The sequence below is a fragment of the Amphiprion ocellaris genome, chromosome 21, assembly GCF_022539595.1.
Source record: "Amphiprion ocellaris isolate individual 3 ecotype Okinawa chromosome 21, ASM2253959v1, whole genome shotgun sequence".
NCBI classification, from domain to species: Eukaryota; Metazoa; Chordata; class Actinopteri; family Pomacentridae; genus Amphiprion; species Amphiprion ocellaris.
In genome coordinates this window covers 7,455,034-7,599,212 of record NC_072786.1, presented here as the reverse complement: position 1 = coordinate 7,599,212, position 144,179 = coordinate 7,455,034, and the positions used below count along the sequence as shown (strand labels likewise).

Here is a 144,179-nt window from a genome sequence, read left to right as displayed (position 1 = left end):
CCGTGCAAATGCAGTTTGGAAATGTCCTTTCGCAAAAGTCAATCAAATTAGATGCAATTTAAAGTGTTTAGTCAGAGACTAAATAGGTTGGCTGTTGGTTTGATGGATGTGTGTTTCCGGCCAAGCAGCTCCCAGTCTAACATGAAACCATACATCATGCTTGATTATGTTTCGCTTTGTGCTCCCTGCAGCTCTGACACCTCCGTCGGTTAAATTGATTGCTACCAAGAACCAATCACAATCACAGGTCTGCAGCTTTTAAACTCACATCCAGTCTGCTAATCGCATCACTGGCTTTTAATGTTGTAACTGGTCTCCCTCCAAATCCAGTTTTCAAGGCAACTTAAAACACTTCTTTCTGTTTTCTGCATAGCTAATCTTGTCATTCTGAATCAAGAGACATGATTTCAGTCTGTAATTCACTTCTGCTCCAGTCTGCACTTGAACCAAGACCACCTTGGAGATGTTTGTGAGGAGATTCTTGCTGCAGCCGGCCAAGTGGAATAAAGACACTATTCATTGACTTACTGGCTCGATTACTGTTGACTTACGGAGAGGGGGAAGAAAACACGAAAACATATGCTGATTTAGACTCAACCTCCCAAACCTCCGGCCCTGCCTGAATGAATTTAAATGGGACTTCTGAGCGAGCTAACTCAAAATAACACAATTTGTTAATGCTATCCATTTTGTACGAATCGGATAAACCAGCACAACGGAGTTCCCTAATACTATAAAGATGCAAAGATGAATGGTTTCATTCTGTCGTCTTTGACCTTTCTACTGTCATGTGTGATCTTTAAGTGTGTGTAAACCTCTCCGGTCTGGCACAGTTAGTTCCTCACACCCTCTGATCCTTTGTTTGCTGCAGATCATCTCTTAATGCCCAAACGTGTCCTGCAGAAAGCCCATGCTTGTTATTCACACCCCATTGAGTCACAATGAAATCCAACGCTGGGCCAAGCACATGGTGCATATAGCAGCACAGCCACTCTCTTTAAGCCCGAAGGGGGTGAAGTTATGGAAAGGATGGAGGAAAAAGACAGTTTCCAGCCCATATATCTAGATTGGATGAAGGAGAGAATGTTTGCACAGAGGATGGGAATGAAAATGGGCTAAAGGTAAAAGGAACAACGATGTAAATGTATAGGCAAAAGAATTATCTGTCTTTCCATGTCAAATCTTTGTTCATAATTTGGCTACATCATGACATATTGTTATTTTTCAACATCCCCCCAACAAATTCTCATTTTTTGACATTGGTAAGTAGTCGCCAGAGGCTGGAGAAGTTTTGGATGTCTCCACATGTTGAAGGTTTGTCTTGAGTGATAATCCATAAATAGACAAAAAAGTACAGCTGGTGGTTTCTTCTTTTTTAAGCTTCTCTGAAACCCTAAAACAAAAGTATTAGGACTAAAATAAACAGCCTGTCTCTCTGTTAGGCTTTTGTCAACCCTCTGAACAACAACACTCTCTTGTTTGATTCGCTCCTTTCACATTTTTATTCATTGTGGGTTCATTTTTCATTGTAATAGAAAGGTCTGCACTTTTGTGGAAACAGCACAACGTCCTTTAAAAATGTATTTTGTAGAGTAGAACGAAGTTATACCATAAATCCTTATAGAAGAAAAAACTAAAGTTGAATTTCTTTGATTTATTTTACAAAAAAACAAAAAAAAAACCCCAAAGACCGTACCCCAGAATCAGCATGTACAACCTTTACAAAGTACCCACAGGTGTCCCCAAAACTGGAAAAATGGTCACTCTTTATATTATAGATAGTTTAGTACTTACATTTTTGTTTCCTGGTGTCATTTTTTTTCACTTTTTAAAAAAATACAGCATCCATTTCAAACCTGCCGGCAGATTTCAGGGTTAGCAGGGTTAAATCTGACATCTGTTGTGTTACGTTAAGCAGTTGAACAATGTTTGGATGAAAAAGTCTAATTTCTTTACTTATCACGCTTATAAAACTAAGACTAACGAGCTACAATATAATGCTGCTGCTCTGTTTTATGTAAATGAATCATAAATGTTGTGTGATCTGTTGTTTTGTAAGATAAATGGATGATCAACTAAACGTGTAAGGAGTCTAAACAGAACGTTAGCGGTGGAATCAGGGAGGCCGGCAGCAGTGTGGACTGTGAAGAAGAGGAGACTCACAACAGTTACAGCAGCTGGAGGGGGCCTGAATCATGCCGGCTTCATTAACCTCGTTTGCTTGAATAACCACGAGGGTGTGTATGTACGTACTGTACACCCGTGTGTGTGTTTTCTCTTTGTGCGTAGTGCATGTATGCCGTCTTTTGTGCGCATGTGTGTTTGTGTAACTGCCTGTTTTTTGCAGGAGCATTCATTGCAGCACCAGCAGCGTGGCCTCCTGCAGCTCAAAGCTTAATGTAAATATGAGAGGCAGGGTCTAACGCTCTTTTAGAAGTCAGCTGGCCTGCAGGGCACGAAGCTCACCGCACATCCATCACGTCGAGATCACATCGAGCGGAGTCACGGTTATTTATAAAGCACTTTTTAAATAAACAGGTTAATTACAAGGTGGTCGGCAGAGCAGCAGACGACATCGTTCTGTCGCCTGGAGGACTCTGTCAGCCGACGTCAACCACATCAGGGGAGCTTTTGTGAGGCCAGAGTTTGGCAGAGTGGTGAGAAAGTGGTAGCAGGGCGTACAGCGGGCTCATTAACACAAAGAGCTGTTGCGCCCCAGGATTAGCCGAGCTTTTGTTTTATAATCTGTGTATTCAGGATTGATTGTGCCACATGTTCGTTATGTGGATTTACTGTACTTCCACTGATTATTTGGAGAGCAAGAAGACACAAAAGGCTTAAGCTGTTATGATATAATTATTTCTATTACAAACACAAACATTCACAGTTTTCCCAGAAGCAGCATAGATCACCGCTGCAGCCTCTTTTAATAAAATTACATTCAGTTGCCTTTCACAATAAGATCCTGTGTTTCTTCTTTGGGTTATTGTTTTATCTTTATGGTAACCTGATTTCTCACGAGTAACCTGATGAATCTGGGTGAAGGATTAAGAGGAACGCATTTGACACAGATACATTTTTGATGGCATAACCTGATTTCCTGCCATGTTTACGCCTATCTGGGTTTCTGAGGAGGGTCTAAACAATGGCCATGCACTACTTCCTCTTTAGCAGAATTAGCATCAGTTGTCTTTTAACTTTTAACTGAGCAGTTAAAAGTTGATAATATATAGTAAAATCACAGAAAAGTAATAAGTTAGATGTTGGACAACAAAAATCTACACTTTTATAAATAGAGACTGTAAAATTACACTAACTGTATCTAAATCAGTTCAAAATATATGGTTTTTTTTTACATTTTTGAATGTTTCAGTGTTTCACCATTTTTAACATATTTGTCTTCAACTCCTGTTGCCAGTTTTTCAACATTTTTAAATTGATTTTTTTTAAAAGTTATTTATTTTCATGGTGTGTGGAAATAGTGATTATCTGAGGTAAAAGTGGTGCTAGCTTGATGCTAACATGTGGCAAAACCTTTTCCTTAACAATTATTCTTCATTGTAAAACCCTTTCATTATTTTTCTAAGGGTCAAACTGATTTTAGACACCATGGTCCTGCCAACACCAGACATGAAGAATATCCTGCTGAATGCTTTTTACTCTGCAACATGAGATGAATCCATGCAGTCACATGTTGGTCTTATTCAAATGACTCCATAATATCACCATGAAGGCTGTAAGGCCGATCAATCAGCTCAGTAATGTTAACTCCTGGTGATGGTAACAGAATTACATGTTCCCTCTCACACTGACTCACAAAACACACACAAAATCTCACACAGCACATTAACCCCATCCTTCCGGTTAGCTGCCCTGCAGAAATAACTTATTACTAGTAATTATAAATGGCACTCTGCTGACTAACGGCCTCATATATCCGCTCTGTTCCCACTAGCTGCTATTATAATACCCAGACAACTGCATCTTGGTTTGGCAGAATGTCAATATCACGCCACGGTGTTTGCATTCCCGGCTTCAGCGATTCTGGAGTCACGCTGGGTGTGTTGACATTTATTCCTTTTTCCAAACGAGCTGTTTGCCTGGACAGGAGGATGTTAATGTAGATAAATATTGCATAGATTCCAACATTTCGCAACACTTTGCATCCATAAAAATGTGTTTTTATAAGATCCATCCAGTGTAAGTTATGGTTTCATGTAATTTGCTTGAAATACATCTCAAAACAAATCGAGGCTTAATCCTAGTTACAGAGGAAAATGTTGTTTTTAAGACGTTTCGATGGGTTTCCAGTTGGTTAAACACTGACAGGCAAATCTAATAAGCATCTACTTCACGTTGCATACTTTTCCTCTGACCTTTTTTTAATTTGGATGACCTTAATGGCAGCTGAACGCAGGAACCCAAACAGTTTGGGTGCCATGCTCCACCTAGTGAGCTCATGGTTTAATCCTTGTTGTTCACATTCAGCTGTGCCCTTTTCTGGCTGACTCCACTGAGATTTTCACATTATGCAGAAAGACACTTCACAGTGATACAGACAGACAGACAGACAGACAGACAGACATCTGCTCCTGAACTCTGGGTGACTTTTCATTTGTCCTCCAGCTAAAGCCCATCACTCTCTGCTTGTAACTGTCAAACTTTGGGCTTTGCCATGTGCGCCTGTAGCAAAGATAGTTTAATTCAGCATACTTGAATCTCAGGTACAGTTTTACCCCACAAGCTTTAGGCGATTCTTTGCTGATTTCACCAGAGCTGTCATCATATTTTACAGATTTAATTGGCTTCACATCCAAAAAAAAAACAGAATACAGACGGCTGTTTTTGACTTTCACTCATTGGTTGATTATTCCAGATGAACACATTGTCCCTTTGAGAGGCATAAATAGATGCACCTCTCTTTATAATGAAATTATAAATTCAAAATGTATCAAGCATGACCTCTTTTCTCTGAATAGGCATTCTGCGTTAGGATAATGCACCCACTCCTCAGACCACAGCGGCCTTTATACAAATCATTTTTGACGGGTTCACCAACCTCATTCTTGCAGATTACTCATCTCATTACCATTTCCATGTTTGGTAATTCCCCAAATGTGTGGAATCCAGGCAAAAAATAACAGAATCCTGCTTACTGGAAACGACAAATGTTGCCTGAACTATGTCAAATTTAAGCTCTCAATCTGGTTTAGCAATGTCACAATCATCAAATCACATAAAAGAAGAGGTTTAATTAAAGAATTACGCTGGCATTACATCATCTTTGTGCATCCAATCAAGATCGCCAAGGTAATGACTCCCCAGGTTCCACGTCACCATGCAGACTGATCAATTATGTATGTAATCGTGTTGGCCGGCGTGCTTTCGACACTGCGGCAGCGTGACATGGGAAGAACAGGCCCACGGCAGGGATCAGAGATGTGAAAGCAATTATAGGTTTATGTAAACCACATTCACACAAGCGCTGCTCACACTCCTGCTGGCACAAAACCTCAACGTTCACACGGTTCGCTCATAAACATAAAACATAAGACTCATAAACACACAGATACAGGCTTGTGAAAAGAACCTGTACATGCTTAAAAATAGTAACATGAGCTTTTAAAGTTAGATATGTGACAGTTTTGCATATTTTATGTCCTCAAAAAATGAATCTCCTTTAGAATAGCAAATGATTGAACCTGTGCCATGTTCAGAGTAAGTTGCACATTGATCACAACACACCAGTTTAGCAACTTTATTCCGTCAGATCAGTGAAATAGAGTTCTACTTCATTCTCTATCAGTCTGTGTGGCTTCTGTGGTTAAACTCTGGTAGCATTTCACAGCTATGAAGCATGTGGGTTTTAAGGTGCTAACAAGACATGTTTCGGGTTATTTTACTACTTAAGTTTTTAATTTGTTTCCATCTTTGTCTCTTAGGATAGCCATGTTGTAAACACAGCCTGCAGTTCAGCCCAGTTCAGCCAAAAAGTCCCTAAACTTCTGTTATGCTACTGTTAGTCGCAGGTGATGACTAAAGACTTCTTGGTTGTGTTGAGGAGTACGGAGTCATTTGTTTTTCACAGACTCTGGTAAATGCAAATGATTTGTTTTGGGCAAATCTTTCAATGAAACATGTAGAATGTAGTGCTTTGCATGAAACATGAGGATATTAACCCTTTGATGCGCAGTGTGAGTCAGAAGATACCCAATTTCCATTGGATTTGGCTCACTGTTGACCCATGTTGCTTATCAAAGTGTCTAAATTTAATTCTAAGATTGAATTTAGAGCGTTTGTCCAATGAATATAAGTTTGTCAAGGGACCAATGGAATCCAATGTTTCTTTCTGTTTTTACAGTTTCTGGTTCTGATAAATGGTGTATTTTTGATGATCTTTAAAAAAAAAAAAAAAAACATGCTTTATAAACCTGCTGCCAGGTTTTTGGGCTCAGATGACCAACCTAACAACATGCACTGATAATTGTTGCTTGTGATGGAACCATGGAAATAATAATTTAAATGATTTATATAGTGTTTTATATAGAAAAATTAACTACATATCTTATTTAATAAGTACATGTTTGGTTTTTGCTCAATAACAATAGATGTAGCCTAGGTTTTCTTTAAGAATACATCTGTTTTTATACATTTTTTTTGTTGATTTTTTTTTTTGTTTTTGTACATTTTTCCTCTCCAGATCATAAAACCCAGCCTGAACTGTGCTTGCTTGGTGAACACGGTAAACAAACCACCATGTTCTTTTGGAGTGGTGACTCCTCCACCTATTGATCAGCTCTTACAGTACTGGTTGGTGTTATGTAAATGTTAGAAAGTAAATCTGTTACATAAAAAACAAATATTAAAACCATTTTAGCCTCTGAGACTCAGATACAGATCATAATAGGTTAGAAAGGCAACAAAGATGTGAAAAAAAGATTGCACAAGACACTGCCATATGACTATTTTTATGTGGCTGTGATAAAAACAGATGCCCAGACATCCCAGAAATAAACGGGTTTATTTGGTGTGGGAACTGTAACACTGACAGTGAAGGTGAAGTCGATATAACTTCCACAAAGGGGAGGTGGGGAGTGGGAGGTGTATGTGTGTGAGTGTTGGGGTGGGATTCCTGAACTTAATACCCATTTCCTTTTTACATGCAAAGAGAAGATTCCCTACGAGTCCCTGGAGGTTTGCTGTCAGACGCAGCTGAAACAATAGTGTGTCAGGAGTCTGCTCACAGGCCTGCAAAAAAAAGTCTCAGGATCCACCAAGGGAAAAAAAAACTGCCTTTACAAAGAGCCATTAAATAATGACACACTGTCATTTTTAATTACTGCAGTATGTGGACGAAGCCCATTAAAAAAAACCTTAAAGTCTATATGTTTTAATGAGAGAGGTGACGCAGTTCAATCTTTTCCAGCTATGAAGATGAATGCATGTAATGTACATAATGAGCCTGCTCTGTCGCCTATATAAACTTCAGCTTCATCTAATCGTCCACCTCATTATCACAGACTATGTGCAAAGAAAATACACCGACAGCGAGCAACTAACCTTCCAAACCCCCTTTTTCACCCTCATACTGTATAATTACTTGTAACGTCCAAAACCCCAGGACTGGATTGTTATTAAAAATGACTGTATCTGTGGGCACATGAGGAAGTTTTGCAGATTCTTGCATCAAAAACAGCCTGATTAAATGTCCACATCTTTGCCTATACATTAATACAGTCTAAACAACCACAAGCCACTCCCTCCTCATCCCATCATCCTCATCTTCCTTCATACAGACTGAGCCTCAGCCCTAGTTTGACCCCACTTGTATCCATCCCCCCACCCCTGTCTGTCTGTCTGTATGTCCAGATGATGTGGGACAGCTTGAGAAACAATAGAGAAGTTTTTCGAGGCCGGCCTCTTTGTTTACATCCACCCCAGTGTAGCACGTCATAGATTAGATCTCGGTGTCAAACCTAATTAAGGCCGGAGGCTGCTGTGAGAGTTCTGACATGTCGTGACTTATAAAACTGACCACAAAGTGATGTGGTAAACTTTCCGTTCAAGTAAATAAGGCCCAAATGCAGACAGTCCAAAGAAAGTACAAGCAGATTTAAGTCATTGTCGTGGTGACCATGAGTGAACCCTTTTACAAATTTAAGGTGATGGCATTGTACAAACGGTTTCTAGTTTAAAATAAGTTATGATCATCCCTAAAACGTGATTAAATATCCCTTCTAGAAGCATATTTCTATTCATGAACTTCTCTACAATCTACACTGCAACATTCACTCCAGGCTAACAGTTCCAAACACTTTAGTATCCATCCAGCCAGACGTTTATCTTCCATGCTCTTATCCTTTTTCTTCCACTTATCTGGGGTCAGGTTGGGATGGCAGCAGGTTAAGCAGGTCATTCTAGTCGTCCCTCTCCCTAGCAACACTTTCTAGCACTTCCTGAAGATCCCAAAGTGTTCCCAGGTCAGATGAGATATGTCTAGTCCCAGAAGGACTGGCCTGGAAAACCTCCAAATGAAGACACGCAGCTGAATTAGACACTCAAACCCTCTCAGCTTGTTTTTTTCAATGCAAAGGAGCAGTGACTCTACCCCACAAACTACCTTCAGATGTCTAAACTCCTCATTCAATCTCTAAGCAACCCAACAGACAAAGTTCAGTTTTGGCCATTTGTATCCGTGATCTCAATCTTTCAGTCACTACCCAGAGTTTATGACCATAGGTGAGGGCTGGAACCTAATTCTAGAGCTTCGTATTCCAGCTCAGCTCCCTCTTCACCACAACAGTCCAGTAGAATGCCTGCATTACTGCTGACAGTGCGCTAATCCATCTGTCCATCTCATGCTCCATTTTTCCACCACTCTTGAATAATATCCCAGGATACATAAACTTCTGTGCTTAACAGTGGATCAGATGACCACGCTGCATTCAGTAGCACTCTGAAACTTTTAGATCTCTGCCTAAACCAGACATCAGTAACTCAGCAACTTTCTAAAGTTTCTCATCCTCAATGTAATTTCTCCAAATACTAACACACACTATAAAATATGTAAATACAGCTTCTCTGCTGGTAATGAGTTTATCTGTACAAGTCTGAAACATGAGACAACATATATTTTGTGCCCTTTTTTTTGCTTCAGTCAAGTGAAATACACATCCGTTCACGAGAGTTTGTTGTTCGTACAAAAGCATCAAATCAAACCTGTTTCTTCCTACTTGGTCATGCAACAAACTCGTGGAGGTTGAAAATGATGTAACTTCAAGACTTCAAGGTCTGACTTCTCACTTTCAAGGTACATCAAATGCAGCACTGGCTTGTTTTCTTATCTTTTGGGTTTTTACCATCATTAACTGCATTTCTGTTGAAGAATGTAGCTGTTTTCAAACTCTTAAAACTGAAATCTGTGCCAAACTCAAGATTTTCCTTTAGAATTAATGAAGTTTTACCTTATTTCATCTTAAATGGCAAAAAGACAGGTAAAGTGATGAAGTGAGCAGAACATTTGGCAACTTTAGAGGCTAATATCTCCCTCTGTAATTGAACTCAGGTTTACTTTCATCCCTTTACCCTCACCCCAACCTGCTGAGGCAGACGACTGCCCTACCTGAGCCTGGTTCTGCTGTAGGTTTTCTTCTTTTGATTTAACTTTTTTTTCCCTACCCAATGTGGCCAAAGAGCTTACTCAAAGGGAATCTTTAGATTTGTGGAATTTCTCTCAATAATATAATTTTGTAAAGCTGCTATCAGAGGTGCTTTTAGACAATTTATGTTGTAAATTTCTGCTAAGAAAACTGAACCACAGTACCATGTTGCTGGACGTGTAAATAATCACGTCACAAAAAATACTGCTTTGTAAAAAGGCCAACATTTCAGTGAATGTTCCTCAAAAAATTCCCCACACGCCACATTTTCTTTACAGTGTAGTGACTTTAACTTTTAGGTCCCACAACAGCAGCAGCCTCGAGTTTGTGTGAATGTCGGACACATGGATGACTTCAGTGTCCCGTTGCTTAATGGAAGTGCTGACCAGCGGGCCAGCCTGAACATATGTCTTTAATGCCGGCATGCATCTCTGCAGAACTGTAGATTAACGAGGAGAGAGGCTGAGCTGGAGAGGTTTTGGTGACAGGACTCTCTATCTCCGTCTCTCTCCTCTCAACCCCCTGGAGTCTCACAAAACTCTGAAGGGCCCCAATTGGAAGCTGGATCTCTGCTTGAAGCCATACCGCACACATGACACAGGCATGCACTCGCTCTGCTTCCCCTTCTTGTCAAACGCACTCTCCTCTTGAGGGCGAGTATATAAAACCTTTAATTGCCAGCTCTTCCACGCAGGGGATAATACTTTCTGTACAGCGAGGACATATTTTGTGGACAGCTGGGGGATGAATCACCGAGTGGGAAGAAATAATGGGACAAGACAAAGAGAGACGCAGCGAGACAAGAGATCCCTTACATTTACGATTTGGAGGAAGCCAGTTTTGCGAGCCGCATGTGTTCTTCGTGTCAGTTGTTATTTGTTACCAGTGCAGAAAAAGACACACAGAACTCATTTCAGTTGGACTTGGGGCCACTTAGTTTTGGCCGATGTTCATGCTGTAGAAATCAGTTACATGTGTGGGACATTTGTAGTCTAATCCACCGATGATCCACTTTACAAATTTGGTATATGGTGGTTTAATTGATCCCAGGGCAGCTCATTTAGGTCTTTAGAATCAACTGTTGGCAAGGGATCATGGGAGCTTACTTTGGCAACGTTGTAAAATTGTGAAACTTTAACAGGAAATTCAATAGTTGACAGTGGCGTGTAACATGGACACATGGCATGTCGATTTGTAAAACCAGCACATGCACAGGAACAATTGAAGAGATGATGAGGAAGTAAAGACATGACAATTCATGTAGTGATACTAACATGTGGTGGCATAATATTAAATATATGTACATCCACGCATACATGCATTGTTATTTATTACTTGAAATTACAGCAGCATTCAATGGAGAATCATTGTGGTTGTAAATACAAGCAGGTACATGCATATATGAATGTTCCTATTGCATGTATATGTGTGTATACATGTGCTATAAGTGCACAGATACAGAGCGATTCTGTTCTCAGGCCTTGGTTCCTCCTCATTCCTCTACAAGCCCACATGTGTTTTATTAGCAGGCAGGCCCATCGGACTGTAAATTCCAGCGGCGGGCTGGCCTGAGGATACGCACAGCCCAAGGTTGAGAAAGATCACAGAAGGAGAAAAAAGTGACAGGCATGGGAGGAATCACCTCTCTCTCCATTTTCCATGTGCCTTTCTGCATGTCTCTCTGCAACTCTGGAGGGCTACATGTGACGTTTTTGCTTCATTCTCTAGTCTGGTTTTCTTCGTCCTTTATTGGTCGCTTATGCCGATTTCTCTTCCACCAGTTCATGCCAATTCTGTCTCTGTCTTGCGTTTCTCATCGCTCTACCTTTCCCTCCTTTGCTCACCTCTTCCCTCCGTCTAGCTCCCCCCTCTCCTCGCTTCGTTTCTTTTTCTGTTCTTGTTCTGCAACTCCAAAAACCGCAGCATTCCCACAACAGCAAACACTTAGCAGAGAAGAGCCGTGGCTTAAACAATGGTTTCCGTTTGCCCCGGGACAAAATAACTCACTCTCCTCCACCCCTTCACACACAAACCCTCTTTCTTCTTGCACACATTAACACACAAACACACAGAAAGAGCAGAAACACTCAGACACACTTCCACACAAACAGTCTTATACTCACATCCCAGCACCGACCATTAAAATTTATGTTGGCTTGCTAATTTTCCAGTCTCTTTCCTCTCCATCAACATGACAATCACAATTAGAGCGTGACATGGAGGGTCGTGACCTGCACCCCTCTGATGCACCCTGAACCCTGACGCCCTCCTCGGGGCGACTGGCTTCCACTCTAACGGAGCCTCAGGGTGCATCCAAGGGATTTCGCTTCGACTGTATCAGTGCAGTGAAGAGGAGAAAAGTGCAAGTGGTTAAGGTTGAACCCAAACGTTAGAAAAGCAAATATGTACTTGAACCTAAAGGGAAAGTTTGGTGGGATTTTTACTATTTTTTAAAGAAAATCTGGTAAATTGGATGCTGTTTTTCCACCCAGATGTAGATACATATTTATACCTATCCAAAGAAGGCTTGTGGACTCAGCTGCACCCTATAATTTACTTAGCTATGAAGAAACCGAACAAATAAGACTTCAAATTGATTCTGTCAACTCCTTATGTACACAGATCACTGACCACTGCAATTTGAGGTATTTACAATACAATAAAACTTAATCATCCATCTGAAATTAGTCTTCTTCCACACCTTAAAAGTACATGACTTTTTAAAAAAAATCAATATTAAAGCTGCAATCATTTTTTTCTTTTAGCCACATGTGACCAAGTTGTAAACACAACACTGACATATTATCAACTTTTCAACGCTGTTTAAGTAAATGTGTCAAGAAACCGTTGCCTTGCACAAAGAGAGCATTCATTTAAAGTCATATTTCTCTGTCCAAAGTTCATTCTCCTTTCGGTTTTGTTTTGATTTTCACTAACGCTCGAGGCAAATATCTGTTCGCTGCTAAACATGTCACTGTGTTCATCTATCAGCTGTAAGGAAGATGAATGCACGATAGGTTGCTCTAGTTTTTTAGATGGAAACAGTTGCCTGTTGCTACTGGAAACAAGGTTAATGAAAGCCTTCAAAGACAACCAAAACAGTCAAGTTGGTGGCTATAAACCAAAACAGTGAGTTAAAAGACATTAAAGAGCATCTCACTTCTGAAGACTGTAGAACTGAGATGGCCTGAAAAGTCAGCTGATAATTCTATGTGGGTTTGTCACTACAAGCAACTATTTTTGCAATACACAGTCACTTTGTTGTTTTTCAAAAATATAAAGCGCAGCTTCAACCTTGTGACCTCGAAAGATCACCAGTGACTTTGACAGACATGTTGTCTATTTTAAAAAAATCTTCTAAAGGACAACTGTAAAAGAGAAAGAGTTTTATTAGATGTTCAATTTTGTGTATATCCTTGAACTAATCATCTGTCTAATGCCATTCCACTGGGAAAATTAACCAAACCTAAGCTTGAAATCATTGTGTTTCTTTAAAAATGACTTTATTCTACATGTCTCATTTAAAAATTCACTAAAAATAAAATGTTTGGTCAAACCTTATTCTGTAAGTGCAAGTATAAAGCCGTTAGTGACTCAGCTGCAACCAGCAGTAAAAGGAGACAAATTCTGGGACTTTTGGCTAATCTGGATTGAACTCCAGGCAGTGTTTAGACAGAGGGGAGAGGAAACAATTATGGAAACAAAATGTAAATCGTAAAATAAATATAGTGTGTAGAGCCAGAATTAATAGCACCTGTGGGCATAAATCTATGTATGCATTTTGTTTTCAGTTTTTGTAAAAATAAACAAAGCAATGTGACTTTTGATTTTATTTCTTTGATGATTTATGGCATTACAACTCTTTTACTGCACATACGACAATTTTGAATTCTCCTTAGCTCTAGCTATGGTTGTGTTGTTTCCATATGTTGCAGTGAAAAAAATGAGGCCATAGTGGGTAAAAATGCGATAGAAGCAAAAAAAAAGCACACAGAAATTGCTTTCACCTGAGCATAGACGCCACTTGAAGTGAACTGGACTAAACTAGGCCAGTCGTAAACTCAACAATCTTCCAGAAACAAGCAGAGACATAAAAAATGGATTCACAAGATGTCAGACTGGTAAACAGGAAAATCTGTAACTTTCGCAGAAAATTGAATGATTTCTTCAACCCCTTTGAGTTGTCAGAATGAGTCTTTTTCAAAATGTTGCTTGTTTATTGTGAAAACTGAAATTTTTCAGTAAGCTTCACTGTTAGGATTTGGGGTTTAGACACTGAAAGATGTTGAGAAGAGAGAAACAACAGCAAAAGTTCATCACACAGTGTCTCAAAAACCAAAGAAATAAATCTTCATTAAGGGATTCAGGGAGTATTATGCGTGTTTTTCCACCCTGCTATTGATGATATTAATCCTGTCTCCAGATTGAGTTTAATTGCTTTTTAACAGAACTTGGATTCGTGGAAGACAATCGGAAAAGACTTAGGAGGTAAAAACCTCTCTTGAAGAGTTTACGAGTGGTGACGCCATTGTGCTGTGCAGTTTAATTACCGCTCTACCAGCAGGTCTGGTTCCCATTATGTCTGCTAACAGCCAGCTCTCCTCGGCGCTGCTCTCCTTCCCGCTGCCTTGTCCTCAGTTGGCATCTCTTTCACCACAAAAACTCTTCATCTCAACAAGTATTTCACTCAAACTTATAGTGCTGTTTTCACTGCAATAAGTGAGAATGTTTGCCGGAGTCTGCATTTCTGTTCAGTTGGACTCAGCTGTTTTAAAGAACTTTTGAATCCTACATGTGGTGTCATTTTGTAGCGCGTCAGTCATGGTGGGATACCTGCATGGCGCTGTGCTATAAACAGCATTAATCAGAGCCGTGATGCTGCCTCATGAGTGTTTTTCCATACGACAAGCTTGGCACGAGAAGAGGCGTTGCGTACCTCAATGATGCGTTTGAAGCTAAAAGTTCTGACAGTTTGCTGGCTTCAATCCAAGAGATGTTAAGACGGACACTATGCGCCTCCGACATGTAATACTTACTAGCAGAACAGCATATTGTTGTCTTTCTTCATCTTTTTCTTCTCCTCTTTACCCCCCAGCTTCAAAAGACAGGATGTGGACACAGTGTTGCACCACTAAGCTAAAGACAAACAGCAATGAGGAGTAAAAATCAAACCAAGAGGATTTAACACAAGCCTTCACCGACGAGAGAGGATGTGGTTACGACATCCCCCCTCGGAACTGAAATAATATTATTCCATATGATATATGAATGTCGTATGGGCTTGCAAGTCTGGAAAAGGGGGATTTTGTTTGGTTGTTTGGGACAATGCACATTTATTTCACTTTACAGTGCAGGCTGCCTCAGCAGGAATTAGAATAACTGTGATCAGGATGTGCAGAATTTAAGACTTACTGTTGGTTGGTCCACCAATGTATCTCAATTACCATTAGATAGACTGCTATGAAACTTGTACAGGAACACATGGTCCTGTGAGGATAAATCCTTTGGTGATTCCCAGACTTCTCATTTAGAACAACCACAGTAGGTTAAAACTGTATCCGGTTAAATATCTCAAGATTTACCACCACTCCACTTCTCCTGACATTGGTGAACCACTGACTATTCCTCTGGCATCACAATGATGTTGACATTTGTGGTTTTGAATGAACAATATCAACAACCATTGGATGAACTGTCTCTAAATTTGGTGCAGATGTTCATGACCCCCTCAGACTAATTATCAAATACTTCTTACTGCTTCCTCTAGCTTTTCATTGAGCAACATCATCAGTTTAAAAGTGGAATTGTCCATAACTGAAGTTAAACATCTGAACCCCAGAACCTGCCAACAGGTTTGAAAGTCATGTTATCTTTACAAAACTGCCAAAATGGCAGTATTTCTCAGAGCCAGAAACTGTAGAAAACAGGGGAAAGCATTGGAGTTTCCAACAAAACTAATGAGTCGTTTCATCATTATGCACTCCTCAGCAAAACTGTGAAGCCGTCAATGATTCAGCTGCAACCAATAGTCATATAAGAAAAACTCAGGCACTTTTTGGTTGGACTGGACTGAACTGTTTACATGAATGAGAGAGGAGACAAGAATGAAATTAAATTAAAACTTCAATTAGGAAAACATCTTTGACCTAGTATGTAGGGTAATCTGTTTTTCCAGTACTGGTAACACCTGTGGAGACTTGGAAAAATGCTGTACATGTCTATTGAACAAATAATCATAGAAATTCAACATGTTTTTTTATGATTTAGGACATTATACTTTTGTCATATTGCACAGAAGACATTTTTGAGTGTCCTGTGCGTCTAGTCGGGGCATTGAAAATCACCCAACAGTGAATAAAAATGTCACAGGAACAAAAAACATCTAGAAACTACTCGGAGTTCAGAGGGATGCTACCTGCAAAGGTAGTGAAATTACCATTAGCCTCTGATGTACCTAGTATTTACTGCTAAGTACATCAGAGGCTCTACACTGGCTCCCAGTCAGTCACAGAATAGATTTTAAAACCCTACTGATCGTTTACAATCCCAGAATACATCTGTGACATGTTCAGAGAATACAAACATAGCAGGGCTCTTAGATCCAAGGACTCAGGTCTGCTAGTCCAGGCCAGAATCCAGACTAAACATGGAGAAGCAGCATTTAGCTGTTATGCTGCAAACAAGTGGAACAAACTACCAGTGGAGATTAAACTTTCACCAAATGTAGACACTTTTAAATCCAGGTTAAAAACATTTCTTTTCTCAAGCGCCTATGCATGAAATCTGCATGATATCTTTTAACTACTGCACCTCACTGTAATGCTCTTAATGTTTCATGTAAAGCACTTTGAATTGTCTTGGACATGAAGGGTGCTAAAGAAATAAACTTGCCTTGCCTTCATGTAAGTGCAACCACGAAGGTTTAATCAGTATCACAGTATCAACCAGTACATGTCAGATCTTAGGGACACTGAGATTAAACTGAGATGACTTTAGGTTTCGAGACAAAATCAGGCAGTAAACTGCGGTCACTCGCTTTCACATGACGCCAGGTGCCTTCATACTTCTGTGCTTGCAAACATGCTGCAGTTGCTGGCTGCACAGTCATGCACTCAGATGCAAATTGCCATTGGTGGCAATCTTGTTCCCACAGATGTCTTACCCACACCATCTCCTGCTACCTCTTTAAGAAGTGCCCCCATCCCCCCTATAACCTCCCATCTCATTACCTGCAGGGCTTTAGGGTGAAGAGGATGTGGTCTGCTTAGCTGGGATTTACTCATGTTTTCCCCCAACACAGTGTGCAGACTCCAGCTGTGGGTACAGACACACAGGTTCTTGCACTTTTACGTACACATGCGATTAGTCAGAGACAACTGATTAGGCGCCGCATGCCAAACACTGACCTCAGAGTTACCTGTGGGGGGAGGTTTTACAGTAAAAAGCAGGATAGATGAAGATAAAAACCAAAGACAGAAAGGGAGGTGGAGAGAAACATACATGTGCCACTATATCCTGACCTATATAGTATTATACCATGTAATGTTACACATCACAGAACATTGTTATTCATTATGCATGTGGTAGCAGCTATTGGTTGCTGCACCTTTGCATTACAATAAGGCTACAGTAGGGTCAGTGAGCAGTGCGTGGGCTGAAACAGGGATGTAACTCATGAACCCACTCTATATATGAGCATAACAGTTGGATTTGCACTGTGAAACGTGGTGTCACACAGCATTTCCTCACTGAACTGAGAGTGAGAGAAAGATACAAAACACACCGAGGAGATAAAAAGGGCAAAAGTGGAGGAGATGGCAGAAGGAAAGAAGGACGAAGCAGCAGGGTAGGATGTGAAAAATGGGACAGAGAAATAAGGAGTGTGGTGTGGGAAAGAAAAGAGGGGAAAAAGACACTGATATGATTAGTGCTTAGCCTTGGCTCTCTTTGTAACTTGTCCAAGCTGTCTCCTTATCTGGGCCGGTGCCACATTCCAGACGAATGCAGCACTATATCTCCTATCTGTGTGTCTGAGAAGCTGCTAATGTAGCTATTATCTGTGTGATTTGGTGATAGCAGATGTCCAGCGACTCTCTCTACAGTTAATTACAGGCTGGCTAACCTCGGCCAGGTCAGTGTGACTCAGCTGTCTTGTCAAAACAGCATATCTGGGGAAAGTAACCATGGATGACCAAAAAAAAAAATCTCCCTCTTTGCTATTAATTATCACATATTTCAGGGAATATACAATATACAAAGCAAGTTAAAAGTAAAAGCACTGCAATTTCCACATGGCAGCACTGTAAACTCCCTAAAAATGAATCATTGGTGGCAATTTATGTGCACCAGTGGAGCCAAATTGTGAGAAAGTTCAGATGGACTTAATGAAAACTTCTGAAACAGCCAAGAAAAGGGAGCTAAGTGGGAAACATTGCCGCTGTGCAAGTACATTGAGGAGCTCATCACTCATTCCCAGGAGGTGAAATGTAGCCGTGGGCAGAAGGACCAGCTTGACCCCGCAGACGTCTGAATAATTGCTACGAGTGAGAGATGTCTGGTTTGTTATTTTGGACGGAGAAAGACAAAGAGTGAGTCAGACAGGGGGAGGCAAACAAATGGTCGCATAAAAATGTTGATTAATGTAAAAGAGAGAAAGAATGAGAGACAAAGGGAGATAATGGACTAATGGACTGGGATGGGCTCTAATAAGTCTGCAGGTAGGACTGATAGTGTCTCCCTGGCAGGCATTTTCCTCACCGCAGTGGACTGTAAATCATTCATCCTGACGCTGAAATGTCCGAGGCTGGCCTTTCACAAATACTAAATCTTTAATGCTATAGTGTGTGTGAACAGTACGGAAATATATACAGTTTGATGAATCAGAAGTTTAAGTTTCAAACTAACTGCAAGCTCTTCCCCCGAAAGGTTGCTGTAATCTTAGTCGTGCACAAAAAGTGTTTAAAAATGATATCCAAAGCAACTTAAGTTAAGATAACAATGACTTCTATGACAACCAGCAGCTGTTTTGCAGCTGGAGTGAGCTTGGCCTAACCGTATTCTACTTATCCACAGGCCAAATAAAGCCTGAGGTACTGTCCCAACTGGGTCCCAAACCATTTTATAATTCACAATGAAAACAAACTGATTCAGATTGGGAATTTTCTTATTGTTTGTTTTTTAAAGTATTTGTTCACAATGTCCCTTGGCTGTAACTCAGTTAATCTGAGAAAGAATAATTTCAAAGAAAAAGACCTTTTTAAAAAAGATAAACTTTTAATAGTCATCTAACAAAATTAATTCATTGTTTGCTTATTATTTTTTTTGCAAAAGTGGCCCTCAGGCTAAGCAGGATGATTATCTAGTATCTAGCATAATAACTGGAAAGGTTCAAAATTCAAAACTACACCTATCACTACCTCTATACCAAAATGAACATGCCGTCTCACGTTCATTTAATTTATACACATGCAAAAATGGGAAAGTGACAAGGAGTGTGTTAAAGCCAGTTTTGTGCTATTGCAATACAAAACTGCCAAGCAGAACAGTTGCAGTATTAATGCTAAGCTAAGCTAATTATCTGTTTGTGTTCATAATAGTGTGTTCAATTAAAGGTGCACTATGCAAGGTCCCAGGTTCAATACCCTGACGAGCCCCTAGTTTGTCATAACCCAGTGAATAGGCTGTGACAGAACTGGAAAAAAGATGCAAATTGGCGCCACAAATAGCATTAACATACCAGTCAACAACTATCTGCAAACTAACGATAATAGTGGAGTAAAGGTGTTTTTTTTTAATCAAAGAGCAAAGCTGCATTCCCTTTTCTTTCTTCTATGTTTTGAAAGCTGGTTCAGCCACATGTGCATGTCAGTAACATATTAGCTTACATTTGTGCATGTGAGTCCCTCCCTTTGAATTTATTGGTCCTCCCTGCGCATATCAACAGACCAGGAGTGACTTTCCACACTACTTTAAACAGCAAAAATTCAGCCCAGCATTCAAACCGTGCCCTAAAAATCCAGAGTTTAAAAACAGCATGTTTTGTATGTGTTATTTCTATAATTTATGTGTCTGTTTATTAGTTTTCATACACGGGTTTGCTCCTCTTCCACAAACTGTGGAAACAGACACATGCAAAGAAGAAGACACAGGCGAGGTGAAAATGATGTTACGCAAGTTGACAACAACGTCCTGCAGTTGTACAAAGTTTTGCAATGCTACATGGGCTAATAGTTGTGACTATCAACTATCATGATTGTAAATGAAAATGATGGGAGGCCCGTTTGAGATAATGGTCCTTTCGCAACATCCAGTTCATGTGAATGTTGAACACAGATCTTGCAACTGAAAAGATTAGGTTTGGGCACAATGTATTCAAATGTCAACTTCAACAATCTTTCAAATAAAAGTTGGAGATAAATGTTGGAAGTTAGGGTGACATCTGTTTTTTAGTAATGTCCCAGATATAAAATAACATCAAATGAGGACATGAAGAGTTCAGTTTGTACAGTTTGTTTTCTTTTGTTGATCATGCACACATTGGCTGAGTTCAAGTAGGAAGTGAATAGACTTTGACTGGATAATGGTGTTGCTTGCAGTGCGAACATCGAGTTCGGCCTTGTGTTCACCATGCGCCTCTTATTTTAGCTTGCAGTGTTGAACAGATGCTTGTGGGAAGTGTAAATTTTGTTGTTGCAAAGTGATTACTGTAGCGGTTGTTGTTGCATATCATTCATGACCTAATTTTGAATGTGCTTTCAGATAAAGCAACCAAATGTGCTTCATTTTCCTGGAGAAAAGGGGAAAAACTATAGCAGCACTATATGGAGATTCCTATAGTTGTTTGACAAGGGTTCATCCCACCACAGGATGCTGGCTCCAAATCAGCTCTCATTGTAACACACAAGTGAATAAGGACACAGTCGGTTGACCAACATGTATGTGTTTTTTCAAGACTCATGACTTGCAGGAAAGAGTGGTGAAAATGCTTTTCACATGGGCTCACATCTCCTGCTGGCTTTCTCAGTAAGTGTGGAAAGCCTCATTGCAGAACACTTTGGAGGGCCGTAATTCTTCCTTTCAGTCAGCTGTGAACACTAAATTTCTGCCCAGAAATATCTAACTTGTGTGCAGAATTCATAAGAAAGGAAAACAGGGGTGGAAGATACAGAGCAAGGTGGACAAAGACAAGATAATTTAGAGCAGACATGGGAAAAAGTGATGGGAAAGAAAGAAAAATTAGAGTGGAAAATGCAAAAAAAAACAAGACAGTGAGGCTTTTATTGCTGTGATTTAAGAGACTGTTATCCATCCAATGGGAGGAGGATGTAGTTTTTATAAGACAGAGCAGTAAAAGTGAGCTAGTTACCTGAGAGCACTTTAAATCAATAAAGAGATGTTTGTCCAGAGCACAGAAGATGAGCACGATACTAGTGCAACACAAACCTGCAGGGTGATGACGACAGCTTTGACTGATATATCAGAGGTAACAAACTCCTGCATTCTTTGCTAGCAGGCTAAGTAATTACTCAGAGAAAAAGTCGTCAACATGAAACGATTCGGTTGTTGCCCATCATTTCTTAGCTGACAGTTGGTCGTTAGTGGACTTTCCAGGCTCTGGTTGCTGACAGAACCCTGCTTTATTTCCCACTCCCAACGTTTCCAAGTAAAACTGGCTCACCTTCGTTTACCCCATCCATCCACTTCCTTCAACTTATCCAGGTTGGAGTTTTGATGGCAGCAGGGTAATCGGGGCACTGCAGACATCATCTTTCCCAGCAACATTTTCCAGTTCCTCTTGGGGATCCTAAGATGTTTCCAGACTAGATTGGATATGTGATCCCTAAAACAAATTCTCAGTCTACCCTGGGGTATCCTCACAGTTGATTGTTCTTTGAATACCTCCAAATGAAGTTGCCCAGAAGGTATTGTAATGACCATGAAAGAGCAGCAACTCTACTTTAAGCTATCTGAGTTCTTCAACCTATTTCGAAGGATAAGCCCAACCAACCTCCCGAGGAAGCTAATTTTGGCTACTTGTATCGCTTCAATCTCATTTCTTTTTGGTTACTACCCGGAGCTTAGGACCATTGGTGAGGGTTGAAACATAGACTGACTAGTAAATCAAGAGCTTTGCCTTCCAAATTGGCACCCTCTTCACCATGAAAGGCCGGCACAACGTACTTATTCCTGCTAATGGTGCACCAATCCGTCTGCTCATCTTACGCTTCATTTTCCCATCATTCATAAATATGATCCCAAGACATTTAAACTCCTTAAGCCTTGGTAGCAACTCACCTTCAGCCTTGGGGCAGCAAACCATCAGTTTCCAGCTGCGAACCATGACTTTAGACTTGGTGGATGGATCACACTCTCCTGCAAAGTGAAGATGATGGCCTGACTAAGCTAACTGAATCACATCATCAGCAGAAAAAAGAGATGCTACTTGAAGGTCCCCAAAATGGACACCCTCCTCACCCCAACATCTTTAGATTATATCTATGAAAATCACAAGCAATTGGAGACTAGGGGCAACTCTGGCGGAGTCCAACACCAACCAGAAATGTGTCTTACCTGGTACCGAGAATACAAACAGCCTACAATTAATTTCTTTTGGTTCATAAATCAAGGCTTTTTTGTAAGTCAGACACAAGTCATGCGTGCAGATGTACAATTCAAGTTTGTTGGAGGCTGCAATCATGAGCTGCTCTTCCATTACGAAGAAGTGAAAATGGCAGAAGTCAAGGCCATGAATTTCCTTGTGGTAGATATTTAGGCAAGTCATTGATAGCTTTATATGTTAATCAGTTGTATCCTTCGCTGGTACCGGTAGTCTTCTCGATTGAATGGTCTTAAAGTTGAAATCAGGTCAACTCAGTGCCCGCCCACTTCACGTCACCAACAGTTATTTCGCTTTAATTTTTACATGTTGCTGAATCTCTAACTATTTAATCGCAGCTGGTCTCTGCCTGTGTTCACACCCTTTAACGTTTTTCTTTGCAGCATGGATTGCTTGGTTTTACTTTCTAGCAACAACCCATCAAAATCATCAACAAAAGCCATGTTGCACAATAAACCTGATTCTAATGAGCCAGTAAAATGAACACGGAACCATAAACATCGCATGCGTACGGTGATAGTGGCACAACAAAAAAGCACTGTCCAAGTCATTTATCATGGCTGTAGGCACGTAGCTGGCCTGGGTAAGACATACAATGTCAGCTGTGCCTTCTGTGTGTTGTTTTATAGCTTCACCATACATCTCTCCATTCACACAACTATGCACTACCATTTGTCTCTGTTATGGTGGAGGATGTCATAAATCTGGCCACTGAGAAGTGTGTGTGCGCTCGCATGCGTGTGTGTGTGTTTGCATCTCTGCTTTAAGTTACAAAACAGACCTGATATGACTGAATGCGGTTTCTTGGAGATTCTGTTTTCTCCTGTTTCATTAGCCCTATCAACTGGTTGTCTGGCAGCACCTTAGAAAAACAGGATTATGCTCATTTGCAGATTTCAAACACAGCTTTGTTTTAATGACGCTGAGGCCCATAATTGTTTTAAGATGCTCTTGTGATTTCTAGCCATCTTGAGCGGCTTAATGATGAATATCCAGAGAGCTTTTAGGAGTAAAGAGGGATTTGGGAAAAGAGAATGGAGGAGTTTTGTTGGAAATTAGAGAGCAACTAAATGAAGTGCAACAAAACAGAGCAATCTGACGTGTAATATAAACAAATGTAGCACTTTTTTGGAGAGAAGAGCTTCTACTTTAGTCAACTGTTCCTCCCATTTCCTGCCTGTCCTTAGCTACAACTTCTTCTGAATTGTCTCTTTGCAGAATTTGCAGATCAACCATTTCACATTTGCACATTTTTACATTCATGCTGCACTAAACATGACATTATGGTAACTTTGGAGGCTTCAGGGATCAAACTTGTGACTTTGGAGTCAAAGGCTGATCCTTCTCTCCCTCTTTTCCCCATATTGCCCCTGTGTCTCTCTCTCTCTCTCTCTCTTGGTGTGAGTGTCTCCTGGTCTGCGTGATCGTCTGGTATGGCAGGAATGTCCCACATCACACATGCAGACGCAGCAGCCATCACGGCGGCCACACACTCTGGAGTTTATGGTCAGTTGACAAGTGGATTATCAGAACTTGAGGTACAAGGACACCAGGCACTCAAAACTGTCTGTTTGGAATATGATTTCTAAAACAAAAATGTGCCAACCAAGGGGGCCTTTTTAATTAATTTATTTTTTTTTGTAATTTTATTGACATTTCTCTTTCCTAGTATCACCTGCATATCAAAGCAAAGACTATTCCCTCCTCTGGACACTTTAAATGATAACTATCTCACTTTCAAAGTGTTTGTAGGCTCAGTGTTACACCCAGCAACCCTTGGAGCAAGTCATCAGACAGAGGTGAAAGATCATTCCTGATACCTAATGAAAGAGTCTGATGGAGTTGCAACACCAGTGTGACATGATCTGAATCAGTAGGACATCAAAGAAAACAAATGATGCAAATACAGATATGGTGAAAAAGGAATAGCACCTTGAATAAAAATGCAACAAAATAATCTTGCCTGTACTGGTATATGCTTAAATAACAACTTTCTGCTTACATATTTCTTTCTGACAGTGCAGTCATGGCATGCACACTATTGTTATCATATGTAGCATTTTTTATGTGCTGAGTGCATCTAGCACAAATTTTCTTTGCAACTTCTTTAAAAAAATTCTGAGAATGAGAGCGTGTGCTGTACTGTTTTTACCTCTTTTCTAGCATCTAGCTTGAGCCACACCACTTCCAACTACACTTGCATCGAGCTAAAAATGAAAATAAATGCATAGTTGGTGCTGTTAGTAATATAGTGGCATAGCTATGTTAATTTATTTAACATTATAAATCTGTGACCCTAACACTAGATGTCCTCACTTCTATTGTAAAATGTGCTGCACTAGGCGAGACTTAGCATAGATTAGCACATCCAAGGATGCTGTTGTTACTTAATGTTACTGACAGTTTAACAATAGTCAGTGCGATGGAAAGTTATATTTATTTTACAAAAAATAACTATTGTCCCTGAATAATTCACACAAGTAACGCAAAATGACATGAAAAAGCGACATAATCTAAAAACCTTGTAGTTTGCATCCCTGAAAATATTTCACTAACCCCTAAAACACATTTATTTCTTGGGATCAAAGGCAGACTTCAAGATTTCAGGCGTCATATCTGATGGACACATGAGAACTTTTAGTTTTTTCTGATGTATTTTCTTTCATATGGTCAAGAGGCCACCCAGCTGGAAGACTGATGTATCTGGAGCTAAAGTGCAGTCAGTACAGTAGACACCGTGGAGCTGAATACTGTCCACCCGTGTAGATATGTTGATCTTGGAATCAGTCGGAGGAAATGTCATAAAGCTTACTTAACAGTTCAACTCCCATCCGATGAGGTGCACGTAGCCTCATGTGCTGGATTAATGGGATTTCAAGAACCACTTTATTAATATGGGAGTGGGCAGAAAGGTCAAGTCAGCTTCACATGACTAAAGAAGGAAGAAAGTGAAGATAGAAGACGATAAAAAATACAGATGTATCAGTAGAGAGGTAAATTACAAGAAGGCGAAGGGACAAGATCACAAGGGAAGGACAGAAAACAAAGGACAAAGCAAGTGGAAAAAGGATTAAGTGACATGAAATGATTTCAGAGAGACGGTTTCTATGCACAGCAGGATGACAAACTGTGGCTCAAGCCACAATGTGACATTTAGATGAGACCATGAAAATGTTTTTCTCATTCATTGCTGCCTTTATAGCTTTGTCTATTGCATACTTCCTAATTGCCCATCTCTTTTTCCACTGCAGACAAATGACTTAATGTTTTTCACATCATAGGCCTTCCTTTAAGCAATGGGAGCATCATCTGTGATACAGTGTTTCCATTGTGGCACTGATTCAAAATAAAGGGACTGTACTTGGACAGAGACGCAGTTGTACCAAACTTAAAGATACTGATCACAACTACATACTAAGATTAAGAGAGATGCTCAAAAATGTGTTCATGTAGTGCAGTCATGTTGCTTAAATTTGTTTTTGTGTCTGTGTTTGCTGGCAAAATGCTAATATTGGTCAGCCAGGTGGTTCAGAGTGAAATATTTTAAATATCTTACCTGAATTTGGAACAGACATCCATTGTCCTCAGAGAATGAATCCTGTGTACTTTGGGGTCACATGTTTTGTTCTGAATAAAAACGCTGCTTATTAATAAAAGTCGTTATTATTGGTAGGCGGTTTGACTGTAAATATATAAATTTTTTATTAATACATGGATAAACCAAATCTTTTCGACTCAGAATCTTTATTAGCAGGGCATGATGTTGGTTTATTGCACTGACAGCAGATGTTTTTTTCACCTTTACTAACTACTGACAGGCTCCTTGAAGACACCTGATGTTGTATTTTCACAAATTTTTGCTGTAATTTAAAGTCCTGTATCGCTACAGAAACAGCACAATCATAATTAGAAGTAAGGTGAACTTAAAATGAACTAGTTACAATCCCACAAATCACAAAATAAGAACAGATTATGAAAGTTGCTATTCTCTGATCGTTTATTTTATGAAACACTGGCTGCAGTTAAATCCAATTCAGCCAAAAAGTCTCTTCTCCATTAAACTGAAGTCGAATTTGGCTGACTGTTGATCCTCATAATAATGAAATACAAGAACGAACGCTAAACCCTACAGACACACTGAAAAAGAGACACAGTTATTTCCTGATTTACCACAAGGAACATTTTAATGTCAGAAAGCTGAGAGGGAAAAACTGTTCAGTTTTGCATAACTATTAATAATATCAACAGCGATATCAGTCACCAATTAAGACTATCATTAAAACTTCTTCTAAGTTATTGTTTTGGCCACTGCAGTAATACGTAGCGTCTCAGGTCGTGACAGATTTACGACGGTGGAAAGAAATCGTTCCTTGGTTGAGCCAGACACAAAGGGGGAGTGGAAAACTGCATCGCCGTTTATCTGCAGATCACTCACAAGCATATATATACACGCTTGGGCCTCATTTAGGGAGATCCCTCCGATCCGTCTGTCATAATGGAAGGAGTTTAGATTGATGAGAAGGAAGAGAAAGTCACATTAGAGGGCATGTCATTATATCACTTTAGCAGTCACAGAAGAGAAAAAAAAAGAAGTGGGGGGAATAGTGGGAGGCCTGAAGAGGAGGGGGACTCAAATAGCCTCTAGGCGTTCCTCAGACATCTATCAAGACAGCAACATATGATTCACAGCATTGCCAAGAATCCTTCCCACTTAAAAACAAAAACCCCCAGCAGCTGTCCAGGAAAGACTGACAGGCAGACGAGCTGAAACCAGCCCCGCCTGTGTGAGTCGCATCACACAGACACAGATGGGTTAAAGAAGAAAGAATAATGAGTGGCAGCGGTTAACAACTGCACTGACAAGCTGACTGACAGGGAGAGAGGTCAGACAAATAGAGCAAGTCACATGGTGGTTTACATTTAAGACGATAACTGATGAGATGACAGATAACTGGAGAAGGTGCACAAGGTGGCGAACATCATCGTTTCTCAAGCTTGCAAAAATAATAAACATTTTTAAAGCTGCTGTCTATGGAATTGCTATTTGATTTAAGCATCTTTCACAGTTTTCAGATGGGAACATCTTGGAGAAAAAGTTTGGAGAAAATTCGTAAGCTACAATGTTTCGTTTGGTCCTTTGGTCACAACGGTGTCTTCTTTTCATACCACCATTAGTAGATTTAAACGTCCCATAATAGTGCTCCTTTACAGAAAATTATTAAAAACCTCACGTCTGCAGAATTTGTCGTTTTATCAGCTCAAAATACTGGAAAGATGGTTAATTTTACTGTGCCTGCATAACTCCTAGTTTTAGCCCTGGTTTAAATGGGCTGTTTCAGAGTCTATAGCTTTAAATGCAGTTGAGCTGCTGTCCATGCCCCCTTAAGGAAGAAAACTCTCTCTGCATCTGTGATTGAAAGCTCAAACCAAAACAGCTGACCACATAAGTGGAGACTAAGATGTAAATGAGTGTTTGTGACCTAGACTTTCTATCGCTTGAACTCTGTCTGATGAAAATGTACGATCAAAGCTAATGATATAGTAACACTAAGGATTTTCCTATTGTTGTACTGACATTGCCACCAATAATGAAAGTAACCCACTTGATCTTTACTTCCTCATATGCTGGGAGTGCATTTGTACTGTTTTGATCACTCTTGCAGCCAACAGCAGAACATGTGTTGGGCTTTTGTCACTGCTGAGGCATTATAAACAGAAGCATTTCTAAAAGGTAAATACACACAAAAAAACCTTGTAGACTTTGAGGCAGCTACTCTTTCAAAATGGCTCAACTTACAAGCATTGAGGGGGCAGGACAGCTACTGGTTCCCCAACTGTAAAGCTGTGAGGTTATCTTGCTGTCGGCGGCCTTGAGGAATAGCTGAAGTAAATGTCTTTGTATATTAACAGCTTTTACTGTACACCTCCAAGTTTTTAACGACCACGAAACACGATAAAGTGGATTTTCACCTTATGAGGCCTTTAAAGTAGCCCTGTGGAATTCCCCTGTAAACAAACAAAGGTGCATTTATAGTCACTTTTAATATTTTAAATGGTCCTGAGGTGCAGTATTAATATCGGTGTTCTCCCCCTCGAGTGTCTTAAATGGCTGAGTTATTGTAAACTTGTTACTGGCGATAAGTGGAATCCCATACTGAGCACCAGTAGTGGTTAAAAGTTGATGGAAGCAGTTTTTTTTTTTTTTTTGCCTTGCTCTGTTAATGTAAATTCAACCTCTTGAGAATTTTTGCAGTCCACGTTTAGCTAATGTAGCTAGCATGTCTGCACCTGTACATAGCTAATGACTGTGCAGATATTAGCTTGCTCACAACATATGCAACAGCTGGCATGTGGAATTTGTCCGTGGGTTTATGTGATAGCTGACTAATCTTACACATCACCAATTCTTTTTCTTCCCCCTCCAATTTCTTTGTTCTGTTGCTTCTCCACATTCAAGAGTTGGAGTCATAAATCACCTAGTTTGCTCAAGTTGGCATATTTTTAACACCACAGATGTGTCTTCACCAAACCAGCTTTCATTCCCAGGGTGTCAAATAGTGCTGTTTCGTCAAAGCTGCTGGCCTTTGCGAGATTCGCACAAGGTGTCCTTTGGCGCCACCAGCATCAATATTTGACACTGATGTACATGTAGGAGTTTTACCAGTTTAACAGAGAAGTGATGGAGGTCATTTAAGTTAGATAACTTTCACCAAGGAGACGATGATCTGTGTCCATCCTGCATCTTGAACCATAATTTTTAATCAGAATCCGTTTTATTGCCAATTGCACCGTATTTTCTGTAAGCTTGCACATTCTCAGGTCGATAACTTGCATATTCCTGCACACTGTAAATATTTGCATTGCTTTTATTACTTTAAAAAGTCATGGGATTTGCTACACTTGCTAATGATTTGTTCTGTAACACATACTGTTCACTGACTTGCAATCTAATTTAGTTATCTGCATGTTAGTGTTACTGTCATGCTCCAAAACACCATGTCAGATTCACAGTATGTGAAAACCTACTTGGCAGTAAAAGTGATTGTGATTCTGATTATTTTTTCACTTCAAGCCCAACTGTTTGGTTATTTTTAGGCACCAAAACTAAGTGGTTAAAATAAACCCTTTCACAACATTCTGCACATGCTACAAGGTAAACTTTCAATATCTAAAATGGAGCAATAGGGACAAAACCAGCAGGGAACATTTAGCTATGAACTCATGACGTCTACGTCTGACATTCACGGATTTTTAGAGGCCTGACTGAATACCATGTGTTTGAAAATGATGCCAAGGAATCTCTTTTTATATCCACTTGGGTTTTTAGATTGACTTTATATCTCGCCTTGCCACCATTTAAATTCTCTTTACATAAAACTTGAGAAATATAAAAGTTTTCAAATAGGATGTGACGGATCTGTCCTGACAATATGCAGCCAATTAGGAGTGAGTTTCAACTGAAATGGATCACTGTGCAGACAAACATTTAGATATGCTACAGTGTTACTGTCTGCTTGCAAAAAAAATAAATTTAAAAATCTTGTGAACTCTTGCCAGATTTTTCATTACGCACTTCATCTCATGCAACCCACTGCAACTTTGTATTCCTCTGTATAAACATTTACATCTCAGGCGTCTCTCTGATGCTCTTATCCGAAAGTGACTCACTGAGAGAGCAACAATGGCTTCATTTCTCACATCGCCAGCTTTGCAGCCAGCCAGAAAGCTGAACGAATAAATATTCCAGTTTCGGAGAACAAATCTGCGCTTTAAAACTCTATTCTGCAGCACTGAGGGACACCGAAAATGGCAGCAGAGTTAAACCGAGAGAGAGAAAGTGAAGCGGAACAAAAGGAACAAAAAGGGAAACTCAGGAAAAAGGGAAGATAGAGTAAAGCCAGGCAAAGCCACAGTCAACACAAGCATGCTGAAATGATCAGATAGAGCTCTCAGCAGACATCTTATCAATCAGGAGACCGCAGAGAGTGTGTGTGTGTGTGTGTGTGTGTGTGTGTGTGTGTGTGTGTGTCAAAGACAGAGCATGTGATGCCATCTGCCAAGAGATGTTTGTCTTAAGGCCGAGTACAAAGACATGCTAACATATGTGGTGGCATCGCTCCAAGCCGAGTGTACACAAATGCAAAAGACACACAGAGAAAGCCAGAAAGTGCGCTCTGTAGGTCTGCAAATTTGATAGAGATCTCGCAGATTCGGGGTACTTAGCCTTGGCAGCTGAACAGACAGAGTGATTGCATCTGTGTGTGTCGACGTGTGTGTGTGTGTGTGTGTGTGTGTGTGTGTGCTCTTCGGAACAGGAAGACACGATGAAAAAAGATAGATGCTCACAGTGACCTCACAGCTGGAAACATGCAAGAAGCCAAGGACAGGCCTGCTTTTCTTTTTTTTTACTGCAAGTTTCTGTAACTCCTAAATGTGTCATCCACCTCTGCGCTTCTTAAAAAAACCTACATTACTCGGAGGTGAGCGCACAGAAAGAGTTCGTCATCGTCACGTCCTGCCAAATGCTCTCTACCACTTTGGGAATCAATCATTCTGACGCAGCAAAAAGAGAGAGGTTTAATCCAGGGATCTGGGTTTTAACGCAGAATCCGTGGCGTCAATCTGTCAGAGTGTGGAGACGCACTTGGGCGGAGTTTCAACAAGGAGTCCATTCTTCATGGCCTTGAATATTTAAAGAGTGACTGTGTTAAAATGTAGTGCATGAAACTCATCCACCTGAATATCATCACTCAATAAAGATGTAGACTGAGGATTAAGTAGTTATTGTTCAGACACATTTAAATCCCCTGGAAAATATATCTGAGTTTTGTGCTGTCACACATTTTTATTATATTTAGACAGTATTTAAAGGTTCAGTATTGAATTTTTGAGCCATAATTTTGATCTAGTAATGATGCAACCTTTGCGTTACAGTGCATGAAATCATTCCTGCTCACATTTGAGAGGCTGGAACAAGTAAATGTTTGACATTTATGCCTTAAAAAAATCGTGGAAATTATTAACCTGTCAAATGATCAATTAATTTTTTAACAATTTCTGTGTGATGAGACCTTTCAATGTCTATAAGAAGAAGCATGATCAAGTTAAAGTGTATATTTATACAATTTTTTTTTACTCTTTGCATCTCTATTTAAATATCTTTTGTTTGTCTATACATGCAAACTACTTTACACATAATGTTTACTGGCTGTATGAGTGGAAATAATGCCTTAACATACACTCCAAGAAAAAGAGAACAGTTTTTATTCTGGCATTGCTGCCACATTTTCAGTTTTTTTTCACATTCAAAAATGGCAATAATGATTAAAATAACACAATCATATTTTCAGTGGATATAAATTGAGTAAAATGGTGTAATTTTACTGTTTCACATTGTAAAAGAATGAATTACCATTTTAAAATGCAGAGTTTTTTATTCTTAATTTTTTTTTGGACATTATTTACCATTTTGTCCTGTTTTCAAAATGTAATTTTTATTTTTTGCTCTGTCATTATTATCTGTAATTTAACAGAGGGCAAATCTGAAAAACAGGGTTTAAAAATCATTTTCAACTCTAAAAACTCATACTTTTTCCTTCAAGTAATGGCTACTATATATAAAATAATGATATATTTTGTTCATTCAAATGCAGTAGTAAAAAAGAAAGTATACCTTATACACTCAAATGTTGAAAAAGAATTAATTGCTGATTGTAGAAATACAAATTTTTGATGTTAGTTACAGTTTTGACTGAAAAACTGGCAAAATCTGTCAGATAACAGCTAATGATTCAAAAGCTGAGTTTAAAACTTTGCTGTGAGTGGATCTCCACTGACGGAAAATGGCCACAGGTTCTTCAGATCACCTAACGACTTCACTGACATCACCTTCTGCCTCCTCCCTCCTCCTGATTGCTGATTGGGTTCCAGCCTATTTAAGCCTCCACAGCTCTCTACTCTTGGGCCTTCCACTGTGATGTAGGGGGATCTTTTTAAACTTGAACAAATGTAGGGGAAAAGGAGAAAACATACAGCGGATGCGCTGGAAAGTCTCACAACTTGCAGCTTTTATCAACTTTAAACAAGCTGATCTTTTCTCTCTGGCTCTTTAAAATCTCCACACACCTAAAGCCACTTATGATAAACCTTCAGTCGAGACGACAAACTTTGAAACATGACGACCCAATTTGTATTTAACTCAAGATTAAAAGACAAGTTTTAGCATTTCGCTTGCGTCTGTAACTTGATGGGTAGTTTTAATTTGCATAATCTCAGATAAGCGTGCCGCCGTCGCCCCGTCATCAAATCTAATTTTCTATTAGCTTCAATCACCTTGAGACGATTTGTTCCAGCGTGTGACATGTCAACCTAATTAAATCTGTTTCTGTCTCTCTCAGCACATTTCAGCTGCAAGTCTGACCATGTCTCACCTGCTGCTGCTGCTGTTTCTGCTTGATTGATTGATTTTGGCTACCTAGCCTGTCATCCATACTAAGTAGATGGACTTAATGTATTCACAGATGGCCTCTGATGTGCTGCAGAGCCAAGCAGCTGTCAGGCAGCAGGACAAATAATGAAATAATACTGGATCCATCACTGGAATCCACCTTAAAGGATTTTTTTTTTTTTTTTTTTAATGGGGCAAATTACACTAAAAAAACAAGTGAATTCCAGCCAGGATGCCACAGTTTATTGAGGTCTGAGATGTTGATGCAATGCAGGATTGCGATTTGAGCATCTGCATAGAAGATTTTTTGGGGGGATTTTCCACACAGATAAATGCGCCCTCATGTTCCCGTCTGTCTTCCTCCCTTTTCAATGTCGCTCAGTCGCCCCTTATGTTCCAGAAATTGCAGCCATATGTGGTTCAAACGCACACCTTGAGGAGCAACACTATTATCTACAATTTGCTTTAAACTTCAAGTGTGTAGAAAAGACATAGATGGTGGCAGAGGAGAGATTAAAAGAACAAGAGACAGACGAGGTTAAGAGGGTTTTGTTTGCGTGTGGATGTAGGTGGACGTCTGTTTGCCCCCCCTGCAGCCGTCTAAATCCCGGGGAAGATTGATTGCCTTCCAAGGATAATCTGTCCCAGACACTTTTAAAGCGCCTCCCCTCACCCAGTCCTCATCCTCTCCCCTCTGTCTCCTCTTTCTCACCCCTGGTCTGCCTTCCCTGCCCTTTGCTCTCCCAGTTGCCGTAACCTCCCCATCCTGTCTGAGCACCCCGAAACCTTTTCCGTCCTCCCTTTAGCACTTTTCCTACCTTCCTCGTGATTTATTTTCTTCGTTTGAACACACACCTTTTCACAGAAGCAGAGGAGGAAGGACTGTAAAAACCCGGATCCTGCATTTCACCTAAATCTTCAGGCGAACCTGAATATGGCCGACAGAAATGTATCAACCTCTGTCTGTCTTCGGCTTTCCTTCAGTTTGTTCTGCTGTCTCAGAAAAGACAAACATCGCACTCTTTCCACGGGCAGCGCCTTTAATAACCCTCGAGTTTTGCTCCTGTCCATGCCCAACCTGAACCCACGTCTGAAGAATTTATGACACGCCGTGTAGCAAACCTCTTCCATCTGGCTTTGAGATAGAAAATGAATAAAACATCTGACAGACAAAGAGGCACCTTTTACTCCTCCTTTTCCTTGTCCTCTTCAGCCTTTTAACCTTTTCACCAATTAGGAAATGATGAAGAAAAAAAGAGCATCTCTGGGTCATGCATTAAGTCAAAGTAGCAACTAAATCTAAACAACACAAGAGTGAACCGTAGTTGACTGAGCCAATACCAATATTTTCAAGCTTACAGTGTCAAAATGGTGAGATTTAGCAGGCAATATTTACCATGGATTAGCATGTAGTTGAGGTTTATTAATTTTGACCAAACACAAAGTAATCTGTGGAAAGTCATTGGTTTTGCAGGTCTTTTTTTCAGGACCAAAATTATCTGATGAATTTCAAACTTGATAATAGTAACATGAGAGGAGATTCCCATAGTTGTTACAGACTGGAATGTCTGCACCGTTTTGATGGCAATCCATCAAAATATTCAGCAAGATATTTAGCAAAAAATCATAAATGACAACCTCATGGAAAGATCAGACAATCATCAAAGTTTGGAAGACTTGGCATGTAAGAATCATGATTATCAATACCAAATTCTGAGCTAAAACATAGAGTTTATGATGAGCTACACTGTAAAAAAAAAAAGATTAAAAATATATCGAATTCCACAGATTTTTTTCCTTTATTTTACAGGTTTTCTTCATTTATGAAATGCAGGTTGGCACCAATAAAATTATCAAAAAATTCTGTGAATTTACACATCTTATGTAAAATACCATTTAAAAATCGGTAACTGTGAACAATGAAATGATTTTATTATTTTTTTTAGAGAAAGTTGTCTTTTTGACAGATACATTTGCAATTTTGTCTTAATTTAACAAATATTCCTTTTTCATTCAATAAATGAAACTTAAGTCAGGCTTAATACTGTAAAACCTTCATAAAATTAAATATCTATCATGTTTTTATATTATTGTTGCATATGGGGAATGTAATAGTTTTTGTACTAAACTTTAAAAAGTAAATGAAAAGAAAATACACACAACTACATGTAAAACTAAGTCTGGGAGTTGTTTCAACATATTTTTTTTTTACAGTGCACTTTATTTGGTAATTGGAAACTTCACTCAATTCCTAGAGCAAGATGAACAGTCAAGAGTGACCACAAATATTGGAATTTATCCTCTGGGGACCAGGACTGTCACATAATACCATTCAGTCCGGTTAACCAGTTCAGATATTTGGTGAAAAACTTCTGTGTCGAATCATCCAGCAGATGCAGCAGCTTCTCTCCAAACAGCCACGCAACAGAATAAAAGCACAATGCTTTATATAATCAAAAATGACATAATTGCTGTCTGAAAACAATCTTCCTTTGATACTAGTAAACACATAGTGACATGCAAGCACGCCTACCACCTGAAGCACGATGAAACCACAAATCAGACAACAGGAACTGGTCATACCAGATCTGATTCAGCCATAATGGAGCTAATAAACTCTGAACCGAAAGCCTCAATCACGGCAAAGTTCCTGGGTATTTACAGCGAGGCTAATTGTGAAAATGATGCCCTGCTTTTCCCTTGAACTCCCCCTGAACCTGCTCGCAGCCTTCAAATGAAGCGCCCGTGTTTGGGTTTGACCCCTACGTAGAATACAACCGCCTCAGTTATCCTTGGAAAATTGCAGGGTTTGCGCGGAGCTAGCCGGGAGCGCACACGACTATTGGCTGGGAGAGAAAACACATTGTTGCCATTAGCGTGCGACTCTGTCTTCTAACGAACGGCTGATCTGTTGTGACATGCTCTTTCCTTTCTCTGGATCTGTGACAGCGTTGATGCACAGATAGGACGCTGTCGACTTGGATCAGCGAGCCACAAAGTGTTGTCATTGAGTTTTGGTAAAGACCTACATAAGCTACAGTGATACCTGTAAAGCTTTAAGTGTTCTATAGTATTGCAGCTTCTGATTTAGTGATATTCAATTTTTATGCAGAGTTTATGCTTCTGCTTTGAGAGTTTTACATGAAAGCAATTGCGCATTAGATCTACATATATTTTTAATCTGTGTATTATCAGTATCACTATATGTAGTCATTAAAATGTCATTAGTGTTACATTAATACATTTGGATTGCATCAGAAAATTATTTCAACTTTCTCTCTGGTGTTTTGGACTCCACCTCCCAGGTGTGCAGGATGAACCATATGGAATGCATTTATTGTTGATTTTGCTCCAAAAAAAAAAAAAAATCCATCACTTGAATGAAGGCAGCTGCTCTCGGAAAATGATTTATACTCGGAGCCCAAAATGAAAGCACGCTGAGGTTACTTAGGTTGACAAAGCAACAGGAGTTTTTATAGGCTGATGAAAAACCGTTTGACAAAGATTTCCTCAACAGGAATGTTAATGTACGCATGTGTTTTCCATCTCCGAGGAAACTGTGGGATATTATCTAAAAGTTTAGAAAATGCTAATGGATGTTTTCGCCCTTATCTCGTGTGTCGGCTGTCCTCAGATGCACTGCGCAGTAATTCTGTTACGGCAAGTGCTTTAATGCCGCAAAGTATTTTAAAGTGTAGGTGTCAGTCTTGTCAGATGGAGGATATGTTATGCTGGCAAGAGCATGAGTTTTGTCTGAAGCAGACGGGCTCAGAAGCTTTGAGCCAGGAGTCGGATCTCAAGATAAAGCCTGTTTTGGCCACAGTCTGAAAGGGCTGCAGTCAGGACACACTGTAAAAAGACTCTCCCCTTCTTGTTTGCACTAATAAATGGTTTCCATTTTTGACTTAATTCCTGATTTTTGCAAGCATTGTCACATTCGTATCTCTACTAATTTATATCTCTTTAAACCAATCACCGTCATGTTGGATGATGCTAAGCCTGGGATGCAGCAACAGTGCCCCTGCAAAACAGTGATGGGGAATTTTTGGTGGAACATTTGCATACAAGGAGGTGAATTCTGTCATTAAAATGGCCAATTCAGCAACAACTCTTCATCAGAACTTTTCATTTTCAGTCTGAATGTTGCTATTTGGAGGTTGCTGTTGCTGAGCAGATAATCAAAGGTGATGGAATGCATTTAAGAAATGGCAGATTTATACCAGAAGTCAGTGTCTGGCAAGTCAGACTAGGTTTAAATAGATTTCTTTGTTCACTTTGGGTAAACACAGCGGTAGACTTGCTTGGAGTTCATTTATGTCCGTCCGATTGCCAGCTCTGTCTGCCTGTTTGATACTGGAAAGGTAGTGTACATTGGGCGTATCCAAGCTGTTTAACTAGTAGCAGTTGCCAGCCAGAAATTAGTCCATAAAAGAAGTGAGAGTGAGCTAAAACAGTAAAGTTGTGGGCTGTTAAAAAACATGGCTGAGGGAAACCACAGTGATAAATCTCTGCGGGTTCCTCACTAGGAGCAACGTCCTGAACATCACATACAGTCATTGAATCCATTGTTAAAATCCAAATTATGAATAAGAGCAGCTTTAAACGCTTAAATCAATATAGGTTACGTAATATGGTCAAAGAAACTGAGACACAACTGCTGTGAAATCCATTTTAATTCCGCTAAAAACCATTGCCCATCCCAGTTCTCTAACACATAACAGAGCCTGGAAGTGAATTCTCATATTACTCAACAATAAAATCCATTAGTGACCAAACTATTAATCTGATGCCGTTTGTATTGGCAGGCTGCACCTTTCACATGACCAAGGAAGGGGAAAAAAATCACCAATGGGGGGAAAAAAATAAGTCTGAGGCATTAAGGCACTATCACACGCTAATTTGGACGCATTTCACTAAATCCTGCCGAATGGAGTTTAGTCTGGGACATTGCTCAGGCTCTTTTAAGGAGATTTAATCCAGGCTGAAGGTGATGGCCTGTGACACTAATAAGCAGCCACCCAGTGACACGGACCACCACTCTAGAAAAAAAAAAAAAACACCCATAAAGTTGTTCTGGTGCTGAATATGGTGCCCGGAATCCAACGAATGAGATCATTTCATTAGTTTTCAGAACAAATTGAGTTTTTAAAAACTGATTCTCCTCGGCAGACGTGAGGCCATTAGCAAGCAAAACGACCACCGACTGGCTGCTCTGAGATGGAGCCATGGGTGGAGGTGTGCAATCAGGACAGAGATCCCTTTGGGGTGACAGAGATCTGGTGGCCAGAAATATGAAAATTATAGTTTCCATCGCTTATATCCCTTAAGTCCTACTTCATGTTGGGAATGCTTTCTTGTAAGTTGGGCTTCCCAGACTGATTCCACGCCTCGGGTCTGCACAATTCAATCAGCGACATATCAGTAACATACAACATGTTCGGCTCCCTTCCTCTATTCCCAACAAAAAAACCAGGCCTTTGTGTTGTTTTAACTGCAGCATGACTATCTTTTTTTTTTTTTTTTCTTGGATCTTGTCTATTGTTGCAGGGAAATCTGTCCTCAATCAGCATCGTGCTCTGAGGGGTGGTTCAGCAGTACTTTTCATGATGAAATTGTATGCTCAATGGTAAAACCTCAAGCCAGAAACGATAAATATCACAAACACATGTTTGTTTACCAGCCTGCCAGCGCTTGAACATGTGGATGCGGTGTCGTGTATCGATGATACAGAGATGTAGAGACCCTGATGCTTGTGGGAAATGGATTAGTTACAGATTTCCTCCTTTGCCCTCCCTTATTCCCCCTCACACAGACACAGAGCGACCAATGGCCACTAAAACCTGCCATCAAAGGCATGTGTGAGGCCGTTCTTTCCGACTGTAAAATGCCCGTTGTCAGTCCATTCATGTGACAGCACCGAGCTCCGATGCTTGATTCTCACCCGACCTGTGCAATATGAGTCCCATGGGGGTGTTTGGAGGGTTTTCCTTACAAAGGGTCGCAGTGGGAGCATGAATGTCACAGACACTTAACAAAACTCAAGGTCTTCACTGCAGAATCATTAAACATGTAGTCCATCACTGAAACGTCCTGGGTAAAATCCAGTGCTCTGAGGGTTGTTTTCTTTATAAGAACAGGTCACCATTTTTGGGAAATAATGGGAAATATGCTCTTTAGTTTTCTTGCCAAGAGTTAAATGAATTCCCTTTGAATCCAGTGTTTATGCTAAGCTAACTGGCTGCTGGCAGTTGCTTCAGATGCGAGAATGGTATCAATCTTCTTGTCTAACTTTCAGCAAATAAAGCCATTTCCCACAAACTATTACATTTTACAACTCCTCTACATTCTCACGTCTTTAACTTTTAGTCTCTGTCTAGAAGACTTTTAGCTTTTTTTTTTATCCCAAAGGTCTGATAATGATCTTGAATCTGCCCGACAGCCTGAGCTTGTCATCTCTCTTATCTCAGCGTTTTCTCATTTCTTGCGTATTTTACATGCCACTTACTCTTACAGTTTGTACATGCACAGGGACATCACTGTGGATTATCTGGGTAGGTGTCTATGTCTATGTGGGCCAGTTCTGACAGAGGCAGCAAGGCACGTGTGAGGTCAGACCATGTCTTTCTTGCCCACCCATCCAACTCTCCCATGCCTGACTGAGAGTGTGGGAATGTGTCATCCAATATCATACCTCCAGCAGGACCTGTGAGGACAGGGAAGGTAATCCAACAGGAGAGGGGCGTGTCTTGATTTGATGCAGATTGGAGAAAAGCTAAAGAAGGGGACTTTTTTTTTTTTTTTAACTACTTTCTGGGTGCAGCTCGCAACCTTAAAGTGGAGTTGCGTCTTGCTTTCGCAAGCTGAACAAAGGATGCCAAGCAGATGCAGAACTTAGACTATGCATCAATTTAAATTCTTTAAGAAAGGCAAACAGCTGCTGCTCAGTGGAAAGTGTCCCAGTGTCACACACTTCACACCGAATCAAGGCCAAAGTACACCGAAGCTGTTTTGGCAGTTTGCAGTGGCCCAGCACTCCATTAAGTCATGGATGTAGGTGTTTCTTCAATATAGGGAATTCCTATAGTCCAAATCAGCATGTCATTATTATAGTTTTTCCAGTGTGTAAGTGTGCAGTTTCATTTAGATGCAGAGACATCCATGCTGGTCGGAGTGTGACCAAGTTAAGTTTTCCACTGCAGAAACTGATGCCCTAAACCCTTCAATGCACAACATGGGTCAAAAGTGACCCAAATCCAATGGAGAATGGGTTTCTCCTGACCCACACTGAGCATCAAAGGGTTAACAGCAAAAGCTAACTACACTTAAAACAGAAAATACGGTATGAGGGTACTTTCTTGGCATCACCAAAAAATGTCATGGGAGACAGATTGTTTGTGCATTATTTTTCAACATAGTCTCATGTCGGGTATATAAGATGCTGCAGCAACAGTTTAAAGCCACATTTGGCTGCTTCTGCCACCTGTGCTGTGTGGTCAGGCACTTTGTCCTCTAGCAATGGCATGCTAGCTCAAAACATTCCTCTCCTTTTTCCTTTGATTGCTTCAAGCACTTCAGTTTTTGTGGACAGTGACATAAGGCTTTATAAACCTCCAGTTATGCCCCCAGAATGGGAGTTACAGCCCTTGGTTCCAGGTGAAGCCTAAATTGTTTTGAAGCACAATTGGAAATGTCAAAGTAGTACAATAATACTTCTCATTTTTCTTTCTTTTTTTGTCTGATTGCTTAGAGGCAGTACAATAATTTCAAGCAGATATGGTAAACATGGTACCAAATTGCCACATAGCAGACATGAGGCAACTTTAGCATGTACTTGGCGTTGTATTTCTTGATACCTGGTGTCCAACTTTCACTCCAACTCCTGAGGTAATAATCTGGCTTTTTGGCTGTTAAATGCTCTGCCAGGAGAGCTGACTGTTGCATACTCCTACGTATCTGCCTCCTGTTGAGGCTGACGTGAGCTGTCAGAGTGAACCAAAGCAGCAAAGTTTTTGGGACATAAAACAAAAACACAGAGTTTAAAGATGATAAACTGCTCTCTGGAGCTCAGAAGTGCAGTGTAGGGTGGAAATTCTCTGTGGGTTTGTCACTAGGAGCGACCCCTTGCCACATTACATGAAGTCATCTGAACAATTATCAATAGCAAAATATTGACTGAAGCAGCTTCTTGGATGAACAGACATTGTAAATCCAAGCAGAGCAGATGGACACCCCATGAGGCGTGACTCAGCAATGGAAAAGTTCATATCCAAATTCAATTTCTGCAGGATTTTATTGCCCAATCAGCCAATGCACAATATCTGCAATAAAAGGAGTTCATCTGTTCAAATTTGGTCATTTGGCAGCTTTACTCCTTTGCGGATTGATAATAAAGTTCGAACATTTCCTCTTAGATGTTGAGAGGAGTAATAATATCCACTTGACAGTTGCATAGTGCAGATGTGTGACAACACCTCAAACCCAGCCAGCCTGACCATCACATGCTCCCAAAAACCACAGAGGTCTGGCTTTCTTAAAGAGCCATTAAGAGTCTATTAAGTCACTCTCCTAGCAGATGATGAGGAGTGAGAAGGGGGAGAGAAAGATAAAGAAAGGCGACAGAGATGAAAGAAAAACCTAAAGTAAGATGAATATAGTGAGACAAAGATGAGTAACACGGTGCAAGACAGAAACTAGAAAGACAGAAATGTGGACTGCAATGAACCTTAAACTTTCTTTTTAAACAGGAGCTCCTTGAGTTTATAAAGAAAAATAAGGCACAACCAGAGGGAGTATAGTAGGAATCATTAAGACTCACCTATTTCTGATTCTTTGCACACTGTGAGGCCATCAGAGTCACTAATCCCAATGAGCTGTTCACAGGAGACCACAGGAATTAAAGGGAATTAAAACCCCTAGTTGTTGTTCCTCATAAGCACACTGTTTTATTTTTCCATCTCTTATCAGCCACATCGTTTAGATAATGTTTCTTTAACCAGTTTAGTCTAAATATACCTAAGTCGGGTAATTTCCCTTTCTCCTCTAGCTCCTCCTGTGGAGCTACAAGAAAACATGCGAAAAAGATTGATGCAATAACCCAGATATGACACAAGTGGAGAAACCTTGCAGTATACGCTAGGAGATGTTCCGACATTCTCCGGCTGGAATGCGTCTGGAGGTTTTGCTCAAATGCTGAATGTCCCTCACGAGGTAATTCCCTCTGACACATTGTGCATTTATAAAAAAAAATTCCTACATGTACGAGATGACTCCTGTAGGAAATCATCTGCCCTGGATCTACAGCCTCTCAGCCCTTATCTTGATAAATCACACAGACTTCACAACAAACCTGAGAGTCAGAGTCAAGAGTTTCAGCCTACGATCATTCCTGAAGTCTGTTGGAAGCCCAACAAAACATGAGCAGCTTTTTCCAGCGCGATACACATCACTGTGAAAAGTGGCAGAATTGAACAGTGTTTTGTTTTGTTTTGTATTTTTTTAAATAAGCTGATGAATTTCACACCCTGGTCTGTTGCCAGTGTGATGTAAGCCTGCAGAAATGGTTAAATATTGCACTCACGCAGTTTTTTCTCATGAGATGGATAGCGATTTGCTGGATGGAAGCAATTATTTTTGGGGTCATAGTGATTCAGAAGTGCCAGCCTAATCACTCGGCTTGCCGATCAAATTCTCTACTTTACTTCCCCTTGAGTAGAGTGAGATGCTCCTGGGCAGAACCTGCAGATTTACGGGCTAATGATTCCACACGCCAGACACGAGGAGTTCATTACCAAAATACTGCTCTCCATCCAAAAAATGGAGTTCAGCTGCAGTGGTTTGGTTACAAGATTATTAATAGTCACAAAATAGATTAAGCTGATGTAGAAAATATAAAATAAGTGAACTAAACACCAACATGACACAGTCAAAGGACAAAATAAATGTTATTATAGCAGGTATACTGTTTACAAGTTTGACCATTACAGTCGAGTATGTCAGTATGCTAACATTAGCTAATTTGCATGAAATTAAAAATACAGTCATATCTTGTTTTTTAAAGATGAATGTAACTTCCTGCTTTGAAGAGTGAAAATAATGCAGATGTGCCTAAAATCTGCACCCTTTCTAATGACCAGCAGTCGGCAAAGGCTCTAGTTGCAGAAGGAAGTCCAATTGTGAAGAAGTGAATGTGAAATTTTGCTACTTCTTGCTTAATTTGTTACCTAGGTAACAACTGTCCAGGAGTTTATGGTCAGTCTCATGTGTGAAGAGTCCTTTAATACAGGTGATATTCATTTGGTAAACTGTAGTTGCATTTAGAGAAAAATAGATGATAGAGTATGCTTTAGAGCAAAGCTACCCTGTGATTGACAGGTCATTAACATATTCATGTAGAGGTCCACCTTCTCAAAAAGGGTTGATGGCAAAATGCAAATTTCAAGGATCGAAAACTGTAGTGCACAAACCAGCGGGTGATGTCATGGTCACTATGTCCATCTTTTAGATCCAGCTGAGGCTGATGGAAAGGCATTAATATTTTTTTTGTATCTGACTACAGCCAAGGTATTTTGATGATGGCAAAGGGAAGCTCAGGGAATCACCAAAGTTATTACAATACATTTTTGAGGCAACATGAATCCAAATTTCCAGGCAATCCCCTAAAAATTGTTGAGACATTTCACTGAAAAAACAAATGTTAATCTCATGGATGGATCACTACAATCTGTAGCGATCATTCAAAGGGAACAAGTGAATAACCCATCGGTTGATAATGAGATATTTTACTGGTTATGTGAGAATTCTGAACTATTAGTGGTGCTAGAGGAAATATCAGTGGATGCCTAAAGTCTGTAAGATTCATCCAATGCAAACCATGAATATGTATACTGAAGTTAATGGAAATCCATCCAGGTGCTGTTGAGATATTTTGGTCTGGAACCAAGCAGTAATACAACCATAGCCAGTTCGACATTCTTTCAGCTTCCTAAGAAGAAGTTTCATCTCTCATCCAAGATGCTTCTTTTGTTCTAAATTGAGGTAGCCTCTTGGATGAGAAATGAAACCTCTTCAAGAACTCCAGTTGCCTTCTACTAAAGCTCTTAGGATTATCGTGACCAGAATGACTGAGAATGTACACATTCCTTTAACTTATTTTAAACAAAAACTAATCATTTGGTCATCTTATCTGACTTTTCTTGTAGCACAAACTGCACACACGTCTCTTCAGTTTGGAAACACCGAACATTTTAGTGCTCTCTGAACAATCTTCAGCTGAGAGGCTTATCCAGGCTATGAGTCATCCTTATATTTAAATGCTTATTGTTTTAAAAGCAGTTTGAGACCTGCTATCATGAACATTTCTCAAGCTGGAGCAGTGAAAGTTTACTTCAATTTCAACGGCATTTCTTACTTTCATGTGTGACTACTCTAACTCAAACATTCAGTCAAAAGATGACCTTACGCCCTGTACTCATCCTCCAATGGGACGTATTTTGACATGTTGACTGTGTTGAGGTAGGGGATAAATTGACTGAGACGGATGTTCTCATGTATCTATCTGAATGTGTTGAACTTCCATCAGAGATCAGGGAGACATGCAGGCTTTGTGCTCCTCCAAAGAACCATGTCAGTGAATGAAAAGGAGAGCAAGGCGGTCCACTTATCCTGTGTATTTACTCAAACCATAGCAAAGGGCTGATAAGACAGTTCAACAATAGAGCGAAAATGGCTGGGTGTTTGGGATCAGTCATGGTATGGTTTTGAACGATTTAGCTACACAAGAGTTTTGTTATATCACTCCAAACATCTACAAAAACGTTAGATTCACGTTTATTTCTCCCTGTGTGGCCTAAACCGCCGCCCATGATCACATGTGTTGGGCTCAGTTGTTGCTACTCAGCAGAATGCCACCGGTTCAGCATTTTCATGTTCACTTATGGTGATGAATGATTTTTCTTCTTCTCTTTTCTCGTTCTAACTGGACCAAATCCATTTCCTCTGCAGAACAATGGCCTTTAAAGAAACGTTCACATAAACGCATGTCAGGTTTTTCCAGATGCTCCAGAACAAAGGCTCCATTCTTGGGAAAATTCCTCCGGTATGAAATTTAATTAGACATTGAACTGCGCTTGCTTCTCGACGCTTTTGTTTCTTGTTGTCTCGGCCCCATCCACCGGCAGTTGGTGTCATCTGGGTTTACAGGCCGGCCGAGTGACGCCCAGCTTTTCTGAATTGAGTTTAGCTGTAGCAGACTGTGTAATGCACTGACGAGGAAGAAAAGTATGAGGGTCTGAATTGAGTTGTACATGTTGTGGTTAGAGTCTGGTGCAGCATCTCTGTGATGTGTCACAATGTGTCTGGATGGAAGACCAGCATCCATCGAATTAACTTGACTCAGAAGTAAAGTTCTGACAATGGTAACACAGCAGTGCACCCAAAAAAAGCATGGAAAAAGACTGCTAGCAAAAAATACAGATGTAAATAATGCAGGTTTCAATTGTTTTGGTGGTATTAAAGTTTTATGATGAAGGAAATGGATTCAATCCCATTTACTGGACCTTTAAGATACACATGAGGAACATTTGGTTGGGATAACTTTACTTCAACTTTTAATTTTCCAAAATGCGCCTCACTTTCTATTGACAACACCTGGCTATATAATCCATCATTATGAATGGTTTTTAATGACCAAAATAGTCACACATAAATGCTTTGGCAAGGCTGGTTGCATGCAACTTTGTGTCTGAAAACAGTTCTTTTAGGTGCATTTTTGGGAAAAACCTCTGACGTCTGGGACTTAAAGGACCAGTCTGCAGAATTTAGAGAGATCTATGAGCAGAAATGGAATATAATTTTATCAAATACAGCTGTATTTAATCACCTAACTATGATCTGTTTTCTCGGCAGCTTAGAATACTGCAATATCACTACAGTTGTTCAGAAGTGGCAAAACCAAACTCTGATTCTGGAGAGAAACTGTTACGTTTTTACGTTGAAGTTTCAGTCACCACAGGTTCTCCTACATGTTTGAAAAGGGAAGAATAATCGAGGGATATGCAGTTGGTTTCAATTGGCAACCTCACACTGGCCCTTTAACTCTTGCTGCAGAAGAACAACTTATAATGAAATGAAAAACAGTCGTCATCTGTGTTCAGTTGCTCTTTTTCTTCTGGGTTTGATTTACAAATTTCCAGTAAGATTAAGAGGGAAACAGGTTCCCAACTGGCATAGAGAGAGAACACTAAGAACATTTTAATCACCTTGCTAAATGAAATCGTAGTCAAAAAATTAAGAAACTGCTGAAAGTCCAGAGCAAGAGACAAATATACCGTCGGTACATTAAACAGGAAGAAACAGGAAATACATCTGGAGGCCACAGCTGCTCTTTTTAGAAATGCATACAGATGACTTAATGCTTATTAGGATGGATTTATGATCTCAAGTGAAGTGTCGAAGTTGATTTTCACATTTCTCTAAAAGTTAGTTTTGCCTGGAAGGCATGGAAAATTTATTCATTTAGCACATTTCACAGCCAAAGGCAACCCAAAGTGCTCTACAGAGTGCACATAGAAAACCAAGGTTTGAAATCAGAACCAATGGTATACTTTGGCAGCCATATGAAGTGCTTTGTGACTAATGAGCTCAAAGAAGGTCACACTTTAAAATGCTTTGCTTTCTCAAATACAATGTAAAAAGAGAACATTCTAATGCAAATTTGCTTGTTTCCAATAATTTTGGTAATGGAAAGTGACAAACCCCTTTAGTCGCTTGCGCAGGTGATGGCAAAAGCAACTAACTCCACAATTTTGGGAATTGGGTCAATGAGAAGATTAATACTACTTTTAAGTCTCTGCATTAAGTATCAAGCTAATTGTCTTATTAGCATAGCCTAGCCATAAGACGGAAAGCAAAACAACTAGCCTGTTTCTGTCCAAAGTTGCAAAGCCTTCAGCACCTCCCAATGTCACTAATTAGCATTCTATATGTTGTTTACTCTGGGAAATCCATGATCCCAGGCCAAGCAATGCTAGCTTAGCAAACAAATCCCTGAAAAAACAGCTTGCAGTCAAAATGGCAACTGCAAATCATACATTATACTTAGATTTGTTTGTGTACAGATGAAACGGAGGATGTATGTTAATTGTTAAAGTGTTAATTGGTGAGCTAAATGCTGACCAGTGTTGTTACCTATCGACTGAGCTAGTTGCTTCACTCTGCATCTTTTTGCTAAGCTAAGTTAATCCTCACTTTGAGGGTTTTGTACTGACAGGCTAGCCATTTCACCCTGCGACTTTATGCAAAGCTAATTCTAGGCCCTTTCTGAGTTTCAGAGTGCCAACAAGAGTTTGGTATCAATTTTTTCGTCTAAGTCTCGACAAAAAAAGTGCATTTCCCAAACTACCGTTACACTGCAGAGTAGACTTAAGACTCAAAAGGAAAAAAAGTTGGGTGAGAAACAAAAAGGGAGAGACTGAGCAAGAGGAAAACTGTAGTCAAAAACGAGTGGGAGTAGACAAACATTGGAAAGATAAATGTGCCACGAGCCTGAAGCCTGTCTGTTTGTGTAGACACACCAAGAAAATAACAGCGCTAAGTATGTGCCATATCCAATTTTAGCAGCCTATAACGTGTCCGTTAGCCTACATCTATGATGAATAGTGCTTTTACTTTCCTCAACATATTATCTAATGGTCTAAGCACGACTGGATGTGAGATACTGTGGAGATAATTTGGTGCATGGAGATATGAGCTGGTCGTATGTAAACAGTATATGTCATTCCTCTGTAAAACAAGAAGGGAAGCGAAGGGGGGGCATAGAGAGGAGGTTGAAGTGGTGAGAAAGTGAAAAAAAGATGACGAGCAGAATATTTAAGAGCATCAGGAAATAACGATGGTCCCTCAGAGCGGCTCACGAAGCTCTATCAGGACAGGAAGCTGCTCCATCAATCGCCACGAGGATGGCTCTCTCTGATTTTCCTCCTCAGGCGTTGAAGCCAGCAGACGCACCGGTGCAGCTGCTCCAAAGTGGCCCGACTCCTATTTTCATTCCTATCTTTCCACGAACACACACATTTTTGTTGCAAATGCAGACACACACACACACACACACACACACACACAGCTGGGATTTAGTCAACAAGGTAATTACAGGACTACCGTCAGACTCCAAACCAGCGTCACCCCAGAGACACTGACTGATGTAGAAGAGAGAAGTCGATGGCAATGAAAGGACACAAGACGCCAAACTTCACAGATCTGAATCTGAATGTGACCTTCTGACACTGAAGAAACATCAGAAAAAAGAAAACACGTCCTTTTTTTCATAGGTGCAGCTGCTTAAAGATTATCTCAAGTAAACAGTAGCTGTTTGGAAATCTTGATACTTTAAGACTACCTTATGGAGGTTTAGAAGACTGGAAACAGGAAAGCTGTCAGCTGGGTTCTATTAGGAAGCAAAGGTGTTTTCATACAAAATGCAAATATGGAGCAAATCTGTAAAATGTCAGAGATGAGAGCATGTGTGATTAATTACCTGTTCAGCTGTGTTGGTGCAAAATGATGCAAACAAGCATCCACTTGAGTTGAAAAATGTGTGCTTATCCAAGGGCTTAGGGGCAAATTCATATGGAGTGCTCGAATGGTTTAATGGGCAAATAAGGGAATGTGAAGATTTGCTTTCTGTTTGACTACATCTCAAATATGTCTTGGCTTAGTTGTAGCAGTATTGTGGCGTCTCGATGACTTTGCTAGACAACCACACTGTAAAAAATGGAATTTTAAAAAAAAAATTGCAATTATATGATGATTTTTTTTCTTTTTACTTTGCAGATTTTCTTCACTGTTTATCAAAAACACAAATATAAACAAGAATAAACTGTAAAAGTATATGTAATAGTTAAGATTAAAGAGTCAAAGTCTGTAACAGAAAATAACTCTACTTTTAAAAAAAAGAATTTACTTTTTTAAAAACAAATGCTTTTGCAACATTTGCAAATGTGTCGAAATTTCACTAATTTTTTTTAGTTAGTAGATGAGACAGTGGAATCCAGTTTAATACTAATAATTCCTAAAATTGACACAGTTAGTGACAACTAAAAGAATTATAAAATATTAATTATTGTAACATTGCTGGTTATGTAACTTTAAATAGATTTGTTTGTTAAATGAGTGATATCTCGTATGAATAAAACATTTTCATTGCAAAAATTCTGAATGGATCCATTTTCATTAGTCTAATATAAATGTCAAACTAGTCTATAAGCACTGGTACAGTTTCAGTATATAGTTATTAATCATATGTATTAAACCCACATATTTGACTTCAACATTTTTGCACATATAAATATGCTTCATTACACGTTAAAAAGACAAAAAATACATCTGATCTCATGTAAAATTAAGACTAGGATATATTTGTAATTAAAGAAAATGAAAATGCATCATTGAAAAATTTTCTGAATATATTTTGGAAAATTTCTGTATATTATAAGATATGTAATTTTTTCCCCTCTTAATATTTTCCCTATTTTTTCCAATATCTTTTTTTTACAGTGCATCCAAAAAACTATTTCTGTGCTTAGTTGGCACAGAAATATTTGAAATGTGTAGACAACTGTAAAACCACAACTTGTTGACATATTTTTTGAAAAAAAAAGAAAAAGACATAGCTTAGCGTTATGGTTTCTCCCCATTTTCATAAAACTGTATGCTAAGCTAAGCTAACCATCAGGTTTATTGTTTAGACACCACAGTGGTTTCCTAAGACTCTTATGATCTAATATGTTGAACAGAGAACCAGACCGTGGTTTTTGTTTCAGAACATGGGTGTGCACGCTGTTCACTTTTAATATCTTCGAGTCCGTCTATCATTTCTCGCCAACAAGCCGTCAGTGTTGCAGTCTGCAGCAGGCTAATCTGGTGTTCTGGTCTCTCTCTCTTTCTGCCTCCACCAGTAGAGACTGCGGCCCATTAAAAATAATGAGCTTTCCTTCACTTCTCTGTGCTTCGCAACCAGTCAACAGAATCTGCTGCTCTGGCACAGACTCCTCAGTGTACCCAGGCAGAGGTTTAACAGTTTTTTTTCCCCCCTTAACTTTTACAGTGTGAGAAAAATTCCCAGTTGTAGCGGGTAACCCATTAATGGCTCATGTGCAGGCAGTTTACCGCGATCCTGCTGGTGTTGTGCCGGAGTGTGTGGTTTTTTGTTTTTTTTTAAAGTTGGGTTGTTCTTTGGGTCACAAACAGGGCAGGAAATTAACTTTTTCCACTGACTGGACACGATGACTGGATTTCTTATACTTTAGCAGCCAGATGTTTTATGACTTTTTATTTATTTTATTATAATAATAAAAAAAGACCTGTACAGGGTCTGTGCTTCATTTACAGCCAGAAACGGGATCTGGCTTATGGTTATAATAGATTAAATTTCCACTCTGGTTGCAGCCACAATGTACCACAGTGGTTGGTGTTGGGAATATAGTTGTAGGTGCACAATTAAAGAGAAATAAAATGGGATATCCTAAAACTTTAAGTGGCACTTGACATGAACTTGTCATGTTGTTCCTGACCTTTCCAGGAGAGCCTGACCAACCATTCATGAGTTTTTTTTTACCACACTGAAACATGGGAGCTGCACTTTTTCATGAACTTCTTATTTGATTTAGATTCATTCGTATCACGCTCATTGTGGATTAACATTTTTCATCGTTATTTAATTGTCCTGTTGATGTAACCGTTCTACATGAACCAGTGATGCTCCCGAAGCTCTGCAGCATTAATTTACTCGTTAATCGATCTCATTTCCCCGCTCCTTTCCACTCATCAATAGCTCGGCTGCAGTTATCAGGTCAGCGTATTTTCCACATGCAGCCGTCTCACATGTGGGACACTGGCTGGAGTACGTTAAATGGGTGACAGAGCCGCCTCTGGGCAGCACCGAGGTCCGCTGGCTTCACTGTCGACTGGCGCAGTCGCATAATCAAAAGGTCGCAAGTCAAGTCTTGCACATGGCTCATGTGTCCGGCCATGTGTGGGTTTTAAGATTCAGATGAAAACAGACGTCCCATCAGCTCATTAGCATAAAGTCCAGGAAATGCGTTTGTGAACGTTAAATGAATCTGAATGCGTACTGAGCTTCTTTTATCAGTAGGATGATAACTTTAGTGCTGTCCGGGATGTTTCACTGTCGGGTTCTGACCTTGAATGAGATAAAACACTGCTGGTATGTCCATAGGTTTATTATTGTTAACAGTATGGAGAAAGGGTTTCCTCATTGCAATGGGAAAGACCTTACTCAGCATGGAAGGGAGACACCTCCTCCCTCTTTCCCCCAACGAAGAAAGACGATTGTAACAGCATTTACAGTGAATACAAACTCTTTTTCTATTGGCTTGTTGTAAATAGGTTTAAACCTTATGGCTTTGTGTCCATGCTGTGTAAGAAATGCTGAGTCCGTGTTTCCAAAGACAAAAAACCTTTTAGGGGTAAACATATTTTCTCTAACTGACTTTAAACCTTAACCTGTTTGACCCCACAGGTAACTCTTCCGTAATTAAACTAGAAAAGAACTCAGAGAGCTCAGTACTCCACTAAGGCTGTTCATTGCTTGTCTGATTTGTAGAAGGATCTCGATCATGTGATCGTCAGCAGGCAGACGTAGTGTTTACTTGTCATAGTCACAGTGCCGCTGTATCGCTATCTCACAATGATACAGAAATCATAGATCCAAACTATAAGCTGCATCACTGCCAAAATCTAATCAATTGGTCCTTGTGTCATTTCTGACTTTCCCTGACAATTTCATGTAAATCTGTTAATCCATTTTTGAATAATGTTGCTAAGAGACAAACCAATACCGATCGTCACATAACTCTGCCATGTTCCTTGGCGGAGCAACTAGAGAAAAGTTACTCTAACAAAGAAATTTGTTCTCCAACAACAAAGTTAAACAGATAAGAAATAACAACCTAAGATCTTACGGTTGATTTTACTTCCACAATACGAACAGAATCAAAAAAATGTCCATGTCTTTGCATGACGTGAATCATTTTTCAACCTTCTGTGAAATGTGAATTTCATTTCTGGCACTTTAAGGTCTGGATTTAACGGCTGCACCTTTTGTTAGCTTCATCACTTGCAGGCAAAGCAGTAGGATTTAAAGAGCCTCTGTATCATTTGAATAAATCGTTGAAAGGCAGTGATTTTGTTGATACCTAGTTAGTTGGCATATTCAAATAGTTAGCCAGATTTACCATCCCCCTGCCTCCTTTTGCCTCCATCTCCCCTCTTTGTCCTGTTCAGTACACAAGCAAACACACACAGGACACACTGGAATAGTGTTTTGTGGTTTGGTCCAAGGCACTTTTTTTTGTTTCCCGTGTCCAAAGCCAAAACTGTGTTCCAGCAGACTGTGAGGGCATATTTACTAAATCTAATTTTAAAAAACTGTGTTGGATTAGTATTGCTGGCTCTTTTTTGTCTCACATTAAGTGCATCCTAAAGACTAAATGAGGGATATTCACATTGAAACCCAAAAAATGGCCTACCCTAATAAATTTACAGCAGTGAAGGGATTGTTTTCCTTCACCGAGACTCGTCAAACTGCATTTCGACACCAGTATTGCTTATCCAGTGCTCTCAGTAGCACCTTGTACAGACAGACTGTCACGTCTGGACAGCGGTGGCTCCTAGCATCATGGTTGACGGGAACTAGAAACAACAACACACACACATAGACACACACACACACACACACACACACACACACACACACACACACACACACACACACACACTTTATCTTTTCGCAGGCACAGACAAGCTCCAAACACACATACAGGTACATGTGCGTATCAGCGTCTGCTCCAGTAAAAACACACCGTACACGACCTGCCAATCAACCGAGGCGGCTCAGAAAAGTCGAAGGTGGCTGCAGGGTTTATGTGACTAGTCATGACTGTGTGTGTGTCTGTCTGCACGTACATATGTGTGGACTTTTCACACTGTTTTTTGTCAAAGCAGAAACTAGCATGCATTACTATAGTGGCCCCTAATTCCTCCGCTACTCACATATCAAGTATTTTATCAATTTGCTACTGATTTACACTTGATTTGGGCTTTTCTCTGCTTCATTTATTAATGTACATCATATTGAATTGTCCCTTTTCATTTGATCTTTCCTTCTCTGTCCCTCTTCTATCTACAATTCTATGAACAATTACACTCAAATTCCCAGAAAACTTCTCTTTATATCATTAACTAGTCTTCCCTAAGTAGGCAACAATCAATAAATCTGTTTAAATTTTTAAAATAACGTTCAGTTAATAGTTTAATACTCAAAAACTCAGCTAATCTGCTTGATCAAAACTCTCTGAACTTGGAGAAGACACTTGGCACACTGTCTTTCAAGCAGAAATATATCACAGTACATTGATAGTGAATTTCACTCGACTTCTTTTCATTCTTCTCATTCCTAAGCATTTGTTCGGCCTTTCAGCTAGCAAGACGTTAAAAAAAATTGTCATCTTTGGTGTTAAAGTGGGTCACTGAGAAATCGCTAACCTCTATATGTCTGTGTAGAATAATCCCAGCAGAGGATTATATAGTTGCTGCTCTCTCTGACTGCAGTGTTGAATCAGATTGATTATCTTCACCAGTGCTCTTAAACTGAAGGGGCCTTTGTCTGCAAACATGGAAATGATACCCGTCCTCTTGCTAACTAAATAAAACATCCATGAAGCACTTTCCTAAAAGGTCAAACTTCTTCTTTTAAAGGAGGAAGAGTGTATGAGTCCGTTTGTTCATTTCTATGCAGGGGGTGGTAACTTGGGCTGTTTTTTTGTTTTTTAAACTCTACTATCCTTTTATTTTGTTAAGTGAAACTGCTGGCAGGTACCAAGGCCATGCCTCACCAGCAGATTTCCTCAATCTGCAATATCTGTGCTCAGACGACCAATGCTACATTTATACTAATAATACTGTAACTGTTAATATAAACAAACACATCTATGAATTGGTGCTGTGTACACTACTGTTCAAAAGTTTGGGGTCACTTAGAAATATCCTTATTATTGAAAGAAAAGGATTTTTTTCAATGAAGATGACATTAAATTAATCAGAAATCCAGTCTAGACATTGTTAATGTGGTAAATGACTATTCTAGCTGGAAACAGCTGATTTTTAATGGAATATCTCCATAGAGGTACAGAGGAACATTTCCAGCAACCATCACTCCTGTGTTCTAATGCTACATTGTGTTAGCATGTTAGCACATGAATAAAAATGTGATTTTTCATGGAAAACATGAAGTTGTCTTGGTGACCCCAAACTTTTGAAGTGTAAATAATATTGAACTGAACTTAATTATGCTCATATAATTTGCTCTTAACATATTAAATGGATAGAATTCTATTCTATTCTGATTTCCCCATATTTTTAGTCCTTTTTATAAATAAGAAGCAAAAATTTGTTGCGAAAAGTTAAATAATGTAACTTTCTTAACATCTATGCATACTGTACTTCTTCCATTACATTTAGCATCAAGCTGAGTCCAGTGTCAGGAGCGAAATCCTCAGTCAATATTAGCTTAGACTGATTTATTTTAATTGCTTTTAATATTCACCTCACTACCTCCAGTTGTACAACAAAGCTGAAACACCTAAGCGCATATTTTTGTGCGTAATGACTGGCTAATCTTAATTAAATGTCCTGTCAGCTCTGATGAAACTCTCTATTCATCCAGAGAAGCTTTAATAATAATTTAATTCTGTAAAGTAATGCCATCAAAACCTCTTCCAAAGGTAATTTGTCCAAAAATCAAGAACATTTATCATTTATTTCAGTTGTGTTTTACTCACACTCCAACACAAGACCAAGTAAAGGAGCAAATCTTCACATTTAAGCAGCTACAACTGGAAATTTGTGAATGTTTGGCTGTAAAATTGACCAAAATGATTGATTCTGACTCTACAAAATGTAAAAAATGCCATCAAAACTTCTTCTAAAGGGTGATTTGTCCTCCATCGGTCAAAAAAATCCAACATATTTACCATTAATTTTAGCCATTTTACACTTAAAGTGTGACATATGACCAAGAAAAGCTGCAAATCGTCACTTTGAAGCACCTACCACCTGCAAATATTGAAAGATTTGCTGTAAAAGTGACAAAACCTTTGAAATTTGGAGATCATTGGTGACGATTTGCTGCTTCAGTTTGTGCGGAATCACTGACGTGTCACACAGAGCAGAAATGACTGTCAGATCCTGTGTTAATCGTGCAAAAATGTGCATGATAATCTTAATTTAAAGAACTCAGTCAGATGGAAGAATCCGGCATGAAGCAAGCTGTGGGCAGCAAAAATGGATTTCAGTAGATGTCTTAAAGATTATGCAAAGTCCTGGACCTCCTGAACAAACAGAAACAAAAAGGACATAACAGATCTACTGACAGACTTCATATAATAAGAGCATATTTAACATATTATGTATATTGAGGGGGACAGTTTGGTGTTTAGTGAGTACTGAGGGGGGATACGACCCCTTAAAATATGCATGGTTACACCCTACTGCAGCGTGAAGGACGACGGGAATTCACCCAACACATGACTCCCATTAGCTCCCATTTAGTGTCAATATATGAGCTCTATTCAAAACATTTAAAAAAAAAATCACCTCTTAAAAAACAAAGAATCCGCATGTCATCTGTCAAGCTCAGCTCCTGAGGCATTTAATAATATCTAGTTGAAGATTTATAAGTACAAGGATTTCAATTATCCCCTTTCTGATGGATAGTGTGTCATTTTGTAACAAACCTCCTCAACAAGTGGAGAAACTCATTACTGCTAATGTGTGTCTTTGGCAGACAGTTCAGCTCACAGGCAGACACTTTATCAAGCAGCGCTATGACAGCCTGCATGTCAGAACCCACCTCCAACTAAAACACCCATAAACTCACTCACTTTTCACATTTGCTAACAGTATTGGGCACTAAAAAATAGCTCCGAGGTACATCCAGCATGAGTTATTCATGAGAGAGAGGTTTTATACGCTGCTGTCCTCATGAATTAATCACAGGGGCTCAGTTTTAATACATATCGAAAGCTGCCCCTCAGCAGCGTAATTATACCGGAGATTTATGCTTCATTATGGTTTCATTGGGTCGTAAAATGGGTTTCTTGCTTTTCCACGAGTCTATATTTACACGAGGCTATATCATGTGGGCTGGTGTGGTGGATTCAGTCTCAGATTAGGATGCAATACGATCCGCTGCTTTATCATCAGGCTCTCAGCCGAGCTGTTTTCTCTCAGATAAGGAAGTTAGCATCATCCCAACTTGACCAACCGTAAATTAGTGCTCATTTAAGAAACTAAATGTTCAAACTTAACTTCCTAATTAGTTTAAGCCACATTTCCATGGGGCACTACAGCAGCTGGAGTACATTTGGTATCTGCCTGACAATTACTGTTGCTTGTCTCCATCTAGTGGTAACTGATGGTTATTACAATGACCAAAATAAGCAGAGTCCCAATTTAATTTAAGTGTTTTGACTTTGTTGCATGTTTCTAATGGAAATGTGGTTAAAATATGTTTTCAAGTGTTTTAGAAACTAAATCCAATACCTGTTTTGACTGATTTTCCATGTTACTTCAGCGTTTGTGTCATAAGGTTCGTTTTTGAGTTGCGACGCAAAAGACGTCCCAAAAACTGCTTGGAGAGCAGATGCATAAACACAACACCAATCTTTCTATAGATACATGATACTGAACACAATCAGTTATTTTACAAAGAAATGCATTTTGCTACCTTGGAAGGAAAACACTTCCTCAAACACTGAAGTTATGGCTTGACTATTTGTCACCATTTCCAAAGAGGAAAACGACTGAAGAGGCCAAACTAGCAACTTTTCAGCCTTTTTTCATATTTGGAGCATTTTAGTTTTGAGGATTTGTAGATTTATAGAGGTGATGCAAATTGTATGGCACATCAACTACAAGGATGTTGTCCTTTTATTAAAACCTTGAGTCTGGAAACAATGAAGAGAATGAGAAAATGTTGTGGGGTGACTACTGAAGAAACGATGGGCTTTCCTTCCATTTTTGTATCTCTTTGCATGGATGATAAAATACCGGGGAAAAAAAATAGACAAATATACCACATTTTTGTAAATGCACATTTAAAATGGTCAAGATTGCAGTTACTTTTCAAAAAGCAGAACATTGTTAAACATTATCACTTTAGAAGACGAACAATATGGAGTTTAAACCAATGAAGGTTTTAAATGGGGGAAATCTTACAATTTCTAAATCAATGTGACAAACATAAAAAAAGTACATTGATTTCTCTTATTCTAAAGGTTTTATTCATGGCACAAAACACTGTTTACATGCGTGTACACCTAAAGTTATTTACATTTGGCAGAGGTCCGTTTTCATTCGAAGTTTAATGATTTTTCTTTTTGTGTAACTACTGTAACTTCTGCTCAGCACTTCAACAAATCAAAAGGCTACTGATAACGTATCATAATCACGCTCAATGCAAGTACAAAACAGTGTTTGTTACAAAAAGTTGCATGTTTTCCTTTAAAAAGAAAAAAAAAGTGTACACAAACACAACAACAGTGCCCCCCTGAGCTTTAGGGGTCACACTTCATGATCTCTCTGAGGCAGATGGTAGCGTAGCAGGAGGAGTCCAGGTCGAAGTTTAAGGTGAGAACGTCAGAATCTAAATCCTGTTTGCCCTCCCTGCTGGCTGCTTTGTGTAGCTGGTAGCTGAGGTTGTGGGGAATGGCCAGCAGGGGGCGGTAACAGCCCGGCAGGTTCAGTTTGAGGCTGCCGACTCTGAAGCGACAGTCGTTGAGCCCGTCTCTGGCCAGTCTCTCCTGGTACCAAGTCCCCATGGTGTTCTCTGGATACTTCACTGTATTTCCTGGCATCGGTAGCAACACCTGACAGGACAACAAAGTGCACATTAGTGACTGTAGTGTCAAAATCCACAATTAACAGCATTTTTAACTCTTCTGTTGTCTTCATTTATGGGCACCAAAAAATATGGTTTCCTTGTCTGAAAAAAATCCAAAAATTCAGCCAAAAAATTCCCCAAATTTCTGAAAATTTGCAAAACCTTCAGGAAGAAAATTCCAATAATTCCTTAAAAGTTTCCCTTAAAAGTTTTATTTTTAAAAAATCACCCAAATTTGGCAAGAAAATTCTTGTATTTTCAAAAAATGAGCAAAAATCGTCCAAAAAACAATTCCTAAAAATATCTAAAGTGATTAATCAACCAAAATCCAGTGAATTTCGCTGGATTTTAGTTGATTTTTTTTTTGTGAATGTTCTTAAACATTTTTAACATTTCTTTTTTTCCAAAAAATGTGGACATCAGAAGTTCCACTGTGAAAATATTTTTTTTCTTCACATTTTCAAACTTTAAAACGGGTCAATTTTGACCCACAGGACGACACGAGGGTTAATACAACTAGTTCCATACTTGATCCAGTGTGTAGACTCCTCCTATTTCCTCTTCATCTGTCACCACATGGATCTGGAAAAGCAAAGAAGGAAATGTCAGCAGCACTGGCAGGATGTTTGCAAACCTTGAAAATATTCCACACATTTCGATTATGTGCTCAGATCAAGACAATATGTCCTTAAATATAGCATGTTTACTGACAAAAGGAGCTTGACATGTCCCTGGATTTACAATCGGAGGCAAAAACCAAACCATAACAAGCATGGTGGTGGTGGTATCATGATGTACTGATGCCTCTCAGTAGGCATTGGAGGACTTGTAAAGGCAGAGAGTAAAATAAATGCAGCAAAGTACAGAGAAATCCTGGACCTGATGTTGTCTGCAAGAGAACCGCGACCTGGAGGAAGTTTGGTTTTCCAGCAAAAACAATGAGTCGAAGCAAACCAGCTGAATGTTCCGATTCATTGTTTTGCTGCATAGAAATGGTTTAATGGCAACAAGGTGAACGTTCTGGAGTTGGCAAGTCAGAGCCCAGACCTCACTCCATCTGAGGACTTGTGGCTGGACTTGAAAAGGGTGAATGCTAGTGGGATCATTTATTTTACCTTCTATATTTTTAATTATTTGAGATTATTTGAGTAAACCTGTTTTCACATGGACACAAAAGGATTCAGTGTTGTCTTTCAAGGGGGATTTATTGGCAAAGAAAATAGTTTTCTCTTCTTCTCCGACCTTTTCAGTCATTCAGTGGCTGCTGCATTGCATAAACTATTAAATGGTGTTTTAATATTTGTATCAGCTTGTAGTCTCCCAATGGGCTTCATGGAGCATTTCCTTTCCTGATCAAACTGCCATCCTTAAAATATTGGGACATGAAATTTATGCCACAGCAATGTGTTTTAGTATTATCTGTCCATTTTTTTTTTTTTTTTACCTGAGGAGCGCTGCTTTCTCCAGAGTCCTCCACTTTGTTTTGTCCTTCCCGTATCCACACCAGGTCTCCTTGTCTGACACTATGACCCAGAGTAGCCAGTCTGTGTGCTACTGCCTCGTTCCACACCCTGACAACCACAAACACATCAGTGGAATTATTAAAGACTCTCCTTGTGACATTCAGAAAGCCCTTGTTATGAATGATACAACACTAGATAGTTCCGTCATCATGTTTTTCTCAGTTTTATCCATAAATGAATCAAACGCCCCGTCGATGTCGTCCAATATTTTCATCCAACGTTGGTCACGGTAAAAACTGTGCTGTTTTCAGCTTCACTAGATGCTGCGTTGTGTTCATGCAGAGTTTGTGTGGGAGCTGCTCGTTTGTTGGTGCCCATTTCTAGAGTAACGTTAAACAAGGATGCACACTGTTGGTGCTGTAGGGAACTGGTGTAAAATTAAATCCCAATCCTAAAAACAAAACTAGATGTATAAAATTATGTATATTTATCTCTGTTGAGGTTACTTTTCCTTGTCTAAATTTTAGATACAAAACACTGACACATATAATTTTTCAGCTATTTGGATCCACAACGCAATTTCAACTTTGAAAGTATTTTTATTTTTTCACTTTGTAGCAGAGAATATGTTTATGCAAATGGTTGGAACAGCCTTTCTGTTCTCTGAAAATATCTTCTGAACAGCGTGAAGGATTTCAGCTTTCTGACTAAAATGTTGTGATGATGCAAAAGAGTCATAAACTGGGGCTGAGTCAAACCATAAAACTAAAAGAGACCAAGAAAATAAACAATGTCTCCATTTTTAGCATTATCTGACAAATGAGTAATTCTCTTATCTCCCAGTCACTGTAAAAAAAAAAAATGCTCACAATCAAGATGTTTGTTTAAACTGGGCAGGAAGCCCATAAAAAAAAGACTCCCTGCAGCTGACCTGCTACAGTAGGCGTGAGGGTAGAAGACTCTCATGCTGTGCGGCAGACTGAGCCAGGCTTGAGCACAACCGTCCGAACCGGTACCGTAGCGGTTCAGGGCCCGAAGCATCAGGCGCTCCCTGGCCTTGGACAACGGCATCAAGGCCAACGACTCCTTGGCATTATCTGGTCGACACAAGCAAGAAAGACAAGGAGGAAACAAGAACAAAGGGTGAAAATGAACAAAGAAGCACGTTTAACTAAAAAGACGCAATAAAGGATTAAGATACATTTTTAACAGACCAAATATGCTACATTAGCTGTTCTCTAAACTGCCAAACATGAGCGGTTCTCGATTAAATATGATGAATTTCTTTGAAAACAGATAGAGGAACTGTGTAATTCATGCAAAATCTGCCCAAAGTGCACAAAAACACCAAAAGAAACTCAGTTTCTGCAAAATGACTGGAAAGGTTTGAGGCCTGCTACTTTCACAGATATTTTTGGTGACTTTTAGAAGAAATGAAACTGAATCGGTCGGTCTTATTATCCGAGCTCTCACCAGTTTGGAGGAAGTGTCTCTTTGCGTGACTCTGAGGATCATCGCCTTCTTCTGGAGTGAAGAAGAGACGCACAGCGCTCACCTGACACACAACAACACACATCAACACAGCATCAGACAGTCTGACAACAGGACTGTTTTGCTGGAAGTTGTCTGAATTTCACAATAAAAGACCATCGAGTCCTGCATGCTGTTAATGTTACTCTTACCATGTCCTCTTTCAGTAGAGCTAATCCTACTCGATCAGACTGGGCACTCTGTCCACTTCCAAACCTCTGTGGTCCGTAGTAGTTGACGAAACCTCTGGTCTGCAAAGAAAAACAACCAAACTGAACGTGGAAACGGTAAAAGATGAGATGTATGGACATGTAACAGGAAGGAGCGCATAAGTTAAACCTCATCCTACTTGTTTTCAGACAGTATTATAGGTTCTGGGTTTTGGTTTGTTTGTTTTTCATTTTGTGTATTTTATTTTCTCTTTTGCCTTCATGATACTGCTGCATATCTGAATTAAATCAAATAAATGTTTTAATTGATACAAGTGGCTACTCTGCTATTTAAGCATAAAGCTGTTGATATTCTGTATTTTTCTTAACACCAACAAATCTTATAAAAACACTAAAATAAACCATCTCAGTCTTGGCAATGCTAATCTATTTTCAGCTTTAGATTAATATATATTTGATGCTCTTGTGTGGCAGCAGGATGTGAGGTAGTGATCGTCAAAATAAAAGAACATGTCACCCAGTGTCTTGGTGATGTATTGCAATGTTGTTAATTGTGGAAATACTTGTTAAAAGGTTCACTTGATTGTGATTTTGGTCACCATGTGTTAAGAAAGTTCAGGGTATCACCTGACATAGAATTAATCTCCCTAAGACAACACAGTATAACATAATGACAAAGAGCAAACGGTGCCTTGTCCTTCAAGAAAGTGTTTGTTTTCAGAATCATAAAACCAAGCAAAATATGTTCTAGTACACAATTTCCCACTAACTAAATGCTACCTTGACATTCTCCACTGCTTCCTTCACCAGCGTTGCCAGGCGAGTGTGCACGTCTGCACCAGAGGAAAGTGCGTCACCGGACTCATGTGGTCTCAGGTCACGGACCACCAGGTCAAAGTGGTTCCCCTGCAGTCGACCGAGCCTCAGAGGCTCGCTGACAGAGCGGACCTGAGAAACACGCATCCCCCTCCTCTCAAAATCTGCTGCCTTCTCTTGTAACCTACATGAATAAGATGAATGAGTGGCTGTCAAAGGAAGAACCATAACACCTGAAACAGGAAATACTGACACCCAACCCATAAAAGAAACACAGCACTACCGTTGAGGTGAGACCTTCTTGACCACCATAGATTGGTAGGTGATGGCTCTCTTGTCCTTAATCCCAGCGTAGGTGAAATCTGACGGCAGGATCCCGAGGGCTGCTGCCATGTAGCTGATGGCCTCCAGAGTCTCCAGGTTCTCCTTACACAGAGTGAACGCTGGAACACACAGAGACACATTAAACAACTGTGTTTATTCTAAGTGTTGCTCATGGGAAATCTGAAAGGACATTTCAAAGTAAAAGCACTGTCTAATTACATTAGTTTAATATCAAATATCCTTACTTTCATTCCACATAACTGTATTTGTTAAACGATAACTATTGGTGTGTGATTTTGATTAAGCATGCTGCATCATCCTGGGACATTCAACTGACCAAGTGGCAAAAATAACAGAAAATGCATTGTCATATTTGCACTTCCTGGTATTTTTCCAAGACGTTTCCGCAGTGTTCCTGTCTATTTTCTCCAGACTTGGCAAATACTCAAACAGAAAAAAACAAACTGTGGTAAACTATGAAAAACTTGTGATATAATAATCATGTTACTACACAAGGAACAGTTACTACATTGTGATTTTGATGGCTGATCCATCACAAAAGTCTTGCTTTTGAACAAGAATGTCATTTTTTCAGTAGTTCCAGCAACTTAAATGTGATTTTCTGGTTTTCTTGGTGCTATATGAGAGTAATTTGAATAACATTTGGTATTGAACTGTAGATTGGAAAAAATAATCAACCCTAAAGATGTCATTTTGGTTCTTTCTCTTACTTTCTTCTTGTCTTACCAGTATAAACTTCTTCTTCCTTCCGCTCATCTGCGCTTCTCTTCTTTGGCCTCCCTCGCTCTCTCAGCCTAACCGAGATCGATGTCCTCCCCTGGTCACTGAAGCTTTTCGTCTCCACCAGTTTCCCAAACCTCCGGTTCAGGAAGTGGTGGACCGCCGTCCTGTGCTCCTTATTGTCATCAGGTCCAAACGTATAGGACGAGCCTCGCACTTTAGCATCTATGAACCTGAAGAAGTCCTCTGCTTCGTCCTCTTTAACCAGCTGGGTGAGCTCTCTGTAGTCTGGGTCTTCCCTCACCCGGATCTCGGGCTGGATGGTGACGGTCATGAGGAAGGGGAAGCGGTGTCTCACAGCCCGGTGGACGTTGGCTCTCTGGTGTTTGTCGGCAAAAGACCCCAGGGAAAGCTCCAGCTCGGTTGGCTTTTTGTCTCTGAGTGTCAACACAAAGTGCTCAAGCTCTTCGCTGACTGATGGGCCCAAAATCACGCCTAAATCAAAACTCCCCAGATTAGGCAGGGGGACATCGACCCCCCACTCCAACGAAACATCCGAATCCTGCGGGACTGAAGAGTTCTCCTTACAGTCTGCATCCGTTTTGCTGTTTTTGTCTGAGGAGGCACAACCTGGAGACTGTCGGGCTGCTGCTGTTTTAACATAATGTCCATCGATGTCTATCTCAGTCACCACAAAGTCTTCGATAAAGTTCTTGATGCTTCCCAGAAAACCTTCATGGTTTGAAATGAAGCATGCAGGGACGTTCACAACCTCACTGCCCTGCTTCATGGTTACTTTATCCAAATAGGGCAGTTTTTACTTATTCCTGGAGATGAAAAGGGCAGAAATATTAACAAAATGTGCAATGACTGAAATGTTAGGTAAGGTAAATTAAGTACATATGGCATATGTGGCACAATTTAGACAACTTCAAAGTCCCATGTAAAACTGTAGAAAATACAAAAACAACTTAGAATATCAAAGAAAACATTTTTTAATCGGGAATATTTTATCGCCCATGAGTTTAGATGATCATTTGATGATTCTGTATAACAAAACTAATGTGTTTTTAAACGACCTTGTATTGATTTTCCACAGCATCTTGGTTACTACTATGACCTGAACGTATGCTAACACACGACAGACACACACTAGCACCAGATTTGAAACCTATTACAGTCGGGACACACCTTTAAAGTAATGCTAGGATGCTTAATAAAGATGACTGCCGCTTTATTTTCCCGTTATTCACGCAAATTAGTCTGTCTTTGTAGAGTACAATCTACAAAACCTGAACAAAAACCTACCTTGACATTGGTGACACTGAGCTGCGGCTGCTATAACAAAGAAAACAAAGAGCATTGCTGGCTGTAAATGAGAATATAAACGTATTATGACTTTATAATAACAATTTGACTGTTTATTTACTGGACGAACCTGCATGCGGTATGTAAACGAGCCGCTTGTAAACACAACCACGCTGAAAGGATGCAGTCTGCTTCCTGGTCATGTGATTGTCATGTGACTTTTCTTAAAGGGACAGTGTCACTATAAGCTGCCTGGTAGAAAGATATGGATGAGCGCATTGAACGTTAAACATAAAAAGTAATCAAATATAGTGTTGTATTTTGGAAGTGAAGTTGTGGAGGGTTCAGTCAAGACAAAATTAAAGTTTTGAAATTAAATTAAAGAGTGAAAAGCTCCTTGTTAAACTGCAGCACTTGGATTAAACCCTTGTAAACATGTGAGAAAAAACACTCATCTTTGACCCAGATCTCATTTTTGATTTCCAGGGCATTAGAAACATATCTATGAATTTATTTGACCATTGCCAGTACACTGTTTCTCTCTCAAGCCAATATAGAGACACTGCTACACATCTTTATTACCTGTAGGATTGTAATCCTAATGTATCGCCCTAAGAGGAATACATCTAAACTACAACAGCTTCAAAACTCAGCTACGTATCACAAGGAGAGCACAAATTCCACCCATTTTAAAGCCTCTGCGTTAGCTGCTTGTCTGTTTTGGAACTGATTTTAAGTTACTTTCACTGGTTTCCACAACCCTTCATCTTCTAACCTATTTACTCGATTTACTTTGACCCCATGAACCTCTTTGAACCCTCTTTTGGCCCTTTAATTAAACCCAAAGTCTGAAGACAAACCTGAAGTGAAACATCCTTTTGTTTTCATGGTCCATCTGGTGTTTCTTCATTACATTTCTTTATGAAAGCCTGTCTACAATCTCTCAGTCCTTGTTTTCTCAGTTCTTTATTGACAAGATGATGTTCATTGAGGGACCAGGGTGGCCAAAGCTATTGTTTTGATGTTTTTTTTTTTCTGTTCATTCTGTATAGTGTGGCATTCTATTTGTATGAGAAGTGTTATACAAATAAAGTCTGCTTGACTGACTGAGAGTGTTGCTGATTATATTAACATTACTGTAACAGAACAATAATAATAATAATAGCATTTAATTCTACAACAGCAGGAAATATGATATACAATTTTGTCACGATAGCCTATAAAGAATCATCCACAGTCCACATTAACCGCTGTCCACTTGACATCAGAACATCAGTTCCTTGGTTGCACATCTGAGCATCAGATAAATAAAGACAAAATGTTCATTCTCTTTGGGCTCCATTTTTGGTCTCCACCAACAATGAAAGTCATGGCTAGTTATTAACTGTGTCTGTTGTTTTGTGCTGAGCAATTTGTGTTCAAGCAGGTTAATAGAAACAGAGAACAGCCTTGTGCTTTGACTGGAAATGACACTATCAGAACATGACAGTGAACCAAAAGTCAGACTTCAGGATCAGATTCAGGGTTTGTTGAACCAGCTTTCTGAAATAAGCCACTGGACTCAATATGCATTCTAAATAGAGGAAATATATGTAGAGTTTGTTGGTTTTAATTGATATTTTTCTTTATTTTGTTTAGTTTAAGATCGATTTTACTATTTTTTTTATTGCAAAGAATTCTTGATGATGACGATTTCTTAAAAAATAACAAAAATCAAGTCGGAAAATAGTCTGATCATAACAAACAATATGCTATATAAGGAAAATTTACACATCTGCAATTAAATCGTGATGTGATTATAAGCTGTTGAACAGCTACTTAATGGATTGTGTTGGGCCTTTTTAGAGTGATGCTTATTTCAATGCACTGTAATGTTTCAGCAATATGTTTTACAACTGATACGTCTTTGTCATGTGTAACTATTCAGTAATATTGATTATTATCTGTATTATTATCATACATGTTAGAACATATCAGCAACAAACAACATCTTATTCTTAAAACACAAGTGTTTTGTCTGGAATATGTGGTCAGTCACACAGAAGTAGCAGGTCTGGTGGCTGTGTGGTTCACTGGTATAAAGCCTGGGGATGCCTTGTGGTCAGACACCGCTCACAGTGAGAAGTTGTTTTTAATTCCCAACACTCCCACTTCCCAGAAACGTGCGCATGTACACACACTCAGAGGATGGAAATTCAAGCCAGTAAATCGCCCGTGCATTAACATTTGATACCCACTCTGACACTCCCGCTTTCTCTCTGCACTCCTCAGCCATTAATGTTTGCTCTCCAAAACTGATCCACATTTCCTGGCATCTTGTTTGGCGAAGCTGTTCTGCCTCGAGAGTGTTGTGAAAGGGAAGACGTGGGTCATTTTCAGGAGGATACGAGGAATGCGCTCTAGCTGATCACAACAAAGGGGATTAGACGATGTTGTTGCAGTTCTTTGGACCGACTGGAAGGCAGTAGGTCATCTAGGGCATTTATGGAAAAAAACTCCAGCCTAACTGGAGCGAAAAAGAATGAGAGCGCATTCACCAGAGTCCTCTTTTCCCGACAGCTAAACTCGAGGCCTCATTTCAACATTGTAGATCCAGATTAGTTACATAACTTCCTGCAAATCTTGGAACCGCTGGCTCCAGATTGCACAACGATTATATTTACAGTGAGATGCTTCCAATGCTTTTGCTGCTGCTTTGCAAGGAGAGAGGGGAGAAGACTTGCATTTGGAAGAGAATGCCCTCACAAAGTTGTGCTGTTTTTCTTTGCAAATCCTGAAAGCTTCAGTGACGCTGACACAATGTTTCGGAGTGAGTCACCGGAGCATCAGGAGCTCCGATGTTTTCCCCCACAGGAAGCAAAGAATTCAAACACAAAACCTCTGTGTCTTTCTCAGGAGGGACATTTGTAGGGAGACACTCAGCTATTGTGTGCATGAAGAAGTATTTACAGACAGCTTTAGAAGAGGAAAACAAGGCAAACTGGGAAAAATAGAAGTGTACATTCAGTACAAACAAGCAGAGGTATTCCATGATTGGAGAAGGAAAAGCAACAGAAAAGTTCTTGGGATTTCTTGTGTCTTTCCCCCTACTGACATCCTCCTCTGTGCCTTCATGTGAAACAGATGTGCGAGTGTGTGCCAGAGATCTAGAGGATGTCCACCAGTGAGCCTAACCAATGTAGATCAGGGGACACTAAGAAAGCTTAATACATGTGTCTGTATGGACGTTTGCAGTAGAGAGTGATGTGTGTGGTCATAGTGTTCTCCAGATGTTACTTCGTGAAGAAGTGTTCCACTCAGGATCTGCGTTAACAATTGAGAGGCTTTTTTTTTTGTTGTTGTTGTTGTTGGATGAACTCCAAGGACTAGTAACATTGCAGCTATGTGCATTAGGTGTGTAGGCGGGTGACTTCCAGCAGATAGCACAGACCTATGGTGTGTTCATGTGTGTCCGTGGGTTGTAAATGAGAGGTCGCGTGAGGGAGTTTCTATGTTCTTCTGAGACAACGGCAGACAAAAAATGCTTTATGGGAGACTGAGCCAAGCTGTCATGGAGGCATCAACACACAGAGAAACATGAGCACCTCTGGTCTCTTTCTGTTCTTGCACTGGCAACATTACCAGATTTGGTAAACCCTCTGCGATGCTTTTCACTGTTGGTAGTCCACAGGTGCACAAGCCTCTCCCTGATCCACAAAAAATCAGACAAATTGTTCTTCATATGTTCAAGATGGCAAACTTTAGACACGTTAATGATTTTTTACTTTCTGAACACTCCTTCAGGGACACACTGACTCCATGCGTGTCTGCTATAAGATCCTCAGCTACAAGCATTGTCGAATTTTTAGTTTCCCCCTTAAAACATAATTCCTTAACTCAAGATTTTAGACCATATTTTGGTCCTTTTGCAGACAAAATCATATTTACATTATAGTGTGGACTAGTGAGGAGCTGCATTTTGTCTCTTCTCTCCAGCTGGTGATGAATCTGTTACAATGTGGTCACATCCATTACTGACAGCCTTTAACTGTGGCATAAATGCAGTGTTAACTGCTATCTTTTGTTTTCAAAAATACAACAGTAATAATCTGCACATTGTCGTGGAAATTTGCGGCATCATTAAACTCAGAAAACACAAAATGCTTTGCTGGGTCATTATCTGTTTTGGTATTGTATACAATGTGGGAAATGGCAGAGTTTTCCAGATTCTCAAAGGAGAAATACAAATATTAGAGTTTTTATAGAGAACAGACAATCAGAATTTTTTTTTTTCGTTGGTCAGTATACACTTCCGTTCAAAAGTTTGGGGTCACCCACACAATTTCATGTCTTCCATGAAACCTCACACTTTTATTCATGTGCTAACATAATTGCACAAGGGTTTTCTAATCATCAATTAGCCTTTCAACACCATTAGCTAACACAATGTAGCATTAGAACACAGGAGTGATGGTTGCTGGAAATGTTCCTCTGTACCCCTATGGAGATATTCCATTAAAAATCAGCTGTTTCCAACTAGGATAGTCATTTAATTTAATGTCTAAACTGCATTTCTGATTAATGTTGTCTTCATTGAAAAAAAAATGCCTTTCTTTCAAAAATAAGGACATTTCTAAGTGACCCCAAACTTTTGAATGGCAGTGTACATAGATGTAAATATAACCCTCTTATCAGTTTCCAGATCATTTAAGAGCCACTGAGTTCTTCTCTCCTAAACCCAAAAACCCTTTAGGAGTGTAAACATGCCTTCTCTGTTAGGCCTCAAACCTTAACGTTTTGACCCTTAGCCAATCAGCTACCGGAAAGTTACTCTACTGAGAGAAATAATCCAACAGCAACAAAGGTACATGTGCATGATATGAACACACAGATAATAAATGATAACCTAAGAGTTTGTGATTCATTTTACTTTCACAACATACAACTTGTTCAGCGTAAAACTGGACACAGTCCAGTTTATTACACAGGGCAATAAAAACAAAAAGTAAAGTATATAATCAAATACAAGCAAACAAACAGGTTTAGATTTAGAAATGGAGTAATACTGCAAGAGTTTTTAGGATTTCTCTATGAACATTGTCTGTCACATTAGCAGAAAACAATGTTTGGATGTAGATGCCGACATTCGTACTCTCATAGAAAACAGAATTCCATGGCAAGACAGTGCTGAGCAAGTTGTAATTCACAGATTCCAAAGAAAATGTTTCATTTCCACCGACTACTTGAGGACACATTCCAGTTCTGCAACTCTTGATAAAATCCCTATGGAGAGCAGAGGAGGCAAGAACAACAGATGTTCTAACTCCTCTGCATACCGCACGCTCTCTTTCTTAGTATACTTTGTTTATTTACTGCGGAATGACGCAGTTCGAAGCCACTTATTGCACTGTGATAAATGACAAGAAAAGAATAAAAGTCATGCCAGGTGGGGGATATCTGTTGTTTCTCAGTGGCCTGTTCCATAAAAGGAGTTAACCAAATAACCTGTATTAAAATAACTTGATTTTATAAACTTGAACCAACCTTTATGGAACTGCTTTAACTCTGGCTGATTTCTTAGGTTCGCTCAAGTCAGGTGTTAGACTTTAATGCCAACATTTCTTGGCACGGTTTATATCCCCGGGGTTTGTTTGGACATGTGTGTCATCTTTATGTGGTTTAGAGGCGTTTTGTACTAATATTTCAAGGGATTTTCAATAATTCTTTTATGTGATGTGTTTATTGTTGACCTCTAGGCTACTGGCAGTGGTTCTCTTGTAATCAACCGACCTAATACACATTTTAATAGCATTGTTAACATGTCCTCCTTAAATTTGATCTATTAATCCTCCATTCTAGAACAGAAAAAGTCACATAAAAAGTTTGCAATAACTCTGTAAAATCTGTGCATCTGTGCAATTGCGTCACAAAATGACATAAATTATTAATTATTTCCCAAACTTCTCCAACTCCACCTCCTTCCAGATGGGGGAGGGCTTCTCTCCAGCAGAACACGGGGGTTTCCTCTCCCTCTCCCTCTCTCTCCACCCGTCCAGATGTAAAGTTTCTCTTTTCTAAATCGCGGTTATCCCTCTGTGTGCCACTCGGATTGGCTTTAAAGGAAAGTTTTAACCTGTGGTGGGAGATCAGGGGAGGCAAAATGGGGAAAGTGAACGCTTGTTTGAAACGGACTTACTTCGTTGTGATAAGTTTGATCGCGGTAAGTGTGTTTTTTCCTCCCTTTATCATACAAATCTGCGCTGTTTGCGCACGTGTTGATACAATTCTTTGTATTATCCATAAAAAAATCTAGAAAAAGAAGTGCATCAGCAAATAATCAAGTAATACCCTGAATGTCAACAGTGATAAAAAGAAAGCCTATAAGGAGATGCTCGGGAACATGAACACAGCGCGCTCTCATGCGCAAAGGGAGGACTGGTTTTACGCATCTGATAGTTTTTTACGTAAACTGGTCCAAAGGAGTTGCTGATAGTTATGACAGAAAACGGGAGCCGATGTCCTCGTCAGTCTTTGTGTTTTATTAATTCATCAGCGCATGTGCACATTTCATATTCATATATGGACTTTTGCTGGAGCCAAAGTGCCAAACCTTGTGTGTAGCCGTTGAAAGCAAAACTGGGTTGCTTTTGGAGTAAACTAAGTGCTGAACTCCATATCAAGGCAGGCAACCACAGCCAGTCATGTCTCTTAAAGGTCCCATGTGGTGAAAATCCATTTTCATTGGCTTTGTAAAGTTGGACTTGTAAAGTTAGCACTGTTCACTTATGAAGCTGTTCTGCCATTCCTCAAGCCCCCCTCCACAACTACATAGCCCCCCCCCCAGCTTTACAATCCAGCAAGAATTTTACTGAGCTGCTTTGTATCAGCTGAGAAACCAGCAGTCATCTCGCTCAAGCTTTGTTTAATCCTTCACTGCCTTTTCTTTCAAGATTTATTTATGTTCTGGAGCTGCTTCTGCTGACTGTATCATGTCTCATTTATGAATAAAGCAAACCAAATGTTCTTCTGTTGGCTGTAAGAGTGAACACGAGAATCTTCATGCACTCCCAGCATCTGAGGAACTAAAGATCTAATGGATTACTTTAATTATCAATGTCAATGTCACCACAGCCACAGGAAAATCCTTATAAGTGTGTTGTACATCTACTGTGGCTAACTTTACTATTAGCTTTGATCGTATGCCCACAGGTCAGAGCGCTGTGAAAACTGTAAAGCTGAGGGACTTTCACATGTGGTGGAAACTTTAAGAGCAATTTGAAACCAGTAAACAAAGACTGGGCGGGTTACTGTGTTTTCAAGTTGCCTGTTGTGCTTCAGTGCAACCTCGGCTCAGCTGGTGTTTACGTCTTTTTACTTCTCTCCTGCTCTCTGTCCTCACATATTCAACATTTTTGTACGGTCGAATTCCCAATGCAGTTGTTCTCATTTATGTATTTTTCTGTTGTTACACTGTTGTGACTCAGTCTGCCTGCTAAGGGCCAGTGATGCCAGTCTGAGTCTGATGTGAATAATGTTTATTCAATACAGAGGCTGTAAGAATAAACATGAGCAAAATCTCGAGATTTTAACTAACTACACAAAGCGTTACATCGTCTTAGATACCGTATCATAAACACTCCTCTTCAGTTCTGGAAGCCACGACCCATCGTCTTATGGCCCAATCAGAATACACATGAAGTAATCGTATCAAACATTAGACCATCTCCTCTTTTTTATTTCTGCTAGGTTGGCATCATTTTGGGCTCTACTGGCTTCAGTTGGGTTGCTGCTTTCCACAGGATTATTCAGTGCATTCATAACTTCAGTTGAGATGTTAGGTCTTCCGATCTTATCTTTGTTAGCGCCTAAATTTGATTTATACATCCTGTTCATCTAAATTTATCATGTTCAATCTTAAAATGCCACGACATTCCCCCCGGTGTGACTGGTGATACACTAACTCATGACTGTGGTGGATAAACTGTATTTCCATCAAAATTCCAAGATTTGTTCTCTCCTGCATGCAAAATGTGTCTGAATGGTTTGATATGATGCAGCTTTACTTGAACAAGACTCAAAAAAATCAAGCAAACGTGTAAGTTTTCAAATTCTTATACAGATAGAAGATAAATTCACTTACAACTTGCTCTGTTTGATGTACAACATTACAATTCAACTACTTATTTCTTGTACATGACCACAGACTGCATGTAAATACTGGATGCAGACACATGTCACTGACTGGTTTGTAGGCTATAGTTTTGAACGCTAGAGTTTGGAATTTAGACGTTTTTATCTTGATTTGTTGACACCAAGTGTGACAGGGAGAAGTGGATTTGACTGAGAATTCAAAGACACTATGAAATGCACTACAGTGGACTACACTGCACTACATGTCAGTCACCACAGGAAGCTACACCCTAAAACATACCCTGCTTCCTCATGAATTTTTCCACTAAATGGGACCATAGTTTACAAAATGAACATCATGCTGTATTGAAGGAGATGTCTAAATATCAGCTAAGACCATGAGTTTGTTAGAAAAAAATGAACTGAGGTAGCAAATCAAGTGAGAAGTAGGGTCATTTTCTCATTGACTTGTATAGAATCATACTCGTTTCAGTGGAGCCACCCTCTGCTGGCCATTAGAAAGAATGCAGGTTAAGGCACTTTCGAATTGGCTTCACTTTTTAAACTCTAAGGCACATCCATCAGTGTGTGTACACGACACATACCCTCAAATAAGACTAAACTAGACAAAATACCAGACAAGAAACAGACTGACCCGATATAAAATGGTCCACCGGTGCAGCAGACCACCAGGATTTGTTCTGGTTTGGCCAGTGGCCTCTACACCACTGTTGACACCCAAGCTTTCAGCCTCTGACAATGATCCAGCTGTTGTGGGGGCAAAAATACAGCATTTGATTCTTTGACCAACAGGCAGGCCCTTTATCTTGACTGATGTTATTGTTAACGTTGTAGCTGGCTGCTGAAGCAGTGACGATAGCTGTTCTATTGTCTGTTGGAACAATGGAGATCCCTCTGAGGCTCAACACAAGAAGGTGACAGGCAGGCCAGTTAACCCAGTTGATTGTACAACCAGCACAACAGACAGAAGCTTCCTTCCTCTGTCCTTGGATAGTGCAGTAACCGCACACGTTGTTGCCGATGCTAACGTTACATCAACAGGCTTTATGTGTGATGCTAACACTTGCCTGCTGGTATCGCTTTGCATGTGGTACTGGCTGTATTGGATAAAGCTTTGTTGTCATCATCTCACTGATATTTCCATGCTGTTTTGTTGCCAGGCCGATGTTATTGTGAGGTTATGTTGTGTTAATTAGACTAGCTGCTGACAGAGAGAAGCAAGCAGGTGAGTACAGGAACAGATGAGCACGATGTGGTGCCCTGTGGGTAATACACCCTATTTATGGCCACCCAGAAAACCTGACATGGAAAGGGCAGTATAGACTCCAGGCAGCTTGTAGGAAGTCCCTTTGTGGAAAAAAAAAACGTCTCTGTACACTAAAGAGTAAAATCTAGAAGTGCTGAAAGTGCATATCGGTGAGTGCACGCCCTTCTCAAGCACCAAAAATATTTTGATCACTTATTTGAAATTCAGGACATTGTGTTAACTCTCCAGTTTCTAATAATAAATTAGGTAAATATTAAATATTTCTTCAGCAGTAAAAAAAAAAAAAAAAAAAAAACTGAAAAAAACTTGGATTAAATAATTAAGACCCCTGCTGATAACTTTTAATGTTATAATATGATATGAACTTTGCTTTTGTCGGATTGTCCGTCAATACTCTGAGCCAGAAAACCAATTATGCTTCTTTGTAAAGTTCTAACGTATAATGTTTATTGCCTTAATTGACGCATTGTTTAGTGTCTCTTAAATTTCCCATCCTGATTCCCTAAATCAAAAAAGGGATGTCATGGAATTACCTCTTGTGTTTGACTAAAATAAAAACTAAGGAGAGACAGATATCCTTATCAACCTTGTACTTACGCTAGTAGTCATGTTTATAACTTGTGCCGCTCCATATAAATGTTGAAATGTTATACAAAGATATGTTTCTAATGTGACCATGACAACGTGATCCAAACATGTGTTTTGGCATCTTCATTGGTGCCAGACTTCTTGGAACAGATAGCGCATATCAGTGGTGATTATGTGCCAACAGGGTGATCCTGATGCCTCTTCTGGGTCAGATCAGTCCTGTGTGGGTGATAGTTATTCAGTGTAATTAGGTGTTAGGTTATGTTTTTATCTTCTCCCTTCAACTCCTCTTCATGGGAGCTGCATTGTGCAACATGTGGTTTAGCTCGTTTAGACAGTTTGCCCCTCCAGATATCTATTAACTGTCTAACTGTTTTAACTGTCACTGGTCTTTCACAAGTCTGATAGTTGCCTCCCCTATTGCTTAGTTGTCGTTTGACTTTCTATGCAGGCTTTTTAACTGCCACACTCTTCCTCATGGGCTCAAAGCTCTACAACAGAACCAGACTCTGTATAATGCCTCAATACAATTAATGCTGGTGCACAGGCCTTTACCGGCTGTTGTGAAGGATAGAACAGAACAAGTGGAGTATACAAATAGTCTACTGTTAGGTTACCAGTGCTATGGATAGCTTAATGAGCTTATTTCTCAATAAGTTACACCAGTGACGCCCATCATGTGAGTGATAGATCCCAGCATTGGTGCTTATTTTGAGTTTCGGTAATTCTCACAAGCTTCGAAATCCTCTGTTTTGAGGTGCGAAATGTCCTGGTTCTCTAATATTCTTCAGTTTCCACGCTGTTATAGCTTTCTTTAAATCCCACCAAAGGTTTTTCACTGGGATTCAAATCCGATGACTGAAATAGCCACTCAAGTACATTCCAGCAAATGCGGAAAGTTCAGTGTTTCAGTTCATGCACTGAGGACATCACATACGTCTATAAAACGGCCTGGGAGTTCAAAGAACCAGAACCAGATCCCAGTCACATGGTCATGCTTGCCAGTTTTTGCAATGGCAAAACATCTCCATGACACAAAAGACACAATTCCAGTTCCCAGGCTGTCAGGCCCATCCACAAGAGACTTTCCTTTATCTGCGTTGTCACGGTTTGTATGTGACACAGCAGGAAGGGGGACCCAGCAGGGAACAGTTCTATGGCTTTATTTGAGAAGTAATAAGAGCTTACAGGAAGACAAGGAGGCACAGGTAGAAGAAAAGTGGTTACAAGATGGCGAGAACATACACGAAAAATGAATGATGTGACATTTACAGACTGTGAGCTGATTGGGAAGAGGCCTTTAGACTTGTCACAGTAGGGAGAGCACAGGTGGAATTAATTATGCCTCAAAGTAAGTCACTAACGTGACTTGTGGTAGTGAAAAGGTCAACTGGAAAACAAGTGAGATGAGGAGGCAAACAGGTTGTTGTGAGATATGGGTACTATTCTCTGGTAAAACACAAAAACAACAGCATGGGCCCATTTTTTCCATTTCCCCAATGTTCATTGAAAATCAAATCAAAATGGAAACCAGAGCCCCTTTTTTTGGTTTGGTGTAACCCAATTTTGAATGTAAATGGAAAACAGCAGGCTCTTTTTTTCATTTTCCTGCTGTCCATTACCACTGAAAATTACGTGGAGCAAAGTGGGAAAACTGCATGTTTTCACAGAAATTGAAGAATGGGCCGTTTTTATGTTTTTGGTGTTCGATAGAAAAATGGATTAGACGTACTTTACTCAAAACAGGCAGTGTGGAGACTCTGATTACTGAAACAGGGAGGAAAGTCTGAGCATATCTGGTGACTGAATGGAAAGTGACAGGAGATTTTTTTTAAAAAGCAACAGACAGCAGGGTTGATACGGGAATCATGATGATTAGGAATGGTTGCTACTCATCTTGAACATCTGCACAGGTGGCATATTTATTAGTGTGTAATTCAGTGTCATTACAGAGTTCCCAAACAGCTTGACTTAACTGTGTTATATAACAATTGGGTAGAATTACATACTAAGTGATTAAAAGATATTGGATCGAGGTAAAGCAATTATGGTATTGCTTTATTACAAAGATTCTGCGTTATTCTTCATTTAACATTGAACTCATATTCACTTTTAAATCATATTCACTTCTTGAGTTGACAATCAATAACCACTTCTCTGTGCAATAACACAATTATAACTTTATTATTGTGTATTACACTGTATACTTGTGCTGTTTTTTCCTAGTAAAATGCACATTCTCATATTTTTCCTACTAATATTTGTCTTGTGTTTCTGCTGCTTAAATTTCTAATTGTCTAAATGGGACCAACTGTAAGCAAATTGGGGATCAATAAAGTATTTCTGATTCTGATTTAGTCTTCATTTAACCAAGTAAGCCAATAAGAACAAACTCTTATTGGCAACTTGGCAAAGAGCAAAGCCTTTTGAGGAAACAGTCTCGATGTTTTGTTTTGGATTGCTGGTTGAATAAAGTGTCTGGAGACATCCGTTGCAGCTTGATGGCATTTCTTACTATTTTATGACTTTTTATTATTATTACACAATAAATAATACAAATAATTGCTGCTTCTATCCCTGAAAGTAGTTAATAACACAGTGTGTTGCTGTTGCAGATCATTGCTGTCCTGCTGCTAGGACTCACTCTGTTTAGTCATGGACACTTCCACAAAGAGGAAGAGGTAATTCATGCATTTACTTGAATCCGTCAGGAAGGAGAGGCATGTCACGGTGTGTGTGTTTTAGCTCACCAGAATGTATTTTTTCCTGCACATTAGTGGCAAAAACAAATACAAGTGCCTGTTTTTGACATTTTGATGTAACCTGCTTTTAATAAATGGTAGCAAAATGCAAGGCGTGCATAATTTGAGAAGGAGTAATTGCAAAAACACCAGCATGGACCTTAAAGTAATAACTTGGTCACTCATAAAACTTAAAGTTAAGTCTTTTTTTTCCTATTAAAAGCTTTATTTTTTGTTTCCTTTTACACACACAATCTATATGTGGCCCCTGAACTCATGTTTTGAATTCCACACATCCTGCCGACCTTATTCTGTCTGTTTTCTCCATAGATAGAGGAAGTGCTCACAACCCTGCACGTCATGTACGCCATTGCAATTGTAATTCTGGTCTTGACCATCATTGGTGGGTTTGGTGCCTATAAAGAGAAGAAGTGGGCCCTGATAGTGGTGGGTAAATACATAAAAAACGCATTTTAAGTATTAATAGTAATAGTAAACTAGCCCATCTGATCACTGTATATGTATTTGTGAATCAGTTCACAGTTGGAATGATTATGGGCAGCCTGTACATGATAGTGTCTAGTATTGGTGGATTGGCTTCTCAACTGCAAGTAAGTTGACTTTGCAAAGCTTTTGTGTGTGTGTGTGTGTGTGTGTGTGTGTGTGTGTGTGTGTGTGTGTGTGTGTGTGTGTGTGTGTGTGTGTGTGTGTGTGTGTGTGTGTGTGTGCGTGTGTGTGCGCGTGCGCAAGTGCATTTCGTGCTTCACAAATGAGCCTTAAAAACATACACTATGATTTTAAAAACACATTTTGTGTATTTAAAAAAAAAAAAAAATCAACTTGTTTTGTTGTGTAGTTCAAAAATGAAATGAGGAAGAACTTCCTGGCTAAGCTGCCGCTGAATAATCAGAGTGAGAGTGACGGCTTCATGGATGTACAGAGTGAAGTAAGTAACCTTTTGTCAGTGTGTGAATGGTCACGGTCGGTTAAAGCATATATTTAAAGAAAACAACGCTTTCAAACATTTAGGAAAGTGATAAACCAATGAACACTTCAAACACAGGCAGAGCACACTGAATTATCCAAAGATAAAGGTGAAGGTAAATAAAGACACTTATATAAACCAGGTTTGGTGATACAGAAAGCATGAGATGTGGAGGATCAAATACAGAAGCTTCTGATGTTGTCCAAGCAGAGAAAAGACCTTTAAGTGCATTGCAGCAATCTAATCTGACAATAAATTTCCGTGAAAGTGTTTATGATGACCTTTTTTTCCTGAAAACACATGCGCACCATCCTGGCACAAGTCCACATGGGCGTGTTCAACACATTTTTCAGTTGCACAAATCAGATGGAAGAAAAACAAGCCATTGTGATTATTACTACGAGGTTGGGCCAGGATTTGTTTTGTAGCGACAAGTTCTTGCTGTGTATTCAATTTTTCTCCTCTGACTTCCTCCTCAGTTCCAGTGTTGTGGGCTGGATCAGGGCTACCAGGACTGGAACTATTATATCCCAGAATCCTGCCTGTGTGTTGAAGACTCCACTAACCCATGTGTGAGTGTATAGTTTCTATACCATTGATGTATGGTACGTCTTGGAGGAATTCAAACAATACTGCGTAGCGTTGTGGGTAAATTTATTTTCACATGAAATCTCAAATTCCAGCCCTCCTTTTTAATATGAATTCCAGCCATGCAAACAACATGATGGCATTTGGTTGGTTGGTCAAGTGTTTTGGTCCAGACTAAAACATGTCAACAACTATTGAGTAGATTGGCCTGATTTTGCATAGATATTAACAGTCAAGGGATGTACCAATCAAGTTTTCCTTGATCTGATCTGAGCCAATTAATGTTTAGTATCAGCCAATATTGAGTTCCAATCCAATACCATTTTCCTTGGTAATACACACTTAAACTACATTGAAGTTACTGAAATTGGTTCATTATATAGACTATCACATTTAAGTTTGGGGTCACTTAGAAATGTTCATATTTTTGAAAGAAAAGCAGTCTTTTTTCAATGAAGATAACATTAAATTAAACAGAAAGACATTGTTCATGTGGTAAATGACTATCCTAGCTGGAAACGGCTGATTTTTAGTAGAATACGTATAGGGATTACAGAGGCCCATCACCAGCAACCATCACCCCTATGTTCTAATGGCACATTGTGTTAGCTAGTGGTGTTGAAAGGCTAATTGATGATTAGAAAACCCTTGTGCAATTGTGAATTTTCATGGAAAACATGAAATTGTCTGGGTGACCCCAACCTTTTGAAGAGTAGTGTATTTCCGACAACTGAGCAGATCTGCAATGCATGAAGGAGAAAAAAAAAGTCTTCATCCAGGCAGTTCCTTAATGTTCTGTAAATGTCTGAAATATAGTGAAGAGCAGGTAAAGTGTAACATGGCTCTACAAGCTCCAAAGAACAGCGAAAACCTGTATTCTCTACTTGGATGTCAGAAAATGTATTGTAGATTAGATGTAGTACCAGGTTACGCCACTAGACTGAGCCTTTTACTGTTTGATACCCAAGAAGGCTGTCACTCAGTCTACTAGCAGCAGCCTGTTGGCAAGTAGAGGACATTGTAGGGGTTTAGGTAGCAAGAGGCCACCAGGACAAAGTCTTCTGTGATACTTAATGCCCTCCGAACAGAGCTTATATATGTAACATAATCTGCTAGGAGAGCTTTCCTGTATCTAAGTGGCATATGTAACAGAGCTGCCATATTGGCCCACATCATGTGCCCATTGACAAACAGCAACGTCAACATAGAATACATTTTTGCTCACTTTAAATTGTGTTACCATCCAATCAGTTGATATTTTTATTGGGTTCACATATGCACAATGTTGTTAGCAGTCAGCTGCTAAGTGAGGCTACCCAGCGTTTAGTCCTGTTTCTGCTCTTCTTCACTGGAACATCAGCATCTGTTGAAATGCATTAGTCATTCAGCTAATGGTTCATCTCTAGTATGTCTTCTAGGTGGCGGCTCCAAGAAACAGCAGCCTGTTTGAGGACAGGGTGGGTGAAGAGCCCATCATGATCTATTCTCAGGTAATGAAGACATTTCCATCCACACACTCACTTCTGTATTTACGGGTACATGATTGAACTTCATGCTAGGCCAGTGACATTTAGGATTGCCGCTGGCATGAAGGAGTGTGCTTGTTCTGCATTTCTAGTGTACTTGCTATATGAAAAGTTGCACTAATTGATGCTATCTCTTCTCCCAGCCGTGCCTTCCATACATCATTGACTACGCTATGCATGTCTTGAATGCTGTGCTGGGCATTTTGCTGGGAATCACATTATTGTGGGTGAGTGCTGTCAGTCTATCTGTGTCTGTCTTGAATTTACCCAGCAGTGTCTCCATTTATCTAACTTCACTTTGACTTGTACTGTTCTGATGCTGACCTTCACAATATGCACTAATGATCCTACTTGGCTTTAAAGCCGTTATTATCTGTAATTCTATAGTTTTGGTTATATTGATGTGTTTTTCCAGTTCAAATTTCCATTTTTTTCTGGGCATCTTGAGTTTTTCCTCCATTGAAGACTTTAAAGTGACTCTTCCAAGTTGTCAGAATAAGATAACAGTGTTCAGTTTGTGCTACACAATCAAGCATAAATGACAATGGCAGTATTTTACATTATTAATAAATTCAATGTGCTTTATATTAAAAGACAAGAGATAGAAATATAGGTATAAACAATACAGACGGCTTTAATAAAATGATGTGCGCCAATCAGTTAAGATCTTTCTGCCCCCTTCAGTCTCTTTCTAGAATTGCACCTCTATTCAAAACTGGCTAAAATGACAAAACATGAACAGAAAGTAAAGAAGCGTGTCTTTTTTCCCCTCTGTCCTTCAGGTGTTGTCGGTTGTGTTGGGTATCGTCATCTTGTGTCGGCTGGATCGAAAGGAGGAAACTCCCACAGTGGTTTACAGTCCGGAGGCAAAAGCGGGCAACTACGCCTCCCTCACAGAGGATTACACCTGATTTTTTTTGCTTTATTTAATGTTTTGGCTGCATGTCAGCATATTTGGCAAAGATAAGAACAACTTTGGGATCGGTGGGATTAACACAGAAACAAAAAAAATGTATTTGTGATGCTTGAATATACAGTATCCAACGAGTGAAGCTGCATTAAACGCATGAGGTAACATTTTTTTGGCCCTCTGAACCAGCAAATCTTGATGAAACATTATATTAGTTGTATATTATGCCAGAGATACAGAGTTAATTCCCTTTATTTGTGATAATCACACACATTTCATCAGATAGGTGATGAAGTGTGTGAATTGTGTTAACATATTAATAGATTTGAACTCTGTAGTGGCACTTCAACCCCAGAGTGAATTTTGTAATTGATCCAAGAAGTCAGGAAATTGATGTGAGACATGCAGATGAAGTGAAACAGATAATGTGGTTTCCAAAGAAAGCACTGATGAAGATTATGGAGCTTTAATACGAATGTCTGTATTTTGTGGTCTGCATTGTGTTATTTCAAATTTTATGTTTTTTTTCTACATTTTTCCAACTTTTGCAATGACATTTTTATAGTTTTATTACTGTCACATCTAATGGGCCGTCACTGCTACATGTTGGTGTTCAGCTTCTGTATTAGTGAGCACAGGGACGACGCACTGAATGAAGGCAAAAATAAATAAAAATATTCTTCTTTCACCTTTGCTGCATTGTGGTCTCCTCTTATTCATTTATCTACTGCCAAATTGAACGGAAGACACACAGAAAGTAGCATATATTGCTCAAAATGTTTGTATCGATGCTTGTTCCTGGGTTTGTGGATGCATTTGTGACCAACATTTGACTAAATGTGACATTATTGAGAGGACATATTAAGTGATATGAGGAATTTGTAGTTTGTGCATTACAATAAATGCTGACAAAAAAGGGAATTTAAAGACAGGCTTTAAAGAGAGCAAGTGTTAGAAATCAATGGACAATGTCAAATGGGCAGCTGCACGAATTTTAAATGTATTTATTTTTATAATCATTTAAGCCGTCAATTTTTGTTCCTCTTTTTTGTGCCTGTAGCAACAAAAAAGAGGTGAACTTCTGTGCAAACATTTACTTGCCATCAACCTCTTAAGCTCGAGGCTATTTCTTAGATTTCCATTTAAAAAGACATCTCTGCAGAAAATACTGTAACAGTTCCACAGCTTTCAGTGAAAAAAAACAACACACTGGGATCCACGCATGAGAGACATTTGGACGAAACTTGAAATACAATAAGTCTAGTTCTTCCCATCACCAAGCCAGAATTAGATGAGAAAAACTTCACACCAAACCATGTGACAATGTGTCTGTGACCAGTGATGCTACCGAACCTGTTCTAAAAATTCTAGGAAAATCTTCTACAAATGGTGGCTGGTTGTGTTTTAATAACTAATACAGGGACCATGACTTGTGAATGACATGACAGGAAGTTCCCACGCTAAAGAACGCAACTTCAAACTAAAATGAAGACAAAAAAAGAAGAATCACATCTTTATTCCTGCTATTTACAAAATGTTACAGAAGTTCATCCCATAAATTAATAAATAAACAAACAAAAACAGTGTATGACGGAAATGAAAACACCAAACACCTCACAAGAACATACTGTATATTAGGCATTAATGGTTAAAGTGCACAGGTAGACACTGGATCTGCTGTTTTTCAGATGAAATTCGTTTGATCGTACAGACATCAAGGAGACATTTGAACTGCAGGCAGCTCATGCAGCAAGTTCTATTCGAAGTGATGTGGCGTTAAAAAGGCTTCTTCGGTGAGAGTGGTGTCAACGTTTTCCTACAAGAGCCTCTCACGACCTTCTGCAGCGGCCTCGCCAACGATTCCACAAACCATGAATTCAAAAGAACTGAGGATTCTCACCGCATGTCTACAGAATGTGCAACGAAACGGAATCTGCTCTCCCTCTAGTGGACGGATTTACCCGCTACATGTGCTTCAAGAAAGAACGAAATATACAATCTGCATAACAAGGCATCAAGACATTCTGGTGTCCTAATGAGAGATGAGACTCATTCCCCTTCCTGATAAATGTACCCAAGAAAATACATTGTTAAATAACATTACTATAATTGAATCACTTTGTAAACACTGTTTAAGAAAAGGTGCTACATAAAGGTTATTAATATTATTATTTCAAAGATTATTTGTTGCTCTAATGCTGAAAATTCATCGTGTGCTTAAGAGAATATTTAAATATGTTTGTTTAGTCCAGATGATGTGTTGAATTAGAACAAAATCAACTGAGGAAAAAAATAGCTTTTTGTGAGTGCCTTTGCAAGTTTTACATGAATTAAATTAACTATATTAATATAAGTCTTTAGTTGTGCTGGAAAAGGAGATAATTCTTACTGTAAATAACAAAACACCAGGATAAATCTAAAAACAAACAAACATGATTTGGCAGGATATTCATTAAAAACTCAACTTTAAACATGACTAAACCTTTTGAAAATGAATATTAAAGATTGGTTAAGTTCATTAAATTGCATTTTTTTTGTACAGCAGTAAGGCAAAACAGAGTAACTTCAAATCGATCTATGCATGTAGGTTACTTTTAAACATCGGTTACATGCATTAACATGTAGAAAATCATAACATATATTGCTATAGCACAAAAGTAGCCAGGTTATGGTTTACAGCATCATGTGCAAATTCAAACAAGGTCTGCTTGAAGTGGATATTAAAACGTACGAGGTGACTAGAAAGCACCGGGGACGTATCTGTTGGACTGGAGGAGAGCCATGAACTCCTGTTTCCTCTTGATCTGACCCATCAGCTTGATGCTCATAACCAGTAAAACAACCTGGAAACGGAAGCAGAGGTTAGATTAAGACAAATATTTCAATATACGTATTTAAATTTCTTCAAAGTAATCAGGCTATCATGGTAGAATTACTGCTCAAATTACAGTTTTTGTCATATTTTCAAAACTCCACACACAGTTGAGCACAGCATCCATCTGGTTGTGAACATTTAGGACAAAGTTTGGTCAATTAAGACGTCTCTAAAATGCTTCGATTTTATTAACATGCCACTTGATCAGTAACAAAATCTTGTATCCGTCTTGCTTTCTTTACAAATGCGTGCAGATGTCACGCCAGAAATGAAAATCTAGTCTTCAAAACCCTAAATAAAAGTTATAATAAACCTCTACTTCTGTAACAACAGCTGCTAAAAAGACACATTGAAACAGCTGACGAGCATCTCTGAATAAACAAATCATTGAAACACTGAGAAATAGCTGATTTAAGTTCTGCAAGATAAAGCAACCACACCTGATTCAGCTCTCAATGGGAGAACAGCCAGGTGTTAAAGTTAGAAACATAAAAACGCATTAAAAAAAAGGGACTTTTTGTTCAGTCTGGTTACAGAACAGCACAGAGGAGCAGAGAGAGAAGTATAACAATGGCATAGGATGTGATGTAAATGAGAAGATGTGGCCAAATGTTGACATTGTACAGACTAGAACAGGACTGTGCATGTTTGTTTTATTTCTCTTCTGTATTACTAGTTTATTTTTAGGTGGCAGTGCTCTTTCTTCCTCCGGCCTGTTTTCTCTCTCTCTAGGTGTGTGGCAGTGGTGGGCAGCAGGTGTGGCTGATTACCAATCAGTTGATTGGGTGCAGGTGGGAGTTGCTCATCAGGCTGCTGGGCTCACTATAAAGAGTGACTCGTCTTGTCAGTTGGTTGCTGGACCGTCTTCTAACTCACAGTTAGTGTTGCTATTAGATCTGTCTGAGCCACTGTGTTTCCCAGCTCTGCATCTAACCCTGTTCTCTCTGTGCAGTATTGACTCCTGCCTGCTTCTGTTACCGTCTCTTCTGGTTGGAAAGCCACCTGGCTGAGGCTTCCAGGCTCTACGAGGAAAGGGGCTTTCTCCAAGGAGTCTCAAAAAGTTAAGGAGGACTCTGGCTGCTGCCAAACCACTTCAGGAATGCCATTCCACTGGGAGCTGGAACCCCCGTCACAGTCAACTTGCCTTCATGTCTAGGTACCAACTGCTGGCTGCTGAACACCTGGGACAAGAATCCTTGGTTCCAACCCCATACCAGAGAGTTCAGTTAAGTTCTCGTTCCAGCAGCATCAGAAAATACAGCATTGTTGTTTTGTTTAATATGCTGACTGTGTATTCTAAGTGGCTTCTGTTTCTGGTATAGAGTTCCGTTTGTAGTTTTTGGTTTAGCCGTTGTGCAAATAAATCTTGTTTAAATTGAGTCGCTCGTCTGCTGTCTCATTTCCCTGCTCTTGAGCCTCTGCATCCGCCGTAACACATTTGTAACCATAGACCATGTAATGTATGTTCTGTTTCCCTTATTTTTCCACTCTACATTCCAAAGAGTAAAGATGACGCATTCACATTTATATAGAAAGTTGCAAATATATATAGTAGTTTACTGGTAAAAGAAACTGTACTATAACAATAAATTGGATGCATTGCTTTTTGTTTGCAGGTAGAACTAAAACATGAAAAGTTTATGTAGTTCACCGTCTGAATCCCAAAACCTGCCGAAACTTCCAAAAACTCACAATTTATGAAAGCCAGAAACTGTAAATACAAAAAGAATCCTTAGATTCTCAAGAATTTTCAACTTTCTGACAGTCCTTGAGCCATGCAAGTGTGAGCTGAAAGCCACGGCATTTCATCAGAATGACTTTATTCTACATGCCATATTTGAAAATCTTAAAAAAAAAAAGTGTTCACTCTAACCAGATTCTGTGAAAAGTAAAAATTCTGTCCTCCTCAGTGCAACCATGAGGCCACTAGTGACTCAGCTACGACCAACAGAACACACAAAAAGTCAAGGACTTTTCAATTAAACTAGACTGAGGTATGAAATTTTTTTAAAAAAATGTAAATAGTAAAACACCTATAGTATTTGGAGCCACCATTTTGTTTTTGCACTTGTGGCCACTTGGAAAAATGTTGTACATGCTGATTACAAGTTTGGTTTTTTTTTGTTTTTTTTTTTAATTTTGTTGTGTCCACAGAGGTGCAGGATTTTATACTGCGGTTAAAAATAAGCTCATAGAAAGTGAAAATGCAACAGGAGCAAAAAACACACAGGAACTGCACAACTTAACGCAGTGTAAATCCCGCCAATTTGTTCTGCTGTGAGAGTAGAAAACATCTGCTAATCTTTAAGAAGAATGATTTAAATTCTAGGTTATGTTTGCCATGTTTGGATAAAATTAGAATATGGACAAAAAGTTTTGTTTTTTATTACTTTTTGTATTTTGAAATTTGAAGTTCGTCGAGCAGGAAACTGACATTTTAGCTAATTGTGTGGTGCTAGCGTGTTGCTATGTTTAAGGGTTTAGAAAAAGTATTTATATCGGTACACACTTGATAGCACTTAAAAAAAAAAAAAAAAACTGCAGTAGCTACGTAAAATCTCACAACAAAAACACACATATATAGAAATAGATTTTTTAAAAAGTACATACCCAAAACACTCCACTTCCAAACTGTATACCCATCGCCAGTGAGAACGCAAGCTTCAGTTCAGAAACATAAATTGGTAGGCAGGGCTGTGAAAAACACATTAGATACAGAAGATAAAAGTTTAAAGTAAAGAATAAATTTCATGGGAAAATCAAGAGTTTACTGTATCAATAAGTCTGTTTATTAAGATTCTTACCTCTTGATAAACATATTGGTTCTTTGGTGCCCCAAGTGTGGCGCTGCCTCTTAGCCGGATCTGTTGAGACAAAATCATCACATAATATGACAAATATGAGGACAAATTCAAGTAAAAATTAAAAATATATATCTTTATGTTACATTCCTGGTCTTTTATTCCCGAGTTTTCCTTTCACCAATCAGTTATGATAACATATTACCCCCTGTGATGTGAAGCTACACTGTAAACATCTATTAGACCCTGTAAACCTACTTCACAGTTCAGCTTACTGACTTACAGCCTTTCGTTGTTTGTTTTCCTACTGTATATGCATTGTTGACAGGAAAAACAGACTGTCACGGCTCTCAGATGAAGCCAGATTACATTTCAGTCCACTTTTTTCTCAGGTGGAAGTACCTGAAGTTTTTTCCATCTCTACTCCGGCACTCTGCTAAACAGTACATGTCCTGTTCTGTACATAGAGGCCTTTATTATAAAGTCAGCTCAGCAAATCCAGGATATCTTTTTGTTATCAGGCTTTGTTAAACCTAACAAAACAGTCACATGATGCTGGTTTTGAATCTTGAACAAAAAAGCCACTCTATTGGCATGAGATAATCAGTCAAAGACAAGCTGAATATTTCTAACATGGAGATTAAACTATAATCCTAAACCCATATGAGCAGTAAAAAATATAATAGAGGCTTAAAATAACAGCTGCTGCAGCCAAAGTCAGGAAGGAAAGCAGACAAAAAATAGCAAATCTGACTGTGATTGTAACTGCATATTCCATTAAATGTGCTGCTTAGATGTTCTTGTTGCATATACACAGTTCTGCTTTTATTAATTCAGGTAGCTGTATTAAAACAGTCTCGGGAGCAATTTGAGAACAAATATAAAACATAATTCAAACCGATAAGTAGGCTATAGAACAATAAAATTACGCTGAAATTGTTTGAAATGAAATAAAATAAAGCAAAAAACACTGAAATTCTCTTATATCTGTGCTCATCAGGGGAAAGAAAAACGTTTTGAACACTAAAAAGTGTCACTTTCTGGGTGCTGAGCTCCACGGAATCAACAGAAAGAGAATTAATCGGTCACTAGGTGGCGTTTTTGTACACACTGATCTGTTATCTTGAACAAAATGAAGGAAAAAGTGTCACCCTGAAAAATGGAATCAAATGAAACATGCAGATGAACCTCAAGCAGAAAATAGACTAAATGTGCATGTTTTCTTTGATTCTTCAAACATTTCTTGGTCGTTTTTGGCTGTAATGTTGTGACAGTTAGCATCCATTTGTATGTGATGCTTGGCACTACCTTCATCTTTATTTTGTTTATATCATCACGTAATACGATAGCTCGTTTTATATTGATTTGGTTGTCGTAATGGTCTACCTGCCTGTCTATTCTGTCTCTATGTTCCATTTCTAAACTACAGCAGGCAGTGGAACAATAAAGACACGTGGAGCCGGTGTTTTTTTCTCCTGTTCTTCCTCAGTCTGAGAGCTTTGCGCCATTCAAAATAACAAACATCTCACTAGACAACCATTCAGACAATACTGGACTTTTACCATGAATCTCACGTTTTTGCCTTGGTAGTTGTGTGGAATGAAGCTCAGCTGACTCATCATTTTCACATTTTGTATTTGGAGCTTGCATTTTAAAACTGTATTAATGGTTTATTTTGCACACCAGGATGATTGACAGCTGCTATAGGAGAAAGTTAACCGGATCCAAGGAACCTTTTCTGGAACCAGTGCTTTCCAGTGTTTTATTGCTTCAAGTTTCAGCAATAAAATCAATGATCAAAGACAAAGTGTGCCTATAAAAGCAGTAATCCTGATGTGGGAACTTCACCGCCTATATTGTGTAGATGTAAAAGGAGATACTTACACATTTTCCTGGATACTGACAGTTACAGGAAGGAGGGATGGAAGAACCCCAGTCTTTGTATCCTTCAATAAGCCCACAGCATTCAAACTGGAGGAAACACACACATTAAAAAAAAAACACGTCAAATAAACAGCAAATCTCACATGCAGCACTTACTTCCTATTATTCCATATATTTCAGTTTAAAATCGGGATTTTTCAGCATGGATTTGTATGGAGAATGATTCCCCTACAGCTGGAGGATGTTTCTTTAAGAGAAGACACACCTACTGGTCAGGTGACGCCCTTCAGGCTTCATATACTGCAGGTGTGGCTTCAGTCTTGTTTAATGCTTTCTGAATGCTGTGTGTCTGTGTGTTTGAGGGGTAACTGCATGAAAGGAACATTCACTTTGGGGTATCTTAGGCTGTTTTAGCAGAAAGATGTTGGCCTCCATGCTTCAGGGTTAGCTGCCAGAACACTCTAGAAACCTAAAGACTGAATGTCTCAGCAGATCTAACAACAAAGTTAATCACACTATACAAGCTCTAAACAAGCTGGTGGAAGCTGTCAGCTAGCAGGGACACTCTTGAATGGGCCTTGTCTTGTTGATAACAAAGATAAGGTGTGTGTTGTGTGAAGCCATTAGCATGAACTGCTACAAGTATGTATTTGCATTCCTTTAAAATACCCGCATATACAATCTCTGCTGCTAAGAGATGATTCCAAATAAAAGACCCAGTCCAAAAATGGGAATTTTCAAGAGATCCCTGTCCACTGTGAAAACACGACTGAAGATCAGTCAAGAGCACGTTAAAACAACAAGCAGCAGTATAGCCTTAACCCTAAAACCATGCTGGCCAATCAGAAGCCTTAATAAGAGCTAATGCTACAAGCTCTAAGAGGCTACTGACTGTGGTACACTGAGGAAGAGGGGAATCGTACATGTGGTTTGAATCTTACACCTGTTTCTCAATGTAGTGGATGAGTTTATCTGCATAGCACCATTCATCCCCAAGGCAAGTCAAGGGACTTTACAGAGGCATGGAAATATATTTAGAAAGGAATATTGAAATTAAAGTCACAAAACAAACGCAAGATATTAAGGCGCTAAAATTAAAGAATTACATTAAAATAGAGATTAAAATCCTAGAAATAAAACATGATTTGACTAATTAAAGAACTAAGATGATTAATCTGAGAAAGCTGTAGTAAATAATGTTTCCAGGCCTGATTTAAATGAGGCCTCATGTGTTCAGGAAGTTTGTTCCATGGACTGAATGCTGCTTCACTCTGTTTGGTTTTGGTTCTGGGAACAGACAGTAAGCCTGTTGCTGATGACCTGAGGGGTCTGGATGCTTGGTAGGGAACTAACAAGTCTATGGCTGCCACTAACATACATTTTCCCCCAAAAAAGCAACAACGTGTACACAGAAGTTTACATATTAAATATGTGAAACTATAGAGTTACCCTGGAAGCTTGAACATAACAAATAAATGAAAAGGAGGCCTTGGTCTATGTATTGAATAAAGTACAACATGGACAAACTACATACCTCTTGATTTGTGTAACCGTTCTCTGACTTTGGCGGTAGCAATCCTGTAAAAATACTGCTAATTTCACAGCACAACCATCGTCTTTAGCTCGCGAATAGTGAGTTGGGAGGTGATTTGCATTAAATGTAATTGAGGTTGCAGCAGTTTGGACATGACTGCTGGTTAACATGGAGTCTCAATGGGTGGCTCTTCAGGCACAATTTCATGCTAGCTTTTTTTGTCTTAACACAGAAACAGAAAATACCTAAATGAGAACAGCTTTATTGGGGATTTGGCTGTATTAAAATACAATATATGTGAGCACAGAGAGCAAACAGAAGTTCTCTCTGTGTGTTTTCTGTGCAGTTTATAAATCACCCTTTGGTTCTGTGGTAATTTAAAATACTCCCAGAGTTTTAGATGATATCTTGAGATGTTCATTCTTGTAAGTGTGCCTCTATGTTCAATGCGCTTTTGACACATTTTTTTAACCCTCTGATGCACAACATGGGTCAAAAGTGACCCAAATCCAATGGAAAATGAGTATCTCCTGAACCACACTGCGCATCAAAGAGTTAAAATGGCTGCATTCAAAACTTGGCACAATGGCAACGAGCTCAAAATACTAAATAATGCTGCTCACCTCTTCCTGAATGCTGTACAGCAGCGTCCTGTTGGCTTTGCTTGTTGTGCTGAGCGGCATCATGGACAGCAGCTTGGTTTCCTCACGTACCACACGTTTCTGAGGGGAGGAATCACGGTGGAATCTTTTCTTTGTAAACGCACACATACCGTAGCTTTTTATAAGCTTTAGCTGTTGCTGTACTCTAAAGAATAAATTAAATATTGTAGGGAGAAAAAAATCCAAATTGCTTGTTCAAGCCGTTTACCGTACCTCATAAATATCTTGGTAACTTAGTGCTGTTCTAACAATTATTGTTTGACTGGCTGCTGCCATCCCGGCTGCATACTGCACACACACACAAGAAACAGAATTTTGCACTATAAAACACGTACAGTTTACACACACGGGAAAAGAAAATTGTTTGACAGAGATACAATAACACACACAGTTGAAATAAAATGCATAAATTGGTGTTTTGTTTTTTTTTGTTGTTTTTTTTTTTACCAGAATCAAGCACCATCTCTTTCCTTGGCAGGCTCCGAACACGCCGAGCACCGAGAGCAGCAAGCAGCCGATCTCTATGATGTACATTATCACTACAGAAGCATGGGACACCATCTGCAGAGGGAAATCACACAGGATGTCAGTTTTTTTGTAATAAAATGGGCTAAAATCAAAGGATATGTGCAGGAAGAATCATTCACCTGACCTGAGATAATCACTTCCACTTAGAATTAATCTTATTTCGTTTGTCAAGGATGCATTGCAAAGACAGCGGCTACAAAAGAGGTCATAGGTCACGGTCGGCCACAGAACAGCGTGAAGATAATTCACTGTCTGGCTCAGGGACAAGCAAACACTTTCAAAATACGAGCCAGCAGTTCATCCAGAGAGGGGAAAAAGGACACATTTTTGAAAAAAGGTGCTGCGTTCAGCCAGTATTGATGGAAGGAGGCTCATGCATTAATAATCGTCTCCTTTTTGAAGCCGAGACAAGAGAGGAGTTATTTTTTTTTCTCCTGCTGGGACTAAAAAAGAAGCAGAAGTCAATCTTACTTTGCCAGTTTGGAGGAGGTCCCTGTGCCACGCCACTGTCATAGTCAACATGAAGAAACACAGCGCCTTCAGAGAGGAAACACACATTTGTTCTAAGTTTAGAGAAAACAAAGTGTTTAAGGCTGCAGGAGATTAATAGATTAATAATATAGTGTCTGAATTGGATTTTGCAGCTTGGACATGTTTTTAATTTCACTTCTTAAAGGAGCAGAGGAAGGCAGTGGGAGGAGATCAGGATTAACAAAACAAAGGAAGGCCTGCACTTAAAAAATACAACAATATGAGCTTTTTCAGAATATTAGATGAATAATTTTAGGGGAAACGGGTTCATATGAGGAAAAATGAAAAAGGATGCAATCATAACCATCATTGCTGCATCTTTTTTTTGCAATCAGCCAACAGAATTTCCCCTATTTCATGACTTAATTGTGTATAAAACCAATGTAAAAGCATCCTGCAGGCGTTGCAACACAACACTGATGGAGATGCTTCGCTGCAGTAACAAATAAGCTCCATCGCGACCCTCACTGACGATCCGCAGCAACATTTCATCACAGAAAACAGCCCATACAAAGGAAATCAAACAGGCCTCGGGGGCTTAAGCTGCATTCATGGAAATGTACCTACCATATGCACAGCATTTGCAAAGATGAACGGCCTTTTCAGGCTCGTTTTGTCCGCCACCACGACCACCGCGCTCCGCTGCATCCTGCTGCTCGCCAGGCTTCCAAACGCCCTTTTTACGTAGAGGGAATATCAAGGCTGAGGACCTGGAGCTGTAGCAGTGAGGGCATCTGTCTCCTGCATCCGCACAGGACGTCACTGTGATGTGCTGGATGTAGGGGGCTGCGCTGCGTTCAGGGGCATCAGGGAAACGTTGGGATCAGGAGGTTTTACGCACAGGATTTATAGATTCAATCAGGAGTGGCTGCAGCAGCGTTTGAGTGGATTATGTGCGTGATCCCTCCCTACTGAATCTAAAAATACATTAAGCTGATGATGTTTTGTAGCTGTGACACATGTTGACCATAAAAATACATGAATAAACAACAATATAAAGGGTCAGTTATAGATATAAACTCTGCCCCAGGTTTGCAAAATTGACACAAGTAAAAAAGTATAGAGCAAGAGTGTCAAAGTCATCATAGTTCAGGGGCCACGTTCAGCCCAATTTGGTCTTAAGTGGAAGAGTACAATCACAGCATAATAACCTATAAATAGCAACAACTCCAAATATTTCCCTTTGCTTTAGTGCAAAAAAATACATTATGAAATGAAAATATACATAAACATTATAACTTTCAGATCACAATGTTTCTGCAAAAAGCACAAAACATTCAGTCGCAGGTATCTGGAACTGAACAATCTCGTATTTTACTTTATGATCAAAACAACTAGTCAAGATCTAGAAATAATTTTTAAAATGACATTCATTTACACATTTGTGTAGTGATCGTGACCACCACACCACACAGACTAAAGTGGGAACTATAAAGAAGGAAGATTAAGTTGTCCCCCTGCATTGTAAATGTGTTAGTTTTATACATAAAAGAATATATATAAGTTGTGGCAGTACAGTGGACAAATTTAAAATAGCTGTTACTTTTATTGAAAAGGTGCAGTTAATGTCTTCTCTGTAATATGTTTGACACCATTGTTCATGTCTTCCTCATTTGTTGTCACACTTAAATAAATCAGCGCAACTACTAACATGTTGCTTTTATCCATTTCTTGGTTTGAGAATTGCTTGTAGATGTGTATTTCACCTTTAAATATTCAAAAACTCAATTTGTTTTCATTTTGAAGCCATACATTTGCTTAGTATGTGAGTCATAATCCATACTTGCCATTTCCTCCTCTATATAATTCAGCATTGTTCAAATTGTCAGCTAGAATTTAAAATCAAGTTCTGAGATCCCAAAGCTTTAAAGGCTCCTACATGTGTCTGCAGGCACAAACATCCAAAATAAGCTTTGAGCTGTGATGTCAAAAAACTTTGTTATGATTAAAAATGGCTTAAATGAAATGTTGGAGTGTCCACATTTGGTCAAGTAAAAAATAAATTTTATCCGTGCAGCACATTTAAAATAGCAAGAAACACAGTACTGCACAACTGAAAAACAGCAAGTCATAAGACACAGTGAAACACAAAGGATAAATCTTAATAAAACATAATAAAATAATGAATATAGAAAAGATGCAAAATAATACGGGTTGAAATCAGAGTCTTAAGCTTCATTTAAATCGAATGCCAAAGAGAAAAAGTGGGCTTTTAGCAACTTGAGTTTCCAAACAGAAGTTCTCGCATGAAAAGCCAAACTGTTTCAAAGATTAGAAACAACTGCTGCAAGGCCTCGATCATCTCTATTTTAGTGTCTAGATCTCAGAACATCTAAGAACATCTGGTCTCTCAGTGATCTAGCTGGGATATGAAGATGTAAGAGTTGGGCCTAATAAGTTGCAACCCTTTCAAACCCTTAAAAAGTAACAAAAAAATCTTAAAATGAATACTGGAAATGACGGGACAGATAATATGATGCAGTCATGCAGTATGGAAAACTATAAAATACTTTTTTTTAAAAAGCTGAATTTTAAGATACTAATTATACTAAATTACATTTTATTTGGTTTTACAATGAGGTAATATTAACAAAATGCTCATAATGAAACATACATCTCTACTTACTTAAGTATAAAACACGTTAAAATATTATTTTTTATTAATTTAATGCCACTTTAGTTTGAAAAATAATAATAGCCTATACACTATAACAAAACCTTGGAAAAGGGAAAAGTGTATTACAATCGCATGTCTACACAAGTGGATTTTTATAAACTTGATGGAAAAATGCACAGCTGCTTTTGGAAAACTATAACAAACAGCTTTGCACTAAAGTACAGTTCCTAAATTAATACACCGAGATGCATTAATGCAGCATTTAGTGACTTTAAACAGACACTATTTCTGTGGGGTTTGAAGAGGTTAGGTGACTACATTTCCCAGAATCCACAGCGATAATGGGGCCGGGCCACTTGCCCAGAACAGGTAGGGTGGGTTTCTATTGTTACCACAGGTGCTGTGAAGACAGAGAGACTGTAGGAGGAAGGAAAACCTGATGAGAGAACCAGGAGGAGGAAACATACTGACACGTGCAGCAGCAGGTGGATCAGACAGCGACCTGGATGATAAACAAGCATCTCATTTTTTAACTTTTACAACCAGAGCCTGAGCAGGAAAGGATAGGATTCATGCTGTGGGCCATAAAGTGGGTCAACACCTGAGAAGGAGCTGAAAGGGGAAGCAGAACTGAGGCAGTTTTGTCCTGGGAAAGACTGAACAAACGGAGAAAATGCAGAATTACAAAGAAAATACTTTAGTTTTTAGCAGCTGAAGACGTAAACGGCTAATAGTTGAAATTTTAGCTCAAGTAAATTGATTGTTTTTGTGTTTTGTAGCATTTGAGCAGGTTCTGTTTGCGTTTTGACAAATTGTGTTACAACCCTAAACTGGTTTTACAGGCTGAACTAATGCAACTGCTGCTGATCTACCCGGCTGATCAGCTGTAGCTTCTACTAGAGAAAGAAACTGAGCAGCACGTTGTTTTGGATAAAGATAACTCAGCATCTCTCACCTCAACCTCAAAGGCCAAACATTCCAAGTGATCTACAGTAAAGGAGGCAGCATTTCCTCCTCATCAGCACAGAAAAGGCTCCACCATGCAGACGCCAGGACCTGAGCATGACGACTCCTTTGATTTTCTGTTCAAGATCATCCTGATCGGAGACTCCAACGTGGGGAAAACCTGTGTGGTTCAGAATTTCAAGTCTGGGATGTTCTCTAAGAAGCAGCAGAACACAATCGGGGTGGATTTCACTGTGCGAACTGTGGATATCGAGGGGAAGAAAGTCAAGGTTAGTCCAGTTTGTGGTGTGAAAAGTTGACTTTTCTGTGCAAGAAACCAACTGAATCAGCTCAGAATTGGAGTATCAGGAGTTATTATTCTTTAGATACTACTTAACAGATAACCTAGTAAACGCTCTGATCCTTATCTGGTTGTAGAGTCAGCTGGCTCTGACTATGACAGCAAGGAGTCAGGCCTTCTGGTAAAATATTGATTGAAATACATTATGCACTCAAAAGTATGTGGACACCAATTGACCTCTGGTGTGTAAACTGCTTTTAGCTCTAATGTGAGGGAAATCTAAGAGCGTTCAGTGAAATTTGGATCATCAGGCAGAATTTTCCAAGTGCAGTTCTACAGAGCAAGGAGTTTTTAACGCAGCATTTCAAAAAATACTAGGTTTATTTGCATCTTCTTTAGTCTTCTTGGTCTGCAACCTGACAGTACATTTCTATGCAGGACTGTCTTCTTTGAGATTTCAGTTCAAGACTTGGCTAAATCATTCACCAGTGTCATGGCAGCTGTTGTCCGGTTTTTAGACACTTCTCTCACTAGTTTTCTTTCCAGAGTCTTTGGAATCTTTCACTTCTGCCAGTCTTCTTCTGTACTGTGCGGCTCTCTATGAACTTCTTGACAGTACTTCTCACTTGGAAATGTTTCAATAAACTTGGGTTCTTCTGCTTTGCAAGCATCAACAATTGTTTTTCTCAAGTCCAAGCTGATTTCTTTAGCTGGGTGTCCAAATACTTTTGTGTATCTGGAAAACTAAATGGAAAACGTAAGGTTTTGCTACTATAAATGGGGCAATTTCTGGGCTTCTTTCAAACACGCAGGCGTGATAAACTCTGGGTGTCAATGACAAAATAGCAAAGTGTTTTTCTGGCTATAGTTAGTCCAAAACCAGTCAGACCAGCTGCTCACATGAGGGACCTGCCGTTCAGGTTTTTCTGCTTGAGCTTTTGTACAGACAGAAATAAACTCCTCTGTTCTGTCCTGAAGCTAGAAAAAGAAGTAGTTGTTTAGGCGGATCACAATTAGTTCTGCCTGAACTGAAAGTTACTGCATCACCTGAGTACTTCTGCTATGTGATTCAGTTAGATTGCGGCTTATGCAGTTGTTATAATCTTCAAGAGACTGATTATTCATATGAATTTTGACCAAGCAGGCAAACACAGACACTATAGTTCACTGTCAGGTATAGACTAAGGGTAAGGAAGCACAGAGAGGTCAAAAAAACACTTTCTGTACTGGCAAATCCCAATTTACTACACTCTGATGAGTGTAGTAAATTGAGAAAGATTTTATATTTCAGTTAAATCACGGCTCATGTAAGTTAAGGTTGCAAAGCATGCATGTAGTTATAAAACACTATAAGGAAGTTGGTAGTGTTTCAACAAGAGCCAATTCACTTAGTGGTTTGCTAATGTTTTTTTTACAACTTGTACATAATGAAGGAGTCACAATGCTGGGCGAAATACTGCCAGAATGGTCAGGTTAAGCTTTTATTTAATTCCTTGGTTATTATCTGATTTTCTAGCCTAACAAACCGTTTACACTTGCACTGAGAAGACAAATAACTGGGGCTGTGAGTCTCACTGGTTGCTATGACAGTTGTTACCATACTGGTCTGTTATATCCTCAGGGAGATTTCTGCACAGGGAGATCAAAGGATCTGCTCTGAAACATTATTTCAATTGTGTGTGCTGGTGTAGCCCGTTTTCTTGCCGTTTATATGCATATCAGTCATATATCCAGTCATGTATAGCTCATTCACTGAGTTACCGAATTGTAGGTGATCATTTGTGTGTCAGAACCCAAATCCAAAACGCACTGTGAGCAGGATATGATCCATTTTATTGGAAAACCCCATTTAATTTCAAATCTCACACCTTAACATGGATGTCATTACCTTGATTATGGTTATAATTTTCGCACTTTTGGTGTCACAGATGCAGGTGTGGGACACGGCAGGTCAGGAGAGGTTTCGTACCATCACCCAGAGCTACTACCGCAGCGCTCACGGAGCCATGATCGCCTACGACATCACAAGACGCTCCACCTTTGACTCAGTGACCCACTGGATCAAGGAGGTGGAGCTGTATGGAGCTGCCAACGTGGTGCTGGTTGTCATAGGTGGGCGTGAGTGGGAACGTTAATGTGTGAATGCATGAAAATAGTATGTGGGTGGACAAAACAACAGATGATTACAATAACCCTGCAATAAGAGCACCGTAACTATCAATGTATTAACCTTCTGACTTCTAAAACCTGCTGGCAGGTTTGACAGCCCTGTTTTGTTTTGTTTGTTTTTTTTTAAAAAAAAAAGACAGCCAGAAACTATTTCCAAAAAAATGCTTCATTACAAATGCATAATTAATACCGTAGTGTAGTTTGCTTGTGCAAATCTATACTATACACCTTGTGGAGTTAGTCTGTGGCCTCTAAATATTTAAATGCACAAATATTTAGCTCGCAAGTCAATATTACATATCATGCTTCAGATTTTATTCTAAGGACTTTGAGCAGCCCACAGGTATCAAAAACTGTGAAAGAAAATCTTTTGAAAATAAATTTCTAACTTTAAACTATTGTTATTTGAATAGTAAAAAGCAAGTGAATTGAAACACAAAGCAATGTGCTGCTGATGGAGGGGTTGATAAATATTTTCAACTTTAATTCAAATTTATTCACTTTATGAATGCTAACGTGGGGAAATTTAAACTGTCAGTTTGCTGAATCAACTCCAGTACAACAAAGTACCTTCAAACATATTGCTGTTCGCATTCCACTTTAAAACGTATGTTTGCAGAAGTACTTACAGCGCTGTATGTACACCTAATCATGCTGAGATGTTAGCATGTAAATTGGGATATTGTGTATACATCACTCAGCTTACTGTTTGTTTCCATGTAGGCAACAAATGTGACCTGGAGGACGAACGGCAGGTTCAGTTTGAGGAGGCCTGCAATCTAGCAAAGGAGAAAGGGATCCTAGCTGCTCTAGAAACATCTGCAAAGGTAAAGCGTGTTTCTACACAGCTAAAACACAAAGGAGAGGTTCTGCAGTTGGTTATAGTTGTTACATGAATGTTTTTTTCCCATCTAGGAGAGTCAGAATGTAGAAGAAGCCTTCCTGATGATGGCCAGAGAGCTGCTGTCTCGTAATGGCCTTTATGTCCAGCAGGGGGACTTGGACGGCAACACACCTCACGTTCTCCTCAGATCCAATTCTCGACCAGTCGATGGCGCTGCAGCTGCATATACACCTACAGAGAAGAAGACGTGTTGCTGATGCACAGGAAGAGAGGATGGGGATGTTCGAGATTATAAACTGAAGGACTTTATTAAAATATTGGACAGGAATGGAAGAAAAATCTTTGGATGTGGGTTAGAACCAGCAGGACCTCGAGAACCAAGAACCTTTGCATTGAGGAGATTAAGGAAAATATTTTAAAGTATTAAAAATATCAATTCAGTGTACTTTCTGGGACCTACCTGACCTGAGAGAACTGTGAACCAGGCATGTTTGCCAGTAAACAAATAAGAGAAAATGGTGATGGTGAGGGGTGTCATCAGTGTTCTACGAAGGTTACAGTGACCAGTCTTATCTGCATCAATTATACCTGAACTGTTGGCATTTTTTAGTTAATGTCATGGTTTTTAATGTCACCCAAGGAAACGGATTCACAGTTCTGTATCTCTTCTGTGTTTTTACATTGGAATTACTATTCTTTGTGTTTTATTTTGTCTAAATGCTGTCTTCATGCTTCACGCTGCTGAGAAAACTTCTAAAAACCTGGAAAAGGACTATAAGATGAGATTTCAGCCCTTCTTGTGATGCCGCTGTGATGCTGGAAAACATCCACGAGAACTTGCTGCAAACCAAAACACTGTGAATTATTCATATTTGTTTGACTTTGTCTTGTGACGGTTCTAAACATGATGATGTCTCACTTTGTCATGAATTGCTTTGGTTGTGTTCCAAATGGTCTCTTTCAGTTTCTTGTCAGTCCACATAATAAATCAGGGTCAAAACTGACCTGCTGTGAGGAACAACGGTTTTCTAAAGCAGGTTTTTCAGCCACTAATTACCAAAATAACAGTGCCAAAGAGTCACAACCCCAACAGTCCCCTGAGGTTGACTTATTACTTTCATTTAAGCTCACCTAATGAGGGGGGCGTGCATTACGCTTGGAGCACCGCAAATCTGTTCTGTTTGGGAACCTATTTCTATTTTAGTGCTTTGGCTAAGAGGGTCACATACACATTAGCAACAAATCAATACTGTGGCTTAGTTTCTACAAGTATTTTCTCATTTGGTGTGTTGATGGTGGAATAAAGCGCTGTCAGTCCAACATCTATCAAAACTCCCAAGTAGGTTGAGATGAAAGTTTGAAGGCCATACTAGATGATTTATTGTATTTTCAAATGATTAAAACCATTCAATAATCTGTAGACCATGTTAACTGCAGCGAGTAAATGGTCTTCTTTTCTGACTTAAAGAAAAAGTTCAAAATTTAATTTCTGTTCCTATGGTTATCCTTTAGTTAATCCACACTCTTGTCAGATGTGGCTTTAAAGGGCAATGATCAGCTTGTGACCAATAAATAGTTTTGTTCACCCATGACGATCGGAAGTCACCTCAAAATTCAACTTTATTCAAATGGAATGATGCCACAGATGACAAGAGGGAGACGAGACTTGGTTGTTGGCATGCTGGATGTTAGTATGTTAGCTATGGCAGTAGTCAGGCACTTGAATGTCCACAATTCCGCCATTTGTCATCTAAGAATTAGTTTCAAACAACATGGTACGACAGGCAATCTGACACCACTAGAGCTTAGGATCATCACATCCAGCTTGTCCATCTGTAAAATCATTTGTGATCAGCTGCACTGCTGATGAAATTTGTGGTGTTTGACCAACAACCAGAAGATATCTGCTCAAAGTGTAAGGAATCACAGAAGGGAATATGGTTTGCTATAATGACGCCCATACCAAGGCCTTCACCTAAAAGCAGAGCAATGTAATCAGCTCCAGTTGGTACCCACTTACGTTCATTGGACGCTATCAACATTGAGGACGGCCTTTTTTGTTGATTTATCATCTTTTCAGTTGGCAGACTTTGCGTTTGGTGTCTCATGGGTGAACAATGTGTGGATGTCAACATTTAGGTGGCTCATAGAGAAGGAGAAGTGATATTGTAGGCAGGAATATGTCATGAACAAATAATACCACAAGGCCTAGCTCAATATCTAATGATATCGAGATGAAATCCTCACATCTATTGTTATCCTGTCCATTTGCCACCATCACTTGACATGTCAACAAGACAGAATCCCACCAGAATATGCACTGCTGCATATAGCAGCTAAAAATCCTCCACTCCTACCATGGCCTGCATACTTCTAGATATGTCACCCATTGAACATCTGCAGAATGTTCTGGTTGGACATGTCCAACAACATGATCCTGTCTCCCAAAATGTCTGCTAACTTCACCAAGGCCTTCAGGAACATTGGGAAAACATTCTACCGGCTGGAATCGACAACCCTTATTAATTCTATGCATCCCAGATATATGACTTGCTATTGACTTGTGATTTCTGCTCTATGACTTGACATTTCCACTCTGATGTCTATTTTGTTGTCGTGCTCAATCAGATACTAATTCCCCACATGAAGAAGAATGGCTAGAATTTAATCAAATGTAACAAGCTGTATTTAAATTTCTTTTCACTGTCTGAGAACTACCTTGAAGAAGTTTGAGCTGTGACGAATACTGGCACAACACCCTCCTCAAATCTTTAAATCATCCTCTGACGCAACTATTTCCTTTGAACACTAGATGGTAGTGTTCTGTTACACATGACTGTTGTTGCTGGACACTCACTTCCTTACACAATAAAAGTGATTTAAAACATCTGTGAGCGCACTAAGAAACAATTAACCAGGTTTAGATGCAAGCCAGGAGACAGGAAAAAAGTCAAATCATCCTTAAGGGCAAGCTGTGCCAAGATTACTTCCTCTAAAATCGAGCTGACAAGGCTCACATTCAGGATATAATCTTTCTTTGTGTCGAATGCCAAGTTGGCAGACCTTATTGAAACCTTGAAGTAATGTAGCTGGAACCATTCCGATTGTTGTTTTCTGACAGCGATGCAGCTAATCTGTATCAGAGTTTATCGATTTGGTTGCACAATGCTTGAACCACCTGGATCTCACCTTAAGGGAACAAACCAAGTTTAGTTTGCTTAGTTTGGTTCTTTCTCAAAAGCAGTGCTCCATCTGATAATCAATAAATGATTAATATAATATGACTGGAGTTGACATGTTCTCCCTGTGCATGCGTGGGTTCTCTCCGGGTACTCCGGCTTCCTCCCACAGTCCAAAAACATGCTGAGGTTAATTGATCATTCTAAATTGTCCATAGGTGTGAATGCGAGTGTGACTGTTTGTCTCTATATGTAGCCCTGAGACAGACTAGCAATCTGTCCAGGGAGTCAGCTGGGATAGACTTCAGCCCCCCCGCGACCCTAGTGAGGATTAAGCAGTGTATAGATAATTGATGGATGGATTGTATCAAGCTCATCTTGGGGCTCAATATATGACGTCCTCATAGCTAAGAATACATGAGGTTTTGGAGAAAGACCTCATGTTAGGGTCACCAACTGACTATCAGTGAAAAGCGACTGTTTTTGATTTCCAAAAACATTAAATATAATCTACAGAGTTCCATTTTTTGCACATGTAAAATGCTCTTTTTTTTCCAGAAATGTCACCTGCAGATCCTTTAAGGTGTATTTGAGTAGATTCAGAGGTCAAAGTGAACCAAAAACGCCTGATTTGTACTAGACTCAAAGTTTCCATCATCCCTACTGTTCATTGTAAACATCTCATATCTGCTCATTTTTATAATCTGGCAGGCTTTCCCCAAATTATCAGTCGTGGCGCTTTTTTGGCATATTCTCGGCAAAGTGTCTGGAAATTTCATGTCCTCATTAAACCGATGAGTCACTGCGCTGTGAGGTACATCTGCGTCCTGTCATTTTTAATGGATGAGTGGGAGCTCTGCGCTGTAGGTACAAAGTCAGTATGTAATTAAAGATGTTTGCTTTCTAACTAACTTAACCTCAAGTTTGGCTCTTGAGAAACTGACATATATGGTTAAAAAGAGAGCTTCGGAATTCTATATCATTTGGAGGATGTTTCTAGAATTAATAAAGATTGGTGACATTGGAGGGATGGTGAATGACTGAGCTAACTAGCCAGTTGAATTCATTGACTATGGAGATGTACTTCCACAATTTTATTTTTATTTTACTTTATATCTATGTCCTATTTTACTATGTAATGTATTAGATGTCTCCATCTGCTACACTTAGCAAAGTAAGTTGGTAATCCATTACTGAGGTTCATTTATTTATTTTCATCTTATTCCATTTATTTAAATATCCCCTCTTTTTTTTTTTTTTTTTTTTTTCTTGTTTTGTTTTTTTTTGGAGGGTTTTTTTTTGTACCATTATATTATTATTACTTTATCTCTGCCATGTTCAGTGTTGATGTTTTTGTATAAAAGAAAAACAATAAATATATGTTTTTAAAAAAAAAAAAAAAAAAAGATGTTTGCTTTCGGTCATGTCTGTCCATCACTTTACCAAAGCAAGTATTCAGAAAAATAAACCCAATTTTATTTCCAGAAAAACAGGTAGACAATATCATACATTAATACAAACAAGACCAAAACTACTTTTTTGAAGGAGGGGGGAAAGGAAAAAAGTAGTATATCCTGAAGTCAATATTAAAATTACTGTAATGGGAAACAAAAGAGAGCACCTGTAGTTCACTGTGTGGGAAATTCAAAGACGCATTTTTCTGGGGGGGGGAACTGAGGAGTATTAAATCCAAAACAGACCTAATTGGGAATGTTTTGCAAAAAATATAAAAGGAAAACCTCAAATGAAATCTTTCGTAGTTCGTCTATTAAAGGTAAACTTAGCAATATGGTGCTGCAAGGAATAAACTTTTAATCTAACAAGATAAATTGATCCTTTTTTTTTTTTACTACTAAGTTGACATCTTAAGCTCAAATAATTGATTTTATCCCAAAATTGTGCTTTTTAACATTACTGAGTCTACCTTTATTTAACCACTGTTCAGTTTATCCTCAGACCTTCATTTTAAAGCTCTTGTGTAAATTTCCCTCCATACTAAACCACCAGTCCAGTGATCTACCTCCATTCTAACTTAACCTGATGATTTCGAAGGTGTTGGGCTTCTTCTCTTTCAGGGGTCTTGGGAGACGTTCACCCTGTCCCTCAGTCGTCTCCCCGACCACCTCTTGCGCCTCATTTTCGGACCCTCCTTGCGCCCCCTGTCCCGTATCGTTCCCCTCAGTTTGTTTATCCTTGGGACATTCCCCGTTGTACGTCTTGACATAGTCTTCGACCCTCCAGCCCCTGAACTCCTGCGGCTCCGAGCAGATCAGGCCGGTGTGAAACACGCCGGGGTGGTGCTTCAGCCAGTAGACCAGGTAGTGGATGTTGTAGTCGCAGATCCAGGGGTTGTTCCCCAACGAGAGCTTTCGCAGGAAGTAGAGGTCCTCCAGCACGCCGTACTGGAAGTAATGGAGGCTGTTGTTGGACAGATCAAGTTCACGGAGGTACAGCAGGCCTGCGAATGCAGCTGGAAAAGAAAAATAAAACTAATTAGTTGGCTTTTCACGCTGCTTTCTGCATACTCAAAGCTTTGTCCTCTGTTCTTTTCTGTCCAGACACTCCTGATTCTTTTTTCCTTGTGGTGTTTATTTTTAATACATTCATAGAGCCAAGAAAAATTTTCATTATCAACAAAGAGTCAAATAACTATTTAATGTGAAAGGGTTGGCTGTAGGAGAGACACCACAAAGAATTACCACTCTATTGTAGTTTCCCTTTGCTCTTCAGAGGTTTCTGGCCTCCTTCAGCAACTTGTTTTGGTCGTTTTTCAATTTTATCTGTTGAAAGCTGCAGCTGTTTTTGTAGAAAAAGCTTCACTGTTCACTATCTGTTGAGCATCAAACCAAACATGAAAGACTAAGAGACTAGTGACTGTGATAAAATCAGCAGAGCCTTGGCGGAGGCCAAAATCAGAGCTTGAAGTTGTGTAGAGCTTGACAATTCCAACTGGATGCCTTTTTTTATGTCAGCAACATAAATAGTCAGCAAACAACTATACAATACAATAAAATGCATGTTACGGATTTCTTCTGCCCCCTAGTGGCCAAAATGATGCAACTTAATGTGAATGTCCTTATAATCTTTGCACAAGTACAACAGAATTTAATGGCTATCCTTTTACAGTGCAAAGAGTCTTTAAAAAAATAAAGGATTTGGGTTAATGTTACATTTTAAAAGTCATGTCTCTAATATTCATACACAACACTTCTGCCATCCATCGTACAAAATATAAACCTTTCAGGAATGAAGAAAGATGCTCTTGGTAATGATGCATTTTGAGATGGTTGACTGAATATTTTACATTTATCAAACACTTCAAACATTTATATTGCATATAAAAAAAATATATATATATTGCATATAATCTTTCAAAAGTGAATTACAGTCATTTTACAGTCATGAAAACTGTTGCTATGAATTGTTTTCCAAAGACAGCAGCGATGCAAGTGTTTTCTTACAGATTACAAGTTGCAGTTGCACTTCTTTATTTAACTGCATGTAAACAACTCGAGTGGATATAACAGGGTGAATCAATGAATGGACTGTCACTTGAAGTTTGGCTTCATGAGCTCCACGATCCCACTAAGTGGAGCTAAAAGGTGACAGCTGACATCCTCTGAAAGGTTCCAGACATTGTCAGCGGTCTGCTTTTCCACTGTGTGCATGTGTTTTGAGTGGGAGTAATGGGACAGCGGAGACTGTTTCATGCTGTCCAGTGTAGCCTTTGGCCCAGCTTTGATCTTTACAGAGCGGAAGAGAGGAGGAAGAAAAAGAGGAGGAGGAAGAGGAGGAAAAGTGTGTGGAACATATAGTAGTGAGAAGAAAAATGTCACTGAAATTGGAGACATGAAGGAAAATGAGGAGTGGATGTTAATGACGGAGATCCTTCCGTTGTCTATTTTATTTACTGTAACAGATGATATCATAATTTAGTACGGGAGGGGTGAGGCCTTTTATTCACTTTCTACTTTTGTCTTATCTCTTGATTGTCTACACTGGATAACCCATATTCGCCACTGTTAATTTTCCTTTTTGGGCACAGTCAACACCCTCTGTAATCTTCTGCAACAAACACAATTCTCTCACAGTTCCAACTTACTCATTAATGTCCCTGGTTGGTGTAAAATGTCACTTTTTCCATAACCGATTCTTTGCTTCCTGCCATTCGCATCTTGCCATTCTTTAAAGTTACTGACATTGTTTGTTTTTGAACAAATTACAAAGCAAAAGTCTTCATTTACAGCACCTCAAAACAATAAAAGTAGCTTTGGATTGCCTGCACCGACTTATTTTGGACTAATGGTACCCACATTGTTGCACATCCCGAAATATCAAGCTATTAGTCAGGAGGAAATTGCAGAAAATTAACCTTTATATACACTGTACTTTCCAGTGACTCCTTAAATTATTGTTTTGTCTATTTAGGGAGTTGCCTTGCCGAGAAAAACCGCAACAATCTGGCACAACAACCGGCCAAAACCGCAGCTGAAATAATATTACAAATACTGGTGCATTGTTGAGTTCTATTCTAAGCGTGCTGCAGCCTCGGAGTTGAATTTTTTTTTTATTTCCTTTCTGGTCATCCACCACATGAAAAGCATCAACAAACAGCCTCTTTTATTTTTCTCTGAATGTGAACATGATTAGAAGGAGGACCGAGGATTGAGACCACATGTCACCGACTATCACAGGCTCTCAGAATTATAAAGAATTTATTTTGCACTTTCCAAATAGTTTTCGACACACTGGGGCGAACTGCAGTAGATTGTTTACATGTGTTGCAGGATAATGAATAAAACTACGAGCTTTTAGTAATGGATTTCCCTCCCGGGCACGAAGACATGAGCCCAGACATCATTAGCGTGATGAGAGTAGTGAATATGCACTTTTTTTTCGTTTTACTGCTGCTCTTCTGTTGCTGAGGCAGCATTAGTATTCAGAATAGATGCTCTGCTTCATTAAAAATGAACTCCACAACACTAAATGCTCTAGTTTTTCATGAGGAAGCAACTTGAAATTTTTTGCAGCTTTGCTTTGATCTCTATTTAATACTAAGAGTCAAATATTTGCTTTCTTAAATGTGGCCTGTTAAATAAAGGTTTAACCTTGACTGACAAGGAAAGCACTGATGAGCCCCTAATTCAGGTTAATATGCCAGTGAAGTGAAAAGATGGTGGTAAAAGGCACCTTTCTAATAAATCACCATCATCTGAGACCATTTTTCTCCACATCAGCTGCTGCTGTGCTTCCTACCGGTGCCTGTGGTATGTTTTGGTGCGTGCATTGCTAGTTGTTAGATGCATATGGCACCCTTTGTAACAAATATTTCCCGATTTCTATTGTGAACTCAGATTTTAATGCCCCAATTTAACCTACAGTTGAGTTCATCTGGAAATGTAGCCTGGAAGACTCGAAAAATATTTGATTTATATCTCCATTTCTATGCAAAAACTGCCAAGTTGAATTTTTGAACTCAGTGTCGTTCACCCTTGATCCACCAAGAAACATAAGACTGTAAGGTATTCTTGTTTATGCTGCAAAGAAGAACATTTTACTGCAGAAGATCAATGAAAAACTGTTGAGGGCAGCCAGAGTGCTGATCGATTTAGCATTACTGGAATATCTTAAAGGTATTTTACATATAACAACAGATCAGTTTTCATTCGGGAACCCTATAATGTGGAAATTAGACAGAGAATATCAGCCGTCCTGGTGCAAGGTTTTCATTCAGTGATCTACATTGTTTAATATAACCACTGACAGTTTTCTTTAAGAATCTAAGCTGTGTCTTGCTTTAGTTCATTGTTGTGATCACTGTTGGTATAATGTATTTTGTCATTAGAAAAACAACCTTTATGGCCATATAATGTCACAATTTTGCATTGTGGGTCTCGTCCACATGTACAAAGGTATTTTGAAAAATAGGGCTCAAGTGTGTTGACTGATTGTAACTCCTTTGCTCCAGTAACTGTATGTTTATGTGTAAACATGCAAGAAGTTAGCATGGTTAGCAATGGCACTACTTTGGTTATGTCTGCAGTTGCACAAAATACAACGGATGACGACACCCGCTCTAATATGACGAGAAAAAACATTCTGTTTTCCTTGTCTACACGTCAACATTCTACACAGAGTTTTCTGAACCTCTGCACCTGAGAAAGAGTTTCCCAAAAGCTCTGTTTTCAGTAACTAAACCTGCGCTGTTTCTGGCCCAACAGGCCAAATGCAAAAAAAGGCTTAAAAAGTTTGAATTCATTCTGTTTTAGTTGCTTGTTTCCCTGCTTCCAAGTCTCCTGTTGTTTCAGGCCAAGCACTATTACCGGTTCTGCTTTCCTGCCATTTTTTACCGCCATTTTCCTAACCTGCATCCAGTTTACTCACTAGCTTACACCATTGGTCTGTGTTTCTGCACTTCACCTGATCTTTCCAACCATTTATGATCTTGTTTTGTACTTTTTGACCTCACCTACTAACCTGCAACTTCATTTGTTGCTTGATCTGTTTAGTCTTGCAAATATTCTTGTTTCTCTGGAGTGTGCATTTGGGTCTTTTGAGTCCATATTGGGTCTACATAAGGTATTTGTGTGACTAGAAACTCTGGTATGTGCAGAGGGCAGTACTGTTGCTTTACCTGTATCTATACGGTGCAGGCTGTTGCTGCTAAGGTTGAGCAGTTTGAGGTCTTTGGACAGCAGGAACTGTTTGGGCCTGAGATGTTTGATGCTGTTGCTGGACAGATCCATCTTCACGATGTCAGACGGCAGGTCAGACGGGATGTGATTCAAATCTGACGTGGGAGAAAGAAAATTATGGAAATATTAAGCTTGAAACTCAGACATAAGAAAAAAATGTACTGTCCTTAAAATATAGCAATTTAAATTTCATATTTGTCCCGATGGAAAACGAGTATTTATATTAGCAGAAGAGGTAAAGATTCAGTCATGTATACCTGTTGACCGATGTGCACAACTAAGGAAATCTGAATAGAAACTCAGTCTGTCTGCATCTTTGTGTTTTCAAGATGTTTTGTTGGCTTTATGCAAGATTTCACATTTTCAAGAAGGAGTCAAGGGCCACAGCATGCATATCAATATTTCACTTATTTGCCAAATGGGAGGTTCTGTTTTTTTCCACTTTTTTTCACAATAGTTTTCAGTCCCACACATACACACACGTTCACATTTGTCTTTGAAAACTTTAATGTACAAAACAGCGACTCAGTCCTACACATCCAATCTGTATAGCAGAGCCTCTCCGGAGTTTTAAATCAGTCCCACGCTGAGACACATTTCGTAAATGTTTTACCATCCGAGCAATGTCGAGGCAGGTAAAATACAGATTTAATGCAGTCAATATGAAGCTACAATGAAGGTTTGATTGCACAAGTTCGACTTTCTGACTGATTTCGTGGCTCATGTTGTCATTAGACTTCTGTCACCTGCAATTTGTGCAAATACAAGACGATTTTTCAAACTAAAGGTCTCGTCTGCTCATATGAATCATGCTGTATTTCTGTCTAAAGCAGACTAGGTGGCCGATATAACCTGCATCATCAAAATGAGCCATTGTTTTTGCAGCCGTCAGCAAAATGGTTGCAGATGAGACGAAACACGAGTGTGTTTTGGCGCTAAGTACCGATGAAGACATATTCAAATGATGTTTATTTTTGATGTAAAATGAGTGCTTTTTCTGTCGATTTGGGGGAAAAAAACAACAAAGAAAGACTGTGTATGATATGTGTGCGGTAAAGCGTTCTTACTAGTTTCCTGCATATATTTATTTACACCGAGTGCAGAATTTGCTCAGAAGAATGCTTACGGACACTTTTATGGTGCAGATGTTGCAGTTTTTATGCACACTCTACTGCTACAGATGTTGTATCATGGACGCATGGTGCCATAAATCATCACAGACTCTTAGAAAACATAATTACACACACACACGTATATTCAGAATACGCACAGATGCAGTCAGTGCAGTCAGGAAATGTAATGATTATCGCTGTGTGATGTCTGATGAACGCTGCAGCAGACATTTACAAAGGCAGGAACAGACTTTGGAGACTTTTCAGCTCCATGTTTCAACTTATCGGTCGGCCACAGTGGGAACTTCTGCTCAGAAAATGCCCCGGGGGGGATTCCCGGTCAGCCCGAGGTGTACATGTGTCTGCAACCGCATCCAAGCACATTTACAGATTTAGGAAAATAAGCTGGAAAAACGCGATCATTCTAACATCAGACCCCGATTCCCAGGCTCCCTTCTGAGGAATCAGACTTTTGGAGCCAAAAAAAATCTTCTCAGAGAGAAGAGAGAGAAGTGCATCTGTGGTCATCTGTGTTTTAGAGTGAATGAGTATAAGTTGCTACTCTGTGGATCCAGCACTGACAGTAGTTTAAGCCTGGATAAGTGTCTCCGATCAGATATTGTTCTCTTGGTAACAAGTCTTTTTTTTTTTTTTTTTTTTTTTAAAGGGCCATTATGTTGCTTCTAATCTTGAGTTGCAGTGTTTCCTGGAGCTAAATGCGATTTCAGGAAGTCCTATCTTTTAATCTCCTGATTTTAAATGGAGCAAGTATTTAAGATAAAGCTAATTCCTACTTCACCATCTGTTAACCTCTATCGATTGGACCGCTGGATGAACAAACATTCAGGGAGGAAGAGGAAGAGAGAGAACATGTCCGGAAAAGTAAAAGTCATTGATTCTTAACTGAGTTTGGACTGCTGCTTTCTGCTGAATCTGCTGGACTCATTACTCCAGCAAACATCTGTCCTTCCTGGACTTTTCTGTCAAGAGAAAGAAAAAAAAAACGCCTTGTGCTTTATTACCACCTGAGAATCTCATCCATTGTGGAAGTGGTTCAACCTACAAAAACTCCTATAAATCCAATTTGTTTGTTACATTTCTGATTGATTTCATTGTTTATCACCTGATTTACATTAAAGTGCCAAGTTAAAACTTCTTTAAGCAGCAATTTACACCGCAAAAACATGGATGTTCTACTTCTGGCAAGAGTTAAACACATGGAGTATACATTGCAGTTAATGCACAGCAGTATTTACATAGTTTGAACGCATAGGGCTGAGCTGTTTCCATGATATAGTAGGACGGCTGCCCATTAATCTGCCCATTTATCTACATATCCCACTCCAGAGTGTATGGGTTAGCACTGCTGGTGATTTACGTGGACATGCAGCACTAAGTGAAAGTCTGCAGCCTTAGTTTCTTCCCTGCTTTTCTTCTCCTTACATTCCATAAAATATCTCGCAGCAACGCCATCATTGTCACCTTCCCAAAGCGTGAAATATGCAGCTCCTTCAGTAGCTGTATATTTAATTTGCCCCAATAAGACTGAATCCATATGGAGCAGGTGTCGCAATATGTTTAGACAGCAGAAACGGAAGCAGTTCATATTTTACGGCGCTGACATGAGAACTCTGGGGTCAGATGTGTGATATAATGCAGTGATTTTTTTTCTCAGTTTGGAATCTTGCCCTAAAGTAGATGGGGAGGAAGCTGGATTCATGTGTTTTCTTCACAGATTTAGGCGGAATATGTTCAGCAAATCAGTTAATATTTAACATGGGTCTTTCTCACTTGCATTTTGGCTGCAAAACTGTACACAATGCAAATTATGGAACCATTCGAGAGGTTTAATGGCATCAAAGTTGAAAATAATGGTTTGCACATTGGGAAAAGAAGTGATGCTAACCCAGACTGAAGCAACAAACTGAGCAGGGATGGGATTTTTTTTATGTTTAATAAAGGACTTGAAAAAATCTATATTCAACCCTTAAGTTGAATGTATTTGTTGCTTCTGGATTTTTCATGCAAGGTATGTTTGGCCATTACATAATATACTCTCTGTCATTATTCAAGCAGAGGTAAAAAGCTTTTTCTAAACATCCTGACAACCGTGTTTATAGATTGCCAAGTTATATTTATTACTAAAACCAAATAAGTGCAGGTGGTTCCTTACAGAGATAGTATTGCGGGTTTAAGTCATGTTAAATTGGCTTCAGTGGTCGTTTCCGCTCAGAATGCAAAAATCAGTTGCACTGAAACTCCTGCAGAAGCTTCATACAGCCTGATGCATGATACTGTCCTCTTTTTCATTCATGCTCTTGACCTCTGTGTCCTGATTCCTCTGCTGGCTATCTTTACCCACTGATGATCCAGGAAGTCCAGGGAGAGCATGACATAACATCAAGCATGTGGGAGTCCACTCGCCATATATACATGACTCACTTCTCGCCTGCCCACTCAGATGGCCTGATGTTTCTACGCAGGATTTATGTTACCTCTGAAAGCTCCAGTGTGATTTATCGACCTTATGAGCGCAGTCTGGAAGGCAAAATCTAGGACAAAACAATCAACACCCTGGAGATGGGTTTCTGAGCAACATTGGGAGATTTGTGGAGAAAAACCTAATGACTGTAAGATGATTTTTGCTCTAATGTAACACATCTGGCATATGCATAATGACTTGGAATATCCGGAATGAGGGGGGCTTTTATATAAGCTAATGTGATTTGAGCACATTGGGGTTTGGGACATGCATATGCCACTTCAGAGCTGACTTTGCATGAGCTGAATTGCACGTAATGTGTTTAAAATGTGGCATGTAGGGAGAACTGCCACATACAGATTCACCTCTACAGTGACTTTGTTGGTTTCCAGTGAGTTGCTGCACTTTTAAGGACTGAAAATACAATATGACATTGTTGCAAGGAGTCTAGATGGTTCAAAAATGGAAAACAATGCCTTAAAATTATATGACAAATCTAAATGCAGTTCTTAATTGATTAGTCCAAGACATGAAAAAAAAGACCTAAAAAAGACAAAATCTGAAGGCAAATTCTGATATCATTCGAGTCTAAAGTCCCATCTTCAAGAAATACAGCATGAAAAACTCCGACCACAGCATTTCTCTCCACTGAGAACCATGTGGAGACTGAAATCTGCTGTGGTTCACCTCAGAGAAGAAGGGAGTCATGGAGACTCGGGAGAAAAACAGCGAGAGAGAGAGAGATAGACAAGTGGAAAAAAATAGAGTTTCAAGACAGAGGGATTAGAGTAGGTTTCCACTCAGCCGTGGGATTTGTATTTCTCAGTCCCTGCCTGCTCACATCTAACAAAAAAAGTCCAATACTCTTGTTCATCCTCTTGTTTCGCTCAACTTTTACATCAGTTTCACTACTTTGACATTCAGTCAGTCCAAGGACTAAATTGTATGGGATGTTTCTGGGCAAAACTGGACTACCAAGCAGAGATTGTGCACCAAAACCAAATGGAGACTTGAAAGAACCAAATTCTGTGCAAATCCGTATGTTCTGGTTATTTGACTCATTGCAAATTTGAATAAAAATGCACTTTCTTTCCTCATGGAAAATCTTTAATTGTTTAAATCCTGCAACATTTTGCTTGTTTGGAATCTTTATCCTTGTTGTCTTTGTTTTTTGGGGCTTTTTTTGGTGCATTATCATGAATAACTGTCAATCAACTGAATAAAGTAAAACTGCCCAATGTGAATCAGGCACACAGTCAAAAACCTTTGTTCTATCGCACAACTGGTGGTAACATCTCCATTCAATACACCTTAATATCAACCATAGCAGACCATTTATAGTTCTATAATTTTAGCTGATGCCATAATATATATATTTTTTAAACACAATATAAAGCTTTCTGGCATCTAGTATAGTAGTGAAACAATATTTTCACAAGTGAGTTCCTGTTAGATTGTATCATGAATAAAATCCCATACGCTGGAGTCTGCCAGCTAAACAATCCACATCCCTGTTGATGGTTCCATGATATTTCAGTTATTAGCAGCCTGCAACAAAAGCAAATAAGAGGAAGACGAATGGAAGCTGGTAAATATGCACTTTAACAACGGATTTGCAAATCTTTTATGAAGAAGGAAAAGCATTTGAAATTAGTTAGTGAATGTAAACACAGCTTTTTGTTTGTTTACGGGATAATTTATGAGGTACCACGGGAGCTCTGGTTGCACTCGATTTAATGGGAGCATATTGTATAAATGGTATAGAGGGCAGTAGATGGAGCAGAACGGGGGCCTAAAAGCAGACGTTTTGACTGTGGTTTCTTTGCAATGTTCCTGCGGGTTGGAGAAGGATTTGTATTATGGAACATTGGGAGAGCAGCGATGCCCTGATTTTCTAAAAAAGCAGCTCCTTACTTGAGGTGAAGTCATGGAATTCCATATAAGGTGAGCGAGATCGAATCATGGGGGTTACCATGTTAATGTTGTATATCATACTTTATGACTTAATCCAAAGTTTTCATGGCTATTTCACATCTCTGCAGACCAAACTCTGTGCACATCTGTGAGCATTTAGACTGTAAAGAAGACAAAAGGCAGAGAAGAAAGCATCTCAGCGTAACAATATAATCTACCTGTGACGAGATCTCACACAAGCATCGCAACTAATGAAAACACTGAAGCAGGAATCTGGTGCACAAAACGAAAACACTCCAATCATGTGGTGACATCTAATGGCCCCATCAGCTTGGGTGTCCTTCCAAATCAAAAGAGCTGAAACCATGCACTGAATATCATGCACAACAGCTGTAGTGTATTAGGGAACATTCACACATCACATATAGCTTTTATGGTGTGGAATGGTTTAGAAGGAGGCAGGATGGAGAGAGTTATTACTGGGTAATTTTTTAAAAAAAAGGAAAGATGTGGACAGATGGATGGGATAATCAGCATGTGAGAGAAACAGAGGAACCTTCTAGTGGTTCAGATAAAGAATTGATTCAAAAGTCTCACTGTAGAGAAAAAAATTATTAGGAAAATATGCAAAAGGCTTCCTCGAGCATTTACACAACACAGACGCTGCATTGTGCAGTATTGGCTTGTCTGTAAAAGAGGGCATAAGCTCTCCATTTATACTTGTATTCAATTGCTCATTCCAATGTGGGAGCTCGCTTGGACACAGGCAATCCTTGAGTTCAATGTGTTGTACAGTGTGTTGTGTTCAATGGACGAGCAGAAGACGACAAAAGGCAAAAAGTGTCAGAGCAATTAAGTATAAAGAGCCCACATAAAAGTAACCAAGGGCGATCCATCTTCACAGAATCCAGGAATTGTCATCTGCGCCTCTTTGAAAAGCAACACTGGAGCAGTTACAGCCACTTTTGATAGCAGTTTCATAGAACCAGATGTAAAAACATGTGGGGCAGAAAGAAAGTTGGAGAAGCACTCGGTTTCCTCTCTTCTCATTCTTTTATTTGGATTTTCCTGTTTTGTTTTTTGATTTATTTCTGAAGCTTTTTACCCATGCAGAGTGGTGATAAAATTAAAACCACAAACACTGAATGATCCATCTTATTACTGCCTTCTGAAATCTCTTGAGCTACAGAAATCTGCAGAAAATTAAAGGATGCGTTCAGATTACAACTCAAACCCAAGAGAGATGTTGCAGAATTTGCTCAAATACAACCGCGCAATAAATTAGGACACAAATGCACCAAAATGCAGCTCATCAAAACACCTCACACAAGGAAACAGTCTCAACAGGAAGCCTGACATATGTGAAATTGCCTTCAAATATAAATCTGTACATGTACATAGCCATAAATCTTGCCACTAAAAACTGCTGTGTGGCAGAATCTGCTCCCTCCCTGAGGCTCAGACACCCAAACTTATTAAAACAAACACATCTCTGCCGACTGCCTTGTTGTAGCCAAAACATCAGACTGTAAAATTAACTCTCATGCCCAGTTTCATTATAGAAGCAAACGTGCCTTTACACCAGAGGGTGCTGAGCAAACCTCAGAAATGCACCTTTTATATAAGTTGCTCCTTGTTTCTGTGGCATGTTACACATCAAATATGGGAGTCTGTTTGAACCTTTGGGTTATCATCAATCCACTCACTGTCTTCCACTAATCCAGGGTCAGGTCACTGTGGCAGCAGGCAGAGAAGAGCATTCCAGTTATCTTTCTTCCCAGCAGCCTTTTCTAGGTTCCCAGGCCAAATGAGATATGTAATCCCTCTAGCAAGTTCTGGATCTACCCAAGGGTTTGGTCCAAAGCGTACATACCCAGGAGGCATCCTAACCAGATGCCCGGACTTCCTCAACTGGCTCCTTTTAATCCTAGGAAGCAACAACTCAACTCCAAGCTCCTTCCAAATGTCTGATCTCTAAAACTGAGCCCAGCAACCCTGTGGAGGAATCTCATTCTTTCTGTCACAGCCCAGAGCTCATGATCATATGTGAAGGCTAGAACTTTGACCAGCTGGTAAATTAAACCACTCTTTACCACAATTGCCGGTACAAAGCCTACAATTACTACACATGTCCATCTCCCACTCCTTTTTCCCATCACTCGTTAAGAAGACCCAGAGATATTTAAGCTTCTTTGCTTGTAGCAGCAACTTACCACCAATCCAGAGGGAATAATTCATCAGTTTGCAACAGCGAACCACGTTTTTTTAGTGTGTTATCAGTTATGTTGTATCCTTATCCAAGTTATGTCACATCAGCATCAGGTTTTAAGCACATTTCACAAAGTGTAATTACGCTAAACTGCATTTTAGTTGGAAACCACACAATACATTAAGTTACAGAGATGCACAACTTGACATTCTCTCACCTTTGCTGCTGCAATCCAACAGAGGTTTGGGAAACATGTAGGTGTGACACATGGACGTGGCCTCTGGCTTCAACTTTATTGGCGGCGGCTTCGGTCGCATTCCATCTCCACCGTCTGGCCTCTTGTCTGCCACACACAACGAGTCCACATCCAACTTTCTCAGCTTCTGGCCCTTCACAGAATGAGGCTCCGCACACTTGGCGTAGTTGCCCAGGTTGCGGTTGCTAGGCACCTGCAGGGTCCTGACCAGGCTGTCCAATGAGCAGTGGCAGTTCCAGGGGTTGTCATAGAGACGGAGGTAGGTGAGGCGGGGCAGCGGGAGCAGGACTTCCTCGGTGGCTGTTTTCAGATGGTTGTGCTGGAGGAGCAGAGTGGTGAGCTGGGAGAGGCCAGTGAACGCACCGTCCTCTACCATGGAGATGACGTTCTGCTGGAGATCCAGGCTCTTCAGCTGGGTGAACTGGGAGAACATGTTGTCCCGCAGAACCTGTAGGAGGAGAAAGAAACAGATGTTTTTGTGGATCTGCTTACAAGATGTTCGGAGTGTGTTGTGGCATTTACCATCTGCTGGTTTATATGTAACTAAACTGTTGGATTTACTATAAATTGTTGATCCATTGCACTACAACATTCATCATGCACCAAGGATTTTATCACAGTGGTTTCAGCTTCAATTTATTAATAGAAAACTCTACTATAGTGAGTGAACACTTCAGTGCAATCAGCATCGTAGCTAGGAGACACAATCAGCTTTGAGGAAAACAACTGGTTTGTACTCATGGATTTATTTTTTTTTTCCAAGTTTGCCTTGTGAACTCATGGTCAGATAACAGCTTCTGAATTCAGTTTTCTCTCCAGTCATTCATTAAATCCCTAAAAACTCATCTCTCTGTGTGAAATTTACATAATTAAGTTTTCTTTCTCTAATAATTGTTCTTTGACTAAAAATGGCATAAAATATAACTCTACACTGTTGCTTCCTTTAGAAAATTCAGAAAATATCTGCTTATTTGGCTCATGACGTGTCTTCTAGCAAATAAAAGACAACATGTGGACATGTCAACAAGGTCAAAAGGTTGGTTTTAAAGTCTTGAAACAACACTCTTATAGAAGATTGCCAAACAATTTTCAATTGATATAGTCACTACTTACATATCCACATGGAGCAACATTAATATTAACTTTTGGTCTCCACATACTTCTTGGGTCAATATTAGGCTCCTCAGATGAACTCTGTTCACCGTCTGGCAACTTTGACTGCCACTGGTGCCATGTAGTTGTAATATAGTAGATTTTTAGAGGTTTTTAGCTGGAAACAACGACCATCTTGGGTCTGAAAGTAGAGCTTTTCAAGAGCAGAACTCAAGCAAACTACAGAGCAGGACAATGTTTCATGAACTTCAACTTCAACATTTTTTACATAGTGTATAACATCAAAGTAGAGCATAATTGATTTAATACAGCTTTAACTCCAGGATTAAACCTCCAATTACAGCTTTAATTAGCACATTTTAAATGTTACATAATGTGGAAATCCAATAGGGCCTAAGTTAAACCTAAAAATAACAGAAAATCCACTCACTAATTGTCTTCATTTTTCATTGCTTTGATCAGTGTCTATGACTCATTAGCCTTTATTTATTACCTCGTTGGCAACACATTTTGTTTTGGTTCTCTCAACACCTATGACACACACATCCTGTGCATTCTCTCAGATCTGCAATAACCCACTTATACACACACACACACACACACACACAGCAGGAAAGTGTGTCTTTGATCTCGGCCCCAAATGAATGGTGCACAGATGCTCACGGTATCAGCAAGCTAGCTGGGTTTACATTCACCATAAGAGGCTTGAGACATTTTGCTCTAGGAAAATTGATGCCTTTGTTGCACAAAATTGTACCAAACACTGTAATATGTGTAAATGATAATTAGTTGTGTGTTCCATCTCAGCTGGAGCAGGTTTGTGCAGGAATTTCTGCACCATGCAGGTGGAAATTTGGTTGTAAATACCTGAATCTTATTTCTTGCCAGCAGTAGGTGCTGAATATCTGTGGGCCAGTCCTGCATCACAGTGGTCAGCTGCCTGTCCTGGCAGTCCAGGTACTTCTCTCCTGCCTCCATGTATTCCTTACACTCCTGAGTTTGGCGCCTGGAGACTCCGGCCCTGCCTCGGCCCCGGACACGGCCTCCGGAGAACTTGTCCAAGGCCTTCGACCGAGGGCCTCTCCGGGGCTCAGCTGATGGGAGGAGCAGCAGGAGGATGACGGCGGCGAGGAGATGCATAACTAAAGATGGAGGGTGGATCTCTTAGTGACTAGGTTGACTGTATTTGGCAGAACGGTGTTGGGGGGGACACAGGAAGCCGGTCACAGCTGTGTGCAAAGAGGAAATAAATACATTTTTCGATGGGTGCTTCATGCAAAATCACATTTACACTTGCAATTTAGCCATTTAAGTGACATTTGAATTGCTGCTGGTGAATTATTTGGTGCTTTGTAGGACATTTGGATGACTAAGCTCAACTTGATTGAGTTGTGCTTTTAGAGGCTCACTATTTGCACCATATTTGACAAGCAAGAATCCCACTGTTTACGTTGAGGAATAACAAACCATGCACAACTATGTGTAACCCTTAAATAACACATGATCATTCCAGTTTATGTGTCACAGGATGATTTAGGGTAAACAAATAAGAATTTTGGCCAAAAAATAATACAAAAACAAAATTAAAACAGCGATAAATTCAAGCGATTGTGCAGGTGAGAAAAAGTTTCAAAAAGCTCACAGGAGAATTTGACTTATCATATCAACATATGTAGTAAAATGTGCATGGATTTGTCCTGGTCGCATGTTGAGAGACGCTGACAACTAAAATAGTTAACACTGCACATGTTGAAAGAATTAGTGGAAAAGCAGAGTGAGAGTGGAGTGGGAAGAGAGGGAGAGAAAACAGGAAAAGGAGGTTTAGAGGGAAAGAAAGACATTTGCTCCATATTAACATGTTAAAGATTAAACTGTGGTCATACTAAAGCACTGTTTGTCTGTTTTGGCATCTTTTTACACGTATTTGGTTTCTCCATATTGATTGTTTATTCTCAAACAGCCATACATTGTTTCTTTGTCTTGGTAGTGTTTAGTTAGTTTTGTTGATTTCAGAAATTCTCTTTGTGTCTGTATTGGATTAATTCAACTCCAGACATTACAAATACAGACATCTACCAAGAAAGTGCTACACGGCAACATCGCAATCAAGACAACAAAATCACCTGGATTTGTTTAACACAACTATTCTGGAAAATATGAAGGATCTCTGGGTGCTTAAAGTCATCTGGGGCAGTGTCATGTACCTCTGTCCTGATGGTAACAGCGTGACTTCACTAAAGACAGGAAGTGATGCCTTACAAAAGATTGCTTGCTTTTTTCTCACTCTGGATCCACAGCACAGTCATACTGGGCTGTTATTGATCCACAATCTAGCATTAAAACAATTTCTAACAACAATCCGAACAGAAAAGCAGAATATTGTCCACAAATGAGCAAAAACAAAGGATCCAGTATATGTGTGTTGACTCCAAACTGTCAAAGAATGAAGTATAATCCCTGTAACAATCTCCTGTAAATGGAGCTTCATTCCCATCAGCTGCTCTCCTTAGATGTTTATATTCAGTTCCCGCTTTAGTGCAGTCACTGTTAATAGCTTCTTCTTGGTGTATCTTTCTTGGTTTTCTTGGTATTTAATTGAGGAGAAATAGCCATCCAATTCATGTTGCATTTCACATCTGAAATGTCTACAACAAAGCCAACAGTGACTCTTGTGAGTGTCATCCAGTCTGCCAATAATACAGTTAAGTTTAGGCAAGTAAAAAAAAAAACTTGCTCAGTCAGAGAAATTGGCCTCCCTGGTTAAATAATTTGACAGTACATAAGAAGTTTCATCACTGTGAACTTGCCAGGAAACCAATTGAGATTAGCCAAGAAACAGTCTTGCACTAACCACAAGTTGTTGTTTTTTCACTTCTTTTTTCGTGTGGATTAAACAAACAAGACAGTGTGTTAATTACTTAATCATGGAGGTGCTGGTAAGCTGATTTCATTCCATTTGGACAGAACCAGACTGCTTGTTTCTTCGTGTTTCCAGTGAAGCTAAAAGCCGACTGTAGCTTCATATTACCTCACTTTGCCAGAAAGGACATTTATAATATTTCCCCAAATTTGAAAATACTGCTTCAAAACCACTACCTGACACTGATTTACTTCCTCTGTCTTCTTTTTTTAACTTATTCTTGCAGCCTTTCTGTCTTGCAATCTGTACTGCCAAACTGTGAAACTATCATCAGCCACAAATATGAAAATTCCATGACTGGAAAAATATTAGCAATTATCGCTTAAAAAATGACTGTAATTGTTGTTTTCTGCCACACAGCTGTTTGTGCTAAAGTCGCTGTCTTCGGGAATATGCGGGGGTGCGCTGGTCATATGGCAAAATAGGTGAGTCATGGATCCCGAATGTGATCAGCGGAGAAATGGCAAGACCCACAGGTTTGCCAAGAAACATCGCATACACAGACGCACACATGTGTTCGCTGACTCAGTCCAACTGTACCAAACCGCAGCCCTCTTACCGTCTTCCAGTCTAACACAGTGGAACAAGCCTGTCAGTGCAGATGCTGTCGTTCCATTGTGAATAACAGACTGGGCATGTTCACTAACTACAGACAGAAGCAGCTGAGAATGTATCTGGCGATGCACTTTCCATCCCACTGGGCATTTTTCAACTGTCCAGCTATCAATCACCTACAAATGAGGCAAACATGAGAGCTCGTTTTCTTCAGCTGAAGCCGTCATGCAATAAGACACCTCTAGTGAGCTGGTTTCTCCAACAGGATCTTGGTGAATCGGTCTTTTCAGCTTCTGTCTCGGTGTTTTTGTACATGTGTTCCCTCTTATTGCAGTCCATCTGCTGCAGAGTCCATGTTCTGGTGTCTGTTCTGCACAATTATGAAGCTGATGAGAGACACGTTTCAACACAAGGCGGGACTTAAGCCAGGATAAACTCCCAGGCTAGACTAAGGTGGAAAACATGGAGAGAGTTCTTGAGTGGACCCAGACACATCCTCTCTGGATAACTGTATAAGTGTTCTAACTGTTTTCAGGTTAAGCCATTAGTTACAACAGTAAAGAAAAGAGTACATGGTTGGTATCAATCAACTCATCCACCTCTTCTCATTATAACCTTGTATAACATTGTGAGATGAAGTGTATTTTGTGAGGATTTGTTTTGAAAATTGCCTAATTTTGGAATTGGGTTGTGCTATGAAGCAAGCTTGATAAAGCCAGGTTTCCTTTGAGTTAACTGGCTTGACAAAGATTTTGGGTATCATGACAGCGGTAATCAACTTTTTTGGTAAACTTTCTTGGTTAATGTAAAACAGGGTCTTTGACATGTCATGTGACTTGTCTGCCGCACAAAATGGTCCAATCACATCTGTGCTTCACTTGACAATGAATTTTGACAAAGTATAAAAACACTTTCATACATTTTCTGCATCATTAACTGGATGCATGTAGGTTCCCATGGCAAGACAATGCATTCAGTTTGCCTGGTGTGAGTGCATGACTTCTTTCAGTGGTATTACCAACATACAGCTTATCAGGTTTGCGGATATAATCCATTCCTTTATCCAAGAGTCTGTATCACTCCTAGAGAATTCGGTGGCACTTCTTGTAGCTGATTTCAATCCCAGGTTAACCATGCAGCCTCAGTTACCATGGTGATCTAGCAGGTTAAAACGCAGACTTTAGGTTCAACATACCTCACTCACACTAATCTTGCTTCATAGTACAGCTCCCTGATCTTTAATTTTGTTGTGGGTGTTGGGTAACTGCTGCCACTGCTGTGGCTAGTTCTTGGTACAGACTTTGAATAAAACTACACACATTCCCAGGATGAAGTTTTCCCCGAGCTGTTACTTCCCAGAATTCAGTAACGTAACAGTTAATGCCTACATAGGTCAGTCAATGTGTTGTTTAAGCTCATCCTCTGGTTTAGCATCACTCAAAATGTAGAAGAAATACAAGAAAAAGTTTGAAACAGGATGATTAGACCATCCACTTTGGTTGCCAAAAAGCATTTTTATACACATCTATATATGCTCTCGACCTCCCTCTATAATCAGTGAACCAAATCCTTTGAACCACTGCTGGTACCACTTAGATCTTTTCCACATTGCAGCTGTTCAACAGGAAAAGTCCAACCCTTCTTAGTTAACCATAGCCGGAGTCGCCCTGCCATATCCAACACACATTCCAGCGGTGACCATAACAAACCCACTCAGGCCAAACCCATCCCTGAGGTTCAACTAATGGCCATGTCATCCCAAATTAGCCCTCTCAAGTCTGGCATTATTTCCCACCTCAGCTCCCACTGGTCAGTCCATGCCAAAGTAAAACTGTCTCCAACCATTTAAAAACATCAGGCAGAAAGCTTTCAGGGCTTTGGTCAGTTGTTTCCTCAGGGGTTCTACTCTAAATATCACACAGACTGTTTTTGCTGCTACTGACATCTGTCCTGAACCAGAATAAAGTTTGGTCTGGACCTAAAATGTTGTCCTTCAGTTTTAATTCTGTCAAAACAAACCTGCGCTAACAATCAGAGGCCTTTTTGAATCAGCCCCAAAGACTGGAAAAGTTAAAGTTACTCCTGTATGTCACTCATATTTTATTCTTCAGCACTTCATGCATAACAATGTGCCAAATTTGTATTGCAGTTTTATCTGTTTTCTCACAGTTTAGCAAAGATCCTCCATGCCAACAAGAGTGCAGTTTAAAAGCCTCAAGGTCACCCTGTTAACAGAATTGGTTGGATTTTATATTGGGTGCTAATTATTTTAGTTTTTGCTAACATATCTGGCTTGGTTGCAGTGGGCGGATTTTTAACCACAATCAGAAAACACTGCCTCTAAAGCCTTCAGAGAAATGAAACAATGAGAACATGATTCTGTCGTCAGAGGTAGATATTTGGTTACCAGATTGCACTGAACAGACACTAACTATGCTGCTATGTCTTAAACTGCTGAGCAAATGGAAAAAAAATCCCCATTTGATCATTTGCATTAGTCATTTCTAATGGCTTTCCAAAGTAAAACAATTTGCCTCATCAGTTGGAAGATGAGTAAAGATAAGCAAGTACTCAGTACAAATGTACTCTCAGTCAAAACAAACCACTGAATACAGTAAATGCTTAAGTTTGCTGTATTTAATGCGCATTTATCTGGAAGTTGAATCAACTCTTGCACTTGGTGTTTTATTTATGAAAGCATTAACTAAAAGCTTCAGGGGAAAGGTTCAGTGACCACATGCACAGTAGCACCCTATATATTGTACATTACATGCACTTAAAGCAGGGTTGTGAGTGTTGCATAACGAAGTGGAAAGTTTACAGTGATGTAAGAAGGTGGTTTGGCTTGAGTTCTAAAGTGACATTAGCCAGAAAAACTGACCATTCTGTCCAAAAAACTGAAGGTCAAAGTGAAAACATGTGAAAGAGTCAGCAGAAATATCATGCAGATATAGTATAAAAACAGTATATTTATGCAGATACGCATGAAGGGGGCATATATACTGCAGCAGTCCACAAAGGTATTGAGAGTGGAGGGAACAAAATGAGCACAAAAAGCAGACATATGCCTGCACATGCTCTGTCTGTGTATGTTTTCTGTATTGTCTGCGTGGGTTTAGACGGGTCATTTGGCTTCACCAGACCAGAAGAAACAGACAGGTTGGCCTCGAACACCATCACATGCCACCTACGTCAGGAAAACGGGGTTGAGGGATGACTGCGATCAAGAGAAACACACATGGAAGCCACTCGCATATTTGAAAACCATTTGCAGGGAACCACAGGAAGAAAGCGAAAGTCGGAAGGAAAGTCATGAGGACACGATTAAAATCAGGAGCGTAATAGAAACTATCAAGGGAAATTACACCTGGCTCAGAATAAAAGACTTGCTCTCACTCCCTATGTGCTCAGATTACATTTGTGGCTCAAAAATACAGGATCCCTTCAAGTTTCATCTAGATTCAAGTCAAAATTGTTCAAAACATGGTTGATTTATTGGCTTTAGCTCCAACTTGTCTCAATCGAGTGGCGAGACATGAGCCCTAAACCGCTGGTGACCTTGACTATTTATTAAACATTACATAATACGGCTAGAACATATGTGTCCCTGACTTCTAAATGAACAAAAGACAAGCCAGAGACTCTGTGAATATGACTTAAAGGCTGATAGACAAGAAAGACCTTCTATAAAAGCTCAGAAAAATCTGATCTGTGCTCATTCATGTCACAGTTTCTGAGACCTGAACTGCACAAACTTCACTGGCTGCCCCCAGAGGATCTTCATGCTCCAGTAACAGTGAACAAACCACCAGGGATGGAAAGAGTTCAGAAACATAGGGGTCACTGTGCTGCAGAGAGAAAGTGAGAACAAGAAGGGGAGGCTGTAAAAACAAAGAATGAGCTTTTTCTCCTGAGCTACATGTAAAAAAATGTGAAAAATCCTGCCTCCATCCAAGCTGCATGCACAGGGAAAGCCGACAGTCGGTCATTCGGGCTGTTACATGAAAAACTGAGAAATCTGGAGAGCAGGAACAAGGAGCAAGCTTATAGGTATTTTTTTTTCATTTCAAATGCCAGCAAGCCTCCCAGTAAGCTGACCTGACTTTGTTTCCTTTGGGCTAAGTTTCCTGTGAGTGTGTCTGTGCCCAAAGGTCTGCAGCTGGTTACCATGTAACAGAGCCGCCATCGAGCTATAACAAAGAGACTTAGAGCGATACAGGTGAAAGAATAATATACAGAGAACCGAAAGAGGAGAGGAGTCTAATCAGAAACCTTAATCCAAAGCCAGAAGATGAGACAGTGACAGACAGCGTGTGTGGAGAAAGCATGCAAAGAGAGAAACCTTCACACAACCCTGAGAGCCTAATTGAAACCAGACAAGTTCATTTCTGCAGCAAAGGGAAAAGAGTGGGGGGGAGTTTAGAGACAGAAAATGACACTTTGGGTTTTTTCAGGGAGGGTCAGAGGTGCTGAGCTCAGAAAACAAACAGAGGAAGACTTTTTCAAATGGAAACGGGCCAAATTGTCTGCCTTTGTGTCTTCTTTACACCCAGGAGAGTGCAGTTTTCTTGTATTCTCTGCACAAAAGCACCATCGACTAGCCTCATGCACACCTGGAATCCTTGTATGCCAACATTCACGCAACATCCAAACATCTTTGCACATGTTTCTTATCTAATTATGCTCTAAAACTGCTTTACAACACTAAAACCCATCAGAAAACATCACATTTATGAGCATTCAAGCCAAAATGTGTCACATTTGATGGAAAAATGACGTTTATCAAATAATTGTGCAACATTCCGCAGCATTTAATTGTTCGTTTGTTTTCCTATTAAAAGTCTCGAGTGTCTGCAAGCTGCTTCATTAGAATCAGGGAGTTAAAGCACTGTCATGAGATGTTTAACAGAGCTCAAACACACACAAGCAGACAATGTCTTCCCCCACCGCCCAGCTAATGTTGACTGGTCTGGATCGCTGCCAGACACATCTGCACAGTAAACACACACACACACACACACACACACACACACACACATAAGCAGAATTCTCCCACTCATGCTTTCACTCCTCGTACTACAAAGACTCCAAGTTAACCGCGGCGAGCTGAAGCAGCAGATATTGTAATAAAAGCCACCCTCTGCACTTTGCAATCAGAGTGCAAGTCAAGCAAGTTTCTGTTTCCCCCGTTTCGTTTTTCTTTTTTTTTCAGATTCCAGAGTGAAACCACACGCTGTTCTCGCTCTGCACACATGGGGCATGTAAGTTTCTGTGCAGATGTGCATGTAGCTGCACAGACAATGACACCTAACCAACCTGCACATGCATACAATCTCTTACAATATCTTGTAATCTAATCATCCAAAAAAAAACACTTCAAATTTGAAAAAATACACTTTAAAAAAAAACAAGATAAAGAACCGGCTTTGTGCTCAATGAATGGGAGTCACTTGGTAGGTGTGGTTATCCAAAATTCCTTCCGTTCACTACAAAGAGGGTCCAAGAGGAGACGTTAACCCCTCGCTCTGGCAGATTTGGCGTTTAGCTCGATCCGTCATGGCAGCGTGGGGGACCGCCAGATGATTACATAACAAAAGCACAGAGGAAGCATCTAAAATCAGCAACAGAATGTTTTGGGGGTTTTTTTGCGGGGGAGAATTTATCTGCCTTCAGGGGAAAATCAAGATGAATGTCGGGGTGCAATGACCCTGCATAAACTTGGACTCTTCAACTATTCTAAATTAGTTTTTGTAGTGGGAAAGGAGCGCTTACTTCAGCAATACTTCAAATGCAAAACTGGAAGAAACATCAAGAGTTTAAAAAAAGGTGATTTCAGGTTTTTGTTCTCATGCAAACTCAGCTCTGTCCATTCATATGTTCACAGCTGCAGTCGAAGGTGCAAAATGAATTCAAAATTTCAAACGTTCTCAGCATGAATTAGTTGTGTTCATGCTTTGTCCATGCCTTTTAAGAGATTTAAAAAAGAAGTAAAAAGCTGATCCTTTTTTCTGTTTTATTACAGCACACTCTGCAACCTTGTGCCCACTTTACTTCAACATTAATATAATTTGCTGCGGCCTCTTTCTCAGCTTGCAGGGAATTACATTTTATCAGCAAGAACTATACCAATGCATGGTGCCAGATCATTGTTGCCAATTTTTTTTCTCTTGCATTTTGAATAATGGCCGGCTGGCTGAGCAAAAAATTGGGAATTTAATCTTCTGTAGGTAGATAAATCCGGTGCACTTTGGTATGATATTAAAGTCCTACCTGTGCAGGGTGAGAATCTGGCTCGGGCTGATCCAGTCGGACCTGCAGATCTCTGGTTGGTCCTGCGTCCCAGGCTCCAAATCCTGTCATGAGCGCTGCATCCAAGCCAAGAAAATCTGCCTGGCTGCCTGTAAACTTAGAGCTTGGAGTGAGGGATGAGCGAGTGGCTGCTTCTCCCCCTCTCTCTCTCCCTCTCTCTCTCTTTCTCTCTCTGAATGATTGACTACTGCCTCCTTATACAAGCTGCCTCTCTCTCTCCTTTGCTTTTCACCCACTCAGCTGGATCGCACTGAGAGTGTGAAGACAGAGACAGACAGAGACTGTGAGCAAAGTAAAACTGATTCTCCTAGGAGCCTGTGTCTGGTTTAACGTTACACACACATAAACACACATATGTGGGAAGGCTGCAACCCCACACTGGTCCCCCCAGTTAAACCAGTGGACTTACTCCAGGATACGCCGCTAACCGGCCGGATAGACCAAGAGAGAGGGGGAAAGCGAGAGGTCTGAGCATCCTGGTGGCACAGAAGCAAAACACCTCTGCAAACACCAGCCTTCCCGCCTATCAGTCTGGTTTTCTGTCATGTAACTCGCAGAAGGGAGAGCCAAGGAGATGTACCATAAATCTTCACAGGCCTGTTCCAAAATAGCCTCGGTCCACTTCCAACATCTGCCTTTGATCGCGGCTTCAGTGGAGGATCTCTCTGTTCTTATTAGGCCTTGGAGGATGTTACAATGCATGTTGCAGGCTACACTTGTTGTTTCACAAGGTTGTGTGAACTGTTTGCCAGTCGTCGCCTGGATGGCGTCAGTTTGCAACAGTGGAAGAGCTGGAACCAGACACCTTTAAGAGGTCATATTCTGTCCTGCTACCTTTCAGACATGCTAGCAGTGTGGCTTCAAACTTTACTGGAAATCGGGAATATCTAAATACAGCATATGTGAGCACAGAGAGCAGGAGAGAAGTGAACAGATGGAAACAACAGCTGAGAAATTTTGTTATGGTGGCATTGCCATCAAAATTTTAAAAAAAAGTTTTTGGTCTTCAGTTGCTCAGGTGCTGGAAGTGCATTAACACTCTTGTGTTCATTCTGGCACCCAACAGCAGAACATTTGTTGTGTTTTACTGAGACAATTCAGTTCACAAAAGCATCTCTAGAAACTAAATAAACCTGGTGGACTGTGAGGCAGCTGCTCATTCTGAATAGATCTTTTGGTTCCTCTGCTGGTATATAGCAACTCAGTAAAATTCTTACTGGCTTTTAAAACTGGGGTTCTTGAGGAATGGTGGAAGCAAACATCTTCATCTCTTTTTTAGAAGGACCACAAAACTATTGGAAAAATATTGGACATTTTAAATATGATGATGCTTGTTTGTCAGTTGATTTAGACTGAAATATCTTAGCTGTTATATGAATTGCTAGTACATTTGTAGAGTCATTTGAGGACTTTTTTGTCATCAGCAGGTTGTGGTTTGTAGTTGCAGGTGTTTCTCAGGTTCAATTTTTAATTTTGCAGTTTTGTTTCAGCCAAAAGAAGACTACAGACATATATATATATATATATATATATATATATATTTAATTCCTTTAAATACATTTGTATATTTACCAGTGAGGCAGTAAAGAGAGTGACTAGATGCTCCAGTACTTTGTTGTTGACGAGAACCAGTTGGCCACTATGTTACAGAACAGCAGCAGGAACAGTTTATTATACTAGCGAGAGACATTGTGTGTAGCCTAATGGTCTTGGAGGACAGTCATCTCTGATAATCAACACTGTGCTCTCATCTCTTCTCTTCTCTGGATCAACATTGAGTGAAACAGCTCCATATTAGGATCACCGTTCTGCAGCGTCTTAAAGGCACTGTTTACTGCTAAACACTTCAAAAGGCTTGAGGCCACTTATACCAGAACAACTATTTTCAGAAAGTAGGACGAGCTGGGATGGAGACCCGTGTTTTTTTTTCCAGTAAAGGCTATTTAACAGTTAACTTGTGTTCACCGGCGGGCAGTGGATTTACAGTAATTCCTCTTTGAACACACATGCACCTATGTACAGTACACTCACATCTGCAAATGCATGCCTGCAGGACTCTGAAACCTGCACCTAAGTGTGTGTTTGTTCATGCCAAAGGATGACATGGCCTGTTTTTGTGCCAGGCCAGCTGGTCTGCCAGTGGGGAGATGAAGGACATGCGCCTCGTTAAAATGCCTCAAACACATTCTTTAAAAGAGCCAGGTCGACTTTTGAACCCAGTGCATCCACTTAAGACAACGTTAGAGCCTCGGCAGAGCTATAAATTTCAAAATAAATCTTTGATGAAAGCAAAACGTGTGGATATATCTAATTTTCTCAAATCAGTTCAAGGTGTTTGTGCTTTGTTACATCATTAAAAACGACTAGCTTTTATGCTAGGTGTCGCTGAAAGAATCAAAGCAAACAAAAGCTTAAAGAATCTGCCTCTGCAAGTTGTGTATCGAAATAAATAGAATCCAGTGGCTCCCTGGGAGGTAGGAGATCCATCAAAATGCCATAATAATTTATTCTAACTGTGCGCTTTAGAGACTGGTTAGCAGTTATGTAATGTAAACATGAAAAGTGCCCTCTAATTACGGTGAAGCTGCACTTCCTCCATTTGCAGCCCTTGCCGCTGGGAAAATATGTCACGAATGACAGACAGTGAAGCGCCCAAAAAATGTGGGTGCTATTTCTTTGAACTTGCATGTATTGAATCATAAGTGTGCTAATCCTACTTAAAGTGGCTGCAGCTCATATTTAATATCAACAATTAATCAAATGACAATATAAAAGAGGTCACGGAACCAACTCCACAGCGCATCTCAGATCCATAAAGCATCTTTTAGCCCTTTTATTTTGGTTCAGAAGTGCAAAGTTTGACTCACTACTATCATCAACATTAATAATGAGCACTGACTGTTGTTCATGCCGAGATCAAAGGCATAGTTTACTTTAAATCGCTACATGTGGACCAGCACCAGTGTCAAACAGCAGATTTTCCCTGGAGTTGGTGGAGAACAAAAAAGAGCTAAAAGAAAAGTGAATTTTGGGCTTCCTTTCTTTGCACCACATAAAACCCCCAAATGAATATGCATCTCTAATCAACTATATCAGGCATAGCCAACATAGATTATTAAAACTTACACCAGTGTCAAGCAGCAGATTTTTCCTGCAGGTGGTGGAGACCAAAATGGAGCTAAAATGATCGTGAATGTTGTCCTTCCTTTCATTGCTACCCAATAAAAGCTCCAAATAAATATGCTTTTTCCTAAATCCAAAGGTTTCATCCAGGAGTTATACTCTACAATTCATTTTTGGAGATGTTTACAAACATCACAGATGTATTTTTCAGGGTAGAGATGAGACTTATGGGACACTATTGAATCAAGAGCATCCCTTTTATCACTTATTTCTGCTCTACTCCCTTTGCTTTTTCTCTTCTGTATTTCCTGTCTCGGTTTGACCTCCTTTCTGATTGTCTGACTCTTCACGTAACCCACAGCAGACTGGAAACCCAGCAGAACAACACACGTACACACAAACACAGCCGTACGGATGCAGCTATTTAGACAAACCAGATGACCTCCCAACTCCATCTGCTATGGCTATAAACCTAAGTCCTGTTTAATCAGAGTTCTGTACACTGAGAAGGCCTTCCGTTAAACTCCATCATTGCATTGGCTTAGTCAGCGCTCTACAGGTAATTGCTCACTTCAAAGACAGTAAACATTAATCACTCCTTTAGCTCTGGGAGTCATGTCATCTCCTTTTTCCCCTCTTTATTTGCCCAGCTCTTCTTCTCACAATCATTTTCTCACCGTCTTGGTGTGTATGTGTCCTCTACCCTCCTCTTTCCACTCCTTTTGCTGATTTATTTGCTTTGCATAATTTGGTTTTCTAACTTTACCTCCCTTCCTCTGTCAGTTTAATTTTCTTCTCAGCTTTGCCAGAGGAATGGTTTGAAGAAATAAATTGTAAATGGATTACATTTGCATAGAATTATTTTGCTTTTGTACACTCAGGGCAGGGTTGCCATGTTTGCCTGCCATCTGGATTGAACTCAGGTTAGTGTCTTGTCCAAGAAAGCTCCAGCATGTGGATCAACCAAGCATCAAACCTCAATTAGTGGACAACCTGCTCTACCATCTGAGCCATAGGTGGAAAACTGGAATGGAGCTGCCTTGCAATCTGTTATCTAAAAGTTGGTATGATATATAAAATTAGCTAAAAGGGTGCAAATAAAGAAATAAAAACAAAACCAATGGATTATTTCAGCATCTTTGTATCTGTGGGATCGATTATGTATCATATAACAAATCGGGTGGAGGTTAAAGTCTGTTTTTCTGGATGTCGTGGTGGATTAAAGAGTCATTTCATATCACAATAACAGACTGCAAAGACAAATGAAGGTTGGATGGAGAGAGAATAAATCGAACCATTAAAACATCTGAACAGGTCATAGACGTCAATAAGACACTTCCCAGACATTCAGTGACTCAATGACTAAAATGTAACTGTATTTGTGTTTAAAGTAATAATGACTATTAATCCAGGCGAACAGGAGGATGGAAAGGAGACTCCTTGGATGCATTTTTATCTAATGCCCCTGTCGCAATTTGTCATCCTGAGTGCCACAGCAGATAAATGAATCCCATCAAGTCATATTTCTCTTGTGCAACACACTGGAGGGCTTTTGGTGTACTTTGCCAGACAATTACAGGGAGTTATGATTATTTAAGAAGTGGCAATGTTGGTTTAAATCCTTGGATACGTCCAGACAAACATAAAAAATTGGCTCCGAGACAGTAGGGTAATGTGCAACCATTAAACTCTGTCTAAAGCACAGTTCATCCCTACAGGATTCCTGAGTGGGATTCAAGTGGTTACAATGCTGTAAAGTGACTGATTACCGGCTGCAAACATAACCTTTAGCTGCTCTAATCCTTTTTATATCAGCAATGACTCAACTGACTGTGTGAAAAGAGTCATTTGTTGTTGTGAATCACCAGACTCTGTAGTTCCTCTCAGCTCTACAAAGGTTTTATCCTCCTTTAGCTGATTGTTTAGATTTGATGAACCCCCTTCATGATGCCTGTCCAGCACCAACGTGGATGAATGTCATAGTTAGCTGCGACCTGGTGAACACAGTGGAACATTAAGCTCACAAATGCCAGATATTTCCTTTCAGAAGTTGGTGGAGACCCAAACAAAGTTAAAAGCCAAGTCAAGATGAGACATATATTCATCAGATGACCTGATATGTGACTCAATCTCCAGTGTGTTTAGTTTTTCTGGATCAATCTTACTGTTTCAACACTCCGAAGTCTATTTTAAACTGGAATTTAAAGTCCCACAACTCCATGAAAACAACACAATCATGACTAGAAGTAGACAGAACTCAGTATAACACAATTATTTTTGCCATAAATCATGAAAAATATAAAATGACAGTTGAATTTCTTTGGTATTTAAAAAAAAACTGATAAAACTGATAAAACTTGGAATCAATATAGACAATATTGTATCCACAAGTGCTACCAATACTGATTCTACATACTAAAGATGTTCTCCAACTTATTTATTAAATTTCTTCTTCTTCTCTCTCTTGTTCCTAATGAACATCAGTACATAGCTATTCTCTCTAATGTGATTAAATAACAGGCCAAAGTGAGTCACATTTGTCTGTCTTATCTGCCTCTGTCTTCTTTCTCAGGACTAAAACTGATAAAATTATGAATAAAAATGAGTCAGAGTAACAGCTTGGGGAGTATTTGAGCGATTAAATGCGTACAAATGGGACAAAGTTATTGACATTTCAGATGTTCTGCAAAATTTACCTCAGAATTTGAACAAGCTGTGGACAAAACCATGCAAATTTAAACCTAAGTAGAACAGACAAACGCTTAAAACAAAGTCACATCAGGCCAGAAGCTTCGTACATACCTGCTTTCCCTGTGGGGAGTTCACAGCGAGGTCAGCAGGACAAGTTATCCAGCACCGGAAATTTCCAGTGCCAAGCAAACATTAGGCCAAGGAAGCTCAGTGTTTTCAGTGCTTAGGGATGAACAGAGATAAATTCATGCAAAAATCATTTGCTCAGAAAGTTTGGGTGGTTGCAGGGCATCGTGATGTGCTGCCAATGTGGAGGAGCTTACTTTAAGATGAGCCTACAGGATATAAGGAGATAGACAGACGGCAGGATGTGGAACTATTTCAAATGTGGTTGAAAAGTTAAATCAAGAAAATGTGTAATTTTTGTCACTTTTCCCCATCATATTCGGTAGAATCATCTGTCCTTCATTATGAAATTCCCAGAAACAGAGTGCACCATTTTAATATAGAATTTTTAATTGCAAATGTATTTATAGCTGCTCATAATCTGCATTTATTATCCCTTTTTTTTCCTGTTTCGTAAATTGGATTTAGGATTTAAAAATTGGAATAAAATGCTTGAATAAATGGCCAGTGTCTCATCATTTATTATTCCACATTTGGGGAAATTGAAGGTTTTATGAAACCCAGTGGAGCAATTTTGTTATTTTTTTTTGTCTTGAAGACTTTAAGGGCAAATCCCATAACTGCTTCAATATGCTCAAATAAATTTCTGTCTTGTTCTAGAACGTAATTTTAGCACAGTAAACCATTTAATTAGAAGAAATGTGGTTAATTGTTGTTGCTTTGGTGTGTGTCCTTTATAGTGAGTGTTAAATCTGGAAATGTTGTTGACATTTATTTGTTTATTTGCTCTCATGTAAAAGTCTGAATCTTTAATGTTCCCATATGGGCTTGTAAGTTGTCCTCCTTTAATGCATTTCAACTGTGATGAAAATGCTGAAGAGGAGTTGCTCTCTGATAGTAAATTGCAGCTACTTTTACACAATCCACTTCACAAATTCCCCACTTTAGCTCAAGATATAACCCTCAAAACTGTTCTGCAGGGAATTCTTTTTGGATTAATGTTTTGTCAGATAGGACAGAAAATGCACCGTGTGAATGAGATTTAAAGAGCCACTCTGCAGCTTCATGCTCTTTTTGACTGTTGTTTAAATTTCTTGTCAAGCATGGTTGAACACTGTTGCTGTCTGCTGTTTCCTTTATGCTACATCACATATATTTAATGGAAACTGTCTGCATTGCATTATGCTGTAAACAGGCGATAAAGAAAGCACAGAAACCCTAAAGGCATTGCTTCAAAATAAGTGCTTGTCATATCATAGAGCAACACATTTAAGATTTATAGAGACTGTGGGGGTAAGAAGTACAAGAAGACTCTTATATTTAGCTGTTTGCATTCTCTGCAACATCATGAAATCATTTGAGGAGACCAGACACTGTCCAAGACTTTGTACAGTTACCTGTGCAATTCCTTATGGTGATCAAATGAAAGCTAATTCACCATGACTTACCAGCCTCAGGTTCGCCAGCTGACTGATTCGCACATCTGTCGAAAGTTTGTCTATCATTTACTCAAAAAGTCTGGTTATTTCTGCAACTCTGCCTCATAAATGTGTGATCCACGGTATCCTATCAGGCCATATTACTTTTTTTGCACTACTGAATAAAGAGGAAACCCAAATGACAGCATCTTGGAAAGAGAGAAAGTATCATATTTGCAGTTTGATCCAAGAACTGCTTTGACTGAAGAATTTTTTACCCTTTCTGCTCCACTACAGTGAGGGATGGTTGGTTCTTTAGAGTCCGTATGAAGAATATATAGAGTAGATTGGATTAAGGTAGAACTGAAGAAACTTACAATAACTTTATGTATTTTCCTCCTATAGCCAAAACTGTGTCAATTATCTCAAATATATCCCAACCTAGTTCTATTTCTGGATATGTATATTTTCCTGTACTGGCAGAACTCATGTGTTGCTAAGGTATTTAATGTCCAGGGAATGAATTCTTTTGGCGTCTCTGTTTGTACCCATGAGCTGCAGGCTTCGTTCAATACCGTGTTCAGTAGACACAGATGTGTTCTCTGGCTCCAAACTGTCCTATATTACAGTTGAAATGGTTTCAATCACTTTAAGGAATCTGAACTTGCCTCATCCCAAGACGTTAAATTAATACTCCAGTGTGCTAAATATCTGGTTCCAGTGTTTCCATCCGTTTTCTGATGTAATGGACCTGTCAATAACCGGAATCAAGCATGGAATGGAAATTCTCAACTTGGCCCTTGCAAGGAGTAAATTCAATTTGGCTAATATCAGTTGTGTTAAAGCAAAGAAACAGCAGAAGAAACCTTGCGACCTCTTGAGAAAGATGCAAACCTAAACAGAGTCTGTGTGGGGCAACAGCTGGAAAGTGATGTCTCTTTGTTTTTATGACAAATGAATGACACACAAGTGCAATTTATTAAATTCTGGTGAAGACAAAGACTGGGTGGTGTTTGGATGAGAAACAGCAAAGCATTTTTAAAGATCCCATATGGTGAAAATCCATTTTTATTGCGTTTTGTGGTTGTGAACTTGGAGGTGTTTAGCAAAAGCTGTTAAGTTATGAAGACATGACGTATAAATAATGGCTAAGATGTGAGTTCAGCAATACTTTAATGTAAAATGATCGCTTAGAGAGAAAGTCAGAAGTGACAGAAAGTCCTGATCTCACATTTATTTACATCTGCATCACCTCTCATACTCTGAACTGTTTGCTCAGTGCTGTCAATCACAGATGCAGAGAGAGTCTTCTTCCTGAAGGGGGCGTGGCCAGCAGCAGCTCAGTTGTATTTAAAGCTGCAAACTGTAAAACAGAACAGTTGGAACAGAGTTATATGGTGAAATGAACCATCTTTGCAGGATTTTGAGCTGAAAAGTTGAAAGATACATTCTAGGAACATGTGACTTTTATCGATTTGCTGAAAAGGGGCACAATATGGGAACTTTAAAGTCAATCAGACACAACTGGCACTAGTGGGAAGCCTGTGAGGGATCATGTCTTTGTTGCTGTACTTGGAGAATATAGTGGGACACAAAATACAAAACATAACTGACAGTATACTTTTTAATGGGGTGCAGGCAGAGAGCAGCAGCCATTTTGGGGCACCTTGGTTGCTTTGTTTTTCTTGCTCACACACAAATAAAAGCACAATTGTCGAAACAAAATATCCTGCAGAAGTGCCAAATGATGGACGCTTCCTGTGGTATCATAGTAAAAATCTGACTTACTGCGGCTGCAGCTAACAGATGGTACGAGCTCACAGCAGAATAGCCTCTTGCACTTCCCTTTGTTACTAAGGAGACCATAATGTGGAGACCAACACTCTCCAAAACTGTTCTCGTGCCAGTGCGTAGCCTACCACATCTGTTCTTCCACATCACCAGACAGTTTACTCGTTCTATCCTTTCAAATGGTCACGGGGGGCTGGGCAAGAAGCCAGATGCACCAGTCCATCACACTGTTAATACAAAGAGCCAGACAATCTTACACCTACACTTACACCCAGTTTAGAATCGCCAGTGAAGCCACCATGCTCATTTTTGGACTGTGGGAGGAAGCTGGAGTGTCCAGAGAAAACCAGCGTAGGAGGGCATGCATACGCACATTCAAACCTCTGCAGGCGCTCACAGCCTTCTTTCCAAAGAACATGGAATAGACTTTTCCTGGGAGGCTAAGCAAGTTTGTTTGCAGATTCAATACGGCACTTGTCCAGGTTGTTTTCTCCTGACTAGATCCTTGCTTGTGTTGTATCTACTCTCAGATGTAGATGTTTGGATAAAAGTGTCTGCTAAATGAAACTGTAGAAACTGTAGAAACCCAAAAACTTCATGCTGTAAGGCAACAGTGCTAATACCTGCAGCACCATACTGCCCCGACTGAAACTACAAACTATCAATTTTAGAGACAAACACAACTAAAAGCCTATTTTATTGTTGTTGTCCTCCAACCAAGATACAATGCTGCAGTCAAGTCTTATTCCTTTTTATCATTTATGTCCTGAATAGCAGCATTTGTGTTTCTCAAGGTTATCTCAGTTCTTTTGTCTTTCTTTGTCCTTTGTGCTTGTTGAGGGCTGAGTTTCAGATTTTATTACATACATATAACTTAACATCCTCAAGTTTATTTCATCACATTTGCCCAGTGAGCCATCTGGTCATTTTCAGGACACATCTTCCAAAATAAAAGCCCGTCACGGCCGATTAATTTCAGTCTTGGAAAGCATTTTGTATTCAAAAGTGTTCAATAGTCCTGTAAACTTAACAGTATTTTGTCATAAAAAGTGAGCACAATTCTGTTGTTATTTTACAAGGCATTATTTGGTAGTAATGTAACAAGAGCTGCCATTTTCTATTTTACTTTCATTCCATTCAAACCACCGTCTGCTTTTACCACATTTTACAAACTGAATCTCTGCTTCAAGCTAAGCATCTAAGTCATCTCTGTTGCCTCAACAAGTTATGATTCATCCATGATGAAGTCTGTAAGCCAGAAATTAAAGAAACACATAAATTTGAAGCAACCATGTGTCACTATAATAACAGAGCAATTATTAACTCACATGCCCTGCGGAACCATCATAAATTTTTGCTGAAGTTATGTCACACAACAAAATCAACAGCATTGTCCAAGAGTCATTGACGAGCATTGTCCTCACACATATACACAGTTCTGGGAGAAAAAATTAAACTGTCATATTTAGTTTTAGAAGTAATAGACTTCTCTGTAATGACACAAACAAAACAAAAACACTGTGGTTTTTGGAATAAAAACTTGAAAATGAAGCATGACAAACCCTGGAAGATCATTCTTGGCAGTCCAGCACTGTTTAAAATAAGAGTAATAGGAAAGCTCAAGCTAGATTTTCTTGTTTTTTTTTCTTCTCTGGATCTAATGAGCACAAGATCTGCATCTTTCACATATAAGTCATAATCAAACAAAAATAATTCCCTCTCCACAGCATGCTATGGAGGACTTTAGTAACTAAACATTAAAGGAAGTCTTTTCTCTCAGGGTCAAATTCCATGTTATTTATTCAATGACCAAATGCATATTCCAATGGCAAAGAATGGTGCCACTATTTTAGTGAAAACATTAAGCATATTTGACCTGATCGACAGACAGACATTAGTTTAGCTGCCTCCTGAATTCTTTGGCACCTTTGGTGCTGATTATTGGCCAAGCAAACATTTTACATATTTTACATCTGTTATGATCCTGCTGTAGCCCCTGCTCTTTTTCCCCCTTCTTCCTCTTTTTCCTCCTTTCTCCCTTGGGTCCTGATCTGTTTCTGCTTTGACCTGTCTCTCTTTGACTCCCTCTGTCTGTCTGTCTGTCTGTCACCTCTCCCTCATGTCTCTCTCTCCCTGTCTCTCTCCCTCCTGCTCTTCCTGTTTCACCTGCCTGCATTCTGCTACCTGCTGGTTACTACAATGAGTGTTAGCTGCAGTAATCAGCTCACTCCGGACACCTGTTCACAATCACCTCTTGCAGTATAAAGCTCAGTTCATTCAGTTACACCTTGCTGGATCATAAAGAATCCCATCACTTCAAAGACTGTTCTCCCCACTGAGCCCTGCTACCTCTTGACTGCCTCAGCCTCCATGGACTCTGCTCCTCTCCTCCTGGATTCCCTGTTTGCTTCCCTGTCCCTTCCGTCTAGTTTTTCCCCTGGTTTGTGAGTACTCTGTTTGTTTAGTGTAGTTGTTAGTGTTTGGGTTTTTTCCTTTGGACTTTGGTGTTGGATTTGATAGTTTTGTTTGGTTTTGCATATTTCATATTTAGCTAGATTTGGTTTTCCCCTCAACCCTGGTTCCTGTTGTATTGTCTTAGCTCTTTAGTTTAAATAAAAAATAAAGTCCTTCCCAATATTCCTCCTGTCTCCCCGTATCTATGTCTGCGCCTGGGTTCTTTCTCCCAAGTTTAAGATTCGACAGGCAGTCACAGCCTTTTTTCCAAAGAACCCGGAATAAACTTTTCCTGGGAAGCTGAAGAAGTGGAGCACACCCTCCGGTTTATTATTGTGCAGTCTGTCTATATAAAGCTGCACTCTGTGTTTTAATCAGACGACAGCACCATAACCCTCAGCCTGTAATAGGACTGCGTTGTCATACTGCTCAGATGCTGTGCCATTTTGTGGGCCAGTTTTATTTGCTGCCAGCTCTTTATAAAAAAAAAAAAATTAAAAATACGGCCAATACAAAGCTGTTACTTTGATGAGGATCTTAATCATGACAATGTTCTTTTCCGTAGCTCAACATAGTTTGACTAACTTAGTCTTAACTATACTTTACTGAAGTTGTCACGCATGGATATTGTTGAAATAATTAATTTTGAAATATTAAGTGTTGGAAATAGTTTCCATTGAATGTAATCATCATCTGACATCAGTGCTCTGTTTGAGATGTGGCTACTTGTCAGGATATTATGTTACAGTGAAAGAGCTCCGCAGAAGCCATAAAAGGAGGCTGTTTATGTGATTTTACAGCCTACAAATCTTTCATCACGGCAGTAAATGCAAGTGTGGAACAACTTTATTTTTATATATATGAAATCCTTGTTCCAAGTTAGAGATGAGTGCATAGTCAGACTGTGACAGATTAAATGTGTGTCTCCATCCAACACTGGATGTTTCAGTTCATTCCACTGAAGGCATAAAAAATCCACGTACAAGATCCTCCTCAACTCTGCAGCCTGCTTCATCTTTTTCCACCACAATCGTTCAGCTCATATCTCCTCTCCTCATTGCTGCCATCCTTTCCCCCATTCGTTTCAGTTTGAATAGCCCATAATATATTGTACAGATTTCTATTCCTTTTCTGTAGCTTTTTTGTCAGTCTTCACCCGTGTCTTCTGCTTCTTGCCCTCCTCTTTTGTCCTTCACACCTAACAAAACTCCTTCCACCTTATTCTTCCGCTTTTCTTACCCCTTTTATACCCACTCAACCACGTTTTTGGTAGACCAAATCTTACACAAACATCAAGTTATATCAGATCAGGCCTTTTTTTGGTTCTAGGTGAGAAGTTAGCTGGAAGAACATTTGATTTCGAGGTGCATGCCATGCCTCATATTGCTATTGGCTATCATTAGGGTCCGAGCACCACGAAGTGGTGCGAGGAACCTATTGAAACCCTAGGAATTATTTATTTTGTGTCATGTAGATGAATACAAATAACCATCTCACATATGTTTCATGCAAAAAACATGTCATAAAATCATCCAAAACCACAATTACTCATTCTCTGGAAACTGCAAGTGTATGTATGTGCACATGAGTGCTCTCACAGGAGTTCCTTAAACAAAAGACGGATAAATTGTGATTTACATGCTTGAAAATATGAAAATGAAGCTCTTGCACAGGATTGAGATGTGGTTCGTTGGTGAAAACACTGACTGCACAGCATCGTAAGGGACCATGTAGTACCCTGAAATATAAAAATACCTGTTGTCATAGCAAACAGCAATGAGAGAAGTGAACAGAGCTGCTTAAGCTAATGAAATAAAAAAAATCCCCTTTTCATATACAGCTTTGGAAATAAACATTAGACCACTGTGACCACTGTTTTCTGTTTCCTCCTTTGTGGTTTTTGGTGAAGCTGCGCTGAGTTTTCTTCCAATGATGATAATCGACAGCTGATTCCAAGCTTGTTAGCCTCCTCCTGCTCAGACGAAAACAAAGATGGATTTTCATAGCGTGTAGGTAAAGAAATAAAGCCAATGACAGCAACATTCTGCAGATGCATCTCTAAAAACATGGATTTAATAGTGAATTGCAAAAGGATATTAAAATGCAAATCATCTGCTGCTGGAGGCGTATTTGGAAGCCTGAGGAATACATTGATTTTGTCCTGTATTTATTTTTGCTTACCTGATGCCTGTAGAAATATGCAATGCCCAGCTGTTGGAATGGAAATGTATTCTTTTTTTCATGCCTCATTTTTCACAAATGCAGTTATTTTGGGGATTTTGTTTACACCATTTTTAATTCATGCAACAGCATGAAAGCATCACTTTGCTTAAATACCACAGCTGACAAAGCTGCTGCTTTGTCTCTGTAAGCTTTTCCCTTTATTTTTGGCTCTTCCTTATCTTCGTTCTAATCTTTGTCCTCCCCATTCTTCCTATCTTCACCCTTGTTCTCCTTATTTACCTCCTCCATTCCTCCCTTAATCACACCTTTTCTTATCCTCCCTGGGTCGCCTTTTTAAATCCTGGTCATATAGGAATGCAGGAATGAGGTGTTTTTAATGTGAGTTTGTGTCAATATCTGTCACTGTGTGTGATCCAACGCATCACTGACATTGTGTGCACTACCAAGTGCTAGTGAGAAACAGGATTTCATTTCAGCCTGTGTATTTTTGTAAATACCTATATCTGTTTTTCCACACACACATACATCGACTGAGAGCGTAACACAAACTGCATGTCAGCAGACAGCAACTGCCAACATCTCAAAGGATTAAGGAGATCAAAAGGGCAAATTACAGAAGGTCAGAAGCACAAATACTGAACTATGTTCTGTTCAGCCTCTCACAATGTCTCCTAAACTGCTTTTCTTTTATCCAAGAATTCAAGAGGTTTCTATTCATCACATAACCTCATACAAATTTCAAGAAGCCAATACATCAGTTAGACACCTCCCTGTTCTGGATGAGAAAATACACATATAAAGCCAAAAACGTTTGCACATTGCTGTCTATATTATATTGTAGTGTTTCCTGTATGCAGGCAGATTTGGACAGATGTCTGCTTCCACATATATGTGTAGATTTTTTTTTTTTTTTTTTAAAGTGAAGTAAACAAATGTCCCCGTCTCATGATGGCTAAAAAGCATCCTCTTTGTGGTGTCTCCTCTTTGTAATTTATGTTGTACTCGGTCTGAGTGCGTGTTTGTGTGTTGGAATGAAATACATTCATAGTGTGTCGAGCGGTGATTTACCATGAAGGATGCATTCTCATTGGAACATCTGCTTTTCCTGCACTGTAAGCTAACAGTTGTGAAGAAGGAGATGCATAACTTTCCTGCATGTTTTGTTCTTCTTAAATGAATATTCCATTTTTTTGGTACTGACATCTGAATTGTCTTTCTTGCTGGAATTTGTTGGTGACATTCTGCTTCTACAACTCTTTACAAATAAGCTGACAATGAAACATAATCTTAGCTATTGAGAATAATGGCAAACTGTGTTTAAATATGTTTTTTTTTCTTTTTGCCTTGTAGCACTGTTTCAGAACATGTAAAACGAAAATCCAGACTTGGCCATTAATTTACACCAGATTTTAGTGTAGCACAGGCGTGTGTTATTCATGTGTACATTATATACGGATACCGAATTGCGTGACCTAAATATGTAGCGGGCGGCGATAATTGAAGTGATTCGGAAACACTTCCATAATTTAATCAATTGTTCCTTATGTCATTTCTGACACATAGGTCCCAATATGTCTGCAGCGGTCGATTTATAGTAGGATTCCAATCATGTGATCGTCAGCAGGCAGCTGACGTAGTGTTCACTTGTTGTCATAGTTACAGTGATGCTGTGCCGCTATCTGGCAATGATACAGAAATCTTTAACAAATCCGTGGATCCAGACTATAAGCCGCATCACTGCCAAAATCTAATCACTTAGTCCTTGTCATTTCTGACCTTCCCTGGAAATTTCATCCAAATCCATTCGTCCATTTTTGAGTAATGTTGCTAACAGACAATCAAACAGACAGACGGACAAACGTATACCGATCGCCATATAACTCTGTCATTCCTTGGTGGACTAAAAATGCCCAGAAACTGGGCATCTACATCTTTTTACGGTAAAGATGCATTTAAATAAAGAGTACTTCGAGATCAGTATGGTTTTAGCAATGGCTGAGCTATTTTATGACACTCTGTTTCTGAATTTTGACTATTGTTTGTGGAAAAAAAATACATTCTTTACATCTGTGGATGTTCTCAGTCATCCAGGTCATGATAAGTCTCATCCAAGAGGCTTCCTCAGTTCTTCAGAACTGAAGAAGCCTCTTGGATGAGAGGTGAAACGTTTTCGACTCACACGAGGTTAGTCCAGTTGCCATAACTTATGCTTGCTTGAGACATTCTTTACATGTTATCCCAATTTAGTCTTTTCCTGAGTTTTGCTGGGCCTTTTCATGTGGCATTACTGTATAAATCCTGCAGCGAGATACAAAAATTCTTGGATTCTTACAGTTCTTGCACTCTAGCTAATTCACCGCCAGACTGTTTTCCTTCTGGCATTCTATTTTTCAGCTCAAACTTTTATCTGACCAAAGTCCCACTACACCTAATTCATTGGAAACGCTGCTCTGCGTGCTCACTTCAGGTCACAGTGAAAAGCCAAAACAGCAGGAAGACAGGGAGGAACTCTTTGGATCAGAGAAAAGCCTAATTCTTTCTACTGTAATACTCGTGAACACATACAGTATCTGTGGTCCTTCAAAGACACCACAGGGAAGCAGTTGATTGGGAAAAGGTTGCAGTGATGTCAGCGTATAAGTTTCCATGTACGGGGATGAAAAGTCGTGTAAAAAGAAACACAGAAATGGCTTGTTTGGTGAGCATCATTGATTCATCGTGGCTTAACAAAGAGACTACTGTCCTACCGTTTGCTGTGCAGATCTGTGTCACTGAGATTAAAAATGGTGAAAATGTAAGTGAACCCCAAGCAAGCAAGCAAAGCAAAGAACTCTACATCTGTATTCAGTTTTGCATGGTTGCAACACAAAAGATCTGAAAGTTAAATCAATTCCATAAAGGAACTTTGCATCATCTGGGGGGCAAAAAAAACACTACAAAATGAAGAGAAACCTTCATAAAAGCTGCTGTGAATGACAGGCTGGACTCTCTGAAGGGTTTGTCTGTTCACATTTCTTCTCCAAATACAGGTTTTGCTGTCCTTAATTGAGCTTGGGAGCATAAAAAAAAATTCCTGCTCGCATGTGCACCCAGTAAAACTTTACAACCGCTGGAAATCTGGTCGCAGAGAGCAATATTCACTAAGACAAACTGGCTGCTTCTGCTACGACAAAGCAGTGAAACAAGGATATTGAAC

At 39.5% G+C, this 144,179-nt stretch overlaps 5 protein-coding genes across 9 annotated transcripts; 2 read left to right on the top strand and 3 right to left on the bottom strand.

The window, feature by feature from the left end:
* Positions 1-56,716: 56,716 nt before the first annotated feature.
* Positions 56,717-64,224, bottom strand: pus7l (pseudouridine synthase 7 like). 3 transcript variants are annotated; one of them, XM_023287241.3, is made up of 11 exons: positions 64,157-64,224; positions 64,027-64,056; positions 62,725-63,545; positions 61,937-62,096; positions 61,618-61,837; positions 60,820-60,918; positions 60,611-60,692; positions 60,069-60,234; positions 59,119-59,245; positions 58,203-58,256; positions 56,717-57,660 (listed from the first exon to the last, which is right to left on the bottom strand). In XM_023287241.3, exons 3-11 carry the CDS (start codon positions 63,506-63,508, stop codon positions 57,349-57,351), a joined length of 2,004 nt encoding a protein of 667 aa, XP_023143009.1. In that variant the 5' UTR covers positions 63,509-63,545; positions 64,027-64,056; positions 64,157-64,224; the 3' UTR covers positions 56,717-57,348. The 3 variants fall into 3 exon arrangements, with proteins under 3 accessions (XP_023143009.1, XP_023143010.1, XP_054862254.1); XM_023287242.3 differs by lacking the exon at positions 64,027-64,056 and having other exon boundaries at positions 64,157-64,223; XM_055006279.1 differs by having other exon boundaries at positions 64,027-64,216.
* Positions 64,225-70,012: 5,788 nt separating this feature from the next.
* Positions 70,013-81,454, top strand: LOC111579799 (tetraspanin-8-like). 2 transcript variants are annotated; one of them, XM_023287239.3, is made up of 9 exons: positions 70,015-70,225; positions 76,627-76,692; positions 77,083-77,199; positions 77,289-77,363; positions 77,609-77,698; positions 78,217-78,309; positions 79,744-79,815; positions 79,995-80,078; positions 80,634-81,454. In XM_023287239.3, the coding sequence occupies exons 1-9, from the start codon at positions 70,166-70,168 to the stop codon at positions 80,760-80,762; spliced, it is 786 nt and encodes a 261-aa protein (XP_023143007.2). In that variant the 5' UTR covers positions 70,015-70,165; the 3' UTR covers positions 80,763-81,454. The 2 variants fall into 2 exon arrangements, with proteins under 2 accessions (XP_035811723.2, XP_023143007.2); XM_035955830.2 differs by lacking the exon at positions 79,995-80,078 and having other exon boundaries at positions 70,013-70,225.
* Positions 81,455-82,247: 793 nt separating this feature from the next.
* LOC111579804 (tetraspanin-8-like) lies at positions 82,248-92,356 on the bottom strand. 2 transcript variants are annotated; one of them, XM_023287246.3, is made up of 9 exons: positions 92,144-92,354; positions 91,517-91,582; positions 90,965-91,078; positions 90,731-90,805; positions 90,479-90,577; positions 88,322-88,408; positions 86,441-86,500; positions 86,247-86,330; positions 82,248-83,604 (listed from the first exon to the last, which is right to left on the bottom strand). In XM_023287246.3, the coding sequence occupies exons 1-9, from the start codon at positions 92,222-92,224 to the stop codon at positions 83,500-83,502; spliced, it is 771 nt and encodes a 256-aa protein (XP_023143014.1). In that variant the 5' UTR covers positions 92,225-92,354; the 3' UTR covers positions 82,248-83,499. The 2 variants fall into 2 exon arrangements, with proteins under 2 accessions (XP_023143014.1, XP_023143016.1); XM_023287248.3 differs by lacking the exon at positions 90,731-90,805 and having other exon boundaries at positions 92,144-92,356.
* Positions 92,357-94,624: 2,268 nt separating this feature from the next.
* Positions 94,625-99,897, top strand: LOC111579800 (ras-related protein Rab-19-like). Its single transcript, XM_023287240.3, has 4 exons — positions 94,625-95,428; positions 97,368-97,551; positions 98,332-98,435; positions 98,524-99,897. Exons 1-4 carry the CDS (start codon positions 95,234-95,236, stop codon positions 98,707-98,709), a joined length of 669 nt encoding a protein of 222 aa, XP_023143008.2. The 5' UTR covers positions 94,625-95,233; the 3' UTR covers positions 98,710-99,897.
* Positions 99,898-103,085: 3,188 nt separating this feature from the next.
* On the bottom strand, positions 103,086-127,564 carry lrrc17 (leucine rich repeat containing 17). The gene is made up of 5 exons (XM_023287243.3): positions 127,158-127,564; positions 118,280-118,641; positions 116,261-116,747; positions 108,266-108,421; positions 103,086-104,101 (listed from the first exon to the last, which is right to left on the bottom strand). Exons 2-5 carry the CDS (start codon positions 118,550-118,552, stop codon positions 103,659-103,661), a joined length of 1,359 nt encoding a protein of 452 aa, XP_023143011.1. The 5' UTR covers positions 118,553-118,641; positions 127,158-127,564; the 3' UTR covers positions 103,086-103,658.
* Positions 127,565-144,179: the final 16,615 nt, after the last annotated feature.

Coding starts and splice junctions, on each gene's coding strand:
- pus7l (XM_023287241.3), bottom strand. CDS start 63,508: ATGAAGCAGGGCAGTGAGGTTGTGAACGTCCCTGCATGCTTCATTTCA. Junction 60,235..60,610: donor GAGACACTTCCTCCAAACTG/GTGAGAGCTCGG, acceptor TGTGTCGACCAG/ATAATGCCAAGGAGTCGTTG. Junction 58,257..59,118: donor GAGAAAGCAGCGCTCCTCAG/GTAAAAAAAAAA, acceptor TTGCTTTTCCAG/ATCCATGTGGTGACAGATGA.
- LOC111579799 (XM_023287239.3), top strand. CDS start 70,166: ATGGGGAAAGTGAACGCTTGTTTGAAACGGACTTACTTCGTTGTGATA. Junction 76,693..77,082: donor ACTTCCACAAAGAGGAAGAG/GTAATTCATGCA, acceptor TTTTCTCCATAG/ATAGAGGAAGTGCTCACAAC. Junction 77,364..77,608: donor GATTGGCTTCTCAACTGCAA/GTAAGTTGACTT, acceptor TTTGTTGTGTAG/TTCAAAAATGAAATGAGGAA.
- LOC111579804 (XM_023287246.3), bottom strand. CDS start 92,224: ATGCAGCGGAGCGCGGTGGTCGTGGTGGCGGACAAAACGAGCCTGAAA. Junction 90,806..90,964: donor AGAGATGGTGCTTGATTCTG/GTAAAAAAAAAA, acceptor GTGTGTGTGCAG/TATGCAGCCGGGATGGCAGC. Junction 86,331..86,440: donor ACCAATATGTTTATCAAGAG/GTAAGAATCTTA, acceptor TGTTTTTCACAG/CCCTGCCTACCAATTTATGT.
- lrrc17 (XM_023287243.3), bottom strand. CDS start 118,552: ATGCATCTCCTCGCCGCCGTCATCCTCCTGCTGCTCCTCCCATCAGCT. Junction 116,748..118,279: donor TGGCAAGAAATAAGATTCAG/GTATTTACAACC, acceptor CTCCTCCTACAG/GTTCTGCGGGACAACATGTT. Junction 108,422..116,260: donor GTTGGATTGCAGCAGCAAAG/GTGAGAGAATGT, acceptor CTCCCACGTCAG/ATTTGAATCACATCCCGTCT.
- LOC111579800 (XM_023287240.3), top strand. CDS start 95,234: ATGCAGACGCCAGGACCTGAGCATGACGACTCCTTTGATTTTCTGTTC. Junction 95,429..97,367: donor TCGAGGGGAAGAAAGTCAAG/GTTAGTCCAGTT, acceptor TTGGTGTCACAG/ATGCAGGTGTGGGACACGGC. Junction 98,436..98,523: donor CTCTAGAAACATCTGCAAAG/GTAAAGCGTGTT, acceptor TTTCCCATCTAG/GAGAGTCAGAATGTAGAAGA.